The sequence below is a fragment of the Pieris rapae genome, chromosome 6 (genome assembly GCF_905147795.1).
Source record: "Pieris rapae chromosome 6, ilPieRapa1.1, whole genome shotgun sequence".
Taxonomy (NCBI): domain Eukaryota; kingdom Metazoa; phylum Arthropoda; class Insecta; order Lepidoptera; family Pieridae; genus Pieris; species Pieris rapae.
This window is the reverse complement of record NC_059514.1, coordinates 7,249,887-7,394,065: the sequence shown is the minus strand read 5'-3', so window position 1 is coordinate 7,394,065 and position 144,179 is coordinate 7,249,887. Positions and strand designations below refer to the sequence as shown.

The 144,179-nt window shown below is 32.1% G+C and overlaps 1 protein-coding gene and 10 non-coding genes across 12 annotated transcripts; 4 read left to right on the top strand and 7 right to left on the bottom strand.

Annotated features, from left to right (window-relative positions):
• Positions 1-47,322: 47,322 nt before the first annotated feature.
• Positions 47,323-85,738, bottom strand: LOC110991376. Of its 2 annotated transcripts, none has more exons than XM_022256714.2 (4): positions 85,373-85,738; positions 50,864-50,923; positions 49,614-49,715; positions 47,323-49,526 (listed from the first exon to the last, which is right to left on the bottom strand). In XM_022256714.2, exons 1-4 carry the CDS (start codon positions 85,532-85,534, stop codon positions 48,528-48,530), a joined length of 1,323 nt encoding a protein of 440 aa, XP_022112406.2. In that variant the 5' UTR covers positions 85,535-85,738; the 3' UTR covers positions 47,323-48,527. The 2 variants fall into 2 exon arrangements, with proteins under 2 accessions (XP_022112406.2, XP_022112407.2); XM_022256715.2 differs by having other exon boundaries at positions 49,614-49,688.
• Positions 85,739-97,531: 11,793 nt separating this feature from the next.
• Positions 97,532-97,603, bottom strand: Trnaa-cgc. The gene has a single exon. It is a non-coding gene; the product is annotated as a tRNA-Ala (tRNA).
• Positions 97,604-105,349: 7,746 nt separating this feature from the next.
• On the top strand, positions 105,350-105,421 carry Trnam-cau. The gene has a single exon. It is a non-coding gene; the product is annotated as a tRNA-Met (tRNA).
• Positions 105,422-105,490: 69 nt separating this feature from the next.
• On the top strand, positions 105,491-105,562 carry Trnam-cau. The gene has a single exon. It is a non-coding gene; the product is annotated as a tRNA-Met (tRNA).
• Positions 105,563-105,631: 69 nt separating this feature from the next.
• On the top strand, positions 105,632-105,703 carry Trnam-cau. Its single transcript has one exon. It is a non-coding gene; the product is annotated as a tRNA-Met (tRNA).
• Positions 105,704-105,913: 210 nt separating this feature from the next.
• Trnam-cau lies at positions 105,914-105,985 on the top strand. The gene has a single exon. It is a non-coding gene; the product is annotated as a tRNA-Met (tRNA).
• Positions 105,986-111,124: 5,139 nt separating this feature from the next.
• Positions 111,125-111,196, bottom strand: Trnam-cau. The gene has a single exon. It is a non-coding gene; the product is annotated as a tRNA-Met (tRNA).
• A 915-nt stretch (positions 111,197-112,111) lies between these two features.
• Trnam-cau lies at positions 112,112-112,183 on the bottom strand. The gene has a single exon. It is a non-coding gene; the product is annotated as a tRNA-Leu (tRNA).
• Positions 112,184-112,534: 351 nt separating this feature from the next.
• Positions 112,535-112,606, bottom strand: Trnam-cau. The gene has a single exon. It is a non-coding gene; the product is annotated as a tRNA-Met (tRNA).
• A 69-nt stretch (positions 112,607-112,675) lies between these two features.
• Trnam-cau lies at positions 112,676-112,747 on the bottom strand. Its single transcript has one exon. It is a non-coding gene; the product is annotated as a tRNA-Met (tRNA).
• A 69-nt stretch (positions 112,748-112,816) lies between these two features.
• On the bottom strand, positions 112,817-112,888 carry Trnam-cau. The gene has a single exon. It is a non-coding gene; the product is annotated as a tRNA-Met (tRNA).
• Positions 112,889-144,179: the final 31,291 nt, after the last annotated feature.

Sequence of the window (144,179 nt, the reverse complement as noted above, 5' to 3'; positions counted from 1 at the left end):
TGTCAAATTTTAAATAATATTCGAATTTTAATTTTAGTCTGTCCCGACAGTTAGCGCTGCGATCAAATTAAAAAAAAGTTTTGTTATCATTGTGTTATTGTAGACCATGGGCTGGATCGTTAGAGCTAGCGCGCACTGGTGACTTTTGTCAACATGACAAAAAAGTTTTTGTCGCTGTCACGTCACGCCTCCAAAGCGAGGTGCGCTCACGAAAGGTGACAGTGACAATTTTTTTTTAAAGCTTCATTTGGATTTTGACCGTCTCGGTCGTCATCTGTGAGCTTATAAGGAAACTCAAAAGAGAAAAAAAGCGAAAAGAATTTTAACCATGTTTCATAAACTTCGGGAACATCCAAAGAAATTTTTTGGGTATTTTCGAATGTGTGTTAGAAGTTTTGATGAATTACTTCGCAACTTAGGACCTGCGTTGACATACGAAAATACAAACATGAGATTGTCATTATCATTATCGATATCCTCTTCATGCACTTTCACGTTTTGCGTAGACGTTGACGCCATTTTGCGTGCGCTAAAGACGACGGTCCGAATGCAAATGGCGGAAGAACTACGTGTTGAGTGACAATTTTGTTGCCCGTGCGCGCGCTGCTATAAAAACCTACCGGCGCGGCGACAGTTTCGTCACGGGCATGTCCGCCGGTCGGCGGACAAAAATGTCACCCAATTGTAACGTCGTAACGTGCGCGCTCCTCCATACATACTCATAGACATGATGTGAGTGACGAAACAGTCACGGTGACAAAAGTCACCAGTGCGCGCTAGCCCTTAGATATTGTCATAACATTTGAATTATAATTTTCATCAAAATGGTCCAGAATGTTTTAGCTTATTAAAAAAAGTTTGAAATTTTCAAATTAAAGACGTGTAGACAGGACAACGTCTGTCAGGTCCGCTAGTACATATATATAAGTGTTGAATTGTGTGATAAATCGCGTACACTTATTGTTACAATTTTCATTGAAGCCAACGATTCGGTCACATTTTGGACAAAGGCATTTAAGGGCGGCCTGTCAAAATTTTCATTAAATAACAAGTCTGTCACAGCTGTCTCCATGACATGTGAATAATATTAACCTACGTACTAGTTTTATCTTAGTTACAATAGCTTTAAAAAATAATAATATATAACTTTATACATAATTACGTTTATATACAGGCGATGACGTTACGGATTCTCCAAAACGTAAATAACATAGGGGAAACGTAATTTCATTAATTCTAATAGAGATAAGAAACCAAAAATTGGGGAGCATTAAAACAAAAATCGTAGAACACACGTATCATCGCAAATAATGAACTCAACGAAATAATCAAATCGAAACCTCCGGATGCCGGTGTATGATTACACAAAAAGCGCCGCAAATGACAACACACTGGAATGAGTGAGAAATTGCGTTATAAAGAAGCGCTCTTGAAGGCTAATCGAACAAGGCAGACCGATTGCTACCATAAAGATAACAATAATTAGTCGTAATGACGTGGGGCCGTTTTTTTAAGTGCAGTGGGCGGCGAGAGATCGGGAGATAGCGCGTCCATCAAATCGTATGATAATCGGGCGCGGTTAATTCCATTACCAATAATAAATGCACGCATTAAATTAGACCTGTCGGATGAGACGAATCGTCCGATCCCATCACTCGGATTATGATATGAATAATTTATAAAAAACTTATTATTGTTTTGAATTTCGTTTATCATAGATCTTGCGATCACGAATTTACCGCGCGGGCGTGGACGCTTTTTTGTCGGTGTCAACTGTAACTAATGCATTTTGATTAGTTTTTTTAATAGATACATTAATGATGGTATGCGGAGTTCGATTTTGAGGACCGGGTGTAACATATTGTTTTGGAACCATCAACTTATGTTAGTCATTTGTGTAATGTGACTCTCCTATTATAATTTACCTAAATGGTTATATAGTAATTTATAAAAAAATATTGGTCATTCTTATTATTTTTTTTATATTTTTAAATTGCACTATTGTTTTTTTTAAATCTAGTTTGTTTTTTTTACGTTTAATATTTAATTTATTTTCTCGTTTTCATTGTAATGTTTCCCTATAAATGTTATCTACGCTTGTCATTGATGCGCATGCATGTATCATGTTTTTGATGTCGTGTTTTCTGTAAATGTTTGTATGTGTTTCGTCTGCGTGCCTTTTAAAAAAAATAAATCCAAAATTTTAAGTTAAATAATATATATAATTTGTAGTGAATTCTCACTTGCTTTGTACCTCAGAAATATTTTTATTTAGGTATTGTAAGAGCAAAAAAGCTGATACGAAAATGTTTGTTTCCGTGCTTGTTCAGTAGTCCATGACTTAACAGGTTTGAGAACGGCCGTTGGAGATGTTTGACTTGATTCGCATTCGCAGAGTGCTTCATAGTATCAAGCTGAGCGGTTTCGGTAGTATAATTAAAATAGCTGTGACACAGGGGCGATGTAAGGACAGTATGACTCTTTCTCCACAAAGAATATAATATGTACTAAACTAAACTTGTAAACTTGCCCGCTCCAGCCCGCTAGATGCCCTTGACTTACGAACAAATTTACAATTAATTAATTTTTTTAGTTTACCTACATGAATAAAGATATTTTGTTGTTGTTGTACCAGACGATATCTACTAAATTGTAAACACTCATATTTTTAGTTTACAATTTACGTAGCTTAAAACTATTGCCTGACTGTTTCCCTTGCCGGACTAACTAGTTTCCTAGTGTATCAAGATTGTACGGTTACCTAAACTTCCCTGTTATTGTAGTAGAACTCATCAAGACTGGATTAGCGGCTTTAGAAGTGTGGTTTATTTATACATTTCCTATCGAGGATACTAGAAAATACCGGTTTATTTTAAGACATGTAATCGTTTTAAGAAAAAAAAAACACCAAATCATCGTGATACGTCAACTAATTCTAATGAAGTACTTTCGTGCTTAAGTGAACGAATTAATCACATAATTAATATTGATGATCTAATCTTATGAACATAGTTTGTAATATTGTTTGAATACAAAGATTAGGTAGTTTCGTTCTGATTACGATGCAAAATTTACTAACAAGATACGTCTTTCAGTGTTTAATATACATGAGTTTCGTAGTCACTGATTATTTTTTAATATAAAACAAAAAAAATATATATATATATATTTACATACTTTTATTATTTATCAACGTTTTATTATAGAACATACTTAGATCTATATACCTTGCTTAGTCCGTTTTTCTCGCGTCTACACATACAACAACAACCAAAGGCAAAAAAAATAAAGACAATATAATAAAAAAATAAAAATTAATTATACCTTTTATTAATTTAGTACTGTAATGAACGTTTATCGAAAAAAACGCTTATCAAACACAAATGATATATTTTATACAATACAACTACAAAGTAACTAGTAAAATTTTTGAATACTATCAAAATAACAGCTTGCTAAAAGCTTAACAAAGAGCCCATTTCCGCATTAATAATTTTCATTAGAATAGAAGCATTAAGTACTCGAAATCAAATCGGTTTCTCGTTAAACAAATCGATAAAGCACAATTTGTAAGGTGTCCTTTTATCGATGTGGGTGTTAAGGTCAACTTAGAACTAAGCTCCTAAGAGAATCCTATCTGTATGTAAACTGTTATCTTTATGTAGCTAAATTGTTATCTAAAAGGTTAACAGGCATTATTTAAATAGAACGATCGCGTTTAAAGTTTTATAGGTATTGGAAAATTTTCTTTAGTCGTTTCCTGAGTATCGACTTTTCAGTGATAACATTACTACTGTACTATTCTGAGAAAACTATTTTGTATGTATATGCGTATTCTAAAAATATTTAAACATACAATTGGCATTCTATTAATACTCAGAGACGTTCATCAAAATATCTTATAATCGAATATCGCTGGATTGAGGAAATATTTAACGTAGGTAAGCGTGCGCTCGCAATACTGATGTAGTTTGTTTGTGCCTCGAATGTCCAACAACTGATTTCTCGTAATTTATTTTATGGTGAAGAAAACTAACATATTGTGTTTGATCTAAAAGTAATGCAGCGGCTAAATAGGCATTTCCGTGACGGGCGTGCCTGCCGACATTCGGTGGGATTGTGGTCAATCTTCTATCCAGTATTAAAAAAAAATCAACTACATAGATTACATCTATAACCAATGATTATCGCTTCCAAGTACGTCAGTCGAGTTTTATAAGAAATTATATAAAGTTATTAACATTCACTCAGTCATTCTAAATTAAAACGTATTTTAATGCGATGAAGCTAATACAATAATATAATTACTTATTTAATTTACCTTACGAAACAATACGTTTGCCTTTGAAAGTCATTATTTTTATTTATTCCTCTAAATCGCTTTTGTTTTGTATCAAGATTAAAGCTTCTTTTAGTTTTTACCACAATTTATTCTACATACAAAATGTCTTGTAAACAAAATATTACGACCATAGCGTTGCATCATAGGATTATAGCCTACCTTGAGTACCAAGAAGTATTTGTGAAAATATAAATCAATAAGCAAATTAACAACCTAAAAAATGTAATGCGATTCTATGATATAACTTCCCCAAGTAACATAAAGATATAACAACTTCATTCCAAGTCTTGCAAAATTGTTTTATAATGATTAAATCCTTTATAAATAGTAATTTCAATTATAATACGCAGATCAGAAAGCCAATCGTAAATCTTCTTTTTATTCAGTCCTTAATTAATTAAGCGTCTTCAACAGAGAAGTAAAGTCAAAGTAAGGACAGGTGTGCATGGGAGATAACACATTGCCTCTTGGAAAGAACTTATTCCTGTCTCGAGTTTTGTTTACTAGCGGTTGTTTGAATTAATAATGGCTTGTTAATTACGGGAAAATATATTTAATGTGGTCTTATGACAAAAATAGATATGTTACTGAAATACGTAACAATATGTTTTGTATTTAATATATATGAAAATACTTAAATAAATCTATTCATATAGCAACAATTTATTCTAGGCTGCTTAATCTTAGGTATATTTTATATATGTAGAAAGATAAGGCTACTAGTGAACATTTAATACTTCCTTGTATTTTTAATTGAAATATTTCCTTTAGTACTAGCTTAACATTTATTTTGATTCTTTTAGGGCCTGTTTCACAATGTCCGGATAAGTTCCAAATAAGCTATTTGTTACTTATTGGTATGATAAATAGTATTTTTGCGTTTCACGACTGTCAGATAGCGCTATACGTCATGAAATTTGAAGTATCTCATTTGGAACTTTTATCTTTCGAATAATTTATGTGTTGCATAGCTATTTGGCACTTTATCCATACATTGTGAAACAGGCCCTTAGTATTTTAACCAATTATCATAGATTTACCTTTGTTATGAGACTTAGGTATACATATAAGCGTCTCATTATACGTAAGATGTAAAAACAAAATCAGATGTTTTATACAAAACATAGCTTAAACTTGTGTGTAATATTCGTCAAACTAACTGAACAATATACTCCATATACCAAAATTCTAATAGCAAAAAAACATTTGAACACGTCTTATCCATTAAGTGCAGTTTTAAATCCACTAAGTGTTGACTATTTTAATTGCTCATAAATTAACTAGAGGTCCAGTTTGTTCAAAGTTAAACAACATTTCGTGCCCTAATTATGTGCCTGTTTGTTGTATGTTCTTTTTATTTACGACAAACGCCGGATCTGTTGTAAAATTAAGCTTAATTTACGGGTAATGTTAGCGTGAAATACTGTTGAGAGAAATTATTCGAAACAAAACGTCTAATGCGTCAGACCACATTTGTCGGATTCGTTTATTAATTACGTCTTACCTGAGTAAAGATAGGCAGTCAGATATTTTCGCTCATCTATATTTACGATTACGTGTATGACACCAGGTCACGAATTTAAACCTTCGATTATTGTTGGAAGAATATTTCAAATGAAATATTATTTCAAAAATAATTAACTTTTAATTCTGATTTTAACTTCTACATTTTTGATTGAAATTAGGTAAAAACTAATGCTATATTCTTTTTATTGTCTAGTTGTTGTTGGATGTAACCAAGTTATACCTAATAAATAAATAAAACCTCCTTTCTTATCCTATCTCATATAGATTAGCCGCCGTGGTCAAATTGAACTGGGAAATTTTAACTATGCGTTGTCAATACGACTTAGTGTCAATCAGTACGCTTTCTGACTTTTACATAAATCTTTTTAATTTTTCTCTTACCAAGTTAGTTAGTTAGTTCTGAGACGAATGAGTTTTAAACTCGACTTTCATTAAAACCTCTGAACGTTAAACATAGTTAATAGTTATACAAAGTGTGCGTCCTAATGAAAGCCATGTTCACGTATTTGTTTAGGCGCTGTCCACCTGTAGTTATCCAAGTTGACATCTGCAATATTAAAAGTTCTATTTGCTCGCAGGTAGAACTAAATAAACAGCTAGAGGTGTGAAGACCACCCTCAGAGGGGGCAGTGATTGTTTATACAAAAGCCACGCTAAAATGTCAGCTTGACACGTAAAAGAATATTACACAATTTCCACGTGAAAAATGATATAAAAATGTCATTGATATGATTATTCAAAACTTTGTTTTTAAAATGATTCACAAATCTTTGCACGATGTATTACTTTTCACATGAAAATTAGCGTTGTATTGTTTTATGAAAATAAATTAAAATATCATGTATGCGAGATAGTATTAAGATTCCCGCGAAACAGTCATATAGTAAGTTATCTCAACGATTTTGCTGTTTTTTTCAAGACATGATCTTATAACTAAAATCTCTATTGAGGCTTTAAAAGGGGCTATTATAACATTTAGAACGTTATTTAAATGTAATGTATTAATATTAATAATTGTAATGTATATTCTTTAACCATGTTCATGGTCATAATCGAGTATTTAAAACGGAAGATTTCGTTAATTATTAGTAGACATTGACAGTAAATATGTATAAATAAATAAATATCTGAATACAGTAGTCATTCACACGCAAACATTTGTAGATGTCCTTACTTTTATTTTGTTAAACTAAAATGCTGACTATAGCTAACGTCAGGGTGTCGTCGGTTTTTAAACAGTGTGCGCGCGCATCGTAAAAATTTACTTTCATCATTTTTCCCTAACGCACCAAAAGCAGCATAACTTCAAAAGGTATTTAATACATCGACATTTTTAGTACAACTCACTATCAAGTTAAAGTATATTTAAATATAACAAAAAAAACTAAAACGTTGACTATAACTAACTTTAGGGTGTCGGTTTTTGTGACGGTGTGCGCGCGCATTCTTAAATTCTTCTCATCATTTTTTTCCTAGTGTGCCAAAAGAAGTATAACTTCAAATATAAATGTTTATTTTCGAGGTATGATAAACATAGTTTTAGTGTCTTAAAAATATAAGCTAACACAAAAAGAACCACTAATCATTTTATGTTAGGGGGGCCATTAAATGAGCCAAGGAGTGTAAAGGATTTTTAGGATTGTATTATGTGAGTTCTGCAATCAAAAGGAAACCAATGCAATCCTAAAACCTAATAATGTTTAAAAACTTTCATTGTCTCCAACATATTACTACGACATTTTAACTTTAATAACTAATATTCTTAACTATACCACGTAAAAGGAAGTAATTGCCAGCTTTTGTGCCTTCCCCTTCGCTTTTATTATACCGATGTGTCTAGAAAATTGGTTTTTTAATTAGCCAAGTGTTCTTGTTCTCTTACAATATAATTTAGGGTTAATCCCACCGTATCTTGTAGGGCTGATGCTTTTTAAATTAACCCTCGAATACTACAAAAGGTTTACAGAATACATTATTCTTTATAATATAGTTATAAATTTTACTTTCTTGAAGAAACGTAAAAATTATGTGTTAGGAAAATTAAAATTTGCATTTTTTAATTCTTACCAATTATATACTTTCAGAGCTGTAAAGCGTTTATCAATCGCGGCGACTCAATTTTTACTGCATCTGAAGGGTTAAGAATGCCGGTTTCAATCTGGGCTTATAAATTGAGTAAAGCAGTGTTCTAGAAAATCATTATTCATAAAAGGAATGACTTAAAAGTCTAGTGGGTAAGGCTTACAGTTTTTGTAACAAGATATCTTCTCCTCCCCTCTTCTATAAGTATCACAGGATCCATAAAGCATTTAGCATCATTCTATATATGTCCAGGAGTCGGAAAGAACATAGTTATTAGGCTAACTTAGTATTAAACAGTCAAATGTGAACATTATCTGACATTGCGTAGCCTTTAGAAATCGAAAAGCAGTAAGGGCCATCGCATCTGTCTCAGTTAAAGCGACTTTCATATTTCATTTAAAATTGAATATCTATAATTACAAATTTGAACTTTTGATATTTTCATTAGCATTTCGATAACAAATCATAACTCCGTTACTTTTTTTATAATTTCTATATCAAATCCGAATTAATGAACGCTTCTCGACTATTAAAAGCAAACACAATAAATCATCACGGTGTAATTGTGTTTTGTTTAGCCCGGGGTCATCGTAATCAAAACGGTTTATTTATGTTCGTCCGTCGATTTTGTATTATCATTAATTAACAATATATTTCGTTTATACTATATAAGATTTAGTATTTCAGTAAGCAGGTTCTGCAAGCATTGCTGAATGCTATTACAGCAGGTTTCTAAACAATGACGAATATGGCATAAAAAATTTCGCATATGGCATAAGAAATTAATATAAGATCACAGCTCAATTAGATTTGAATTTACCAAAATGGTAACTGACTTTAATGGCTGAGTGAAATTGTTATTTAGTTAGATATAGTATAGTATTTGAATATGGGTGTTATGATTTTTTGACATAGAATAAGATAGATAATCGTGAAATAAGTAAAAAAGTAGAAATACATATTTAATACACATGTATTTCAATAAATCTATTCGCCATATAATAAAAATAGTATGTTGTTATCCTTATCGCAGCATCTGTACCATGACATTGTAGAATTTTGATAGACCAAGCTACTATACCTTGTTTTGTCAAATGGCACCGGTCTTTATGTAAGCTTTTACTCGTAGTTGACTGTTTATTTGATGTTTAGAATAAAATTTAACATAATTTACTAAGGGCCTGTTTGGATGGATAAAGTACCATATAGCTATGCAACACATAAATTATTCGAAAGATAAAAGTTCCGAATAAGATACTTCGCGTTTCTTGACGAATAGCGCCATCTGACAGTCGTGAAACGCAAAAATATTGTTTATCCTACCTGTAAGTAATAAATAGCTTATTTGGAACTTATCCGGACAGACAAACAGACCCTAAAAGTTAGAATAAGTAGTTTATATGTTTATATTCTTAATTGTACTTATACTGGGTATGAATGTGTCACAAAGTCTTTTTTTCTATGATGTTTATTTGTGAAGTAAACAAAGTGTGTGGCTTCTAAAAAATTGTATTTGTTGAAATTCGTATTTTTTAAAGTTTTTATTAATGTAAACATAATGAAAACTCAATATAAATAAGTATTTACAATATTATAACCTATACTATTATAATAATCAAAATATATAATTACTTATAGACAATAATAAGCACTAAAAATAACAAATATATCTTAGTACATAATATAAACAAAAACAAATCGTTATTCTATGTGCCTGTAGAAACTAGTCTTAAAACAAAGAAGACTAAAGCTAATTAGGTGTCATGTTACCAAAATGTATCTAACGTGTCGTTTCAAAGGTCATTCTCACATAACTTGGCTAATTAATTCCCAACTAATCCAGTTGATCGACGCTATCCGATCTTCAATCTATCCGTAGCTAACATTGTTAGCTATAGGAATGACTGCGGGCGTTATAGTTTAATTAGACTATGTCAACTCGGGGAAATAATGTAATAATAAAACTATATATTTCGTTTATGAAAGTCTAAATAAACATAATATTATATTGACAATGTTCTTAACCTAGCAATGGCAAACGGCCGACTGGCCAAATGGCCGATGTCGTTGATTCCTTGGATGATGGGACTGGCTTTGGTTGGCCCGCCTTACCTCTTCCGTCACCAAACCCGGCTTCTTCTGACTAAAAACTGTTCGTGGCAACTGAGAAGAATTTACATATATAACCAATTGATATATAAAAACCCAAAATGATTTTATATACATTTCCAGATGTCACAAATAATGGAGGGTAGGAACGAAGAAACGTGAAATAAAACGTGGGTTGTTGGCACGTTGAGGGAGAGTTTCGTCATGATGTGTTTGTTCCTAAATTTGTTGAAAATTATATTATATCAATAAATTAAGCGATGCCGTGGTTTAATTAAGTAAATTAAGCGATATATGAAAAAGTTTTTTTTTTTTGGTTTTAGTTTTGAATTTGTTTTGCGATGCGCGCGCACACCGACACCTGATTTCTATATCGTAAAGTATAGTAGTAAGTTCTAGGTGGCATGAAAATCGATAACTATGTTCAAGTTGTATATTCTAGTATTTTTATATTTAGAACACGTTTTTATTAACAGTACAATTAAACAGTGTAAATAAATTATTATTATTTTGGTGTTTTTAATATACTTATTTGATTATTTGCCTTAATGATTAATGATTGTATATTTTTACTGTGTTGTCATATTTTTTACGTTAATAAAACCTTTTTTTATTAATTAATTTATTAATTTAAATAAAATCTTTTTGATTAATTTCAATATGTATCGTTAATCACTACTCTATTTTAGTTTTTTTTCCATATGCTAAAGAAGTATAACTTCTGACGCGTGTACATAAGTACACACACTCTTTTAAATTGTTGTCTTTTTAAAATTGTCCTCCTTGTGATTTCTAAAATTGTAATGAATAGCTGTTTCCATTTAAAAGTAAAATGTGAAATACATTTTTCTTTTACGTAGAATTTACTGTTAGCATTAATATAGTTTAAAAAAAATTATATGTATATCAAAACCAATCATTCGAATCCTCTTGCGTATAATTAAAATTTCAATCTATTATATTTACTCCCATCAACTACCATATAAAAATAAATATAAGTGTAGACACAATCCAGGGCGACTTGCGAAGAATTCGGGATCTGTTTAACACATGACAAGCAGTTATGTTGTATTTATATTTGTATCTGTACAAAACTAAATTGTTTTATTCTTTAAATTAAAAAGCGATAAATACAATTATGTCTCAATTAGTACCCGTTAGTTCTGTCAATAGTTTATTGGCACGAGATATAATCGCTGGCGAAACAATAACATGCCACGGGGTGCCCGATAGTAATTTGTAGCTTAGCTCAGCTGGATGCCGATAGATTGAAATAATTTATATCCTAAATTTACGTGTACCCTTGGAGTATGGGGCATCTGGTTTGCGTGCGTGCTCGAAATGATTTGAAATTATTCACAAGTTGGCAATCTATGTTTTGATTTGTTAATTGCATTTTTATCTAAATAGATGTTTGATGAACTCTTGTATATAAACATTACCTAACCTTATCATATCCTGATCTATCGTATATAATTCTTGTATCTCCTCTTCCTTTGTATTACATTGCCATTGGCTATTCATGAATCCTTAAGATTAGCTTTTTAGTTTCAGTTAGCTATAAATATACCTACTGTTTTTTTTGTTTTTCTCTAGATTAAGGTTCTATGGATAAATAAATAAATATTTTGTTATATAACTTCTAGTTTTGCACTTCTTGCACTCATCATTTTTCTTTTTTTTTTCTTTTCTTACTAGGGTTGCCTGGAAGAGATCGCTTGTTAGCGATAAGGGGTAAATAAATGTTTTCAATTTAAATTAATACATTTGTTTATCAGCCATCCCATCAAAAAGAAATCATCTCTAAGAAAGATTTAGTTTATTATTTATACGGTTTTTTTTAATTATCACTCAACATTCCTCATTTGAAAGGGTGTTATATTATTTTTAATCTAAACGTAATCAGTATCAGGGCAATGGTTAAGTATCAATGTGACATTATTTTTCTAACAATATAATCGGATCAAATCTACGAAATCGATATCTTACCATCACCCCTCTCCCAAATGGCTCATTGTGGACCATAATTAGTTTTTGTCACTTCACGTTGACAAATCCCGCTCGGTTATGGCTTACAGCAGAGGTTCCCAAACCATCGTAGGTTCCGTAGACGTTGAATGATTGAAAATGAAAGAGCTAAATAAGTTTTATTTAAAATAACTTTTACAAATTTACGTAACCGATTACCGTTACGATGTTTTTTACGTAACCTGTAACTTTAACTAATGTTTTAAAGTATCTAGTGCTAGTTTGTTTAACGAGAAACCTTAAATAAATATGTAAGGACTATAATGGTAATGCGAAGTACTGTATTTATTTGCTATTAATATTTCAGATATGGTGAATGTCATGAAAGCGAGACAGGTATATCTGGACCGTGCAAGGGGAGATCCGATCTGCCTACCCCTTCGGAGAAAAGGCGTGTGTATAGATAGATGTCTGAATATATTTATTTATTATACAAATAAATAAATATATTTGCTAATGCCAAAAAAAACTTTCTTTGATAAAAGCGATTATATATAAGTTGCAGACGTGCGTAATTCGTATGTTATTTATAATATAATATTAGTTATATTAAGTGTTACTACCAAGTATTGTCGTGAGTATAATTTCTTGGATTTAGAACTACCGCTAATATTGAATACGTACGTGACTAATCCATAGGATGTTTTGATGCTCTACCATATATATATATATATACTTTGATAATTTTACTGTAACACTTTCACAATCACTGCCTTGGTCCCTACTTGCCCGAACCGGCTCTTATCAAAGAGAATATTATTTCAAACGCCCCTGTCAACCCTGCGCTTCGGAACCCCAAATCCAGTTTGTTATGAATGAAATTACAGAAATCGAATAAAGTAAACACAACTGAGAGGCAACAAAAGCTTGCTCGAAAAAAAGCTAAATTGAATTCAAATTGGTTCTGTATTAGGAACAGCCGGGGGACTTAGGCCTACGGTAAAGTAGCGTTTGTGTGAACGCGACAAGCCAGAAGTGATTGAATCTAAACAGCTATTATGTTTTAGATAAACATCAAAGAAAATAATAGATAATCATGCCGGTGTTGCAAACTTCAATTCAAAGTAGTAAAGAGAGGTAGAGACGGATATAAAATATATTTATTATTATCACACCTTAGTGCATTACTTAAGTATTGATAAAGAAATCTTTATAAAAGTGTTTATAAAAATGGTTATTACATATATATACAAATACATAATATTTATGACTATGATAAAACACTGTATTAAACATCATAATAATTAAATAAAGTTGTAAAAATTAAATAAGAAAAAAAATAAAACAAAAGTATTTCAATTTATTAAAATTTATGCGATGGTAGTCAAAATGTTCAAAGCTTGTAAGTACAAATTTAAACTGTCGCCATTACATTACTGTATTCATAGTTAATGTCTACTAAAGTAGAAATTTTTGTGTAACAGACAATTTGATACATTGTGGATTTCATTACAATTATCCGAACAGTTTCAACGAAGCTAAATCAAACTTGAGACAAACAGAAACTAAGTAATGGTTAAAAGTTCAAACGCAAAATCAACAGGTATGCAAACACTTTAAAACTGATGTAACATTTGAAAAATTGAAAGTTACTTTGTGAAATAACTTGGGAACTTCACCTGACATTTGTGGTTAACCACTCAAAATGATTCGAGTCTGCTTTCTCATTTTATAACGGTTTTGTTGAATTGAATTTTGCGGTTGTTTAACTAAGGGCATTATTTAATATTTGATGATATTTTGGTAATACTTGGTTTGGAGTTATAATAGTGGAGAATATAAACATAGGGTAGAAATAATTTTGCAATTGATAAGATACTAAGCTATAACTCCTGTATTTACAATCCTATATTTTTAACTATTGGAAGTCAGGCTTAGCGGTAAATCTCGTTTGTAACACTTATGTACATAGGAATATAGTATCATAATAATGAATTTCAAAAATAGTATGAATTTACTAATAATAAATATCATATGATATACCGAAGTCTGATGTACAGATATGTAACAGATATATCTACGGATTTTTTATTTATATGTCCTTTTTTTTCATTTTTGAGACCTAATTGAACTAATCATTAGTACATTAATAAAAGATTCTGTATATTGATTTTTCATATTTATCATCTAGGTGCCCTTGTAGTGCTCGCCAGCGCGCTGCCGGCCTTTAAAGAATTGGTATGCTTTTTTCTTAAAAGACCCTCTTATACGTGAGGTCGTTGGTTTTGCTTCGGAAGCATAAATTTGTGAGGCATGTCCAAATCTAAACATACCGTTTCAGATTTCTATCTGTATTATGTAGCCTTCTGGCTGATTAATTCGTCTATTATACAAAAAAATATAATCACGAAACACATTCAGAATTCTGAGACCAAGAAGGTTGTAGGTATGTTTTTCTAATAATGGATAATTAATATTTTTCCTTAAAACAATAAGAAATACTATTTGTAGTATTTATCGTGTATAATTGAAATCTATTATATTTTGTATTTATAGTCTCGACGACCATAATTTTGCGTCTTTACACCACCATAAAATAGTAAGAAACAACTCATTTTTATTACTAACATAAATATATACAATAAAATAATTTTGCTCCATACAATCGGAATGGGAACAATGATTTCAATATACCTTATAATTCTTGCTTAAGGCAATAAAATTAAAAATATGATTGTCGAAGAATGTTTACATATAAAGAAAATTGTAATTGGCTTATGTTTGTACAAATGTATGATCTGACTGAAAATGAGTTTGTGGTATCGATTGTACACAGCGAGTGTATTGAGTGAGGCAAATTAACAAAGGTGTAAACACGTTCTGGCCTAATGGCTCCAGCGTGCGACTCTCATACCCGAGGTCGTAGGTTCGATCCCCGGCTGTGCACCAATGGACTTTCTTTCTATGAGCGCATTTAACATTTCCTCGAACGGTGAAGGAAAACATCGTCAAGAAACCCACATGTCTTAGACCCAAAAAGTCGACGACGTGTGTCAGGTACTGGAGGCTGATCACCTACTTGCCTGTTAGATTTAAAAATGGTCATGAAATAGATCGGAAATCTGAGGCCAAGACCTAAAGAGGTTGTAGCGCCACTGATTTTTTTTTATTAACACGTTTGTCTCACCTCTGATTGTTGTAATGTTTTCGTTTCATTTTTGGTACTGCTTGTTTTAACTCTAGTTAATAAGAAATTTAATTACATTTGTAGCCCTTCAGACCCCGAGGTGCTTAGAGTACCCCTTAATAACCTTTAAGCTATAATTAAAACAAAAACAATATATTTTTTTGTATTTATTTAGTTTTTTTTCTTCGTTAAAGTGTAATTTGTGTGCAGGCTTAGGGGTACTTCATTAAGTGACCTGGTCAGGTTACTTCTGAAACATTTATCTTTAGTTCTTTTCAAATATTTTGGTGAACTTATAACGACAATAGACAAGAAATGTTCAATGTTATAACATACCTAACCAGCAAAAGTAATTTGGTTTTTTTTTGCTTGAAATGTTGATTTTATTGGACTTTGGACTTACAGCTGTTCTGTACACGTAATCATATGCTGCTTTATACGAAAACTTGCGGGATCTATGTATGTATCCCAATCGTACAAAAGTCAGACTTACTTACGTAATTTTCCTAAGCTTCGTTTCTAAATCTAGACTAGGAGTTATACACTTAAAAGTATCTTAATTAAAAGTTCACGCGAACCCAGTCAGTTAGCCAGTATGAAATATAGAATAACTGTGGTACACTTTAAGAGGATTGCAGTGAGCTAAATAACCAAGTAAGGTAGCATCTCTGTTGCCATAAATAAGCTTATCTCTTTTATAGCCAATTTCAAGAGCTAAAAGATCGTTAAAAGGAGGTACCATTAGTATAATCATTCGAATAACGTCATACAGACATGCAAACGTAAAACCATTACCGACATATACTGTTCTTTTATCTAACCGGTAACCAGCCGTTGACACGGGGAAATATAATTGATTTGGGTTTTAATTAATGGTGGTCATGCGCGATAACAGTTTATGTGTATTTTAAACAATTTCTTGATAATTATATGTGTATGTATTCTTTTTTATGTAACAAGGCAAAATAGACAGAAAGTGCAACGTTTGTTAAGTAATACCGCCCATAGACACGGTCGCAATTGCGTTGCCGGTCTTTTAGGAACTGATACTCTCTTTTCTTGAAGGCTTCTAAGTCGAATTCAAAACGAAACATATTCATTCCTTCTTGAGATCATAGTAAATACTGCCAGGAATCTTATAAAATTTAATTTGTCTAATTGCACTTTTAACTAGGACATCGTCTCTGTTAAATTGTGGTAAATAGAGACTGATGAGTTCTTTAATTAGAATGGTACAAATATATTGATTTAGTTGTTACCAGTAAAGGAGGTTAGCAATTACTATAGACACAATCTTTTTTAGAAGACTCTAAGATTCAATTGAATATTTAAAAAAAGAACAAGATCTTCCAAAATTCAGAGACTACTAAAAGCCTAAAGCTGTGATTTACATATGTCATGAAAATCGTGGCATCATCGTGGTGCCGTAACAAACGGATGCATTTGCATTTTATTAGTATGGTTGAATTGCATCACGTTTAGCGCTATATCGTTCTGAGTAAATTGCGATTTAAATTTTTAATTAAAAACTCCGCCAGCGCTTGATTTAATCATACTTTTATTACGTTTCATTCAGTTAACGACGGAAAGCTGTCTCCATAAGGATTTTACCTACCAACGGCTTCATGAATATAAGTTCAATTCGTAGAATAAGGTTTGGAGTTGAATTTTGTCCGAGTACCAATGTTATTTCTGACTTTACACCTATATAAATAGATGCAGTGTGATCGATTAATCACGCGAAATATTTTTGTGGAATTAATTGTCAAAATGGCATATGTATATTAAGTAATCCCCTTTCCACAAGCAACCATGATCGCATTAGAAAATTATCAGGAAAAGCAATGAAGAACTCGTTGGGCTATAGAGATTACTCAGTAGCGGGGCAATTCTGCTCTTGTAAACCGACTATTTTTTTAATAATAATGTGATACCCAAAGTATAAAGATATTTACTTTAATAAATAGAGACCTCATAAATTGTACTTTAGTAACGAACAATCATTAGCTATGTCAACCAACATTTCACAAATCTTTATTTAATCAAGACGGGGGATATCTACGCTTATTAGTAAGTGCCGAAATGTTGGTGATTATGGGACAATTTTTTTTCCACCACTAATCTCTGCCTATATAAAAAGTAGTGGCTAAGCCTACTAATAGCAAAGCGATTCAAGCCTGCGCAGGTACTCTGTAAATCTCAATAACGATTGCAAATCTTGACTCAATGTACTGATTACGACAACAGTGCTACAGATATTGAAAGAAAATTCCTTACAAAAACGTTTAGATGGATATCGCTATACCTCTTGAGGCTTAGCTCTAAGCACTTCCATGCCCGGAAATATGATGTTATTTCTCCAATCTTATACTCTATGACATAAGACAGTGTCCATAAAAGATTTATCATAGTGTTAGAAACTACGAAAGCACGATACAAGCAATACGTGACGTCACGTAGTGCATCGGTTTGCCCCAACTGACACGTGTCTAATCCCACTCTGGCATTTCCAATTTATATGGCAAAAATAAAATTATATCTACTGTCAGGAGTATTCACTGAATTTCAGCGCAGTTTCTATATGAAAGACGAAAAGTAAACGATTTTTTTTATTTGTTTTAAATCTAGATTTAAACTTTTCATTCCTGTTATTGAAATAACAGTTCTTCAAATATAGTAAAATCATAAAATGTTTGATTACTGTTCTGATTTGTCTTATTCTTAAAATAATTATAGTATATGTACTCGGTTATGTTCTTCATGTTATTCTATAGCTTTCGATCCAATTATTTATTACAGTGTGTATCACAAAGAACGGTTCGGTAGCCGTCGATGCATAATCTTATACTAAGTCCTGAGTACTCCTCAATGTAGTGCTCCTTATTAGGACGAAAGGCACAAGATGACGTCAGCCGTAAGGATGTGGAGAAATTGTTAGTATGGGAACAAAAAGATGTTAGACTGATGCTGTACCTTGCCTTACAATAATAGTTCATGCACAAAAACACTCACTATAAATCTTAATTTAGGACGTAAGTATTGGCATGCACAAAAACACTATATATATAAAACTGCATCTAACTTTACCCAACTAAAGCTCAAAAACTACTCATGCAATGCGCGGATCAGCCGAGTTAAAATATTTTTGGGATCAACCTCATTAAATATATATTTTATCTATGAAGACAAAGAAAAGAAAAATAAATTAGACTTATTGCATAGCCTTTATGAGGTAAACAAATGTATTTAAATATATACTAATAAAAATTGTAGTGTCATAGATAGTAAGTGAATTCAGTAAACGTTCCAAAAATCTAGAACAGCCACCGCATATAAATTAATAAATGCTAGAACAGTAAATATTGCCTGTTTACTTAATGTATCTTTCATTACTCTCGCCAAAACTTCAGACATAATTGGTTCGCGTGCTATTTGCAATTTCGCTGCGGCTTTCTGATTTGAAATTAAGTTTTTATTACTTCACAAACTTTAATACTAGATACTTCAAGTTGTTTCTGTCGTCGAAATCTTATTAGCTGTAAAATCCCTTTTAAAAGCTACATTAGTCTGAAAACACTGTTTTACTGAAGTATCTACTCTTCGTCTTCTCCGTAAAATTGTGTTAAAGTCATGAAAAGAAAAGTATTTTATTTACTACGCAGAAGATATAGGCTCCCACCGCACCAAAACTAAAAATGTAGTGTCAAACAAATATATCAAATCTATCAATACTAGTCGCGGCACGATTGGAGCACTAACCACGAAAACTATGGCAAACCATGCAAAGAACACCAACCGACGATATTAATATAAAAATATATTTTTTGACTTCCACTTAGTTAAGTTTTTTGTTTTACATTATATGCTAATTAAAATGTAATAACTACGTCTTTTTTACGATCGGTGACTCCGATATGGGACAACTGCTTCGTCTGCATCAATGATTAGTCCTAAAGGCGATAGTATTTTGCGGCGAAAAAGATAGCCACATACATATGTGTAATGTACTTAAAAAACAGAGGTGCTACAACCGTTTAGGTCCTCAGATAGCCGTGTACGTGATCATTTCTTTTTTTTATAAGGCTACTAACTAGGTGATCAACCTACGGTGCTATTTTGAAGTTATGGCAGCAGTTTTCCTCACAATGTTTTCCTCCGCCGTACGAGCGAGTGTTAAATCCGCACATAGAAAGTGCATTGTTGCACAGCTGGGGATCGAACCTACGACCTCAGGAAATAGATTTACATGCTGAAGCTACTAGCCTAACACTGTATGCAAACATGCAAATTCTAATTAATTCATGGAATCTACGAATGTCCGACAAACTTGTATGAACAATATTTCTTCGACTTTTCACATGGCCTAAACGATATTTCATTACTTTCCAATGCTATACTATGTTTATATACCTGAAAACCACACATAACCGATATTACCCGCATCGGTTAACCACATCGTGCGGGCGCGACATAAACATTGTATATATGACGTCTCATATGGGATAAATCACTAATTCAATTTCTCTGTCAAATATACACCTCTATGGTGTAGTGGTTGGTATCTGCACCTGAAGTTCGGGTTCAATTTCTGGGTGAGAGTCATTGCGATTCATCAAAACATATTAGTAGTAGTATTAGCTGTTGAAAATAGATATTGTTGTATATAGCAATATAACTTATGTTTAATGGAGGACAATACACACTTATGAAATATGTAAGAAATAAGATAAACACAATTAAAAATAACGGTGGTAAAAATAAAACAACATTAGAGTAAAATAAAAAGTGTATTTTTATCTTAAATCTACACGGTTGTTATATGATTTAAAAGCTCAACGTGATATCAAACCATTATCATTTGCTTCATAATAAAAACCTATAATATCAATTGAAGGTCCAAATCCCGATATTAAACATAAAGAAACCCCGGGGGGCAAGTGTGTCACCCTTTATTCCTTTATGAGGAATCTATAAAAAATCGTTTATTGCATTTCATCCGATTGATTTATGTTTATATTAAGTATTTTTATTTCGGTATCGTCGTAAAAACTTAAATAATTTTTATGTTAATCACGTGTAACTGTATTAATGCTCATTTGTTTAAGGTCGTAAAACATTTTTTTAATTAGAAAAACGTTTACAATAAGGACACCCGAATTTATGTTATTCAAGCGAGTTTCACACATTGGACTAAAATACTGCCTTGAAATTGCGAATTATTTAAATTTTAATGTTACGACCAAAATTAAGTGTTATTTGACGGTTATTGGCCAATAAAATATCAAAGTTCGCAGAAAAAGGAAGCGTATGAATCACATAGGCGCATCTGAAAGCCATGCATTACCCTGAATCAAAATGAATGAACTATTCTTTGGACAGATGCTGCTTGACATTGAGAATTGACATCTGATATAGATTTACGTTAGTGTTTCATGTAAAATGTTGTCATTGTAATTTATGTTTTCTAATTTAAAATAAAATGCACAAGGCGACGAAGGGGTGTCACTAAAAATCATTAAAACAGAATTACCTTGGTGTCACAGCTTACTACTAAAGTCTGTTTAATACAAATTCACATTATACAATTATTTTAACACTTCAAACCGAAACGTATTATAAAATAGTACCTAAATTGTTTTACAAGGACTAGCGGGGTTTTTCTAAGGGTTGTACTAAACAAGTTAAATAAAAATATATTAATGTTCATGCGAAGGACGAAATTAATTTTAATAAAGGAACTACTTTTATTACGAACTAGTATGAGCGATCTAAATTAAATTCCATTGATGACATAACAGATTCTGCAAATTTTTACTCAATAATCAAGCAAGGCACATAATGATGTAAATAACAGGGCCAGTAATAATAAGCTGCCTCGTTTGAGGTCCTCTCAAATTGCTGTTATTACATTCTACGGAAGCTCACCGAATATTGAGGTAATGCATATTTTACGGATATAAAATTATTTTGGAGAAATATGGTAATATTACGAGGGAATCTTATTTCAAAATTTGGTACCTAAAACGCTAACTAACAAATTTTTACCGCAAGATGTGATTGACAAACATACGTACAAAAGACGACAGTGCCGTAACTTTTTTTTATATAAAACAAACAAACAACAAGCAAACAGGCAGGAGGCTCACCTGATGTTAAGTGATACCGCCGCCCATGGATACTCCCGATGCTAGAGATAACATCCTCAGTTTGATTCCTGATGAAATAAGAATAATTTTGATATAAATAGAATCCACCACCTCTATGACAGCCGTTCCACAACTGCTTTTTAAGGCAGTTTTTGCCGCGCACCACCACCATTTGTGGAACCTGCTGCCCACTCAAGTATTTCCGAACCAATTCGACTTAGGGTCTTTAAGAAAATGGCGTACCAAGTCTTAAAAGGCCGGTAACGGACTCCGAGTCTTAAGCATTAAGAGTGTCCATGGGCGGCGGTGTCACTTAACATCTGGTGGGCCTCCTGCCCGTTTGCCCCCTGTTCTATAAAAAAAATATATATTAGCTATCAATTGAGAAAAATGTGTGAAATTTCGATAAATAATTGAACTTTATTTTTTGATTATATGATAGTCACATATATATACCGAAGTCTGCTTATTAGCACCACTTTAAATAATGTTAGCTTACCTGTCAAGTAAGTCTCATAAAACTTAACAGAGTTGAAGGAGCGAAAGCAATCAATCACGTTATAAAGGTCTTTTATACAAGTATTTATAAATGCTGTAAACTTTGCCAAAGGCTTTTAAAATGATTTCACCGTCCATAATGTAATTATTATTATTGAATTTGAAAATAATTTGAGTATTGAAAATGTTAAGTGTAAACTAAACAATTGTAGCTGACATATTTCTGTGTTTTATTGTTTCTTTTTACGTTCTTTAAAAATACCATGTTGTTCAAGTAGAATTAATATTTTTCCCCCATTCTCTTGATTGGCATTAAAAAAAATAAGCAGTGTTTTTTTTCACATCTGAGTCGGTTTGATTTCCTGACGAGACAGGTTGTTTTTAGAAAAGCATTGAATGCAGAAATACTTCTTTCAGCAATCTAGGATATCTGCAATATTTAAGGTAGATACTTTCCCTTGATGTCTCATAGTCTTGGGATGTACTGTACATATTACATGGTTTTCTTAAAGAAGGTGATCTTTCTGCACTTGACACACACCATCGACTTTTCCAAGAGTCATTTCGTTTTAGACACTTTTTTATTCTATGATTTCCTTCGCCGCGGCCGTACGAGTAAGTGTTAAATGCGCACTTAGACAGAAAGTCCACTAGTGCATAGGCGGAAGTATAATCACTTCGTCAATACTACGCTATATAATTTATATAACTCACACAAACAAGTGTAGAACTTTGTGTTTTTCAATGTTTCTTTCTTCAATCTGTTAAAAACAGTATTGTTTAAACTTTTCCCAGTTGTTCAACATTAGATACAACTGAAATTCTGTGGGGGTCCAACGCGATTGAAATTCAGAAATTCAAATTGCTTCGCGACTAAGTTTAACACAATTGTGCCTTGTAGTGAAACAGAACAGTACAAAGGCCTTAATTTATTCGTTAAACTTTAAATTTAGGCGAAAACAAACCTCTTTTAAATCACACGGTTTCACACTTTCGAATATTTCTTGTTGGAATCGCCTTTTTAGTAAAGTTGCATTGTATTTAGTATTGTCAATTGTCATATCCGTATAACTTTTCTTCATATAAATATGCCCACCATCAAAATCGGGTTCGAAACCTAGTTCGGGCTGCTTTTTTTATATATCATAAGGGGTAATATTGCCTCGGAATTCATATCTATTGAATGAGGGCATCATTTTTTAACATCAGCGTAGCCAGGGGTTACCAGCTTCTTTCATATAAGCACAAATATATCGATATTTTTGTAATAAGGTTAATGTTGTCGTCGGTCAAATCGTAAGGCTGAGTGCGCAGAAGCAATATTGAAGCAGACTATGTCTATAATAGATTAAATAGACTGCTTAGTTCCCGCTCTAAAAATACGAACACTACGCAGTGTTGGAGGTGCTTCTGAGCCTTAATATGTAGTTTTCACACATTTCACCCACACAGTCACACTAATGCACAACCTGAAGAAATAAAAATAATTTGAATAAGATGTAAATAAATTATATATTTATATGGAATTTACTGTTAAGTTTGTTATAGAATAGCGGGGAAGCCTTTGAAGTGTGATTTATTTACTTAAAAGGGTTCCTAAATCTTACACATTATAATGAACTGTTGTCAAAAATATAAACACATTTTATTTATAATAACATAGTTCCTTTCAAGCATTTGTATTTAGATTAGTCCCTAATACTTAAATATACAGTATATATTATATTTTTCATACATTTGTTAACAACGTAAATAACATGTGGTCAATATGTGATTCCATCAAGTTCCAAAACCCACTGTGTACCTTGAGATTTCAAATTTATATACAATAGGTTCCATGAAAATTATTCGTCTACAAATGTCCTATGCGTGTATCATTAAACATGGTATAAAAACAAAAAACGTCATTAATCATACAAAAATTATCCACGCCAACAATTTCATAGTTGACATGTTGTTCGTAAGACAGTCAATTTACATCAAATTACTTCAAGTGTCATTAGTCCTACATTTTTAAATGCATACAATTTTCGACCATGTTGCGTATAATTACGGTGTAAAATCCATTAGAAAGTGGAAGGAGGCGATTTGAATCGCCACAATCTAAAAGTGCAGCAAAAACCTGGTCCCAAAATGGAAGTCGGATGACACTGAGGTGGCTTTAATGACAATTTAATAGCAACCTGAGAGGGGATATGTAATCAAGAATATGATCCTATTATTACTTTTTGTCGAAAATTCGTTTCGTGGAAGTACGGTTTTACGTAATTATTTATGAAAGATATTAGATAAAGACTTGGATGGGAATACTTTTGACTGAACTTATTTTTAGCATTTTAAATGTTTTTCTATCCTTAGTGATAGGTTATACTTTATTTGAAATTAAACTATAACCAACCATTAAACCATTATTTAATTTATTAAATAACTTTTTGAGGCTTTAACCTCAGATGTCTGTATCTGTTTCATGATCATCTATCAATCTAATAAGTAGGTGATCGACTCCTGTGCCTGACACACGCCGTCGACTTTTTGGATCTAAGGCAAGCCGGTTTGCTCACGATGTTTTCCTTCACCGTCCGAGCGAATGTCAAATATGCACATAGAAAGAAGTCCATCGATGAGAGTCGCACGCTCTATATTATAAACAACAAATACTTTTTTGTATGTCAGTAGCGAATATACTCAAAACGAATGAACGGTTTTTCATTAGAATGCTCCATTATTCCTGAGTAATATCACCTATATTGTATTGGTATCCGAAATTTAATAAAAGGACGAAGGCAGACCATATTTATATATATCATATTTACAATCACAGTGATATTAATTTAAAATAAATATATCTATTTATGGCTTAGCATTTCCCCTTCTAAACTTTGTAAATAGTCAATGTGTTCATTCCGAAGATCAGTAATTACCTCAAAGGTCAAACGTGCTCGACTGATCTCGATCAATTCCCTCTCATTTTGTTAAACAAAGATGCGCTCCATAAAACTAAAGGATTTTAAAAGTCCACAGAATAATATTCTCGTTAAAATAATGTTAGATTCTCTCATAGCGGTACGCCATTTGGAATAATGCCACATTTTTATGCTCAAAAAGTCCGATAAAAGATTTTAGGATAGATAGTACTTACTTGACGTTTTATATTCACTCCAAGTTCCCTTGTCATGCGCGCGAGGTATTAGTATGCAGGTCTTGTTGGGTCTTATTAGTACGAAAAATCCCAAGAATCTCCCTTTTTCAAACATAAAATGTTCGAATTTCAAACTTGTACCTGATGTTTAATACATAGCTGATATTGCTTTTGATAAAGCTAAACGAATCTAAAATTTAAAGTGCGATCGAATAAATGTTTCTGTATCATAAATATTAATATGAAACGAAAAATATGTTTACACTTGGATTTTTAGAGACTTTATCTTAACAATATGTTTCAAGTAAACTGTATTAATACGGTTTTGTTGCGTAGATTTTAAAATTCGAATATCATCTTCATAAGAAAATGTGTTAGTCAACTTCGTTCGTATACGTTAGCAAATTCCTAACGAAAATATCTATAGATAAACATGTGATAATGAAAAAATATAACAAACAACATTATGTACAATATTGCTTGTGTTGACCAAGTAAATGTATATAAATCGTGACACAAAATGATTAATTTAAATATAAATTTAAGTTTCATAATAATAGCGAATAACTCAATAATAAAATTGTAAGTTGAATTAAATTATTCAAACTCTTTCATTGTTCTATGATGACCCACGGGTTTTTAGGTACATCATCGGTCATGTTTTTTAGACAACTAAATGTTAATTCAATCTTGTCGCATTCATGTTATAATGTTGAATAAAAGTTGTTTTGATCCGCCTCTTTTAGATCACAGTTTGAATAACGATATACAAACATATTCCAAAATGTGTTTCTACTTTCTAGTTGATCGCACCTAACATTAAGAAAGAATAGTTTGAATTTTTTAATACGTAACAGTTCTTTAATAAATTTGATAAAGTACAAATATTTATATTAACCTTCGTTATTAAGAGGTTTTGATAGAACTAAAGTTCTACCAATACTAAACCTATACTAAAAGTATAGGTTTACGATTTTAGTATATTGGAAATTAGCTTACTCGTCGAGCTTCGTAACTTCTTATAGCCAAAGAATTTCGTGAACATATTAGGTGAATTAATTTTTAATTTTATGAGGGTAGAGTGGGAAAGGAAATTAATAAAAAGATTTTCACATTACCAAATTAGTAAAAACAAGGCGATAAGGAAAATTTAACACTAACTTCCCTTCCACTCAAGCCATGTGAAAATGTAAACCATATTTGTAATATTTTTATGGTGTCCATTAAAGAACTGAATATGTAAGCAATTTGAAGTTGTATTAAATATTAGTCTTTAGAATTGTCATTATATGAACTTACTCAAAAGCGAGTTTGGAACACAGGACTACCAGAGTATATCTAGCCTAGGCTTCCGAAACTGGAGAACACCATCTGAACTGATCGCGACTTTTCAAATAAAAATAATCGGGCTCAGTCACAAGTACCTAGTCAATAGTATAGAACACCCAATAGATATATTATATTATTTTATTAATTAAATACGTAAAAACGAAACGTACGTTTTTGCAATTACGTACTTTATACTATTGTACTCAGAATCATCTCGTGGTTTAGGCTTAATCTGCATGTCTATGCAGATTTTAATAAATGTACGTGTTTATTAGTACGCAACGTAAAAAAATATTAAATAACTTATACGACAATAAAATACATTTCATGTGTCCATCGATGAAAACACAAAAAATCCAAAGGCATTTTATAGTCATTAACAAGATTTGCATTAAAAAGTAATCAACTAACACCAACTATTCTTTAATTTATTAATCTAATAATAATCACACAAGTTAATTTTAGATAATGTTTCAAAAACTCAATTCCAAATAAGAATGCACTTGCACAATGCTCATTCCCGACGCCTTAATTCCTAAGTGCCTCAGTGCGACTCAAACGTGCTTCTAAAACAATTGTTTCACCCGTAACAGTCCAGAATTACTGGAAGCCACACGTTTCTACCTTTTATAATAATTTAGCGATAATGCGAAAAATACGTGCCTCTAGCCGTCTCTGTTACGTGAGTATTATTGGCACTTATTGCTCGCGAGTTCCGAATAATCTTTGTCTTGGGTTCACGGATATTTTAACAGATTGATTGTATATAAAATTCTGAATACCAAAAACCAGGCTAGACGGTACTTTAGTCCTGGACACCCCTTGAGCGCAAATATTATCCCAAATAGAGTATTCCAATCACCCGAGCAGGAGCTTCCCAGTAGGTACCAGTTCCTTCCACTTCACTCACACACACACACAATCACTTATTCAACTATCGATTCGAATCGTCGATGACCAGTCACTTTCCGAGAGGATTGATGCCTTGGCGTTGCGTGGAGATATACCATTTACCATACATACCATTTTAGTGTTCAATGGAGTTGATACGTGAAGCTAAGTTTCATCATCAGTCGTCAAGGTAGAATACGCAATTCCACCGACGCCATTTTGTGTTACATATTTTAAAGTAACATTAAGGTCATCGTTTACATATAAATATCAGTCACACTTCCGTTTTGTACATTCAAAAAACAGTACTGATATTTGTGATTCACTTAATAAAAAACATTAACACCAGTTCGAAATCAGAATAATAATTCCAGTAGTACTTAGAAAAAAACCTTGAAAGGATATTAATACAGACTAAAGTGCATGCAGTCAAAGTCGATATCAGTACCTTATATTTAGACTTATTTTATCCAAAGCGCTGAGGTAGGTGAGTAATCTGAGCTGAAACGGAATATTTCAATCCAAAGATTGACTTCTCCGAGCACTCTGCGTGTCGATCCAGCGATATCTATGATAAATGATTGTATTGATAAGTAGGAAATATCATCTTTCAATCATATCTGTTGCATTTCACTTACTTCTGTTTGAAGATAAATAAAATTATTTGAAACTTTAAGGTAAGTGATTTATCATGCCCGCTCCGCAACATTAAACATTAGTTATGCTTTAGCTCTTGGCTTACACAAAGAAGAAATAACATTTTTATAATTGAAATGATTGATATGTTTGGGATTGTTCATAAGTTTTTTTACATATATAGCGGTATAATATTGATTACAAGTATGTGTATAGTGTTCTATGATTTTTTTCTTTTGTGTTGTGTTGTTTTTGGTTCTTAAATATTAATTAAACTTGCTAATTCGAAAATTATATACATAACATGGTACCTAAATGGCACTTGTTTCGTTTGTAAACGTACATAACTAAGTTCTCTGTTTGTATGTAAAAATCGTATTGAAATGTGTATACCATTTCAATACGATTTTTTTATTATTTGAAACCTTCGCAATACAAGAGAACAATGTGTGACTTTTTTAGTCGAATGCGATGCATTTTTAATCTTTTCAAATAATAAAGCCAGAAAAAGTTAGAACAGCCAGTTATATATGTTACGTTTGCATTTTGTCTTAAAGCTACAGGTTACTTAGGCATTATCTAAACAAAGAAAATATATTATAAAACATAGTAAAAAATTAAATTTCAGTTCTTGTTTGATTTATATGAAAATACAAATAATACCCAGAAAATATTATAATCACATTTCGATCAGCGATTTGTCTTTGAAATATGACAAAGTACATCACGACACAATTTATTTTCGAAACAATACAATGTTATTCTTAAACTTCAAGAATCTATAGCGCAATAAATCTCCGCTCATCTATTTTTATACATTCCTTGCAGAACCTTGCCATAATTTTATCTGGAAATATATTTATAAATGAGTAGTAAGCAATGCTTGAAAACATAACGGCATGACCTTCGTAGGTTATAAAAGCTATGGTTTTGAACGCAAACATTTCAAATATTATGTCCGTTCCTTGCTTATTTCTCTAATTGTTCCCAAAAATGTATGACGACAAAATCAAAGCCAGTGAAAAATAATTACTTACATTTTAGTTTCCTCATGTTGATTCCTTTATACAGTATTCGAACCGGCCTTCGGCTTCGGCTTGTCACATCTGGATTATAGGGAATTATGCTATAAAACACCCGATGAATATAAAAAAAAATATACACACAGAAGTTGTTTCATATTGAAATTTGAATAACTATGATTTAGATAATTAACTTTTATCTTTCAATGAAACTTATCTCTCAAGAGAATTATAACCTACCATTTGGCAAGTTATCTTAGACGATCAAAAAGATAACGATTTGTGTGGGATATTAAATGGGTGTCCAATGGTCATAAATCCAAAGACGCTACGGGCTTTTTAATCGACTGTAAGAGATGGATAAAATTTTAAGACGATTCAAATAGAAAATATGTATTAATTAAAAATGCATCAGTCTCTATTTACATACAGTTGTCCAAAGCATTCGTTTGTTTCTTTCTATCAAATGGTGTTTAAGCTGTGAGAAAGGGTGACAGTAGAGGATCTACCAAAAGGCCACGACTATTGAAATATTTAAAATTAACTATGATTTCTAAAAAAGTTGTGTTTTGCTTTATAAAAGATATGAGTACTAAAGCGTAATATTTTTAAAACAATATGAAATCTTAAGGTTTCATAAAAGAAAAAACAACGATTATTATTAGTGCTACTAGAATAATATCTTAGTATTTACTACGACTTACAAATCTTTGAAGTTCTACAGCGTGCTATCTTAAAAAAAAACAATAAATACTACATCTTTTACAAATTTATATTTAATTATCTTAATTTAGTAATCTTACAGCTAATAAATATTATAGAACAAAACACAACTTTTTTAGAAATCCTTATGTACAAAACAGTACCTCGATCTTCAGACCACCAGTCTGAACATTATAAGAATAACTTAAATCATTGTATATATGCAATATTATAAAAATGTCTTTCATATTTCGTTTGAATATATTTATGGATACGCTTAACTACAAGAATATTTCTCAGTTTTGTCTACAAAATACTGCAATACAGTCTGCCAGTTGCATCGAATGCATAAAATATGAATCGTCTCTTTGAATTTGTCATAACATAAAATTATTTTATACTATTTTTACTTTCGAAGCTCTTGCATTTTATCTATGATAAAATACAGGTCCTGTAATATTTCTTGGTAATTGGGATCTATAGAGAGGTGTACTGATTATTTTGTTATTTAAAAAAATATATATAATCAATTAAAGTCTGGGCATTAGATTTTTGTTTCATGATCACTTGTCAATTAAATAGGCTAGTAAAAGCCTCCTGTGCCTGACACACGCCGTCGCCAACGCTGTTTTTTTAGATACGGAAGGTAAAATTATTTATTAACAAATCTTCAGACACCAGGTACATATGATTATGATTATAATTATATATATAAAGATTAATCATTCATGACCTTTGCATTTTAATATCGAATAATTTTAAAACAATTTAACCCTTAAATATTTGCGATTTTTCTAAATATTATATAAATAAATGCCTAGTGCGCGTCAGGCTGATAGACGACTTACATACCGGCCTGTTTTTATGGTTTATAAATACTATTATACGCATTTTTTGTGTTTGTTATACAGTTAAAGTTTATGTTAAAAATAAGCACCGGTATAAGTAAATCGCTTTTTATTGCTCATAACTTCGACTGGTTATGACAGTTTGTTTGTATGCGCATTATTACGCCTTATTATTTCTTCAATAAGGACAACTGAATTAATGTCGCTTTGTTCTCTTGTATCTAATTTAAACTGATCGCTCTCAGGTAATTATATATATTCATATATACATAACTAGAAATAGATCGGCAATTGTGCTAAAAAACACGCATGACTGGAGCATTTAATTCAATTAATCGTAACTTCTAGAGTTGTTTATCTGGAATTTCACTTAGAAAATCAAATATTTATTTTTAACACGCAATCATTAAATTTATGTGATGAAATTAAAATTACATTGTTTTTTTTTGGAAGAGGACCCAGGGGAAGGAGAAGATTGCGCCCAAAGGAAAGTTGGATAGAAGAAATTGAATCGTTAGCAGGAAGCGATTGGAGAAATAAACCAATGGACAATGATATTTGGAAAAAGCTGAAAAGGGCCTGAAGAGGTTCAACGGTTCTGAAAGAAGCTAGAGAATAACAAAAGAAATGTAAGCTGTATATTCTATGTTTGTATTTTTTTTTTAATAAAGACAAACAATCAAGTTATTCAGTCACGATATTAACTGTAGATATGACGTTGACTTGAATGTGTACGCATTGTGACTGTTTTTATCTCAAGAACAATGTTTCACATGAATTAAATTCTTCGAAAGTAAATTAGCTGTTTTAATAAAAATATGTTATGTTAACAATGTTCGGCCGTAACAAGTTTTTGATCATCAATCTTAATCTTGATCAAGTTTTTTCGTGTTGTAATATTTAATGCATGAAGCTTGAGTATAACATGTATTCATGTATCTTTATATATAGATCAATAGAGGCTAGGCAAGGGACTCTGAGGACGTGCATTAAAATCGCGACAAATAATATTTTCTTGCATAGTTAAAAGCCGTGTACATATAAAAATATAAAATGGTTCTGATAAATACTTTTTAATAACCTTTTTTAAACTATTTTATTGTAGTTGGTGAGTTATTTACGTTTATAAGTTAAGGAAAACATGAAATTGTTGTGAATATGGAAATTAATTTCCCATTCCGAAGAACACAATACCAATACAAAAAGCCCAAACAAATTCTGACATTCAACTTTGAATAAAGCTTTCTCGCTATTTATAATCAATTGAAATATTTACGAAATGATTGACAAACGTTTTCAATGTAAAAGCCGTTTGTGGTATACGCCATTCAAATCACGCCATTAAACGCCTCCAATTGTCATATTTTCCTTCAAATGATTTATTAGCTGAGTAGATTTTACGATATTACAAATCTTATACGCCCGTATGACTGGAGACTACGACAATTGATATTGTGTCAAGTCAAAGGAAGTGGAAGTTTAATATTGTTGAACAATTGGTAAAAAATACAACGTATGCATAAGTTAAAAGAGGAGCTTTCGTGGAAAGTGTGATACTTAGTCCTTATAAAATTTCATTATTGTTTGTTATAATAATACCTATCACTATTTAAATAATAAGACTTTTAGGGTCTATTTCACAATGTCCGGATAAGTTCCAAATAAGCTATTTATTACTTATTGGTAGGATAAACTAGCGTTTGTTGCGTTTCAAGACTGTGAGATAGCGCTATTCGTCATAAAACGCGAAGTATCTTATTTGGAACTATTATCTTTGGAATAATTTGTGTTGCATAGCTATTTGGTATTTTATTCATACATTGTAAAACAGGCTTAGCTTGCGAATGTCAACGTCACAATCTTTTAAAGCCCAGGTTTGATGGGTGACGTGTATTTCTTTCTATGTCCGTTAAGCCGTTAAGGCTTCTGCCCACTACATTAAACGTGTCACGTAAGTAGCACGGAAACTATCACACTCTCACAGTCTCATATCACAGACTCTGTATAGCGTTCTCTTGCGTAAATCGTTCACGTATTTAACGCTCTGTACCTGGCAAGCGATGTTGTTGGTAGGTGACGAATCGGTCTAGTGGGCTGTACATGCTGTTGTCTACCGCAGTCCTGATATGAGATTGTGTAGGGAAATGATTCCCAACCTTTTTGTGCCATGCCGCACCTTGACCTTTCTAAAATACTTATGCATTTTTGAATAGCCCCCTTTAACAATAGAATTGCCCCCCTGTAAGGCGTCGGCCCCACTTGGGAAACACTGGTGTAGGGCGTTCCTTGGCTCGTGCCTCATATGTTGGGCCTAAAATGTCGTATACCAAATACGGCGAGAAGCCCTTCATACAAGAAACTACCAATCTGCAGTAATATAATGGAAAGGAGTTAGTGACAATAACATTAGTCAACATATAGTAATTTAGATTATTCGAGCCCATGATCGCTAGGCATATTGAATATTAAGCAACGGAAAACTCATTAAAACTTTATATGAATAGAATAAAAGATAAAGGTTCGATTAAACATAAAATACTCGGCCCGGGCAACGATTAATATTTAGCGAAACGGCAAATCGAATTTTATTGATCATTATAAAATCGCACAATTTATGTTCGGTCATTATAATTTAAGACTAAACGCCTACACATATATATTAAAATCTATATCGAAGTAGCAATTATACTTTCATAATTTTATTCTTGTGTTCATTTGTATTTTACTGAACAATATGTGTTTTAATACAGTTTTATTGGTTAAATGCGATTAGCATATAATTTAAAATATTTAAAATATTAGGTCCTTGTATATGAAAATGACGTTTTATCGTACTGGCCTCTTTGAACTCTTTGGTTAGGAATTCCAAATTCAAAAAAATATAATAATAAAATAAATATAAAATAATTATTTTACAGATTTATTTTTAATACTTTTTTATTAACTCGTGCATTTGATTTTAGAAAACCATGATTTATTTCATTTGCGTCATTATAATATGAAAAACGTGAAATATCACGTTATTTATGAGTTCTACCGAGCCACCAGTGCTGCAGTAACGTCTCGAAGGATTAGTACTGATGTGTATAGCAGCGGTTCTTGGTTCCAAGGTTTTCTTTTTGAAAATTTGGCTCTCTAAGTATCAATATGTTTGAGAAAGAGGAACTCTTGAACAAGATTGGGCAAACAAGAACTTTCTAAAAAAATTCAATAAATTGACATTTTTTAACCAACTTCACGGTGATTAGAATTTATATAAAAACTGGCTATTGTCGTTGACTCGGCTTTATAGCATATTCAAACAAAAACACAAAAAAACAATTCTAATATTGATTATATTCTGAATCAAATTACAGCAAAAATCTTAACGCAAAAAATACTGAGTCATCTTAATAGCGAAACCCGATCATTAAGCTTGCTCATCACCAATTTTTGATCGATTTCTTTATCCAACTACAATAACAATGATTAGTCTTGGTAATTATGTAATCTTATTGCAATTTAATTTTATAGAGTTTGTCAGCTTCCGGGTGTAGCTACGGAGTAAAAAAACTATAGACCAGAATTAATACACGATTTATATTATGATTACATCACCAGCGACTTTAGAATTTCAAAGAACAATGGTTGTAACCTACTTTACGACTCAATACAACAAAAATCACAATAAATAGTTTTTATTACCCGAGAATAAAATATTACGTCGGGTGTGTAACTTTAAATAAATAATCAATGAACATATAATCTGCTTAACTAAACAGTCAGACCATTTACAAAAGATTATATACCGTCTATATAATTAAACTTCGTATGTAAAGATATTGAAAATTCAATAATATCCGACCAGCGTAATGTCAGTTTCACGCATCACTGGAAAACCTATTTCAAGGCGAAGGTCTACCCGATACGAAAGTATTAAATGTTTAAAATACATCGATGCTTATGTTTTAAAAATCACGTATCCTAAAGTAAAGTTTTAGAAACGACGCAACGTATCGCAAGTTTGTAAACGTTCTTTCTAAAAGACAAAAAATTTGGGCATCTTGTTCAGGTCGTCACGTGCGAAACTATCTACACTTTTATTTTTAGCGGATCGAATGAAAAACGTGCTTTGAACTAACAAAGGCGTACTTCGATGTTCTGCTTAGAAAGCGCGACTTTCGCGGTAAATATTGACAAAAAAACGGTTGCGAATAGATAAAATGTTATAGGTAACTGTTTCTTCCTTGTATAAAAAACTTATACCGTGCCCGATAGTAATTGGTAATACTCGTAGTACTATTTTTTTATATTATTAATGAAACATATTCATAGTTATGTGAACTACTTTGGTATTGGTCCAAGGTAACTTATCTCTCATTTTTTTTATGTTATGTCGGTCAGTGATAACATCTATGTTTTAAAAATTTAAAGTCCTTGTTCTATCACAAAAGCACGAACTAAAAACTGAATATTTTAATACACAATTCACCCGATGAAAGCTTTCAAAGCTCACAATTAAGCTGTGCTGCAGTGGATAGCTAAACCCCACAACTACCGTACTGACCCTAATCCCGTATCTGAAACTACTAAAATTTCATGTATAACAAAATAGTTTGGATTAGATAGGAATTAGGATCTTGTTGTTATACACATATTTGCTAGCTATAAAAAAAATAAATGCAAATAATAGATGATAATATAATCTCATTATTCCATAACACAGTACAAAGTCAACATACAATATTATGTATATTATATTAAATTTTTCAGATCTTTAATAGTAAAAACAATCTGACTAACACAAAGTAAAATGAAACTATTGTCAGAAACCCGACCCTGGCTGCACTACAAATAAAAACAAATTTTATATTCAGTCAGTGACTAAAACTACGCTAATAATTTTAAATAAGCAATTTAAAAGCCTTTTTAATCTAATCCTAGACAAGCTGATAAATTTGTGCGCACTTATAAATTAAAGAATTTTCATTGGTATACAATCTAAGGTATTTCTGATTGAATAATGAAATCGGATAAATGGAACGAATTAGGGCTTAACCAGTCAGTTACAGAAACGTTGTCAATTTATAAAGATAAAATCGAGATATTGATAAGGCAGCTAACATTTAGAGCAGGTGCTTAGTTAAATGTAAAATTGAAATACTATTTATGTAACTGTATTGCAAATTAACTGGACTCTGTACAAGTTAGGAACACGATTACATCTCCTTGCTTTTGAAAATGCAGTACATGTGAAATCCTTAGCTCACTCGGGTAAAATTTGGCCATTAATACATACACTTTAAATAATACTTTCGCTGAGATGTAAACTCTTCATTCTAATAATGTTGACGGGCGTAACTTTTCTTAATCAACCTTGCAATTAAATAAAACTATTTATATTGGGAACTCTTGCAACAAATGCAGTAGTGATTAACGATAAATATTAAAATTAATCAAGAAAATTTTATTTAATTTATTTGATTTAAAAACACCAAAATAATATTTATTTATTCAGACTGTTTAATTTTTTACTTTATTGTTTAATTTAATTTGTTACGAAACACCTGTTCTAAATATAAAAATACTAGAATATACAACTTGATCATAGTTATCGATTTTCATGCCACCTAGACCTAACTTTACGATGTCGAATTTAGATGTTGGTGTGCGCGCGCATCGTAAAAATTCACTCTCATCATTTTCTCCATCCCGTCAAAAGAAGTATAACTTCCTCCTGCCTCGTCTTACGACGCCATTATTGATTTCAATGGTTTATATTCGATTGCGTATTATACAGATTACGAATTCATAGTACGAAAGTCACGCCAATCAGCTTAATAAGCAATTCAAATTCTGTTTAATCGTATCACTTTGATGCATTATGTATGCAAGCCCACCTCAACACGGAATATTGTTAATTCATTATCGGATGCTATTTTGGTAATGTACTCAAATTAATCTCGAAGCTCCAAAACAAATCGTCCCTATTTATTTTAACCTATAAATATATTAAGTTTTCTGATGTGACTTTGTAATTAAATTATTTTTGTATCTGGTGGGCGCTGGGCTTAAGTGGAGTATTCTCTTTTAGGTCGTATATGGAATAGCCTCCTCTGAAAATATTTGTTAAACCTTACAATTTAGTACATGATCTGACTACATATACATAGTACTGAGGCAACAGACCTAGCCTGCAGCGTTTCAAACTACAGATATAATTTTATATATATTTCCATCGAAATTCACTATATTTGATGCTTTAGAAATATTTTATTGGATTTCTGACAAACAATATTATGTTATCGTAAGTCACAAAGCCAGAAGCAATGACGAGAAATATGTCCACTCCGAGACTTTTTTATACTGATATATCATCTATCATAATCTTTTGCGTTTAAGATTTTATCATAAAACTTAGAAGTTAAAAGAAGAGTTCATCAATATCAAAATATCTCCTCTAACAATTCACGTTCAAAACTAGCACGGATAATAGTGAGGTATCTAATAATTAGATTTTCTCGAACTGGTTCAATTGAATACAAATCGCATCAAAAACGAATCAGTTATGGAATAATGGCAAAAACACTACAACGTTATACAGAAAATGAATGCAAGCGGCGTGATAACATAATTACTTTTATTACCGGTGAGACAGGACGTTGGCCGCATTCAGGGTTGCCTATTCCTAATTTTACGAAACCAAAAATGTTTGTAAACGTAAAAATTGGAACAATTGAAAATTGTTATAAGTATGTAACATTGGTCTTTAAAAGATAATATGTTAGATTTGAAATATATTTGTAATACAATATATTTTAATAAATATGGTAAGTACCCACACTTTTAAAATATGTTTGATTACGACACTGAATGATTGAAATGTCATAGTTATTGTGTAAGTTAATACGGTTATTAAGCATAGAATCTTTAATCATCACTTAACCAAATCCAGAAGTGTATGTGGAGCAATCCACAAAGGTCAAGACAAATGAAAAAAAAATCTGATGAAAATGTTTATTAGAAATCGTATTTTTATTTATTTCTCTTATTTATAGTCTCAAACATCACACAGGTTAAATAAGGACAATCAAAAACTAAATAAAATATGTGCGAAAAAAGATTTATACGTATGAAAATGAATATAATACTTACGAATCAGATGCACCACTAACCAGATCCATGCAATTTCCTCGCAATCCAACTCGCGAAATTGCGTCACACATATGGGGACGTTTTTTATAAGTGATATGGGACCGCCAAGCTTTTGTGAATATATAAAAAGTAATGAAGATTCATAAATAGCTATGAGGTAGGAATAAAACAAAGGGCAAAAAATAATAGTAAACAACCAAGATTGATAGAACGACTCAACAAAAGGTCTCCATGGAGTTGCTGTAAATATCCAACGAGTCATTTTTAATCACAGTGCTATTGTAAACCCAACACAATCTTTTAACTGTAGCCCAACGGATAGATGAGAAAAATGATCTTGTGGTAACAGATGCAGAGACTTTTGAAACGTACTTCTCAAATAATTGAAAATTAAGAAACAGCGAATAATCCGATAAAAACTTTAGATAACTGCAAAATGTATTTTATTTTATTTAAGCTGGGTTAAAGGAAAATTATAAAAAAAAACATATATTTTTAACTCGGAGTTAGTATGTGGCAACCCTAGCTATGCTCTATAAATCACTGATGCCGACAAAGTAAGGAGGATGCTACTTTGATTGTACAGTGGTTTTTAATTTTCTTTTTTTACTTCTGGTGTTGCTAGATGGCATGAAAAATTGGGTATCGGAATCATAACATAATTCTGTCTGTCATGCCTGTAACATTCTATCTGCAATTTTTGTCTGGAGTTTGTTAAGGATAATGTCCTTTTACACTATACCTAATATTTTAAAGTTTTAAGTCTAGGAAATAAACTGTGAAACTGTGTACAAATAAAAAAATTAAAATTGTACAAATGAAGAGTATATAAGAGTTGTGTGTTTTATATAGATTTTACTAAATAATATTTAAGAATATCTGTACTGTTTTGTGTATAATTCAAAGTCCACACTATGATGTACGTATTTATTGGTCAGCTAACAAGAGGTACTTAAAACATAAGTTTTGCATTACAATAATATGAAAGTAATCAAGTACACCTTAAAACATAACTCAGCTTCATAATAAAGTAGGCTTAAACAAAAATATTAAAAATATACTATATAAATGAAGATTTAGTTTAGCGCGCTAGTTTAATTTTGTAAGCTATGAACCTATAAATATGACGAAACTGTGATGTATTCTGACTGTAAAAAAGATAGTAATTAAAATATGCGGGAGTCATAGAACGTGCTAATTATTGACCTTGAATTTAACTCTTAGCCTATCCGTGACCATGCTTCGCCACAAGAAGACAGTTTTATAATTTTCTAAACTCAAAATCAGTAATTATAAAACTCCATTAATCGCATTGAATATTTCTCGTTTACTACAAAAACATTCAAACGCAAGTAGGTGCTTTTCTCATGATATATTTTTACAACTCATTTAATTATTCAGACCTAACAACTCGTTTTGCACAAGTAGCAGAGCATGAACAAAATTGTATTTTTATCATCTTGCATGGTAAAAATAGCATTAATATAACGAAATACATTATTGCCTTGTGATGTTAAGAACCTCCTAATTGGGTAAAGGCAAACAAACGTTTGTTTTATTATGGGTTATCTTCTGTACGAAACCAAAATAATTGTCTCAATGACAATCAAAGTTAGAACCGGGCAAAAGGAAGTAAGTCTAGTATGTGAACTGAGCAATGCAAGAAATAACTTAGCTTTGCTATTACGATTTAGCGTAATCTTTAGACGAGGATAGTTAAGAAAATTATCAATGTTTATCTCATTTTAATATGTTGGTTGTTTTAATATTTCTAGCTCACTTATCTGAATATCCACGCTTTATCTTATTTATTATGGAAAGTCAAGTAAAATGGCGAGCCTCGGGCGGATTTCCGATAGAATGTGATCTTGAAAATTAAATGATCTACGCTCTAGTAGTTGGTGTTACTGGTGACTGCCGCAAACGCGTCATTTTATTTTTTATTTATATATACCTAACAGTCATAATAATAAATACATAAAGCTAAAACCGCCTACCTTAATGGCTTTGGTGTGCATCTGTTGCTTTGATATTAAAAACTTCTCATATAGGCAAGTAGGGCATGCCTATACTCAAACTCAAAATAACTTAATACATATCGGTAAACTTATAAACGTCAACAGAAAATATTACATATTCCTTCTAAATTTACATTTACTATCAATTCGTAAGTCAAGAGCGTAGATCGGACAAGAAGAACCGGCAAGAAACTCTCCGCATCTCTTTTTAATCGCTAAGTTTTGAATCATACAAATTGTTTGAACTGGAGCGAATTAAACTCAAGGATTAGGTAAATTTAAATATTCGTCAAATTTATAAAAAGCTTTATTAATTAATTTACGTTTAACGATAGCTTTTAATTTATTCATTAGTATATTGAACTATAATTATATCTGACTTATATGTATTAAATATTTACTTAAGTATATAGTTAATTTATATTCCGACGAGTGCAACAACACTTAACTATCATTACACTTTTACTTTAGATATATATTTATTGTACAAAGTGTAGGGATTGATGAACACGAAACCACCATTGTTTAACAGTGTTTCAGCAATCGCGATGCAAAATCGATAAAATATCGTGTTTGCGGAGACCGCTGATAATATCACTACGTTGCAAGTGCGTGGGTAAGACAGTGTTTTGCTTAGCGATCAGTTTATCGTGTAATCTTTAGTTTTGGTGTTAAGTAATTGGTGTCGTTTACATAAATATCGTCTAAGCATTTAAATCAGCTTATTACAGTCGTCCTACGCCCATGCTTCGAGAATATTCTCACATTGAAAATGTTATTTAACTTTACTGTCAGCGAGAAAGATTTTTAGATGCGTTTTTATAGTTTTAAAACAAGTGATTACGACAGATATAGAAATGCTAAGCCCAGTCTAAAACCTTGTAGCGCCTTTTTTATATGTATTTTTTGTAGGCTGGACCGCTTTTGAAGATTGTTATATTAATATAGCAAATGTTTATTGTTTCTAGTAAGCATAGAAAGCTAGAACTGTCTTTAAAAAAAATTCCCCGTGTTGAAGTCGTATATGATTGTTATAAGGTATATCACTAGCAGAAACCTTTTCAGTGTTTTTATCCCATAAATTATATAAAAAATATTGATTATTTTTAGAGGTTTATTACACCCGTTCTGAACTGGATACAAGTTTTGTTCCGGTTTGCCAAACAATATTAGAGCACATGTTCTCATACATTGCGTTAAAATAGAAAATGTGTCTGTTTTAACGCTTTGTGTGAGACTCAATTCAAGCAAATATTGAAATTTTTGATTGATTTAAAAAAACATAAGTGTATCGAACAGTAAATTATGTCTACACTCCTCAAAGATCACAAAGATGTCACGTATGTCATCAATTCGACATTTGATAGCTCGTTAAACATGAATTGCTATGAACCACGCCTCAACACGACCATGTCGCCGCCCACAACGCCCATCACTAATTATTATAACCGGTTTTAACAGCCATAATTAGTGTCCTGAGGACTTACGTATTTGTAGCACCAGGATTCAAATCCCGGAAACCTCCTTTTAACTAAATTTTCAAAGTATTTGTATTTTTTACGGAAAACCAAATTTCCAAGAAGCAGAAGAGATTCGCGAGAGATTGTTACTTATTCATTTTTTTATCTTGTAGTTCTTGATATGGAGATTCAAAGTTTTTCGGACTATGAATAAACATCTATCACCTTAAAAGCGTGACGAAAGCCTTAATACTACAGAACATTTCTAAGTTTTAATGCTATAATTAATACAGTGAGTTACAATCTTTGGTTAGTGAAAAGTGCTAATGAAGAACTACTGTTGGATAGTTCTTTAATGGCAAGCGATATAGCAGCATGGACCTACCTAATGTAGTTAGGTAGGTCCATGCTGTTATATATAGATGCTGTTAGACATAGACCAACTAAAGCTGGTAAAGCCGCGGCCACAGCTAATATCTAATAAAATTGTATGTGCATTACATTTAAGAAAAAGTCTGTACAAAATCTACTCTAGGATAATCAAGCCCCACAGATGCTTATCATATAATTAATAGAGGCATGCATTTTGAGATAATCTCTGCTTCCGAGAAATTATTGATTGATTGAACCAGTTATTTCAAAGGTGAATGTTCAATGCGTTCTATAGTGGATTATGGAATTGAACTTATCTCTGCTTTAGCGAATGTTTGCGAAATCTGTGACTTAGTATGAATATATTCAATTGGTTAATAGAATGGAAATACAGAGACTAAATCTCTTGATCAAATATATTCGAGATATTAGTGGATTAGAGATTCTGACTAATATTATTAATGGATATTGTGGTTGCGTGGCCGACTGCCCCCAATACGGTAAAATAGTAGATACTATATAATTCACAAGTCTGTACCACAGATATACAGTTTGTTTCTTGACAACAGTCAAATTTAAAATATGGAAGAGCGGTGCTACGGCGATGTCTGTGCTATCTATATTAGAATAATAACGTTTTATAAAACACGAAACATTTTCAACTATTTTTATTTGAAATATCATAAGACATTGATAACTGTTTTCAATTGTACTACCTTTTCTAAATAGCTACTTTAGTTAGACTCTGATTACGTCTGCTATAGATTTATAAATGAAATCACTACCTACTTTATAAAATATATCTATTTAGTATATAAACAACTTTATTTAAACTTAAAGCAAACAGTATGATTGGTTCGCAGGGTAACTTTAGGCGAATCATTGGGGACAAGTAGAAATACAAGCAGTTGCTGCTCGAAGCTTGCAGCTTGCAAGCATCCGGCGCGACAGGCTCACATTTTCAAGGCTGCACAAGATACATCCGCAAACTAAACAAACTGGAATATAAAATTTTTGTTTTGTATAATACATTCTCGTAATTGAAAATATAAATTACTTACGATAAAAATAAAAGCCATGTTTTCAACCTGCTAAGATGCAACGATTTCTTGTAATAGATCTTAAATTCAATATAAAGCCGGCGGGCCTGTTTGAATAATTACAGTAATTACACTGAAGACAAATATTTACCAGTATTTACTAGGTGATGTTTAGCGATCGCCCACACGTTGACAGCCGACTATTAAACCCGCAGCTCCCTCGGGCCCACGAGAGCAAAAGGAATGCACTTCGTGAGTGCAATTAGATACTTGATTGTACAATATTATAAGTCATGCTGTGCAAAGATAGTGTTCTTTTTTTAAATTGAACGCAGTGATCTGTGTTTCTCATTAGAGTACTGTTTCTTCTGTTCAGTTTTATTTATATATAAAAAATGTGAAATAAGGATACGACCTGTCACATACTCCATTTTCAAAATAAGTGACAGATTTTGGAGACATTGTTAATTTTCTTTGTAAGTGTAGAGTAAGGTATTTTACAATTATATTTTTAAGATTTATTGGTTGTCTGGAAGAAATCGCTCTAAAGCGATAAGCCGCCAGTTGCTTGTCATTAAATTATGTTTAATATTTTCCTTTTATGTAATGCAACGAAGTGTTAGTAAATAAATAAATAAATTTATTTTTATGTAGTATTCTGAATTTACCAGAGATAATTTTTACAATTTATATAATATTAATATTTATCAATATAAATAATTTTAAACACTAAATTGGCTATACCGAATACTTCCAGATCTGATTTAGCTTTAATTGTTGGTTATCAATTGTTGCGTGTTGTCTGGAGGAGCAATGTTCGATTCCTGGTGAAGTCAAACGTGGAAAAAAGCTATTCCAATAAAGAAGATTTCTGAAAATGACACATACTTGGAACGCAACATTATATTCTTAATTCTCATATAGGTAACTTATAAGCTATTTTTCACTTTACATAAACCAAGATTTAATATCAAGAGAATTTTTATTGCTATTAATATACTGCAAATATTGCGAGTGTCTGTCCAGTTGTCACTTTATGAGATATCCTATGATAAATGTATTGCAAACACTGTGCATCGTAGGCTCAGTGTCTACCTGACACTTCTGACACCACTTGCTAGAGCAGTAATTGCGTAACGTGAATTTCCGACACGGCGTCACTATTCCGATGGTCACAGATAATTCTATACAGCCTGAATCTGAGGCCTGTCAGCTTGAAATGTAGCTTGGATATACTCTGGTTCAAAAATAAATGTATATTTGATCTATGTTATATCTATACAACTTTTTACGAAGTTGAGGCTTATCATATACCTAATATGAAAATGGATGGAAAGGAATTAAAGTAATCTGTTAATCTGCTGAATATTACAACTCTATTATCTATGGATTTGAAAGTGCTGTGAGTTGTACCTAATGTTACACTTACAATATGTTTAAAAATAAATTTAGTAGTCCTTAATTATTACTACACTTACTATTAACTTAGTAGTTGCATTTGTGTTTTGTCTTGGTTTGTCTAGGAAACTTGTCTATGATAGCATTTAAATTTTTTAGCACAATACGTAAAATAGGTATTAGAATGCACTCCTATCATTTTACTATACATAATTTTCTACATAACTAGGAAATACCGAAAATATCTTCGTTTTATTTTTAAGCGCCATATTTAAAATAACTTATTGAACACTCGTTAATTATTTACGATATAAATTCTGATTTTTGTGGCAGGGAAATGTATGGGAAAAATTTCTTAGCAGAATGTGAGATATGTAATATTTAATAACTTACGAGTCGTAACCCTCTGTAATCGAGAATATTTTAGTTTCTATATGATTTGTAGGCAAGTATGCCATCAGTTTTTAAAAATTAAACTCAGGCACTCCTGGTTAAATTGGTTCGATAGGCACTGAGTGACGAAGAACTTACCAGTGATTCTAATCTCAATTTTTCTTCTCAAGCTATAAAATTAAATAGGTATATATAGCGACTATGGTAGGCAAGGAAGTATAGATCAACCTACTTTGATCAACGGCCAAGCCGGCAGACGACGTCGCGGGCGTAACATACAAATAAAACCGAGTCACTTTCTACCCAGTCTATTTCACTATCATACACGTTAACAAGGGCTGTCTTACAGCCCAGCAATTAAGATAAAATTGACGTGAAATATGTGGATTGCATTTTATATCTAGGGCCTATCTTCGAGGTAATCGTTAGGTTATCCTGTACATTGGTTCAAGTTGTATACAACTTATCTAACACAGAATCAGATGTAGGTATATTTATCCAGCTAAAAGAGCAATATGGACGTTATATTTATAGTAAACAAATATTAAGAACAACTGTTCCTTAGAGGAAACAGATTTCTCTTAAGAATTAAAATTGCATGTTTTATTAAAATCAGAGCAATAGAAGTCTCAGGATTGTCAACTTTAAATAATAATTTCACTATAAAAAAGCCGACAGCAGACAACCATTAGTATTTATACATTTATTGGAAGTTGTAAGTAAATATTCTCCTTGGATTACAATATACTTTATTTCTTTCTTTATAAAATTCGACTTCGAAAGCTACAAAACCTAAAAAAAACAAATAAAGCCAAGGTACAACGCCTCCCTCGAAATTGTTTTAAAGTATGCGTAATTTCGATCCAAAGTATTCAAATTTGAGGGACTATCGAACAGTAGGGAAGAAATGCTCGCAAGTTCTGTAATAAATCTTTAAAGAATGCTTTGCCGGTCCCGAAAGGATCCCTGTAGGAGCATTCACCTTCTATTTCCCGTTATTTATGAGCCCATGCCTTACAACGAATAAAACGGGTAACTAAAATAGTGTATTCACGAAAAACAGATTTTTGTTATACTAAAGTCTTGGTGAAATTATGTTATGTATGATACAAATACCATACAAAGTCAAACTTTAGGAATCTCTTAATTCTTCCAATTATCTGTTACTAAGGGTCTGTTTCACAATGTCCAGATAAGTTGCAAATAAGCTATTTATTACTTATTGGAAGGATAAACACTATTTTTTCGTTTCACGACTGTCAGATAGCGCTATTCGTCATAAAACGCGAAGTATCTTATTTGGAACTATTATCTTTCGAATAATTTAAGTGTTGCATAGCTACTTGATACTTTATCCATACATTGTGAAACAGGCCCTAAGACTGTTATTTTATGTAACAGAATTATGTAGGATCTTTTCATACTTTTGTCCCTTTAATTACATATCAGTTAGGTGTGAAATTGTTCGTTTGATGAAGGTATTATGTCACATTATTTTAATTAACATGTACCAAACTCAAAGTGTATAAAAAGAGAATAATGAATTAACAAAAGCTTTGTTAATGAAAATATATGACTATAGATTTTAAATTTAATTTATAGGTGATTAGAAGAGAAACAATATCTTATCTTATCTGTAATATTTATGGAGACCGAGAGATGGATTCCAACGGAGTTATCTCTTACATGTCATTTGTAAGAGCTTCCTTCATTTCCATGACCTTCTTAAGTAGTGGCTGGTATCGATTAACCTAATGGATTTCTCAATTTAATGTATCCTTAACTATAATTGGCTTTTAAAAAGATATCGTTTATTTGTATGCGTCGATTACATTCCTGTGAGCAGTTTTTGTCATAAAAATGAAGTTAAACTGGTTTTGTGATAATTGACAGTTAAATTCAAGATAGGTGGTCTTATCTAAAGTCGGCGAGTAAAAGGAAGATTGAGGGTTGCCGTTAAATTTGGACCACTTTTACTCATAGATAAAATTGTATTGGAACATCATATAAATCTGGTAGATTTATTGACTCTTGAGATCATTTATTGAAATAACCTTTAACTAGGAACTAGCTATGTTTTCTTATAAATTAGAAATTTCGCAATTAAGGGCATTGGTCCGATAAATGAGACAGTACCGTCTATAAGATAGTCACTCACATGGTCTTATTATAACAATGTAACTCTATACTCTAGTAAGGCATTTGGGCAACCAAAGCTGGTGCAATGTGGTCTATATCGGAATACATCAGAGACCGCGTCATTGTGGCTTTTAATTCACAAGCGGTATTTGTGTTTGGGTCTTTCTTTCTGTGTTTGGGCGAGTAAGCAGACATCTGTATTGTGCAGTAATCACATTTCTATTCAATGTTATGCAATCTTTTTTTTATATAACAGGGCGCAAACGGGCAGGAGGCATAAAGTAATTTTTAATTTAAAATGTTTGAGAGGCACGAACCACATACTTACTCTAAGAGCTTAAGTATTAAAAAAGATTAAGTGCGACAAGACCGTTATTTTAAATCGTTTCAGATTAAAACCTACGCCCGACTTGACAATTAAAAGGGTTCCTTAACTATTGTTTGACAAATTCGTCGAAGATAATCCCAACACAATGGTCTTTTTCCGCCTGTCAAATGCCGGACTAACGTTCCCCTTTTATCAAAGTTAATATTTGTTTAAGGGATTTTAGATTTTGGTTTATTGACAAAAATACGTGTAAATAGAATATGTTTTAGTCTACATCGTAAATCTAAAGTGTAGTGAAATTCTGTATTGTTAGAAGAAGGCACTGTTCTATGGCACTCTTCTAAATTTACGGGTGTGGCAAGATGGCGAAGATTGTTTGAAATGTTTCTACTTTTACGTCATTTTTAATTCTAGGTAATAAATCCGGTTTAATATATATAATATAAACCGTTTCAAACTTACATTAATAGACTAGATTATTAAATATTTATTGGAGCTTCATTAGTTTTAATACGTATATTCAATTATTTCTGATTTCAATACCTATTAAATATCAAATCAAGCCGGCTTTATAGACCATCAATTTTACATTCAGATTAAAATAAAAATCAATATAATTTGGCAGACATATTTATTCATTAAAGTTTAGCTTCATCAATTAGCACTATTTACAAGTTCGGATGAAGATTTAAAATAAATTAATTTAACTATCGCTAATATGAATTTGGTCAAAGAACCAAAAATTGTTAACAACACAAAAGTAGTTTTGGCTTATCACCGCTAAAATAACTTTTAAGTACGATAGCTAACATCAATGAAACGAATGACTACTAACAATTTTACCGACCATAGGACTACACATATGTTCAGATTTTCATTGACACTACACGACAACTGTGTAGGTCTACCTACAGACAATTAAATGATTCCTAAATATCATTAGATAATTTTATGTCGCCTCCAAGAAAAATATAATTCCTCTGTTTTTACAATAAATCACTCATATTTACAAAACACGTATTATTATTGCTGAAGAACCTAGGTCTAGGTAATGAGGTCTTAGGATATCTAATTAAATGATCATAAAGACTAGGTTAAAGGAGTCAAACATGTATAGAAATAATCCCAAAATATAACAGCGAGTTATAACAAATTGTTAATGAAATTTAAAGGGAAATTCCTTTTATTGGAATACAAAAACTTTTAATCTTTGTAAACCATTTAAGAAATAGGACAGTAATTATATAATTGTCTTGAACGATGGATTCGGTTAATTTTTTACATGGTTATATAGCAGAATAATTATCTATAGCATATTATTTCTACGAATCATAGACAAGGATGAAAACAGCACGTAATATTCAATCTTTGATTTTGCACATTGCAATACAAAGAAAAGGTGCGAAGGCACCTATATTTACAACACACAAATTGAATAATTAAAGATAGTATAGCCTTAAATATTTACAACTAAGATTCCTGGTGTTGTCCTTACTGTGTTTCCATAAATACAATTATAAGTACAATTTTTAATTTACAATTTTTCTAAAACTACATACAAAATTTATATAGTATGTTCTCATAATGCTGTTACAGTGATTTAATGTTACAGAGTAGTTAATATAGATCACAAAAAAAATAAAGTCGCAGATATTTAGCAGACGCACCACACCACAATTATTCAAGTTCAAACTACTTTTTATCACATTCGAAAAAATCTTTTTTTTAATGACACTATACGCTTCATTTCACACTATAAGTCCACTCTTTAGGAACTGAATGCCCGATCCTCAACCGACAACATTTCGTAACTGTGACGTCACACTACTACATCCCGTGACGGGGGAACGTTGGCGGCATTTTGAGGGGTAAGGACAGGTTGAAAACAATGCGCATTGGGAGTAAAGTCCTCTACGAGCTTTCTTTTTAGGACAGATGACGATCCTACATAAACATTGGTTCCTGGAAATGTACCGCGCCGTCTTCGCCTCCAAATTACAGCTGCGGTTACAGCTAATCCAAACGCAATCATTGCGGAGAGACATCCTAGAACTAGTTCTGAATCTGGTGCTCTTTCTGGGACGCGTTCTCCTCTCATTGAACTAACCAATACAGACATGAGTCGGTCGCCTTCACTTACTTCAACATCTTGTACACTTTCTGTTGAAACACGCTGGGCGCGACTAGTATCTATTGTCATCGTCTCCGATTTTTCATTATCAACGCCCGGCGTGCGAGAAACGAGTTCCACTTGAATATGATAAATTGTATCTGGCCACAGAGATAATGTAACTCTAGTGGAATCTGTGAATAGATTTCCCTTTAAACCACCTCCATCAACCTCCCACGTTACAAGATACACACCTCGAGCTATCCTCGGTTCCCAGGCGATTTCACCTATGACAAGAACTTTTTGATGAATGAGCGAAACTTCTTTCAGAATCCATTTATGCTCGTCGTGATTAGATGTATTGCTGTCGTGTGCTACCCAAGTTTCATCCGGGCTATAAATAGTCACGAGGCCTAAGGGATCGACTACTAGGACTCGGAGTAAAGCGCCTTCATTGTTTGAGGGTACACGAGTCGCTAAGGATTGGGTTTGTATGATTTGTCTCCAGGGACCTTCTGCAGCTCTTCGCATAACTACGTATACCAGGGGAGCGGGTCTGGCGGCAGCCCTTGGAGTTGGCGGTGGCCAACGGGCAACTGCCCCACTAACACGCATAACGCCTTCGCCTTTCGTGTGTATTACGGGTTGTGTTTGTGACGCCCTCGCAGCTTCCGTGTGAAATTCACACGCAACTTTACATCCAGGGAACTGTAAACAAGAAAGTTTAAATTAAATCACTATAAGTACAGTTATCTAAATATGCTTTAATTACACATAATTAATGTTTCAACTTACACAAATGTCTTTCTCATCGCATACCGCACCCCAGACTTGATAGTTTGATTGAAGAAGTTCGCAATTCTCCCAGCACTGCAACAACAAATTTCTTTGTTGATTCTGTTTTTAGAATAAAATGTGTGTTAAAATAGATAGAATATATTGATAAATGTGTTTAATAGTACAACTAATGACTTTCGACGAAAAATGACAAAAAAGAGAATAAACAACTACGATGTCAGTCAAATTGTTGAGTATCGGATTGCTCGCGTGTTGATACGATCGTCTGTCATTACTTTCGGAATTGGGACGCGGTCGTTACACCCGACGAAAAAAACGAAAAATATAATAATTTTACTTATGTGTTCACATCAGGAATACGAATTTCATTCTGCTTTGGCTATACAAGATAAATAAAAACTACTATGTATATTTATTATTCATGAAGTCCCAAGAACCACACAGCATTTATTAACCTAATACTGTGAAATGTAATGCATAAGTGCACCTTATCATCCGCAAGGCTGATGACAAATACGTCCTATTAGTAACGATGTCCTATTAGATTGCTATTCCTTTGGCTTGACAGCTGATGTCTAGAAATCCTCTGATGGTCGGCTCAACATTTGTCATTGGGAACACTCATTAGTTGGAGCTGACGTTAACTTGACGCCCACTCGCCCGAGTAAGCTTTAATAATTATAAGAAACGATTAATTACTGGTATTGACAAAACGTTCCGTCGCTCGGAATCGGTGCGTTTGATGTTAATTCTATTGATTTAACTAAGTTATGATTTGCTTTGGCAGTTTCGCGTTTCCTGTTATTAGCTTGTTCTGTGTATAGACATCAATTTTGCGTTGGATCGCTGAATGCATTACGTTTATTGGCGGAGTAATTCAGTTAATATACAAACGTAGTAAAATTCATTTATGTGTAATGAGTATTTACTGCGATGTTATTGCTAAAAGGCCTTTTATCGGAAATGGCCAATAGCTTTCCAAACACCGAGCCAAGAGCTACATCAATAAATCTTAAATTACTATTTGTGATCATGGCTATTTGATGCGATGTTATTAAGTTTAAGAATTTGTATACACTGCTAACCAAATTATTATTTTGTAAATTAGAAATATAGCCGTGCGATATCAACAATACCAGTACTTCTGATGCGACACTGTCTTTGAACGGTTGTTTACATACACAGACCAGAGCTTCTATTTGTCGTAATTCTGAAATGAACGAATAAAGTAAATATTTTATACGTACCATAAAACAATCAGGGCCTTGCAGACAAGACGACTCCCCGCCGGGTCGAGGCGTCGCGAACTGTGAACAAACATTTCAACCGTTTAATTATGTTGTTATATAGAATTTATGTAATACATAAAGCACATTATAACCCATTAATTTCGTACATAAACGTTAATAACTATAAAATTTTGTAAAAGCGCCGCACTTGATGATCGTTTTGATGATTGAATGTTATTATAGTTTGAAATTACATTGTTTTTGGATGCTTCATAAAGCGTACAGTACAAGAATATTAATAACAAAGGTGTCACCAATTATTAAGTATAAAATATTAATTATAAAACTCGACATACTATAAAAAGGTTGCTGGCATCATTCGCATTGTTATTAAGTTTCCTTTTAAGATGATCATTAAATAAATTTCTTTGTAAATTTGATAGTTATCATTTGCAGAGTTCACATGTCGCTTGAATAACTTTATTATTGCTATTAATAAGATATGCTCTCGTTCCAACAGAACACATATTTTCAAAAATTTTACTGAATTTCTGCAGTATTAGAAAATCTTTATAATTAAAGCATCTTTGAGGCATAATTGTTATACGATTTTCATATGCGTTTATTAGTGCTAATAATACGGTTTTAACGATTTTAACAGACGGTGTACATATTTTTTTTCCTAAAAAACGTTTCAAATAAACAAAACGCAAATTAATCGCGATGGTTATAACTTTATTTCACAGTCTAGGAATAGACTAGATGGAAATGACAAGCCTTGAAATAGAATTGGAGCTTAACAAATTTTGTTTTTAGAATATCAATAATTATATCCATCACATAATTTTTTTATTATATAGATTATATCACAACTTTAACAAGTGTACGACCTTTTTTCGATTAAAGAGATTTGTTCGAGATACATTACATCTTTCGAAGAATAAAATAAAACTCGAATAAGATACAGTTTATCCGTACTCTGTGACCGCAAAGTGCCACGACTAGACTTTAAGACTTGTGGTTTATCTTGAGATGAACTTACATAAAATGAGAACCCTCAAGCTTAACCATTAATGTTACGAGTGCTTTTACTTGCACACAATACATTCTTCAGAAGTTATGTTGTCTGTATTAGGGACTTTGTTACTATGCACAAACATATTTTGTTTTAATGAAATTGTTTTATATGATAAGCATATTTGTTGTTTAGATTGTGACTGTAACTAATAATTAAATTTAGAACAAAAAAAATAAACGAAATTTTTTAATAGTCAAACTAAACATAATTATTTATTTACTTTGTTACCCCAATCATACAGGTTTATTAGGCAATGGAATAACATAAATGCAACGGATTTCTTCCTTACGACAGTGTCTTCAATCAAACTTTTATTTTATCCTAAAAAAAGTTTTTACTTTGGTATTAAACACTCTATAGGTATCTAACGAAAAACATAAACACGCCATAAAATCTAAAAATTTATTGTTAAAGCAATATTAAACATTAATGAACCTGCACTACGAAATGGTCGTTTAATTATACACAGAAGCAATACATTACTTGTTATCTCACTTGTGAGGTTTTATATGATTAAAAAGAGTCGGTAATGTAGTGATAACAGACAGATGCTTGCTTTAATTGCTTGGGGACAGTGGCTTCCATCTTGTCAAAACCGTGATGAAGGGCTTTTAAGAAATGTCATGGTGACTCAGACGTTTTCAATAAACGACTTTTTACCGACAGTTATTGGAATGTCGAAGATAATTACTTGTGAGCTTTGAATAGTTATACTTTAATGGTGGTTAGCTGTAGCTTATAATTTAAAATCGTTTTAAATTTAACCGGTTTTTTTACGTCCATAAAAAATAAGCTTAGTCTAATCGTCAGTTATATATTTGTGTATTCGTTTACTTTAACACGTGTCGCCGAAATAAGTGTCTTTTGTTGGTTTTTTTTAATGGGATCAAGTTTTTCATCACGTAAAACTTTAATAATAATTAAAATAAACTGTAGTGTAGTTTTCACTTTTTTATAGAACACACAGTTTTTTATAGAACAGGTAGGAGCCTCAGCTGATGTTAAGTGATACCGCTGCCCATGGACACCCTCGATGTCAGAGGGCTCACGAGGGCGTAGCCGGTATTTTAAGTTAAATTAATCAGTCATCTAAAAAAACATTTTTAATAATAAATAGAAATCGTCTATAAATAAAGCTTTAAGTGCTTTAAATGTTTATAGTAGGTCAAAATCACTGTAGATAATGATAGCAATACCTCTCAGTGGCAGCACTGGGTTATTAGGTGTAATCAAAGTAATTTTTCACACAATTTATTTTTTTGAATCACATCACCGTGTGCCTTAATGACAACAAAAAATGCCGTGCTATTTATATAGAAAATTACATTAACCTTTTTTAAGAACGCAAACAGGTTGTCGTAAAATGTAAATATAATGCAAGTGCATTAAGCGCGAGATTATAATGACACGAGAAATTGTTCTATAAAATTCTTTTTAACCGAACCTTTCTTTTAAACCAATTAAATGTTTATAGATATAATAAACGCGCAGTAGTTTATGATAATATATTATATTCTCTTTAATATATATATATTATATTCATTATTAATAGGCCTTTTTTATTTTTCTCTACGTTTTAAACGTTTTGTTAAATAATTTTCAATGACAGTATTTTAGATTGATTAGGTCTGCTATTACAAGTTTAGTACTACGAAAATTAAACTATTATTAGAAGTAAACCGTTTGTAAGTTTAAACTTCCGCCTCGAACCTTCAATTACATATTGTATGAAAATATATCAAACAATGCATTTCGGCATTGCAAAGGGAAGTATGGTAAGTGAATAATGAATGGTGATCGAAATCAGCGCATGCCAACGAAAAACAACGACGACGCCTTCATAATAATAATAAAATCGATTTGTTAGAATACAAATAAGCCTTCGACTACGTGGATTTGGTTAAAATTGTGGCCTCAGAATTGATCATTTTATGGCGTGATTTATGAAGTGGTCTACAATCCTGCCATGGCATCATTTACCTTCCCTAGAAGATAGTGGAACGATAGATTCTGATACCTGAAAGTTAATTTTGTAGTTACTCACGAACACGGTAAATTGTCATTAAATATTAAAGACTGATCTTTAAATCTAACACTAATTATATCCGTACAATAATTTGCAAATAAATCTCAACTATTTCAGGCTTAATCATATGTATAAAACCGTTATTTTATCCAACCAACTTATTTTTTTTATGTTCCAGGAGGCAAACAGGTTGCTCATCTATTCATCTCATCATCTCATAAATGGTAAATGTTACCACCGTCCATTGAAATTCAAATTACCAAATACTTACTTCTTTTCTCATCTTCAAAAGCCTTCAGCCTTTTTATATGTGCATTCTATAATAAAACATTAAAAAACAAACATTCATTGTCTAATTAATCTTAATTTCACTTAAGACATCGGTCGAAATTAAAAACGCCCATGAATAATGTATTAGAACTCCATCAATTTGTTGGTTATTAAAGACAGCTATTAGCGTTCCGTATTGAACTCATTTTTAAAACGGGATAAGCTAACATTAATATTCGAAAGCTGTTAATGTATTGGCCTGGAGGCCTTGGAGGTGTACCAGAAAGTAATTTCATCCTGAATGAAATTTCGTTAAAATAATGTGTTTTTTGTTAAATAAGAATAATTTGAACAAAACACTACCGACATTAAACACGCTGAATTCATACTATTCATTTGAATTTAGAATCTTTGAATTAAGAATACATCCGTTATAATTGTGTATAAAGTTGCGATTTAATAGTTCATAGTAAAAAGGGATCTATCGTGATAAATAGTAGAAGCAAACAAGCTTTGAATGATTTTCTATCATTAAATGTAATTCCTATTGTCAATATGGCCTTATTAGCGTGGCTCTAGTATAATCGATTGACGCGTACGCGGGTCTTTATAATCTATCAACGTTTATGTATCGTAAACTACCGATGAACGTCATTTATCATTTTGTTTTTGTGGGTAGCTAGCGCTCTTGGGGGTCAAACGCAGTTTGAACATATCTTACGAAATGTTTAAGTAAATAAAGAAATAGATAATGAAAAAAAGAGTAATGATCTTTATACAATGCGGCACGGCCAAGACGTTTTGACACATTGAAATAGAAATTGGAAATTATTTATATTACAACTAAGTAATCATTTTCTATTTAATTTTAATCTACGAAATGATTTATCATGGGGATAAAGAAATGTATTAGCATTAAAACATTTTTGTGTACATAATAAAAGTATGCTTAGATTTATGTCCGTCTGACCGTGTTTGTTTACTGAATGCATAGAAAAACAAATCAAGATATGCCACAGAATTCTCAAACCATATGTTTTAAAATCTCTGCACCGGATAGGTCAGTAATTTTCTTTGACATTAATAAAATTCAGTAAAATTATATACATTTTTTTTAGATGTTTACTCCAAAGACGATATCACGCAAACGCATATGGAAAGTTTTTTGGGATATATTTTTAGAAAGTAACACCTGCTACAGGTAAAAAATAATAAGTAATTTTAAGCTTTAAGGTAACAATACTGACATATATTTTAATTGAGAAAATTTATTAAATGAATAAATATAAATATTAATTACGTAAATGTAAGGCAAGTAGAGCTATTTACCAGTGCGTAAAATAAATTTACGCCGATCAAGATATGGCATAACGCCAGCGAGTAACACAGAAGAATCAAAATGTTTTCACGATAGCTTATCTAGCTCAATAAAAGAAATAATATTACTTGTGTTAGGGACATGGGTGGGAACGTTAAGCGTATAACAGCCTCGAGTGAGCAAAAACATCATGAATTATGATTTCGCATAAAGATAAAATACAATCTAAGCCACCGCGCCAAATGGCGAAGAAAAAATGTAATTTTCTGAGCAATACACAAGCCATGTCTTCACCTCGAAATATAAAACATATATCATGAGGAAAACGTAAGTGAAATAAACATATATTTATACATATTTCGTATCAACAGTTTCCGCCTTCTATTTCGTATTTGCTTAACTATAAATAGTTCCTAAATTATGAAAAACATTGTGTAAAACATTGCATTATTTAACAAAATACGCCGATGGCCTCTTGATAAAATGCATTATTATGATATGCATTATATCATTATTATACATATTAACATTATTATGCCTTATTAAAGAAAATGTTTGTATACCTTAAGTACCAATCAAAGCTTCGTTGCTCAGAATACATTGAGTAAGGGGTCTTTGTACAATGATACCGCAGTGATTCAAATGATAATTTTATAATTTAAATGTTAATTCCACTTTGATTGTTTGCTTATCGTACTTTATGAATGTAAATTATAATTGTATAATTCTGAATAATTACGCTACACGACTGCTAATAAGATGTATAACCCAAGGTACAATGACTTTATTTAAATGCAGTAGAAAGAATAACAGAGCAATGTTTTTATATTACCTACTTTGGTTTGTAAAAGAGAATTAATTTTATTAAGTTAATTTTAACGACATAAAGTTGGCAGCTATTGATAAGTTAGTAAATCTAGTCTTTTAAGGTTTCTCTGACTTGTATATAAAATATATTTTTATATTTTCTTGATACAACTTTCTGATATATCTAATATCGTTATATCGAGGCTTCTATACATAATAGATTCCAATGCAGTTAGAGTTCACAGCAACGACCTTTCCTTACGTCATACATAACGTGTATCAGGTACAAAGTGTCTAAACAAATCTTGATAACTAGTATAGCAATAAATCAATAGAAGAAATAGAAACGCAATAGTATCTTGTAGTAAGAAGCAATAATATTAACCACGTTCAATAGCGCTTTATTTAAAAAGAAACAGTCTAAACTGACGTGGGTCACAGCTTAATTCATACTAAAATCTAGAATAAACCTAAATCAACAAAAATTTGAATTACGATTCAATAAAAAACTAAGTTAACCTTTTCTATTCCTAACAATTAAAAACATTGTCGCTTCGGCGTAAATGTTGTAGAAGTTGCTGACTCACGTCATCTTTACTACAAAGAAGAATTTGTAATAACCAATTCCAATATAAAAAACGACGTCACATAATAGTAAATTAATAATAAATGCATCAATAGAATTTGATAAGCAATCAGCTAAGACAATTTACCACTATGCCAGTATAACCTAGTTTCGTCTAAGAACTCGACGGAAGCTCAAATTCAATTTACACTAAAAAAAGGTAGTTTCTACCAAATAAGCGGCGTACGGTTGAAATTAAATAAGTACTTTTTGCACTAGGGTTTTGATTGAATTTATTTTGGCGTGTTTTATTGTGGGTATTACACAAACTTCTTTTGGTTGTCTCTGACAAAATAAAATCATGTCTTTTAAACGATTCAATATTTGATTAACGTATGATAATATTTAATCTTTCTATTAAAACAAAAATTCGAAATTATTTGTGTTTTAAGAACAAATGTGGGCTGATCCTATAGGTTTGAGGAAAATAACGCGTATGTTAATACCAAACATATATTTACATTCTTCCAACGTAGCAATGAAAACGAACGATTAATGAAATATACGTCCCCGTTAGCAATAAAAGATGGCATCGACATCATTAGGCCTCGGTCATGATATGAATTTTTCATAAAATACGACCTACTACGCGTTTATTGCCGGCGGAACCGCGCGTTCGTATTTCCATCGATTTCTTCCCACTTTTTACACTCTGACAGACCCTTACAATTTTATCTTGTATTGCGAACAAGGCTATAAAATGTCATTCGATATCGTATAGACGTGCGTAGGAATTCATTAGTATCTCGTAACGAAACGAAGAATAATGTTTGTCGCAATCAACATCTAGTGTTTATCGAATGTTTTATTTATATACCATCCGTTAATAGTTATTATAAAAGCGTTTATCAGACACATCCTGCCAATTTGCTTTATGGATGTTACATTATAGCGTCATTATGTTTTTATGATCGGAGCCTTTTCGTATGTAATTACCGATAGACCTTCAGCTATTAAATCGAGTCTAAAATACATTTTTATGATAAAAGGATAAACGCTTGGGTAACTTGATTGGCACCTTTGAGGCCATAAATTTAAACATTCATTATGCTATTAACCAAGTCTTTGATTCGGTATGCCTTTTGTTGATAGTAAAATGCATAAATTCATAAGACCGCACTAATAAAGCTTCGCCCAGTGCGAAAGTGTTAAGCATTTAAATCAACTTGAAACGATGCTATAAATGGGCAGGACACGTACCAAATTTGATCATACAGCGAATAAATTAAATAGGAACACAATCAAGGATTAAATTACTGCTTCATTCAGCATCCCACACAATTGCGAGGCCCGACAAGCGACACTTGCAACCGCGTATGTATGTAGGTGCCTGGGTATATAATATTGTGGCACATTGTACTCGGCGACTGCATATAAATGCGTTGAGAGCAAATAAAACGCTGCTATAATTTCAAATCATACGGACAGAGAATGGGTGTGGACGGCGCTCTCATTGTGTGGAAATGATGTAACCACTATTAAAAGTGTGGGCTGTGTAGGCTCTCCGACGTTGGGTCATATCGCTATTTTATATCTTGGAAACAATAGCATTTCCAACTTCAAAAACTAAGTGGTCGAGTTGTTTCTAGCTTTCTTCATATTCCATAAATATGCACCACCTACGTATACCAGAAGCAACGAGGACCTCGGCACGCACGTGAACAACAATAAGAAATTGCATATTTTCAGCTGTCTTACACTACGATGCACACTTGAGAATCGGCTCTTATACCTACCGTCTATAATTTGCTCTCATTCTCTTTTAGACAAATAATTTTTATTTTCTGTTCACCCTCTTGCCATGTGTGATACAGGATAAGATTGTAAAGCTAAGGAAATGATGGCAGATTTCGTAAATAAATAGGATTTATTGTGAGACAAGAAGTAAGTTTCTAATCCTACCATAGTCATGTGACAGATCAATACTTTTAACCTCTTTTAAAGGCGTTCTTTTCTCTTTACTTATTACGTTCATGGAGGCTTTTTATTTATCATATACTCCTACACCAAGAATCTGCGATTAAAAAGCTATTCGTTTCTCGAAAACCTCATTTTATTAGCTGTCACTCAAGATAGATACAATAAATTAAGCTTATTTATGCGTGCCAGAAACTCAATCGTGGTCAAAATTTGTAGCTATATGTGGAATGTGATTTAGCGGTGACGACTTTGGTTCGACCAACTTCTGTTTAATAAAGTGAAACTTTTATTAGGAATTAGAACAGTTTCTCAATGTAATCATTAAACTAGTTTGACGTAATCCTTAATTGGGTTTGGACATCGACATATTTCAACGTAGGAAAAGTCGTATCCGCAATATATATGTGTGGTATCAATATAAACACATTAAAATATTTCTTATATTAAATAGCGCAAACAAGTTTCATTCCAAATTCTTTTGTACTAAGTATAAAAGTCGTTAAACCCTTTTCATAGCTTAAAGGAATTTCTATAAAATCCCAGTAACAAATCAGTTCCTTTTACGAAAGAAAGGATTACGAGAAACTATTATGTTCTTAAATTCCCGGAATATTCCCAATTTAGTATTTGTGAGATAAAAATATCTTTCTATTGAATGTGATATGCTAACAATATTTTAAAGAATCGATGCGGAGCCATCTCTTTCTAAATTCATAATAATTCATTATCTCTCATTATCTTTATGCCAATAAATCAATTTTGCTACGGAGAAATTGGGAGACGAATTTCTGCCTTAGAAACTGTTTCATTGATAACTCCTATTTTTCGTAGTGAATAGAACCAAGAGTCTGCAGGTTAAATATTACCTACGACTTACCACTTTTATCACACATTTAATTTGCCTATCCATACTAATATTATAAAGAGGAAAGGTTTGATTTTTTGTTTGTTTGTTTGTTTGTATGAATTGAATAGGCTCCGAAACTACTTGGCAGATTTGAAAAATTCTTTCACTGTTGGAAAGCTACATCATTCCTGAGTGACATAGGCTATATTTCATTTTCAAAAAAAATAGGCATCCTTACTAAAATTACCATAATATTAACATTTGTTTATTATTTGATACAATTCTAACAGATGGCGCTGAGTTAAAGGTAGTTTAGTTTAGGTCCGTGTCGTGGTACCAACGTTTCACATAAGTTCTCCTACGGTTTCCCTTGATAAATTTATGTAACATAACAAAAACCTTAGCCACAGCAACGCTTGGCCGAGGCTGCTAGTTTGTTATACTTTTATTGAAATCAGTAAAGAACCAATGTTAATTTTACTAACATTGTATAATAATATGCGGCACGACTACCCTCACTGATTAGTATTTCTATCTCTTTCTTACGCCAAGAAGACCATATGCCTATCTCTAAGCGTCAGTTTTTGTAAGTCTCAAAAGTTCCCTCAAGCATGAGGCAGATGCTCGAATGAGGTTCGTAACGAACCGTTTCGATAATCAATCAAATCTCGATTTGACCGGTCACCGGATCTAAGCTTGTTTTTAAAGGAAATGAGGGCTGGCTTTTTAAGATGAAATAATCTATGTAGGATGTATAACAGTAGAAAGAGATATACAGATGTTTTCTTAGGTGTTTAATTCCGAAATTCCGTTGAAATAGGTGACGACAAAAGAAAATTAAATGGTTTTAATTATTGATTGATTGTCAACCTGTCAAAGCGTTGTGTGTGGTCCAATTCTTGGATATTTTGAGTTATAAATGCGTTTAAATGCCAAAAACTTTAGTCTATGAATAATGTGTCACATGGCATGCAAATTTTCATCTATATTACGTTACTATAAGCGTATTTAAGTTAGCCCCCTAGAGTAGGTTTTTAAATTTATTGGACGGGCTTTGTTATGTATGAATACCGAAACGTTAACATGGACTACTAACACAGGAAAAAAAAATCGTACATTGCTATTGAAAAACACATTTTATTCTGAATATTCGCGTGAAACATTATAAATAATATTAATTTGATAATGGAATGAAACATTTGAATAATGTAATGATGTATGTACAATGTTATTGTAACTTTTAGGACAAATTTACACACATTTGGCAGAATATGCGAATGCTAAACTGAATTATGATCATATTTTGGCTAATAATAATAATCATTATTACTTATTACTTCTTTATCGTTTATTAAGGTTTATTTATAAATAAAGTTTAACAACATTGACGCTCTGACGCATCTCCCTCCCCTTTCTTCCAAGTATTGAATGCTTGTTAAGAAATTATTAAGTTATAATACAAAATGAGATTCTCCTATACATTTTCCGTTATTCGAGAAGCTGCTATCCGCAGAAGCGAAAATTGTTTCCACTGCAACTAGGTTAAGCTAATAATATTGGATTCTGATTTGAATTCATCATGACTGCTTCAATGTTTATTGTTACTATTGTCCAATGATTGGATTTTATTACAATTTACTAACTATTTAAATATTTGTCGTATAATGAAAGTTTGCTTAGCCAATGTTCGGGAAATGATATAATTTATAAGTGAAAATCATAATCATATAAAATATTTATATTATTACAAAAGCACACAACATGTTTGTTTCATGTTTTCTTTGTGTGTTATTATTTTATTGTTTGTTTTTATATTGATATTAGTCAACACAATTTATATTCTCTTATTTAATATCTTTCTATAAGCTTGAAATAGCTACTAAAGTTTTTCTTTATCTCTCTTCTCAATTAGTATTACTATCACCGTAGTATTTATGAGATTATTGTTATAACAAATTTAATATTTAAAATCATTTTATTCACCAAATGTACGTGACATTTAAGATGGCCACTTAGACGCGAATTTGTTTGTCCGATCTAAGAATCGAATGTATAACACATGCGCACTGGACCTTTTGTAAAAAAGAACAGCCAACAATGAAAAGTTCCTCGTATTTTAATAATATAAATGTTACCTTTTAAGAATGAGAATACAGAACAAAGTGCGGTTTGTACTGTCTAATACGATGTGTTAACAATTACAGAAACAACAATTGATGCATCAAATTTTACTACAAATATAAACATTAGATAAAATCAGTAATCCATGTAAACTAGGGCTGAAGTCAAGTACAAAATAATCGTAAATTCAAAAGCACTATGGCACTATTATCGTAACAAGTCCACAACCCTGGCAAGTGCAGCGCGGGCGTAGAACGACATCGAAATGGTTGCGTTTCCTATGTATCTGATTTAAGTTGTGACACGTCGTTTATTCTACTTACAGTTTGCAAGCGCAGATCCGATCGATTTATTGCCATTTCTCTTCTATAATAAGTAATAACGGGTAAACAAATGATATTTTCTAAAATTGTTACGAAAACTTGGAGTTCCTGACACTACAATTCAACGGATATATATCTGCGTAACTAACAATTGATAGATTAAATTATGACTATCTTATGTTCTTAAATATTACGACATCATACCGAAATAGTCTTGTGTTAAATGCGCTGTATCCAGCAAAATAATTAAAAATACAGTAGTATTTTATTTCAATAATCCTCGGGTATTACGTGATGCTTCAAATTAATAACTCTATATCATATATAGTGTGCTTGAACACTGACGATTATAAGCAGCATAATTACAGCTGATGCGAGTGCCTTTAGCCCCTTTGTAACATACTACCGCTGACATTGATTGCGCTACAATCTAGAGTGACATTTAAAAAGCTCATCTCGCAAGCTCGTTTATTACACTAATTACTAAAGAAATCTGAAATTTAAATATTTAAGTCGTCTAGTCGTGGAAATACCTGAAATTGTTGCTCGTAATTGCATTAATCGCAATCCTTTATTATCGTTAAAGTCCTTCATCTAGCAATAAATTCACTGCGATACTTTGCCTCAGAATTCTGCTTTAGGATTTATCAATCTAAAACGTGCACGGTACAGACTTCAGAGAAATGAACAGTTACTTTATCAACGCATTATATCGCAAAGGCCCGATCGAAATCGGAGATGCGATACACACGACCCACATCAAACTAATGCTCATATAAATAATATCATTCCACTTATTTTTAACTAATCTAGAACGGTTTTATTACATCGTTTACGATCGCTTTTATCGCGGCGATATTTCAAAAAGTAAGTAATTAAAGGGTTCATAACTGAAAGAGCAAATGGTCGGTTTAAATATTTATAAAGGTCGAGTAAACAGTAGCGTTAAAAGCAAAGACATGCGTTTAATCCAAGGCAAACAGGCTAAGAATTACTGGAGAGGGACACAAACAGAGGTCTCTTTACTTGAGGGTAAATAGAGTGAAGTGAGGTAATCCTTACATACAGGCCATGTTAGGGCACGTTAAGGCAAAGTGCCGTGCCTTCAAATGTAAATTACTTGCTTAGAAACGCTCAACGGGATTAAGACATCTGCATATGTATGATAGCTTTTGTGTATGGTAAACCCACCTTAATAAAGACATTCTCATAACGAAATTTTAAGCCGTCATTTCATTAAAAAATCTATAATTTAAAAATCAGTTGCTTATTTTATATTCATTAGGCAATTTGAATTATACGATATCGAATGTGTCAAAGATCGCGAAGGTCAAAATAGTTATAATCAATAAAGAGAAATCGTGAATACGAAATTTATAATAGTTTATGTTAAAGCATAATTAAGTTACTTCAATATATTATCTCAGAACAAAATGTAGGTTTAGTTAAGTGCTGCAATAAACTGACCCCACCTAAATTCTTAACATCCTGCTAGATAACCCCCTTATCTCACCGATGGGAGAGCGTATACAGCCGGGAGCTAACCAACTTGTAAGAACTTAATTTATGGCCAATTAAGGTAGTGTTAAGCTTAACAAACACAAGTATAATTCAAGTAGCTAATACAAGTTTAGCAAACTTAAGATACATAAAATACTCCGATAGCTTTACATTGGACATGAGAAGTGAACGACTTAGAGACTTATCCCGGGTGTAATAACTCTTTAATCAGTCAAGTATCGATTTAAAGTTATTGGTGATTCGTTTGAAGTGACTATAAAACAAAGGGATCGGCTTATGGAGTCTCTTTATTGCTTATTGAAATGACTTCCAAATAAGTCTAATAAGGATTTATGTGGAAATAGAATTTAAATATCAACGACAATTCTGTCGGAGCAATAATAACGACGTTATTCACTTGTCAATCATGGAATTGTTTAGGTCTTTCGTAAACAGGTGTATCCAATGCATTTAATATAAATACTCTAATGGATTTTACAGTTTTCTAAAGTAGCTTACAGTCATTTGTAACACTTAGGGCCTGTTTCACAATGTATGGATAAAGTACCAAATAGTTAGCAACACATAAATTATTCGAAAGATAAAAGTTCCGATGAAATTTCGCGCTACCTGACAGTCGTGAAATACTAAACAGTATTTTCTACCGATAAGTAATAAATAGCTTATTTGGAACTTATCCGGACATTGTAAAACAGGCCCTAAGAGACATTTGTAAAAAATACGGCATTTGGTTTCAAAATGTACATAGAAACTTTTTCATTACAAATAGATGCAAAACTTAACTTAAAGAATGATAAAGTTCAGGGTAACGACCGAAAGATGCCAGATGCTACAGTTTCCAACAAGCGGCAAAGTGAGTTTTGTAAAAAGTTCGCTTTTTAAACAGTGCTATAAATCAATGAAAGAGTACGAAAGTGTATATTTACGATGACGGTCGCTGCTTGCGCTTTGTTAAATCACATAAAACACTTGATTTAGGACAAAGGATTTTGACCCCGATTTTATAATGCCTATAGTCTAAAGTACCCTCCCGTAATTTCCTTTGAAATTTCCGTCAGATCAGTTACTTATCCATAATGGGCCACAAAAAATGGTATTATCCCATCGAAATTCTATTCATAACTTTCTATAAAATCTATTTTATGTCGTCTCATTAATTCTCATCAAAAAGAGCCAATAAAAATACCGAACAAATTCACTTCCGCATTTGTAAAAGGATTGGTTGGCCCTTCGTTGAAAGTTACCAACAGGTACCATTGTATACACAAAATTAAAACAGATTTAATTTTTTGTCAAAATCGTTACGGTACAGTTGATGTTTTTAAAGCAACTATTGAATTTATTTGACCGCGTCTGACACCACGCTGGTCTCTAAGAGTGCCTTGGTTAGTAAAAAAAACTTGGAAATAAATTGAATCGAGATACCTTTGACTTGACTCTATAGATGTCGGTAGCCATAACGGTGCTGCGTCACTATGGCCGTAAGTAGTTATGCAACAATAATAACGGAATGCTAATAGACTAAGCAAATTTCTTTACAATTAGAACTTTCAATTTTTTGTAATTAGTTCACTACATACTGTAATACCTACACGTCAAAAGAACGTGTTTACAAATCAATATAGATTTTAAAAATGTATTTACCTAGTGCGGAAAGACCTCCCAGGGAGTTTCGTACAATAAAATAATTTATGAATATAATACAACTAAAGAACTTGCGAACTCAAAAATACGTATCTGAAAAAAGCAACTTATACAACGGAAATCGTTCATTTTTAATAATTACCGCGGTAAACATTAAAATTATCTAAGTAATAATTTCCAAAGATAAGGAGCTCTTGATCCTAAAATCGTTTTGAACATTCGAATGAACAAAAAATGGGTACACTTACGTTATCACAAAAACGATCAAGGTTCTTGGCTCCACTTCAGTAAAAACTTACACATATATTTTTTATCTGTAAATAGACTACATTAGAAAGGTATGATTATAGATTCTAATTTGTATCGGAATGTTAAAAATTTTATGGAGTAGAATTTTGTAATGCTTTCTTTGAAGTATTGCAATATATCAGGGCTTTAGAAAATATATGTAACTATGTTATTTTAGCACGTCAAAGTCTATAATATACGAATATAAGTAGCATCAGTACCTATACAACCTAAACAGGTCACAAGTACATAATACGTAAATGCTAACAAAACTTGATATTAGCAGACTTACATTTAGTATACAATTAATTATATAACACCATCAGGTGGCGAATTTGAAACGGGTCACTCGTAAAGTTTTTAAATGAATAGGTACTTATATTACTAAATGTAGGCTATATTACTGACGCAAGTTACTTCAGTTTATAAAATAACTACATTATTAAAGAAATCTTATTATCTCATATCTAAAGACAAATGACATAATATGGTCCGTATTACTCGTATTTGAATCCAACAAAAGAGTATTTTATTTCAATAACTTAGAAAAGTCGGAGATACAATCTACAGATATTCAGTTGATAGCAAACAAAACTAAATCCAGCTTTGTTAGATAAGGCGGGTTCAATGCGGCTCAGCCTGACAAATGGTCCTATCTACTACAACTGTTGGGAACTCTAAAGAATATAAGTTTTGCGTACATGATGTATTTTGTATAAGTTAAAGATATATATAAAATGTAGATAATTTACGATCCCAAATAGTTTAATTCTTCACTTGTTGTTAGATATGTTTAGTTTTATTTTATTTACATTGCGGTTTACAATACTAGACAAAACCAATAATGTGGGTGGGTGGTCAATGGGTGAGCATAACATTCATTAATTACAGAAAAAAATCGAATAAAAGAAGAAAATGTTTAAAAAAAGGAATACTAAAAACAAATGTAAACAATGATTGTATTGTTTTAAAAGTACATAATATAAGTTGCCAAAATTTAAAATATATCGAAATCTATACAGCAAGCAGCTTTATGATATATAAAAAAAAATTATATATAAATAAATAAAGCTACGTGATAATATCAAATCCATTTGGTGTCAGACAAACACATCTGTTAGACTTATGTGACGTGACTAAAATATCAATGAGCAAATATTAAGTAATAAAATCGTAGTTAACATTTAACGGCTGCCCCACCAGAAGGTATCTCTTCTCGTCACGATAATCGCACAGTCACGTATCCTTGTAATCTTAACTAAAGTCTAGGCGTACATTGTTTACTTAAAGGTGTCACGTAATATCGCAAAGTTTAATATTATAGCAATGTGTATTTTTACGTATAGGATATTAAACAAATTATTGATGTATGTGATGGAAGCCTGTGTTCCTGGTAACGTAAGGTAAGTAAGGAGAATTACATGGCACGCTTTATTCTGAAACTGCTAAGCTACCTTTAATATTCATAATGTGAAGATCTATTAGAAACCTAAGGGATATGATCCTAACGTTGATTACGTCACAAATTGTATTTAATAATAACAAGAATTGAAATATAATACAAACGTAATTCAATGATGTAACTACGACGCTTTAAGAGCGGGCACAAACCAGAATCACTTCTCCTAAATTTGATTTTATCTCAGTATGTGATGCTTGGATTAAAAACAATATATGTTTTTAATTCAAGCATCACATACATTTGTCGTTCACATAATAATTGTTCCACGAAACACTATTATCCGTCTTATGTCACGCTTACTTGAGGCATACGTTTATTACACTAGTTACTAGAGCGGGCGGAACGCGCGGGTAAAATCATGAATTTTGCTAGCCCTATGCGCGCTCGTAAGTACTAGCGCAATACCCTATTCAAAGTGAAGACCCTGACCTCAGAATTTTAAATCATAGCGTTTTATGTATACTAATAATATGTATAGGCTACTTAACGTGCGAATTAAAATAAAATTATACATGGGAACGTAAGTAGCTGTTCGTATTAAGAAGCCTTTAATTAAATATATCAATTGAATCAAAAAGACATGTCATAAAAACATCTAGGACAGCTATTGCGGTATCAATAACCAAACTTGGTGTCGTTAATTCGGATAAATACAGAGTTTGGTAAACTCAATTATAACAGGACAAAAGCACGGACGTTGGGCGCGTTTACAATGGACGTATTATAAACACTTGCTCACATTTCCTGTGACATTGTCGCCTCGCAATAGAATTTTATTGAAATGATCCTATAGGCATTTTATTTGTGGGTTCGGCCATTTTTATACAATATCCGGGCGGTCGAAGCTTTGGGTGAATTGAACACAATGTCTTACAGACTTTTGTGACTTATCACGTGTGACAATGCTAACAGCTTCCGGCTATGGTTTACCTGTAACAAAAAATATAATTTAGTATATATTAGATTTGTGAAGCGTGCCTAAATTGCAAACGTTTGAAAATTTTATAAAAAAAATTCATTGCTTTGTGAAGAATTCATGTGCGATACAAAGATCATTCTGGTAACAACATTAAATTATTTGCGAAATAATTTTAACTTTGAAGAAGTTATTAATAACCACTTAGTTGTTAAAGCTCTGTTCCACATATTAGTAATAACACAGTAACTAATTACACTGTGCGCGTGAAAACCTCTCATACCCAACCTATGTCAGTCGTTTTATGAGCTTTCGACACTTTGTTAAGCTCGCATTTGCAGTAAAATGTACGAAAAACGACCATTAAAGTCGTGTTTGTAATATTATGAGTACAGGAGACCTGAAACGTAGATTTTGTAACGGAAATTACTGATATGTGTAATTAATTGGCACTGATTTATACCAACTTTTATAAAGAGTAATTCATATATATTGAATGTTATTTAAACTATAACACACTTATATTATTAAAAAATATATACAATTCAGTGCAACTTCAAGTCTTATTACTAATAGGCACTATTCCAGGTATATCTATGAGCTGATATGAGAGTCAAATCTTTGGAACTACATATAGAAGGGGAAAAGTGCTTGTCAGTGATGATCACGATTGTTGCAGTTTCCATGTTACGCTGCAGTTATTAAGAGTACAAATTAAGAATTGTCTAATAAAAAAATATTATGTATACCTATTTGTGTACCTATATAAATTATTGCGAGCTCAATATTTAGAATATTTTTACACTCTTCTATAAGAAAACAAACAAACACTGGAGCATTTTGTAATATAGATAATGCAATAAATTCCAAATTATATATTTCTATAAGCTTTATTTATACATTCAAACCGTACTACTCAGGTAAAGCGATGACAACTTAAAAATTAATATACCTAAGTAAGTGAAAATATCGCATTATGACAACGTTAAAAGCTTAGAAAATTATGCGTGCAACTGTTTAGTATGTACAGCATATCTTTAAACACGCAGTACTGTATCGATTATGTATGTAATAACTACTCATTGCCGCTATTCAGGTCAACGAACTAGGTACCGTTATCAAGACAAATCGAAGATATAGGACAATTAGTTCAAAAGGGCAGAATTGTTAATATCTCAATCAGAAGAATAGACCTTTGAACTTTAAAGTCTTTGATGTGATCGGTAGTGTTGTTTTGTTTTGCTGATGTGTTTTAGTTTTTCATGTGAGATATTAAACTAGGCTTTTACCTATCAGTCAAACCAACAAATGGATTATACATTATCGAAAGGTAAAGAGTTAAATAGTCACTAGTGTTGCGTCAATTTGTTCGACAGTTTACAAGCATAGATTATAATGTAACTTATAATTTGACAGCGAAAAATAATATATGTAATGATGCCACGGAATTGCAAAATTGACCGTTCAGTAAGTGACTGATTTAGATTTATATATATATAACACTGAAGCACCTATTTTAATAATGACTTACTATTTTCTGATATTTTTAATATCAGAGATCGAATATGTTGAGCGGTACTTGTTCGGCGATTGTATAGCTACTGAAAAACCTGTATAATCGAAACACAAATATTTTAAAGAAAAACAATCATTCCTCGTTTATTACAAAAAACTAGCGAGAGATATACAACTACGAGAGCCTAATGGGTCGATAAACGTGCTCAGGACAAGCACAATCAATCATTACTATGATAGACATTCCATGAAGTACCACAATAAAAACCATGAGAACACATAGTAACGTGGCAGTAAATATCATAAATACTTAATCTATTTGTAAACAAAGCACATACAAGCCAACGTGACGATACGTGCGTGACTCGACAAATGTATGCGCCTTGCCATTCGAATAATCCTAATGAAGTTTTGAGGCTTACATTAAATTAATTTTAAAGCGATATATGGTAAAACAATTGACTGCAATATTAACATAAGGGTTCATATACAGTCTACAACGCCACAAAGACATACATAATTGCATGTCTGTTTGGTATTTCTCTGTATACACCACTAAGCCACTGGAAGTACAGCTATTTATTAACTTAGTAGAATTCAAAAAGCTTAAAAGTTTGTATATAATTGCTCAATATTTAAGATATACAAGATATGAAAATAAAAATTTGAGCTGTCACGGGACGCCTGGCAGATGTGAAACACAGACATTATTTTGTAAAAGTAATATGCAGAAAAGAACAGACTGTGATAGGAACTAAATATGTCATAATGATAAAATAAAATATTACGAGACGCGTCGCCACGGCATGCGTCGCCACGCCAGAAATCGGTTTTACGTGCGGCTATAGATGTTGCACATCAACAACCTGAATAAAGCTTTGTAACAATACATTTAAAAATATAAATGAAAGTAGAACCTAAATGTTTAGGACCAGGGGTTGAGATTAAAAATGTAAATCTTTGTGAGCTGTGCAAATTATACCTAAACAAACGTGCTCGCATGAGACCCACAGTTTAAAACCTTAATTAAAATAAAACCTTCAAATAATTTATGCATTGTTAAAAAAGAAGCCGGAGTCACATAAAGTGGGCGAACGACAGTTTGAAAAAAGAACGACTTTTTAATTTTTTAAAGCAGACAATGAACAAACACAGCTGGCGGAATGCAAAACGATTGCGAATGAAGACACGTGACGCAGCCGAAAGAAACAGTAATTTATTGGGAATATCCTCGGTTGCGAAATTGCACTGTATTTTTTGGAAATGTTAAATAATGTTGTACGTAACCGAGTAATAAGGTTTTATTAAACTAAAGTACACAAGATAAAAGAGTCGCTAGATGAGCAGAAGTCATCTTTCTTTGCTGCTAACTGTACCATCATTCTTCATTCAGAACAACAGCATATAGCGCCTAATATATATAGATATGAAAATTGTGTTCTTTTTTTAAAGTTGTTTAAAAAAGGTATAAAATGTATAAAAAAGGAATTTGTTTTAAAATTGTCCAACCATAATGCTTGCCGAATCTGAACGGATCATTTGTTGTTTGCCTAGATTTTTCTACAGACTAATTACTATAATACAACAGGAATACAAGTGCTAATTTTTCTTGCCAGATAAACAACCCGATTTCTCTGATAGGAGTTCCAATCAGATTATCTTACCAAGCAAGGAAAGGAAACATATTATTGTTGCGACTACTGCCAGCCATAAACATAGCCTGCCTTTAATTAACAAGGAGCGTTCGGGATTTATAAAACTACTAGTTTATTTACAAAACCATTACTCTTATAGATAACGATCGGAACTTTAAAAGGACAATAGTTTAACCAATTCAATTATTTTTTAAATTGGGCTAACAATATAAATACTCATTGCTGCGGCACTAGACTTGATTGTAAGGCCTGGTAAGAATAAATAACTATACATAGTTATTTATTATTTGACATATTAAAACACGTGGTGTGTAATCCGTAAATCTTAGGTACTCTTGAAGAAAAATAGGAGTTGGTTTAGAAAAAATACAATGAATCAAATTCGTATGCGACATTTGTGTACCACCACTTTAAAATATTCCTAGATTTTTTATTTTGACTTGCGGTGAACGAATTGTATTTAAGTGACAAGTCTGATCAACCTATCTATAAATAATACGCAGAAATGTGTCCACCCCATGCTATTGGAGGTCAGGAGACTTCACACACACAAACACAATTTGTAACACACACATCTGTTACATGTAACGTATACATACTTTACCGAAAGATATATTTTTGTTGTCACATTACATTATGATACCCATTTTTTGTATAACCACAGATCATTATGAAGATATATAGACTATAATTAATATTTCAACAGCATGACAATTGTCAATCCTTTTGTTGAATGTGAGAAGGCGTGGTGAAAACAATAGGTGGATTTTATATTCAAATTGTATCATTGATTACAGGTTTACATTTTAATGTCTTGTCTAGCATACATAAGTATGTATTATTTTATTTACAGATATCTCTGTAAATTTTTGAGATATCTGTAAATAAATTTAAAATTCAGTGCTTTTTTTTAAACTTACATTCGACAGAGAATCAAATTAGAAATATTAATAAAACCAAAGGTTGACGATATAGTGTACGTTGTTTGTTAGCTAAATTCTAATTTAAAGAATTAATTTAAAATGTCGTAAAAAGATAAACGTAATAACTCTATCATTACGTTTCCCTCAAACATAACACTAAGATAACTATAACGATACCATAAGTTTATTTCCTGTATTCTAATAGTTTAACGTTTCGTTTTAAATCTAGTTTTTACGAAGTTACCTTATTTAAAATGTATTTCGTATTGTACAGTTATCTTTATAGATTTCGATTGTATTAAAATACAAATCATACAAAAGAAACAAAAAGGAGCAGTTTCAAAGCGTTGCCACGGCTATTGTAACTCGATATTTTTACGACTTAGGAAGCCATATGAGCTCACTGCGCATTGATGTGGGCTTCAAAACACCGAATACTTGCGGTATATCACTCGGAATAATCGAATATTCTAGTACTAAAATGTTTGGGTACGGTTCGTTGAATAAGTTTGGCAGCATTAACAGTAGGTTACTTTTGTGATTTTGCCAATTCCATCATATTCATAGTTCAGGCAATATTCCTAAGATTTCAGAAAATATATTTATATAGTTTCACATTACATAATTTTGGCTAGAATTGTATATCAGGTCTTTTCAACTATGCGATCCAGTTTTTCAATAGGTTTATTTGTTTGGTTGTATGTGAATTACGATGTAGATAATTTCTAGTCGTCTAATGACATTCATGATATAAATTATGAATAAAATACAATCGTCTCTATCCATGGGACGGGGATATAACCTAAAGTAAATAATATATAAACTTTATTTATTTATTTACTTTAGGTTTATAAGTTGAACGAAACGCAAATTAAACCATTGGAAATAATATCCCCAACTCAAAGTATCAAATAAATCGAGAGTGAAACATGTCACAAAATATCTTTCATTTGTCTCGAACTGAACGAAAAAACCCAAATTACACAGAGTATCGTAAATATTTAAAGAGAATCTCAAGACGTGTCAAATCATCAAGCTCTCCCCTTCAACATATACGAAAACGTCAATTTGTTTACGAATTACGCATAAATTCGTCCCCAAAGACAAGACATCTCGTGCTGCGATCGCTGTAGTGACATTTCAATAAAATTTACGGTTCCGACCACGTCCGTCCAACAAAAAATGTGTTCCGCTTATATCGACTTCGTTAAAATATCTGTGGAGATAATATGTCCTATTATTTATTGTATCCACATCTGGACTGTAGACCATAGAATTTCTTATAATTGTATACAATTTAAGGGACCTAATGAGGTTGGATAAATGTGTAAGAGAGAGAGTGACATTTGAAAATTTTAAAGGTGTTCGAAATTCTAAAGATCAAGTAAAATGTTGGCAAGAACAACCGGTTAATTTTGAACGAAATTAACCACTTGGTTTGATGACCATAGACCATTACCTAGTGCCGATTGCTAAAGGCGAATTTTGTGCAAGACTTTTAAGCATTAAAATAAATACTAGAGTAGTATAACCTTTTTGAGATTAGCAAAATATTTCAACAAAATTATTCTAAAGAGCGTTTGGGTGGCCCTTTATTGCAAGAAAAATTAGATCTTTAAAAATTTTGGTACCAGCCTTCATTATTTTGGCCCGTTTCTTTTTTATGGAATCATAAATTGTTGGAACAAAATGTGATACTTTGACAACATAACCTTTGCAGTTTTATGTAAGTCGTTTTTTAAGGATTTTATGTGAAGGACAATAAAGGCATTTCTCCGTTGTATTTTTCGTGGAATTTTGACATTAGAATTGAAATACGTCCCATTACGAAGCTGAGGGGTTGTTTGTACAGTACACAGTTGTAATTAATTTTGTCTTCCGTTCCCGTAGATTGATTTGAATTTAGAACTTTTACCAAAAAGAAATATAAAACACCAAACCTTACTTTACCGAAAATATTAGTATTTTAATAACTTTATCAAAACAGGTTAAATTAATATTTTTTCCCTGATACTATAAATGGGTATATATTACATCTGTATTGTATCATGTATATACATCATACTTAAAAACAACTGTGTGTTCAAATGTGCAACACATTATAATGTTTTCATTTTAGTACTTATATAGACAGACTATATAAGACACTATAAAACCATAGACATGAACCTCAATATTCAAAATACTCGCATGGTATTGTAAACAAGACGTGTAGACAATGTACGAGGGTGAATTCCAAAATTAGTGTGTTCGCTGAGTGGCGTGGCCAAATGCACGGAACATTGATATGTGTTATTGGCCATGACATGCGTCTACGCATACTATTCGTATTTTTGTCGCCGATGTTTATTCAGATGAATGTTTAAAGTCGAGAATTCGGAAACGAAATTAGTCTCGGATTTATTGCCCCCGAATTTTAAGCAATTCATTTCGACTAAGATATTTTAAATAAGGCAACAGGAGAAGGCGTGTTAACTATTTATTAGATATTGTATGTCCCAGTTTATTATTAAACGAGAAATTCCTGTATATATATGTATTATTGGAATCTCGGAATCGGCTCCAACGATTTTCATGAAATTTAGTATACGGGGCGTTTTGAGGCGATAAATCGATCTAGCTAGGAATAATGATGATTTTTTTCTTTAAATAACCAGTAAGTTAATATTTTTTTTTATTATTATGTCGGTAAGATCGAAAAATATTATTCATATTTCATCATTTTATTAATATGTAATTCGTAGATACTTAAGTACCTACTTAAATATAATTCCCAAAATACACAATTTATAAAATCGGTCATCCAGGTACTATTACTATATAAAGGAAAAGCTATACATTTGAAACAATAAAATTTAACTTAACTAAGTAATTCAAAGTAACATAGTTTTTTACATTTTACTTTTACTTAAATCGATTTTTAAAGTAATAATTTAATGTTATTTGAGTTTGAATTATAATCCATTATAAGCGGAGTTTTTTGTTCATTTCGTTAACAAAGACCCTTTCTCGTGATCCATTAAACTTTCCACTAGAAAGTTGTACTTTTCGTCACAAAAAACTAACAAGCTTCAGCTGGCTTACAAGTTAACAAAAAACTTATAAAAAGTTATATCGATATCAGACGGGCATGTGACTTTGTTTTTGACAGTTAATTAGCCTTGAGAATTGTAAGTAGGTGAACATAATTCTATATAATTTAACAAGCGGTAATAGTAAAAATCTCACTGACCACGTTACCCTTTCTTTTTTTTATAGAACGGAAGAGAAGGACTGGCAATAAACTCTCCGCCACTCTTTTTAATCGCCAAGTTTTTACACAATGTTTGCAAGGAGCTGCAACCATTACATCATGTTTCATATGACATCTTGAGTAATCAAGAATAAGAAAATAAATTAAAAACAAAGATTTGATGATTATTGTGGTGAAATAGGAGCACGCGCTTATTACATTCTCGTGACAAACGCATGATGCCTATTATTTTAATTTATATTAGGAATAAAATATAACATAAAAAATAATTGGATTTAAATCAATTCGAAAATTACCGACGCAAATCAACACTGAAAAATTATTCTTGTCAAATTTTACGCTTCTTTATTTGTATTCTCATAATGTATTGCCAAATCACACCAATTTGTTTTAAATAACAATTTATATTCTGTTTCGAATGCCGTTTAAAACAACATTCGGTCTTCAGTTTTATGCGCTGCAGGGTATTTTAAATACGACACTTAAAACTAATAAAAAATCTTCGAATGGGCATATTTCATTATTTTTTCTCTAAAACACCAGGGTGCCATGTTTTTGTAGGTTTGATTCGTCCCACGCGCACAATCGTTCACACTTTAAGTGTTTCCAGTAGTAAAGTAAAATTACATTGTAATGGTTAATATAATATGTAAGATAATACTATGTTTGAAGTCTAGTCTGTAATCAGCCTAATTTAGGTTTTTATCAACTATTTATAAAGAATCTACATAAAATATATGACGCCAAGAATTATAAAACTGTGAAAAGGCCTTTAGTTTACAGTGCTTTTACAGGACTAAGGGTTGAATACTAGACTTGAAAGTCTCAATTTTATTAGACAATATTTTAAAGATACGAGAGTGAAATGAGTAGGTAAATTTTAGTAAACATGAATAATAACGAACTAGAACTACGAGGGCTAAGAATCTTGACCACACATTTATAATATGCCTATTTCCTTGATAATTTTACAGAGCGTGGCTTGCGACAATGTTTTCTCTACCTCTAATCAATTAAAAATCTTTCGCAAAAATTAGTTGGTTTACCCAACCACCAGGGTGAATAACGATTAATAACCACTATGTTTATTTTTGTTAACTGCTTCAACTGCTCAAAAATGTCTTACTAAATTTGAAATGTTTAAAAAATCCCCCATTAGCTGGAGTAGGGTATTCTATACGTATATAGTGCTTTTTTCTTGTATCGACACCTCTAGGAATTTTGATCCGGTATCTAGATAACGTAGCGTACCATCAATTTTGTACAAAATATTTGTTAAGATGGGATCGTTTTTATAGCTTTCAAAAGATTAATGAGATAAAAAGATCGGACAGTTTCGATGGAATTTGAGAAACAATAAATTTTGACACCTTATTTGGATAACAAGAGTCGTTTGTTTTACGAGACCCTCCTTTAATATTATTAGGTTTGTTTGTTTGGAACTCTGATTAAAGTACATACTATATTTATTAAGAAGTGAAATGAAAAAATATGAATTTTTGTATTAATTATATCTCAAATCAAAACACCTGCGGCCTATCTCAATACACAATCTTTTCTTGCGCGCTGTCAAAAATGTCAAACTTAATACAGAAAAAGTGATTTCACAGATCTGAAGTCTAGATTTGAGTCTGATAAACATTTTAGAAGGGCCTAATTGATTACAAAAAGTGACACAATCTATTAACTAAATCTGTATAAAATACAGTCACTAAAGGGCTGTTTCACAATGTATGGATAAAGTACCAACTAGCTATGCAACACATAAATTATTCGGAAGACAAAAGTTCCGAATAAGAACCTTCGCGTTTCATGACGAATAGCGCTATAAGTAATAAATAGCTTATTTGGAATTTATCCGGACATTGTGAAACAGACCCAAAATATCTTTTATAATTCAGCAATAAAATATATTTAATTAAAATATTACGTCTATAAAGTCGAAAACTTTGATTGGACGGTTAAAATACTTAGGCATTGTAGCTGTTTGGAAGGGTAGCCTAGTTCTTATAACCCTAGACGAAAATCCACAACTAGGGGAATAATATCCCCACTTGAATTGCCCACCCTTTATGTTGCGTGTACGCAGGCCCCGCCTACAACACATCCTACTGGGCTTTGTTTAAATTATGAAACTGGCGATGCGTGAACATACACATTTCTCATATGTGTCAAAGAATGCTTGACAAATTATAAAGCCCGATGTTGTTTTGTTTTTAGCAGCGCTTATAATAAGGGCGATGGTAATTACGCAGTAATATTAAATATACATTCACACAGTAAAAATATTTGACTAAATCATATCTCAAATCAAAAACGTTCCTAAGAAAATATGGAACATATTTAAAAGAAATCGAAATCACGATCGAAGTTACGTATTCATATATATCCAATTATGAATAAATTTTCTGAACATACGTTGTCTGATAAAACAATAAATCCATTAGGGGCAGCGAAAAATGTATTGCAGATATCGCTTGAAGTATTGTATTATGGAAACTTCATCTTCAAAAAGTAATTTTCTCGAGTGCATATTATGATGCATCAATTTTTTCACATAACTTGGTCAAACAGCGGTAATCCGATCGGAGAACGGAATTTACGAGCATTAAAACTATCTCCGTCGGAGGCTTCCACTAAAGCCTTATTCGTATCCCAATCAACTTCGTTAAATAGTTAAGTATTAAATATGTAATCAAAACTACCGCTTTCACAAAACTATTAAACTGATCATATATTTCGTTAATAATCTATGGTTTATTTATAATTTATGATTGTAATTTCGATTCTGATTAGATTTTATACGACGTGATTTGATGATTGGAAATCTGTGTAAAAGAAAACGCCCAAATATTACCAAAATTAAGTGACTATATCTTCAACAAATAAGTTCACCTATATGCGTGCCATTTTCAATCCAGACATGCATTGAATTGTGCTTTGCATAATTAAAATTTGGACGATCAAGGAAAAAATGAACTAGAAATGCTAAATTTAATTCGCTTTCATCATAGCATCTTTTTTTTATGAAATTGTACGTACTAAAGATTTAGCCTAACTTAACACGAATAAGTAATTAAAAAGCAACTCATTTAACCAGATATTTCTGATATAGAAATATAATACCTGATAATAAAAAAATCTGCCAATAAAATAGAAAAAAGACATTTCGAGCGAACCCAATATTTTGTATGCTATCTAAAAAATTAGTTCTTTCAAACGAAACACCATTTAATTCAACGGTCTTATGAAAGACGCCTAGCGATTGATCGTGAGAGATAAGTAGTGATCATTAATAAGTACGTAGGTGTAAGAAAACGGTTATGTCAAAAATTGGACAGGAACACAATGGAAGGAGGATTAAAAGCGAATCGCTGTAGCAGTAGCGGACACGTCATTTATCAGGACAAGTTTAAACTCCAAGTTGGTCTGTTTCTTTTAACCATATTTGTTCGGCTGGGGACAGTATTAATTGCTGTTGTAAAATAAAGGGATATATATATATATATATATATATATATATATTTATCAACTGAATTTTATATATTTAGGAGAAGTTGAGAAAGGCATAGTTTTACGCAATAATTTCTTAACCCTGTAGAAGTCAGACATTCTTTGTGTTGACGTATATCAGTGACGCTACAGACTTCTAATTTCTGGGCCTCAGATTAGTATATCGTTTTCATTAGTGAATCTAATAGGCAAGTTGGTGATCATCCTGTGCCTTACACACGCCGTCGACTTTTTAGGTCTAAGGCGTTTACCCACGAAGTTTTCCTTCAGCGTTCAAATGAATGTTAAATGCACATATAAAAAGAAAGGCTATTGGTGCATAGCCTGGGATCAACCCTACGATCTCAGAAATGAGAATCGCATGCTGAAGTTACTACGCCAACACTGTTTTGCGTTATTTAACAGTTTGTAAAATGTTTGCTTTTTAATGATTTATATTTAGGACGAAACTATTACTGAACAGCAATTCAATGATAATAATTTAATAAAAAAATTTTCACAGTGGTTGCCTGGGAGAGAACGCTCGAAAGCGATAACGCCGCGAGTTACCGTCCTTTCCATTTACGTATGTTAAATTTATTTAATGTTAATGTAGTGCAACCAAGTGTTAATAAATAAAATAAATATACACGGGGACATACTTTTGAAATCGGAACATATCTTATTTTGTTGCATGCGTAAAAGGCACGCTAACAAACAATAATTCAAATCGTGTTTCTTACAGATAATTAGGTGACTTATCAAGCCCAGATTGTATTGGAATCCAGTCACGGTTTTATTAAGGACTCTTATTCACTCCAGGACACGATATTTTTTTGATGTGTCTTTGTCAGCATGCAGTTTTTAAAATTAAGTAAAATTTAATACTGAATAATAATAGAAAAGTAAACAGAGATTTTATATTATTTTTTATAGTTGGGTCTTAGGTAGGTCAGAATCATTAAGATATACCCACCCACTGTAAACTACACCCAAAATCTGTTTTGCGGCAATATTATAAAATCGCTCAAATTCTAAACTTTCTGATACTTTAATATTAATTAATGAAAATCAAAATCTATACAAACATTGAACGCAAAAGCTTTGATTAAAAAGTAATTTCTTTTTAATTCAATGTTTAATTCGTTTTTAATGAGGAGTATAAAAAGCTTTTTCTGTGGCACAAGCTTAAAGTGAGCTTTATCGTTGAATTGCGTGACAATACACACTACATCAAGTTTTAACCAACGGTACGTCATGTAATTCCCAGTAACGATGTGTTTCTTTTACTGTCACATAGTGCCGACTTGTTAAGGCACCAACTGGTGAATGTATTGGAAGGTATTTAGTAAAAAATATCGGCTCATTTGCAGCTGTTTCTGAAGAGAGCTAAATGTCTCAAAAGAGGTCAAACAGAGAGATGTAAAACAGATATATTTCATTATATGCATTTTAAGTATAACATATTTATGAGATCGTATGTAATTAGTGTTATCAATTTGAAAATTTCGTAAATTCAACTGATTATAAATTGAAATGAAACTATTCCAAATTCGAAATTTAAGCCGTAAAGTACAGAATTATTCATAGGCATGGAAATTGAATAGTCGATATAAATCGACTTCATAAGCGGATTGTAACATCAGCTTATTACCACGAGACAAATAAATTCCATCACCTACGTTATCTCAGATCTTTAGGAGAAATCCGAAACCGTAAACATGCACTGAGCATATAGTGTTAACTATTCATTCGGCGTCTTGGGAATATATTGAACAAAAGACACAGCATCCGACTACACTATTTCTCACTACTTCGGTGCGATGTAATCAGAGAAGACGACGTGTCGCGTTTATTTATGTATGAACAGGGCGCTGGCGAGGGTGGGCCAAACGCGAGATACAAACAGAATAATATTGATGACACTGCGAGGGTCATGAATCATTAATCGTCTGGTCCTCTACGGCTCTATTACGAATGTGGATAAGCCACCCTTCATGAGACACCTTACACTTGCCTTTTTCATAAATTATGAACTCTAGATTTTATATCTTTCCGCGAAAATGTTACCTGAAATTTTTAAGGCGGTAAGCTATTAACATAAAGAATATTCTTATTTTCTAAACAATACTTTGCAAGAAACCATTTTTCTTATCAGGTTTATAACAACTATGATATACCCGTTTTTTAAGTCAGTTACAACTGAGATAAAAAGATTAAAAGTTAACCGACAATCTTATACCTGTCTATCGATGAATCCTTTTCACTCAAGTGATACCATCAATGTCGAATGTTTCCGGTTTCAAGCGCAAATAGATCATAAAAGGAAATGAAAAAACATAAAACTTCTCTATCAGACCCAATTATACTATTAAAAATTTCAACGGCTGTAATCAAAAAGTATTCTCAAAGCGAGGGCAATTTAATTCAGTAAGCATAGCTACTTCCAAATGAACTCAATCGTAACAAAAACGACAACAAATGGACAAAAACGCAGGTCATTTTCGTTTTTTTAAGCGCCCAGAGGACGTGCATCCGAAATTTCTGAACAAAATTTGATTATACGAAACGATGAAATAATAATGCTGTGAGTTGGCCGGGAAAGGGATGCCGTGACGATACTAAATTTCTAATCGGGATTGTTTTTGGATCACAGACCGTTGGTCACTTTTTGCCATACCTTTAAGCCATTAGCTTGGTTTCCGATATTTTGCTCCGACATATCATGATATAAACGTCTAGATGCTGTAGTATATATTATAGAGGTATGTATGTTATATATAGACAGTCTTTGTATTTAATTAAACAATTATGTTCTAATATAAGTTTGTAGGAATATGCAGACAGAGTTGTCGTATATTTTGATGGTTTTAATCGAAGATCAGGTAAATTATTGTTTCGATGGGAGTCGAACCCAGTACCTATCTCTTGAATTATTACTATGCAAGCCATGGAGATTACTAGGTACCAATCAATACTAATTCTTATATTTCTAGTAGTTTGTGATTGAATTACATACATACTTAATTAAGATTAATTTTAAAATTATAAAAAAATAATCGCCAAATTGTTTATAATTTTTCTCTTTCTGATATACGCTGTGATAAAGAGTTACATATCCAGAGTTTTCAGGGCAAATGCCAATTGTATTCAAAAATACATTTTATACGTTAACGGTAACAAAGTAGAAAACTTAAAGCGAAAAAAGGGACCGAAAAAGTATATTGTCGCAGGATGTCGGTGCGCTCCTAAATTTTTAATCGGGATTGTTTGAGATCACCAGGTTTTATGAGCACTTTTTACAATACTCAAGGCGAGACGATGTTTTTCAGGTCGATTGCTTTTGCATAACTGATATTTGATACCTTCACTTTATCTACTTGATGATTTAAATGTAAAATAAAGATTTTGGTTTAAGAAAACGTTTTATTTTTGAGAGAATTTTATCATATACTATTGTATATGTTTCAGGGTTGTCAGCATAAACTAGAGCTTAACCAATCCATAGCCTCTTAAAACCTTTGAATTTTTAATAGGAAGTTAACATGACAAGTCATTTTAGACTAAATATTATCTTACTACTTAGAAGGCATCTTAAAATTCATCACGCGTCCCCACAGCCTATGGAGGCACGAACAAAAACGTTAAAAAAGTACGAACATTTTTAAAGACGTCACAAAAAAGCGACCAGTGCATGATAATGACATCTCAGTTGGGCATGTTCAGTGAATTTTAAAACGTTTTCAAAGCTACACAAGCATTTTCAGCAAATTACAAATACACACATGCACATAACATCAGTTTGATTATTTTCTTGTTGTGGTGTAAAACGTAATTCCGAGAAATATATGTGAACTGTAAATTGTATTATGTCCTCACACACGGTTGAAATAAAATGGCTGCCAACTTTTTTTACAATTCCAAAACTACTTGCTTGTAAATTCCCCTAGTAAGTACTTGCACATTAATTAAAATTATTTATTATTCATAATATGACGGAAGTTAGGAATATTAATTGAATACTTTATTATATATAAAATATACTTTTATAGCCAAAAGTAATATTTCTAAGTTTCAAAAATGTATACACAATGCACTCTTTAAGTAAAGCAAAAGAAGCGAAACAATTTGGTTACCAACAAATTCCCTTGTTAGACGCCAACCCACACGGAGGTATTTTTTTTAGATAATTGGCCCATTTTAAAGATCATATCAGAACAAAGGCTAACTACCTATCCTTCCGCCCTTGGATACATCACGCACATCCCTTCACAAATAAAATAAAAAACCTAACGCCATTGTGTCCCAAGCAGGTAGACTCAAAAAAGAAGGCTAAAAGGAAAAATGCAAAAACTGGATTCAGGATTAAGAGCAGATGTCAATTTTTGAATAGTTTGATATGGATCATTTCTGTATTGAATATATTGTAAATACATGTAAAAAATCCGCGCCGCCTGGGTTGAAAGCGCCATCTAGATTAAAGAATCACAGTTTAAGTAGATATTTCTGTTTCATGCTAATTTTGCGATTATTTAATTAAACCATAGGCGTTTAGGCTATGTAAATGGGTTTGAGCTAGTTTGCTGTTTTTATTTTGATTTCGATTTCACTTTTTGGAAAATACTGACCTACTTATTAATAAAGAACAAAATTGTAGAATAAAAACATAAATAATATATATAAAAAGAAAAGGTCTAACTATTAAACTAAAAAAGGAAAGGTCAAGTTTGTTAATTTATATGCTTCTAATTTACGTCCCGATAGCCGATACTTTATGTGCCATTGAAATCAAACTCCCAGCTCGTTTTTTAAAGGCCTTTTCTTGAATTATTTCGTCAATAACAGTGGACCTTTTGTTTGTCGTCTAGACTCATTGTTTCTGAGCTAAAGTCCATGTTTAAGTTTTAATAGCAGTTTTACGACTTATTAAACCTTTGGCTGTAAAATTCTGGTATGCAGTTGATGACGATACGTATATGTAATATGATTTTCTGAAACCTCCAATTGGTATGTGATATGTTTTCAGATGTTTCAAAATTTTGTTTAAGAAAGATAGACCAATAGAACACCGTATGTGTTTTTGTGGTCTTGTCTGTTGGAAAATTCTAGAACTATAAATAAATGTTCTAAAAGCCTCAAATAGCTTTTGAATTTATCCTTATCACTCTCTAGATAGTGATAATATGATATATCGGCTGCATTTACTATAGGTTACATTGATAAAATTATTTATTGTAGGTATGTTAGAATATTTACGTAATAAATCGCCATTAAAATTAATAGTTAATCTTTATCTTAGTCCTAAATCAAAGCAGCAAATCTGGTTTAAGTATAATTAATCAACCTGTTAGTAAATCGAAACGCTGAAATACTCGTTAACATAATATCAATTGAGCAATGATAAATAATATTCATTTAATTCTGTTAAAGATAATACAAAACTTTAACTGTTGACTACGCCCTTTTTAAATAAAATATACGTGTAAATATCTTGAAGATGAGCACATAATGTTTGTATTTTGATAAGGTTTTAGGTCAAATGACCGTGTGTTACGCTATATATATATATAAGTATATATATTAAATTTTTTGTAATGCTATCAAAAGTATTAGGAACAGAAATTAAATTACATTTTTCTTGCATTTGATTATCTCATTTACTAAATGTATTATAGTAGACTAAACGCTATCTGTGCTCTTTATTTTTAAAACATTAAGTTATAAAATCATAGTTTCTCGAAAATATATACGAGGTATAGATTTTATGTAATCTTTAAGGATATATTTCGTTGGCCTCCTTTTCACTTTTCCGTTTTTCAAATTTATGGCATCACATTAAGAATTCTGTCCAAAAACTAAAAACAATATCTGAGGTATTCTCAGACCTACCGAATATACACAAAAAAAATATAAAATCGGTCCAGTCGTTTCGTAAAAATGGTATACAACAAAATGAAGTTGATCAAAAACACTGCCTTAAGATCATTAAAAATACACATAGGTATATCCAATATACATACTACATTCAATTTAGCCAATGTTTCTGATAGTTTCAAGATAGGTCGTTGCTAAGAGCTATCCTTATAAATTTATAATTATAACAGTACCTTATACTTATTTATTTTCAATCTACCAGAAGTCTATCAATTTGCAATGCTACAGTATTGAACACCATAATTTACTGCATCAAATTACAGACAACCCGTCCGTCGGGAACCAAGACATTGATAATATAACTTGATTGATTGCAACTGAATTCAATGTTACCAATAATGGAATATTATAATGTTACAAATTTAATAATAATGATAGAAATTTTAACTGAAATGACGGTTGTAGATTTGGCTAGCGTCAAGCGTAACTAGCGATACCTAACCGTTTTTCTGGATTTTAAAGTTTCCGTGGAGGGTGGAACGTTAATATCTGTATATCTATGTTTGATTGTGTAATATGCGCAACGAGAATAAAAAGTATGTTTCATTAATTTAATTGCAAGAAGGGTTTTCAGTGTATCTAATCTTACCTTTTGCAAGCACGTTGCACGACATTGCGCTACTCTCAGGGGAGAAGATACTTCCTCTTCAGCTACCACAATCCATGGGAGAACAGAAAACAAGGATAAACTAAATAACATTTTGGCACACATTTTCTTTGGTATTTCCGAAATTTCAAAAATCCTTATCATAAACACAGTAATCCAAATAATATTGTCATAATAATGTCTCTATGCAAAACTCGCGATTTAAGTTAACAGTACAATTGCATAATTTGATAACAATCAAATGAGTGAAATAAACGTCAAATAAAAATACGAAAACGCACTGAAAATATCTAACTTAAACTCGCGACACTCGTTTATTAAAGCAACACTCTCCGTACCGCGTTCGAAAGCGGACTAACCACCCCGCGGCTGCATGAGGAAGCTTCCCCCCTCACTCGCTAGTTAATTTTTCTCTCTCCCTTCCACACGAGGGATCTCTCTCACTCACACTACTGAGTATACGTTGTACTAGCTATAGCGTTTTCTCTGTCCTCTCTATAGTTCATATATTTTATTCCATCTCGTTTTATCTCGGTTGTTTTTCCTTGATGCAGTTTAGCGGATAGTAGACAAAGATGGTAGAAATTTAGGGTTGTTCAAAAGGGGTGACAAAGAGGCTAATTCAGGGCTCGAGCGTTATGGGAGCTCGGGCGGTAAAAAATATCCCGCCTCTCTCGTTTGTTCAAGTTTATGGTCGCGCCATATTAATAATATTAATGGCTGCCGCATGAATACTATTTTGATGTTTTATTAATTTGTAAAGAGTTATATAAACTCGGGAACAAAATGAAACACGGCTTTACATCTCCAAGTAAAATACGAACAACATACATTTCCACACAATAGTCATTATCTTTAGTCCAGTATTTTCGAGTAAAGGACTGTAGACAAAAACCAAAAGGATTAAATAAGAGTACAGTGAACGTGACAGTACACAAGCTTTTCCACGTCACAGGATTTTTCTTTTTTTCTAGGCTGTTTCTATTCATCCCACTGTCTTTAATCTCCCAGCTCCTTGCAGACTTTGTCTAGACGACCTGCACAATTCTTATATAAATAAAATACTGTTTTATCGGATTTTGAACAGTGTATCGTTTATAATTGTATTGGCTACAAGCTTTACTTTACTAGCATTCCTTATTAGTCAATTACGTTACAAATATTAATTAAAATAATACCTATGACCCCTTAAACATTGCACTACTTTTTGGCGTAAAATTATACGTTGACAACCGGACCCACCTCGATGCCCGATATTCTATATCCTATTTTTTGCTCGTCATTTGAGACGAATAGATTTGGAAGATAACTATTGACCTTTTAAGTGTTTGCCTAATTAAAGCTGACACTTAATTTGTGATCATTCATGCGTAAGATATTAATTATGTCCAAGAGAAAACTAGACTGGTTTCATTTATATAATCACCGCGAGCTTTATCAAGTTAATTTAATTGTTTCTATTCCTACGGCCCTGAATTTTATTATAAGTAGAATAATTGTTTTAATTGTGTTTACGAAATGTGTGTGGCTTGTGAACGAAACATTTTTAGACAGCATGAACAACGTGTGTTTTAAAATATTTTACTTCAAACAACTAGCAGGTGAAAAAAGATAGAAGATATATAAGCGTTAGCAGGAAGCTAATGGAGAAAGACATGGATAGAGAAATTTAGAAAAAGCTGAAGGAGGCTTTTAACATGAAGGGGTTCCGATCAACAGTACTAAAGGAGGTTCCTATTATGAGCAAAAATAAACGAGAATATAACAACTCTAAGCGGTTTATTCAACATTTGTTGAAATTGAAAATTAATGGGCATTATTTATTGTTTATTCTAACATAAGAGTTCTCTACGTGGGGATAGAAATACTTTTCCCGATTTCAATTAATTTTGGTACACATAATAGACAATTTCATGATAAAAATTGTATTGACATGTACAGCAATAAACCGTGGATGACATAGTTTTGTTCTTCGTTTAAACAATCTAGTTTATAGCCTGGTTTATAGGCTACTAGTGACAATCCGCAATTGTACGAAATGTCGAAAGGTTTACGATATCGTAAAATAGGGTAGGGGCCAAGGTTGTGCTATATAAAATATAAGAACTGTTAATAAAACTATTGCTTATAGTAAATAAGTCACACTGTATATACCAGCAACGTAATCGCGAGCTTTCTGAAAGTATTTATAGAATTTTATGACTAGGTTTCTTTGTAGCCTATTATAAAATTATCAGTATTTAAATTTAAAGGTCCACAATCCACAAAACGAGGGAAGATGATCTTTTTTTAATGCCTAATTGTATTAATTACGTCGTTTTGTTCAAATAACCTAATTTATATTTATTTAAATTATCAAAGGACTATATTATGTTGACTAAATGAATATGGCTTCGTCCAGCTAGCCTCATGGCTAAGTAAAACTTTCATCCCTACCAGCAGCGTAGATTATAATGAAAATTTTAATTGTCTCTGGTGTTGTGTGGCCGTTAAATGGTCAAACCAGGAAAACAAAGGAAAAACCTACAATGGTATTTGTATTAAATCTTCTTTTGAATTACGTAGAATTCTTGGAGCACTTGAAGGCATGCTTCTAGGTTTTTAAATTTCAAAAAAAGATCAGTGCTGCTACAACTTCTATAGGTCTTAGCCTCAGATTTCTGAATTTGTGTCATGATCATTTATAAATCTAATAGGCAAGTAGGTGATCAGCCTCCAGTGCCTGACAATCGTCGTCGACTTTTTGGGTTTAAGACACGTCGGGTTTCTAACGATGTTTTTCCTTCACCATTCGAGCTGTTAAATGCGCACATAGAGAGAAAGTCCATTGGTGCATATCCGAGGATCGAACCTACGACCTCAGGTAAGAGTGTCGCACGCTGAAGCCACTTGGCCAACACTCAGGTATTTAAATCAGTCTGATTTAATCCTCTACAATGCAGATTCATTAGGCAAAATAACCACGTAATACGTGGAGCACATAACGCTCAGACAGTGCAATTTTCAAGCCAGTACGTTGTTGGCATGGTTAAGTTGTACAGCATTTGCCCCTAAGCTGTCCGTGTACCCGGGACAAGTAAAATCTCTAATTAGCTCTGTAACAAGAACAATATTCTTGCACAATCCGTACGTAACAAACAATGGATTGTCTAACGTTGACAATGTAGGACTTTATAATTAAAGCTTAACGATTCCATTGGAAGAAAGCTTTATATGTAGACAATTTATTATTAATTATACAGTGATTACTGTATAACGGAAATTGACATTGACAGGATACGAATTCTCATCGTTACAAATTGAATGTTCAAATTCTTGCAACAAACAATGAAGATATGGTACCTACATTTTTTTTACATACATTATATACATACATACATTACTTTCCAAAAGATGGCTTCGAAAGCTCATTGAACAAATAAATATAGACTTAACGAAGAGTTTAGTTATGTACGAATCCCGCAGCTGAGTTTCATCATCGGACGTTTAAACAGAATACGAAATAACTAACATCACCTCGTCGTCCGTCGTTCCATAGGGCAGTTTTTGACGGCTGCCCATTATAGTATTGCCGAACCTTGATTTAAGGGTCCTTCAAGAAAAGAGCGTATCACTTCTTAAAAGGCCGGCAACGCACTTGTAGCCTTCTAGCAATGTAAGTGTCCAAGGCTTTTACTTAATAGCAGATGAGTCTTTTGCCCGTTTGCGAGTTTATAAACGTAAATATATACAGATACGTCATATAATGTTGACAACGATAATGTTAATCTTGGACGTAATGTATAGAAAGCCAAAATTAATAGATAAAAAATCGGATTTTTGTACGGCAAAATGGAATACGAATCTATGCGGACACGATAAAATTTAACAAAAACACTTTTTCTTATAGTTAGCCTATTACAAAATTCAATTTTATCAGTTTTATAACGGCACCTTACAAACTGCAGCTTGCCTCATAAATTTCGATTCATTAACTAAATTAGTAGAAGTTGGTATCATTCCAAGAGAACACTCCACCTTCGAACTTGTTTGCGCTTTAGTGCTTTAATAAATTTAATCTATTCCATTATTACTGTTCTCTCTACATCGTAAGACATGTCTGGAGATTTTACTTCAAAACTATTTGTAAATCTACCGAAAAAAATTGAGTAGGAAGAATTTATAGTGTTGGAATTGTATAATATTGCTTCATCAAAGAAAGTAGTGGTCTACTATCACTTTTAGATCTGAGGCTTAGATTTTTGTATCTATTTTATGAAAATGTATATTTATTTCATACAGTTAATGAATTGTTCAGACGCACTGACCCCTTCCCATTTACATGGAACCAACAACAGAGCTGGTGCGGCTTGTGATGTGGCTGAAAAAGCTAAAGCCTGCAAATACAGGGGTTAGGTTCCGAATATGATTTTGTCCCATTCGGTGTCGAGAACCTTGGTCCGTGGGGTCCTAGCGCTATAAGGCTTTTTAGGCAACTATCAAAAAGGTTAGTGGACAACACTGGAGACCGAAGAGCTGGCAGCTACCTCGTACAAAGAATTAGTCTAGCTATTCAAAGGGGGAACGCTGCCAGTATCTTCGGAACCTTAAGCCTAAAGGGACTCCTTTTTATAATGTACATCAGTTATTACCTTTTAATGTCAAATATTATATTAGAATTATTTTTACATATTAAGTATAATAAGCTAAAATTGTTTATTTGTTTTATATATTTAAGTAGATAATCATCCTTCTGTGCCAGACTCACGCCGTCAACTCTTTGAGTCTAACATATAGGTTTCCTCACGGTGTTTCACCGTCTTTGCACCAAAGTTACAATCTATTATAATATCTGTGAGGTTATGTGTGTTGATACACGGCAAGTATTTATTTTGTTACTTATATCATATCTTAAACGAGAATTACGTTAATCACTTAACATCTTAAATACGAATAGATGTCGATAATATGGCAACATTTTTATAAAATATTGCCATAAAGTTCTTCTTTTTCAAGTCTTTAGGGACTTGAAAAGTCGAGTCCGAGATATGAATAAAATCAGTGGAATATCCATTATGTAATTTGTTTTTACAATAAGAGAAATATAAATTTACAACTCCATACATTCGTGTCCAAAATCGTCATCAAAATAATGCATACTTGCCTTATTCCTTCAGTCTCAGCATTTTTATTTCACTCGGAGCACAAACGTTTGAGTGGAGAGACATTCTGAACTAATCTGCAGATTAAAAACTGATACTGGGTATTATAACATTTTCCGCTTTTCCTAGAGAGTTTTCCGGTTATTGAGATGTCTGAATGATAGATTTATTATTTACAAAGAATAAGAATATTTCACGTATGTTATTATAAAACCTTTTCGTAAAAATATTTATCCATTTTATTCTGTTAATTAATTTACATATTTACGAATTACAAACTTTTATATATAGGTAGCTAATCATATAGACGCAATAATAATAATAATAATAATATAGAGTTTTGTGACGAGTGATTAAATTTACAGTTCAAATTTTGTTGTTAAAATTTCCATACATGATTTATAGAATTCATGAATACGCTGTCATTTTACCAAAATCGTTGAAAGCACGACTATTTTAATACTATGATACAGTTATTCTTAAAACAATGCCATTGGTTTTTTTACGCAGAAAAAGACTTTCAGTCCAATATTCTTTTCATTTTCTAGCGACCTAAATAACAATGTGTTAGAAAAAAGCTGTCTAAACTATTGGAAAAAAATGCCATAGCTACTAGTTTTTTAAAACCTTAATGTGTTAGGGAGACAAAAACCTTTCTTAGTTTGCTCAAATATAAATTATAGTCGTACTTTCTAAAATCTATTTACAATTCGCAAATAATGTAGCGAATTCTAAAGAGTTTTAATGGCAGGCAGTAACGTAGAAGCTATTGTCTTTGCAAAAACTGAGAAATTGGCATTTTATTATTGAAAAAATAAGTTTTTTCATGCGTTCTCGAGTGTCACAATTATATAAATTGATTAAAGAAATAAATATCGTAGTAAATTAGACACGCAAAGATCTGGCAATTTAATTAGGTATTTCAATACCTAAGTGTGTGAGTTATCAATGATTCACAAATATCTTCTCCTAATCTTACGATGCATGATTCATTATATGCTTCAAATATGCAGATTTGCACAGAATACTAATCCATAGAAAATTAAACGTCGGCCACTCACTTGCGAGTCTTCTGAAAATGTGTGAAGATGTATGTGCTGCTGTATCAATGAACATTAGGTGAGCATTGCCATTGCTGTTAAAAAATTACAATGCATCAAGAATTAAAATAAATATATAGCTTAACTTTCAAGAAGAAACAAAAAAATGACTAAAATTTACGACGCAATTACTACAGATTTGTAACAATTTAAGCTGAATTTCAAAATGTCCCGACGGCATTCCACATTTGTTCGCTTCCGTTAAAACGGTATGGTCTTTTAAATGATACTCACGTTAGTTTAATACAACTGTTACATAATAAAACATAATATTTGTTATTGAGAGAGTAAGTGCGAAAATCAACCAACCTTTAACCTCATACATACCATTTTCATTTATCATTTATTTCAAACGCAGTGAGATGTCTTATACATCATGAGATACAATCATAAATAAATTACAAAGAAAGTCATGCAAAGAGCAAAGCTCACCACCGTGAAAATTAACCCTAAGAAAAACGTGTTTCAACTTTCAAACTTCCAAAGTTCGTCTTTGTGAAAAGAGTTTGTGGCCTCAAAGGAGATGATAGAGACGTTGCTTTGATTAGAAGTTAGTTTCTTGCAAAGTTTGACCGACACGGAAAATGTAGCCATTGTACATTGTTGTTCACATTAATTGAAATTGCAAGAAAATAGAGACGCTTTGTGCTAGATATTGTAAAGCGAATTTCACATATAATACTAAGTAAATAACTATTATACTCCAAATTAAGTTTTACGATTATGTTTGTAAGGGATAGTTAATGACACGAAAAGTCATATTTAGGTTTTATCTTTATCTATCTATAAAGAATCTTTGTTCGTGGTCTGTTTGTTCTGTTACATATAAAACCATTGTCGTAATAGCAACTCATTTTTACGAAACGGCCCTGTATTTTTCTAGAAAATTCACCCCCTGACGAACTCGTTGTGGAGATGCAATTTCCATAAATTTTACACAACGTGAACATGGGCCCCATCCGAAAAGATTGGACATGACCGCATGATTATGGCTGACGTGTAATGCCTATATTATGAGATTCATTGCAGTGTAACCCCGAATGTGATGCATTCTGCAATCAATATAAAAAATAATGGCAAGTAAAATTTATACCATACATCTCAATAATATTGTAAAGATGAACAGTTTGTTTCTTTGGTTGGAGGGTTTAATCTCAGGATTATTTTGTAAAATTTAAAATGGTCATATGCCATTTAGGATCTTATATGTTATATGGATGCCTTTGACAAAAAAGGGCACACAGATACCCTAAAAGTGAATTAAGGAAGTGAAAGAATAAAGGCTATTATTATTATTTTTATTATCTTAATCTTAATATATATAAATCTCCTGTCACGATGTTTGTCCGCGATGGACTCCTAAACTACTTATCCGATTTTAAATTAAATTGGCACACCGTGAGCAGTGTGGGATAGCTTAGAACTTAAATTTTTCGTAAAACTTTAAATGAATATTGGACATTGCACATGAAACGGGTAGTGGAGTATTTCAGGGCCTCAGATTGTTGTATCTATTTCGTTATCATGTTTCTTTGTAATAGGCATATAGCCACTCACATAGACAAAAAGTCCATAGCTGTACAGCCGGATGCAAGGATGTCATCCTTTGTTAAATGAAACGAGTATTTTATTTAATCACTGTGTTAATTATATTTTAATGTTAACAAGACAATGGCGAAAAAAGAAGTAGACTTAATTATATTACACAGAGCAAATCATAGATACCAGATATAACATAGATAATAAGTAATGTATTCTATAATAATTGCTGAAGGCACCAAATTTACATTCCATAGACTAACACTCCTACTAAATTTGAGCCTTCTATTAAAGCTTACAAATGAAAACCAAACATTAAATAGCTTAGTTATAAAACTTTATATAAACATACTTGAGCAACACAGTAATATGATAGCTTTACATTTTTGGTTTCTCAATCACACCAAGTTTCTCTCTGAAATATTGAAATTTTACTTTACATAGAGCTTTTGTAAATATATCAGCTAACTGACTATTAGTACTAACATATTTCAAATCTATCAATTTTTTGTGCGTATTTTTCTTTTACAAAGTTATACTTAATATCAATATGTTTACATCGTTTATGAAAATCATTATTCTTGATCAAACAAATAGCACTTTGATTATCTATATGAAGATTAATACAACTCTGTTTATATTCGTTAATATCAAGCATTAACTGCCGAACCCAGAGAGCTTCTTTTGTAGCACAGCAGGATGCCATAAACTCTGCCTCAGTGGTAGACAGAGCGACGGTTGATTGTCGTTGAGTGCTCCACGTCACTGCTGCTCCATTTTTCATGAAGATGTAACCAGTGATAGACCTTCTGGTGTCAGGATCATTGGCATAGTCGGCATCAGAGTAACATTCAAGTATGTTACTTTGAGTTGATCTGAAACAGAGTCCAAAATGTTTTGTTTCTTTTAAATACTTAAAAATACGCTTTACCGCATTCCAATGCATCTGATCATAATTATTGAGGAAGCGAGCAACTGTTGACACTGCATACATGATGTCAGGTCTGCTCACTATATCAGCAAATATGAGAGAACCCACAGCTTCTCTGTAAGGAATGTGTTTGTTGTTGCTATCAGACTCAGTGCTTTTTACCAAAGTAACATGCGGATCAGCAGGAATGCTATTAGTATTGGTATCACACATGTTAAATCTTTTCAGCATCTCTTCAATGTACTTCATCCACAAGTTAGAGTCTTTTGATGACAATGCTTCTGCATATGTTTGTGGTGTGACAGAGAGTGGTACATTACTTGAGCATAGGTATGTCTTAGGTTCTGTGTTCTTCTTAATTTTATTTCGAGGACGAAGTGTAATATTAGAACTCTGGGGATACTTCACTGACATCTCCGGTACATACTCAGGGTCATCAGAACCATCGCTGTGATCCACGGGTGTATGAGACGACAAATCTGTGGTGTTATCTTCACGGTTTGAAAAACTTTCAATTACATGATCTGATTCTTTATTTTCTGATTCTGACAATGAGAGAGGAACCACATTTCTTGTTATACTATTCTCTAGGAAAATTACATTTCTACTTTTTATGATATTTTTTGTTTTGGAATCTAATAATCTATATCCTTTACTATTTTCACAATAGCCAACAAAAATAAGTTTCTGTGATTTAGAGTCCCATTTCTTAATTTTCTCTTTAGGTATTTGAGCCATTGCATAACAACCAAATATTTTCATGTGACTTACATCAGGTTTCCTTCCACTCCACATCTCCTCAGGTGTTTTATAATTTAGTGCTCGTGTAGGTGAACGGTTCACTATGTATGCTGCTGTCATTATTGCTTCAGCCCACAAGTTTTTCTTGCATTTCCAAGTGACTTCACTTCCATGGGCCCGCATACGTCGGAGTGAACAAGTTCTAGCAATTTTGTTGCTCGGAAACCTTCACTTTTGAATGGCAAGCTTGTTTGTTTACCTTCTATACAGGAAATACAGGTCACATTACTGCTCAGGGACATTTGCACACCTTCAGCACAGGTGTCCAGCTTCTTCAGGTCAATGTAGTTCAAATGACCCATACGCTGATGCCATAAGTAGAAATCATCATTTTCTGTTGAAGCAGATATGTATGCTGGAATACTATGTGTATTTAGCCTGTACATATTATTTATCATTTTAGCAGCTGCAACTTGCTTGTTTGTTTTATTCAAAATTTTACAACCTTGTTTGTCAAATTGTACTTGACAGCCACTATTTATTATCTGACTGACAGAGAGAAGATTCGTAGCCAACTCAGGAATATAGAGAACATTCTGTACCTTGATAGTTTCCAACTTACCTTGTGTATTGACAACATTAATATTTACCTTTCCACAGGCCTTCACAACTAGCTTCTTGTCATTAGCTACTCTTATTGTGGAAAGTGGAGGTGTAATTTCATCGTAAATCAAGTTACGATTCATTGTCATATGCATTGAAGCTCCAGAATCAATATACCAATTATTGTCGTTGTTTATTGTTGCAGATAGCACAGCAACATACCCAGAATCTGTGTTCTCCTTAGACTTCTGTTCCTTTTTCTTACTTCGGCAATATTTGCTTATATGCCCATATTGATTGCACACATAGCACCTTGGACCTTTACTTGTTTTGTTTTTATCTTGAGCTTGTTTGACAAACTGATTTCCCTTACTTTTGACATACAATGCACTAGACTCAGAGCTTTTCACTTCTTGCAGAAGCTTAGTCTTCACAGAATCAGCTGTAATTGTCACACCAGAGCTTTCAAGTGCCATGATCATTGGTTGATACATTTCTGGTAAACCGGCAAGTAATAAAGTCCCAAGCCATTCATCATCGACTTCAAAACCAATGTTTCTTAACTTGTGAGCAGTGGTCATGATCTTGTTAACATAATCTTCAATGTTCAGACAATTTTCAAGTGTTGTATTGATCAGATCTCTCAACAGACCAACTCGGCGTATCAAACCTTTGTCATCGAAAGCTTTGGCTAAATTATTCCAAACTTCTTTAGCTGTTTTGGCTTCTTGTATATGTACATAGTTGATGGGATGTACTAATAAGATAATTTTCGACTTCGCTTTTGTGTTAAGTTTGGGATCAATTGCTTCATTGTCTTTCGCGGTGACACAACTCCATAATTCCTCATGTTCGAGGTAGGTTTGCACTGCAAATCTCCACGTAGGATAGTTTTCTCTTCCAGTCAGCTTTTCAATCAGTGCCATCGTATTATTTGAAGACATTTTTTGCTGATGAAGAAAATTGAAAAACGCGTGGCGAGTTTTGAGGTTATACTGAACTCAATTTCGTACTTTTCACTTTAACTATTTTGTTTTTAAATAAAATCAGGTGGTCTGGGCCCATAACCTGTTAAATGAAACGAGTATTTTATTTAATCACTGTGTTAATTATATTTTAATGTTAACAAGACAATGGCGAAAAAAGAAGTAGACTTAATTATATTACACAGAGCAAATCATAGATACCAGATATAACATAGATAATAAGTAATGTATTCTATAATAATTGCTGAAGGCACCAAATTTACATTCCATAGACTAACATCCTTGCACTCTGAAATCGAACGAAGGAATCTAAAAATGTTTAAATATGTACAAAACGAATTGTTTAAATAAAAAACTTATTCTTTTAAGATACGGAAACTATTTACATGTCCTTTCGTATTACACTTTATCACTCCTATTTGAAATAAACAAAACAACGCAGTATCTATGTATACTATATAAGAATGTAGCATCACAAATAAATTATAAAAGAGATCTCGAGCGGAAGCAAGGCTTTCTTCAACAAGTCGTAAATTTAACGGTCGAAAGCCTCCTTTCTGGACTATTCGCATGTAAGCAAAACCATGCTTTTATGGGGAGTAAAATTTTCTTATCAATGAAACTTTGCTATGTGTAGTAATTATATATTTTGTTAGAAGACCTGAGGAAACAGACTTTTTAAACGAAGTTTATGAAACCACATAGATAGTTGGGTTTTTATTTATTATAACCTCTTTTCAAAGTTGAAAAGGTTTTTGGGGATGAGTTTGTAATAGCTATAAATATAATAAATTGCCACTATCGTGTCTCATGTCCTTACAACAAAGGTAAGATAGACCTTATTATTTATTTTACTTAGCGAAAATAATTTTTTGTGGAATGTGTTTACACACCTTTGTTAATGTAATGTAAATTGAAATTTGAGTAAAAGAAACTTACTTAGTACTTAGCTAGTTGAATCGTATACCTACTTCTATTTTTTGGAAGTCATTTAAAAATAAGATTAGGTAGTATTTAGAAATTGTATTGCCACGTCAAAGAAAAATAAAGTTGCAAATTATATACTAAACATTCAATAAGAAACACAAAAACTTATTATGTGGAGGTGCTGGGATTTGAACCCAGGACTTTCAGCATGCGAAGCAGACACTCTACCACTGAGTTACACCCCCCCGTAGAAAAGTGTGCGAAAATAAGCATTGTACTAAATGGAGGATAATTTTAATTCTAAATGTAAAGATAATATCTTGCCATGGTGTAGGCTGCAATATACATAATACATAGTTGATAGTACCTACCTAACGACTAAAATAATAAAAGTCATAGTACATTATGTGTTTTTGTTTATGTATAAATATTTGAATAAGCTTTGATAGAAAAGCTTAACAAAGTAGGTAAAAATATTGTAACAATAAGATTTATGTAATAAAAAACATTTATATTATTATTAGTTTATATCATTTAACGCATCGTAAAGGTAATATCCGTAAACGATAGCTTAATTAAATTGTAACTGCAATAGACTCGACCTAAATAACCGTAATTTTCCAATTCGCCTCAGAAAAAGTCCTATTGTTCAGATTTTAATCCAATATACTACAAGTTATCGACTCGCCCGGGTTCACGTTTTGACGATTTTCTTGTATAGTAGATGTTCCTTGTAGATGTTCCCTACTCTTGTAGAGTAGTGTACACAACAGCACTTGAAGCTGAGCTATACTTGAGTAAAGCGTCTTTAGTTTATGGCTGTTTTTAAAAGCTCATATACAATATGGTGGACGCAGACGTGGTCCGTGATTTCCTATAAATTTCATGTTACTATTCGAACGATGTTGGCCGTTGCAAATACGATCAAAGGGTAAGGATTCGAAATAGAGTCACGTCGAAAACTGACTCCCGTATTTAAAAATAAAACATATCAAGCTAGGGGAATCACATAATTTTCGCTTACTATTCACGCCTGTGTAATACAGTGTTGCTATTTTTATATAAAAATCTATGGTTGCTTTTACATAATAATATATTTTATTATTATTTATGGTAACACTCAAAAGCACTCGATACAAATTACAGGCTTCAAGTAATTTCATTTGCTAATTTATTAATGGTTCAACCGAAACAAACACTTTAATACACCAGAGAAATTCATTAAATTAAGTGAAAATAATTGAACAGCTCTGTCTTCTTAGATTCAAAGTATGTATGAAAATAGTTTGTATGGAGCAAAGAAATGCTTTATAATAGCACAAATTTTTCATGTTTTGATAGTTGGATATAAAAAATTCAAAACAACTCTTGCTCAACCCAGTTTTATAGACTCAAATTATTTATTGTATTCACACACCGCTTTCAATTCTTTTATATGTATTTATTGGAGAATTATGACTAATTTAATTAAAATATTAATGCCGATTAGTCACACGATCCGTTTGGGCGTAGTAATTTGATAATGGTTTTATAACTTTCCCTACCTCCTACGAATCGACCAATCACAAGCAAGCTCTTCTAAGGTATCTGCCTTACGTTTGACGCGCTTAGTAATCCATTTACGTACACATTAAGTACATACCTTGATTTGTATAAGGTACTGTTATAACTCAATTGGGCATGGGGTGTATCGCTGCGTGTTTGCAACGCCCGAACCCAATAATAAATCCACAATCCAAAACAATCTGAGATCAGACCCTGACAGTCGATCGATCTCCTCTCTGCATCCCAATAATCAAACCCTACGAAGACAATCAATTTTTGGCGACGGATAGAATGCAATCTCTTCGCTCTTTACACTAATATTTGATAATAATCAATAAAAAACCAAATAAAGTAAATAATAAATTAAAAAAAACGTACAAATAATATTAAAATACACATTTATATGTTTAAAACATATCAAAAAGCTTTTTAATTATTTTAAAAACTGGTGTAAGTTAAAATCTTAAGAGAGGATATTGGCACAGTTGAACAGTCATTTTCATACAAAGGTCTACCCACATACACCGACCCGATCTACCATGGATAGCTTGTATCGACAGATGGCTATTACAATCCGTCAATTGGTTATTGACACACATTTATCAATATTTGGATTAAGATGTCTCAGATGATAAAAAATGGATTGAGATAGGTTTTTGGGATTGGGCGTTAGTCGCGTCATAATTTTTAGATCAAAGAATAGGCATCCTCACTTTCCTTCCTCTTTAAGTTGAATTTAATATTTCTTGCAATTAAACTCGACTTAAGGTACATATGTTTATCGTTTTCTTCCGTTCCTTGAAATTTAAATTAGTCTCCAGTAATCTTTCGTATAGGCTAACAAGAACCAAGTAGATTTCTACAAAACCTACATTGAATTGTCAAATTTGACATTTCGGCTTCGCTATGCTTAAACGAATCAAAGAGACGGGTATGCACTTTGAATGAAAAGGATGTCAGACATGTATATAGCCTTATTTATATAGCCAAGTACTTGTGAAGTGCTAATAAGATCCTTATGTCACTTGACTCAAGACCATTATTTTTTAAGATAGCATTTTCAATATAATTGCCCTGCTTCCTTCAAGAGGCTGACAGCTCAAAGGGCAGTTACTGACGTCCTCATTGTCGGAACGCCCAGTATTCAAAGATTTGCAGTTTTTTATTTAAATATTTAATACTGATACTGGTTAATAAGCGTCATTCATAGATTTTAATCGCGTCTCACATCAGCCCTTGTTAGTTATCCTGTAATTTTACACCTCATTTTTGTGAAAGCAAATTAATATTGACGTATAAGTACCAACATGAACAAATACATTTTAATTTAATTTGATTAAAATTCGCAAATGGTATGTGTACTTACGCCAATATTTTATGTTAGACGGTGTATAAAAATATTCTTGATTTTTGCAGCACAGGACACACACCAGCAGGTCACTTACGTCCAAACCCAATTACCTGTCTCAATCCATTTTTGACCATGATGAGATCTTAATCCAAATATTGATATAAGTGTGCCGATAACCAATCGATGTATTGATATAAAATAGGATATTGATTGACGACTGTTACGGTCTGATCTCAGATTGTTTTCGATCAGATATTGTGGATTAATTTTTGAGTTCGGGCGTTACAGTTGTGCTTCCCGCCGGCCACCTGCAACAACAGGACGTTTGCAAGTGCGTTTCTAGCCGCATAGCTTAAACGTAGTTCCCTTTTATCTTGAAGGGAGTCCGAAAGGCTCCGGAGTCATGTCAGGAGAATTCAAGCCCAAGTTGTAACGGTATAGAAAATCTACCTAGAGTGGCAGCTGGTTCCATAAAGCGCTGTCGTGTAACGCCAAATGTCAAGGTGAAACGGGTGGAATTTCGCATTCTGAAAATTTATTCAGTTTTAATTTCCTAGCGTAGTAAGGAAAATTCATATTTGTTATTTATGTGTCTTCGTATATTTTAGTCTCAGATTGCGGTTAGGATTAAGGCTATTAAATGTATTATTCTACAGAATATACCTACTACTTTACACTTCACTTCCTCAGCTATATAGGGGTAGTTAATTCCAACAAAATTATTTTAAATTACATTAAACTTCACTATTGTCTACAAACGGTTTACAACATAATTTTCAGTTTAACTCTACTTTCAACTTTTATTAGTTGAAATTACGATTCGTAATAATTTCTTTACGATCGGTTGCCGTATAGAAAATTTTCTAATAGTAATAAAAATAAATTGTGGTTGTAAAATTTCGTAATTAGTGAGACTAATGGTTACCGACTTCTTTACTCAAAATGTTTTTTGTTGAATAATTTTAATTAAGCCATACAAATTGATTAGTTCGTTACAAAAAACGAGATGATTTACGAGTACAAACAAGTTTAGTGTGGATTAACGTGTCTTTGATGGTTTAAAAATATATTACGTATTTCCTATATTTATGTATTAGTTAATAAAAGTTAAAGAAAAACAACTCTTTGTTGATCGATAGTATCTATCGATATCGATCAGTAAAATACGTTTCTCGGACTCAAGAACATAGTGTCAAAACATTATAGAATACTAAGAATTAATGAACATTGAACAATAAACATTTACTAGTACTATAGAAAATTAAGTCAACATAATATTACCAATGGCCATAATATGGTTTAGGCTAGATTGTAATTCATGAAAAATCGCACTCTCTTTTCTTAACTCTATTGTAGCAAAAAAAACATAGATACGTTCGTTCACATATGCATTACATTGTGTAAGATGTGGGAACCCTTTTAAGTTAAAAAAAATACTATGTCAGGGCTCGCAGCTTTATCATACATATATACATATACATATATTTTTTAAATTTAAAGAAAACTGCCGTGACGTTTCACGTAATATATATCTAAATACCTCATCTGAAATGTCTGATTTTTTGTAATAGTATACTAATGACTTAAATCTATTTGACATCTATAAATCAAATATTAGTATTAGTATGTCGACAACATAATCGATTTACGTTCTCACAATTTTCTAAAAAGTAGACAATAAATATAATCTTAACTTTATTGTTAAAAAATATACAGTCAAATATACCGTACAAAGTACTCTGTCACTTATATTGCGCTGTGATAAAAGGGGTAATAAATACATTAAAATCGTGTTATCCCAATGGTTGCTTTTATGAATAATCCTTTCTCTTAAAATGAGTTCAATCTGACCTATGTACTCAATTAGGACTATTTTAATATTTTTTTAACTATAATTTATGCTAACCTACAAACTTTTTCGAGACATTGTCTAGTATTTCTCATCTTATTAAAACACTACATTTACAAAGAAATCGTTTGACAGGCACCGAAAAAGAGCAAAGAATGATTCTGTATAGTAATTTGATATTGCTTATTCGGTTGTTTTCCGCCTGTTTGGGTATAAGATTACAAGCCATTTATTTCAATATGCCAATTGAATTTACGAGGCTTTCGAAGACGAGAAATATTTTACGACAATCCTCATTTTGCACTGTACAGGAGTCGATATATTTTTTTTAATAAACACATTAGCGTACATTGACCCTTTTATTCTTATTATGTTCTCATGTCATGATAGTTTTAGCGACTCAAACTCAAAATAACTTTACTCATATAGGTAACCAAGTACACTTATGAACGTCAACAGAAAATATATTAAATTAAATTTAAAATTAGATTAACTACCAGTTCGCAAGTAAAGGATTTAGAGCGGGCAAGAAGAACTGGCAAGAAACTCTCCGCCACTCTTTTTTATCGCCATGTTTTGAGTCATACAAATTGTTTGTAAGGCAGAGCAGTCATAATATTTGAACTGGAGCAAATCAATCTCAAGGATTAGGATCATTTAAATAATCAAAATAAAATATATAGCTTAATACATTAATTTACGTTTAACTAACGTATTGAATTTCTTCAGGGATAATTCTAATTTCACTTTGGAGTTTGTTGTAATAACTTGTTATATCAACTCCATGTAAGGCTCCTTTTTCCACTGGGTCAAAAGTCTGGTGCCTAAATGTTTCATTGATCCATTCCTGTATAGTACATCAGCCTTTTGTGCCATATGTCTTCGATTATTGGGTTGAAGCTTGCAGACATGCCGGCTTCCTCACGGCGATTGTCTTGAATATACCAGTGTTTATATACACAAAGAAAGATTAATTAATCTATGAACATAACTACGTCCATAGATGATATAGATAGCTATATATTTTATTAATTCAATTACAGATAATAAACAAATAAAAAAATAGCCAAACAATTAAGAACAATTGGCATACACTGTATACTAAGGTAGTACAATCAAACAAAGTATTAAAGTGGTGCCCAAGGTACCATAAACGTATAAGAAGAAGATAATTTAGAAGCTGGTTGGACAAGAACAAGGAAACAGCAGGTACATGGCAGAGATAGGCACAGTACAGACAGAAATGACACGATTTGGAGGAGGCCTTTGCCGAAAACCGGGCACACCTATATACCTAGGAATGAATGACATTATACGTACAATTATTAATGTACATAAAAGTATCTGAAATGAAGGGCGTTCTATTTAAGTTATTCTACATTATCTACTATAGTCAATACACACTATATCCATTTATATATAATATATATTAGTCTATAACCCGTTTTGAGATATCACACTTTTTCCGTAAATATTTCTTGAGTTGTAATATCCTTTTATGTGTTCCGCAAAAAGAAAATGATATAAATTTATTTAACAATAGAAACATATACGATTATAGTAAATAGGAAAACTCGTTACTTCCTAAACCGATTCAATTTAGTTTTAAATCTTCTGGTGGATTCTTCGGTTCTAGGACATCGATATCGGCACAATTATCGATAGGTAGACGATTGCAATCTCGCTAGGTTAGTTTAATCCGTAGATTTATAGTGCTGGTGACCGCGCGGTAATCTATAAAAACTGAATTCGTTATTCGATTAAGTTTTTACTTACTATATAATTACATACAATTATTTCTCTAGTGTGAAGTGTAACAGTATGGTTGTATATATGTATGAAGGCGTAACACTGACTGGGTATGTCAAAAATGTACTGGGTCGTCATCCGGAATCAGATTTTGCGCTAGTCTCCATTCTCAGTATCTTCATTAGAACTTTGTAATATTTACAGGCAAGAGACATTGTAATACGCTTGACACATTATTGGTTGGTACAATACCGTTCGTATTGGTTTCATCACGATTTAGTATGAAGAAGTATAAATTGCTTAGATATAAACTTATTCACATCCAGGGTTCGAATACATATTATAGATACTTAATAAATAATAATCGTAATAAACTACTGAAATAATATAACATTAGTATTTCTCATAGCTATTATATAACAACAATAATTCGTAAAATTCTCTTGTATTAAATTATAACTAATCGAAATAATTGTAAAAACTACGGCATAATTTGTAACCGTAGGGTAGACGACAGATTGGAATTAATGAAATCACTTTCAAAACTCAAAACTTTCTCACAGTATTCAAAGAACACTAATAAGAAAGATAAACCTCGCAGCCTCTTTGTCTTACTAATACTTATAATTAGCGCATTCGTTTATCCGGTATCGTATTTCGAAAAAACCTTATTAGAACGATTTCAAAACCAGAGAACGTTCGTTTGATCTTTGAGTACCATAAAGTTTGGTTATTTTTTACGACGGAGTTGCTTTACAAACTTAGCAGATACTGCTAGCTTTACGAAGCTTTACTCATAAATGGTTATATGTTTTAGATATTAAAACGAGCATATTGCACAAATAGAAAGTTCTCTGTTTGGGCTGTGAAAATAATGTATATTAATTTTATATCTACATTTATTTATTTGTATAAAACATATATAGTGCATTTTCTATGGTATAAACTTTACGGCGAATTAAATTTTAATTTGTATTTTTCTTTAATGTTAAATGGTTAACTTAATAATACGAACAAGATACTTTTCTCTTCTAACAGTGGTTTCGTCAAGAAGGCTTTTTATATGTTAGTTTTGTAGCAGAAGTAAATACACGACCTCAAAACTTACCACTAAACCACTATACTAATACTAGTGGTTCATATAGGGACGAAATATGAATAGTGGTTTAAAGGTAGGCGGTTAAAACATCAGAATAAAAACATTCCAAACAAAAAATAACAGCTAAACGTCGAATCCAGCGAGCAATTAAAAATATCAAACTAAAGGATCCTCAAAAAAGGTCGCAAAAACTGAGCACGAATCGAATTTGATGGCTTAATAAGAATTTTACGTAATTGGTCTCGCAAATCGCTAAACAAACAGTTAGATATATCATTATTTTAAGTGATACATTATTGTAGGCTTACGATAAAGATTTATTTTTCTGGTATTTAACAAATAAAAAGTAAGCTAATCTCGTTTTCTGTTCTATCTATTCTTTGACTTGATTCTATATAAGCAGAGTGGCGCAGTGGAAGCGTGCTGGGCCCATAACCCAGAGGTCCGTGGATCGAAACCACGCTCTGCTATGTTCCTTTTATAACCCTTATGAAAATTTCTATAAAGTTGTTTCTTGCTCTTTGACTAGGTTCAATATAAGCAGAGTGGCGCAGTGGAAGCGTGCTGGGCCCATAACCCAGAGGTCCGTGGATCGAAACCACGCTCTGCTATGTTCCTTTTATAACCCTTATGAAAAGTTCTATAAAGTTGTTTCTTGCTCTTTGACTAGGTTCAATATAAGCAGAGTGGCGCAGTGGAAGCGTGCTGGGCCCATAACCCAGAGGTCCGTGGATCGAAACCACGCTCTGCTATGTTCCTTTTATAACCCTTATGAAAAGTTCTATAAAGTTGTTTCTTGCTCTTTGACTAGGTTCAATATAAGCAAAGTGGCGCAGTGGAAGCGTGCTGGGCCCATAACCCAGAGGTCCGTGGATCGAAACCACGCTCTGCTATGTTCCTTTTATAACCCTTATGAAAAGTTCTATAAAGTTGTTTCTTGCTCTTTGACTAGGTTCAATATAAGCAGAGTGGCGCAGTGGAAGCGTGCTGGGCCCATAACCCAGAGGTCCGTGGATCGAAACCACGCTCTGCTATGATTATTTTATTACTCTAATAAAAATTCTACTAAAGTGTATCTTGCTCGCTGACTAGTTTCTATGTAAACAGTGACGCAGTGGAAGCGGACCGAAACCAAGATGCTAAAAAAATATTTAAACATACCTTGCAATGTATTATAATCTTAATTTTATTCAAAGGATTCATTTGGTTTTTTTTTAATTATTACTAAATACAGTTGACATTTAAGTAATTCAAAATGTCATAACGTTTTTGTGCCTACCATTACGCAATATTAGAATCTTACTTGAGTCCCTTATAACGCCTCTGTATATTAGTTCAAATATATACTATAGAATCTGAATCAATGTCCGTTGAAACAATATTTTATTCGGATTGACACTGGCCGCCTATAACTAGATGAGTGTCTGCGTAAACAGAAATATGTCTGACTTTTACCTACCATATTGGAGTGTCACGGATCTAAAGAACACAAACTGAATTTTTAATAACTTCTTTAAAACCGAATATTATTTAGTAAAAATACGTTTGAAACCTTTTTCTATGTAAGAACAAAGCCCAAAATCAGAATAACAGTATTCTTGGAATAAACATTGAAGTAGTTAAACGCCTTTTCTTATGTTTTTTTTTTTTGATAATTATTAACTTGGGTAAACCTATATCGAGCAATAACGAGAGCAAATATTTAGACTCGTTGATTGCCTCTGCCTTCGTCGGCTCCTTTACATTACGACCTTTTTACCTGACGCACAATATGTCGGCAGTTTTATTAGGCGGGTAATAATGTTTACAATGCCGAAGTTCTATAGGATTACGTAATATGGGACATTTTGAAAATAGTTTTAGATGGTTTTTATAACTTTAACATATTTCAAGCAAAAACAGATTGCTGTTATTTTTGTTTTGTTTTGAATGTTATAGTTATTATTATTAGTTATGGCTTCGTTTCTGGAATGGTATGGGCTATTTGAATGTTTGAAAAATTTATTTGTATATATTAAACATTGCTTTAAGACGCGCCACAAGATAATTATAGAGTAAAATACCTTGTAATTAATCAATAATTTTTTAATTTAATTCATATTTAAAACTGTTGATTGATTTCAACGTGCATTATGTTACAAAATAGTCTTAAAAACTTACAATTGTTTAGGTTCCCTGGTCACTAATAAATAATATGAAATGGTTTGGAATTTTTGTTAAAAGCCCATGATTAGTGTTGAGATCATTTATTTTGTCTTGAATTGTCACCTATGTCACTATCCCAAAAATCGGTGATAAGCTAAATTCAAAATTCCAGGTTGTTACTATCACATACTGTGAGGTATATGTCTATCTGTTATGGATAACCCACATTTTTATATACAACGTTCACAGATTTTCTGTAGTGTATTTAGTATCAGCATTGCACCCGTGCGAAGCCGGGGCGGGTCGCTAGTAATGTAATAATTTTATGAAAATAATCATTTTATTTTTATGACGTATTTTTATAAGTACATCGAATAGTTTTTTCCTTTATTTCAGGGAAAGGTTTGAAGCATTGTACGGTTAGATTTTTTCGCATTTTATCTGTAAAAGTGGTTTGAGAAACGTCATTATTGAAATGTCTGAGCCGGAGACCACCCGCGACATACAGACAGACAAATGGGTGAGCTTTTTTTAATCCAATGATAAACACGTAGTTTAATGGTTTAAGCGGAATTTTACAGCGTGTTGTTTTAGTAAAGGATTTTGTAGTATACATATATAGTGTGATATATGTTTGAAATTATCAAGTAGGTATATAAAAATAATCTGAAATATTGTGGGATAATATATTTTTGATTATAATATAAACAGTTATTAATATGATTAGTTTAATTACGTTGATTGATTAAAACTAAATACGTTTTTAATTAAAACGTGTTACTATCACAGTTACGGTCATTTTCGTTGTCAAACTATGCTTGCACGCAATCCCTCGCTTCATCGCAAACCGTTCAAAAGTGATTATAGAATTACACAAATAAACACATTTTAATTCAGTGAAAACTATTTTCTGTTAAGTAAATCCAAAAGTGTTAAATGTGTGTGTGTTTTCTTTTGTTCATATTACCTAATCTTAAATAAAATACCTAGTAAGTGCACTTTAATTGTTTTTAATCAGTAACAAATAAAATTTGAATACGGATAAATACATTATATTTAGTTAAAAATTATTATCGATGTAGATCATAGCATTGATAGTATGATCTATACAGATTTTGCAATCGAAAAGTCTGTGTGGCCCAAGAATCGTCGGTGGCCAGCGGACCTATTCCAAATATTTTATAATTTACGAAATTCCCAACAACGATACGATGTCTCGTGTCTAGCCATGCTATCAGCAATTCTCTGAACGACTAAGTAATTGACTGACTTTTTGTGGACAGTTTTTAAATTTGTCTTCTTTTGACGTCATTGATAGCCTGTTGGAAAGTATTTAGTTAGAAATTTTTGTCTTAACAAATATTATACAGAGGTTTAGTTTATGAGTTAAGTAAGAAATCTTTTAAACCGATTTTAAAGTCTTTAAAAAGCAATATAGTTAGGAAGCCCTGGTAATATGGTTATTACAGACTATAATGTTGATTGTGATGATTTTTTTTGTACTTGCATTTTTTTTATGGAAAACTGGGCAAAGAGATAGGATTATCACCATACTGACAGCTCGAGTCACCCTCTCATCATCCGTGAGTAGTGAATTCCTAATAAAAGTGGAATACTGCAGTAAATACGACGATCATATCAAGTATTATAAGCTCTTCTTACATTATGAATACACTTCCAACCAGCGTCGAAGTACTGTTCTTGATTACATCCATATGAAATGGAAGTTTTCAATAGTTCGCCGGAGATAAATCAAATAACTCTAGTTCCGCCGTCGCTGGCAAATGTCTTCATTCATGATAGCGTCGTAGCCCATCTTATAAAATAAATTATTCTTTTAAATCTACTTAGGGTTATCATAATCTGTGTTATTATAATCTGTTACTTTTTGGCATATTTTGAATATAGAATGGTATTTGAGTACAGTGGAGCAAAATATCTTGAGTATAGCTGGGTAATGGGTATATACATAATGATTGCTAGGCGCAGAAGGCCGATCTTCAGTTTACCTAAAGAACGAAACAGGAATCTACATAGAGCTGCTCTGCAGCAGAGAACAGCTTGAACTACCGGAACAATATGATGTTCCATCTTTTTTTTTAATTGGGTATAGGAGGATGTGCAATGGGAGTTTTGGACTGAGAGACACAAGAAGCGATTGCCTACGCTCGAACTTAAACGCCTCTGTCAAGTCTAAATCCCTGGCGTGCATGGGTAACAGCAAAGCCATAACCTTTGTATATATCGTGTGCAATAAATACAGAGACAGCTTCTGATTATAGAGAGGATAATAAAAGTAAAACTTGTAACTAGAAAATGCATAATGTATTCTAATTTCAATTTTCCGTTTGTGCAATTCAGTGACGGACGTGGACAGCGGTACGTGAAAATAGTCTTGAATACAATCTGACCGACAATGCATTCATTATTGAGACGACACATCTGCGCTGCTTCAATTTAGATTCTGTGAATAGAAAATATAGTTTAGTCTACGGACAGTTCAGTTGACAACTTATGAAATGTATGTAAACCTTTTTCTGATTTACTTTTTTGTGTTGTTTCTTCTAAATTTAAATGAATACTAGCGGATCCGACAGACGTTGTCCTGTCTACACGTCTTTAATTTCAAAATTTCAATTTTTAATAAGCCATTTTGATGAAAATTATTATTCAAATGTTATGACAATATCTAACGATCCAGCACATGGTCACACACGATATAACACAATGATAACAAAACTTTTTTTAAATTTCGGGACAGACTAAAATTAAAATTCGAATATTATTTAAAATTTGACACTGCGATGGTAGCGCCGTCTGTCGGATCCAATGTAAAACATTCCAAAATCAACAACAACTAATAAATTGAAAATTAATTAAAAAAAACTTTGTCCAGCGGACCAAATTGTGAATCTAAACCATTCCCAGATCCCCTTGAACACACACTAAAAATTTCGTCTAAATCGGTCCAGTCGTTTAGGAGGAGTTCAGTCACATACACACGCACACAAGAAATATATATATATTAAGATAAGCAATATCATAAAAAAGTTTTTATTTTTCTGTGCTTTACTTTTCACCTTCCTTGTATGGCAACAAATTTTATTAACATATTGTATAAAGTGACATGAAAAAATTCAAGGCTAATGCCAATAAAACGTAAAAGCTGTCAAAAATATTTAAAACTGACTTAACGTTCATATTTAAAGTACATCAATGTATCTTGTAAAGGAAATATTAAATTCCTTATAGGGATTATAAATTTAATATAATATATTATATAAGAATAAACCATATCATATTAGTTACTTATTCGGGGTGCAACGTTTAAATTGTTCAGGCATTTTGTCAGTACCACAATTTCAGCAGAGATTGGTACGGCCATGAGTTAAAAAAAACAACCCTATTACAATATGAATAAGTTTCAAATTCGAAAAGCAGCCTCTATTTTAGATAGCTATTCAACGTCTACAGCCATTTTATCAATACCTCTCATCTATCCATCGTATACTATGCGGTGCAATCTTAGAACAAAACGCAACAAGAATTAAAGATCACTGTTCGACGACCGAAATAGTATTGGACTGCATTCAAAACTCTTCGGAATTACAATTGTAGATGCATCCGTTCATTCAGTACCTTTGTGTTCTATTGTGAGAGATATTTGCAATCTTTTATTTGTGTAGGCGTCAATTTGTTAATGGAAACACATTCGAGCAAAGAAACATTGGTTAAACAAAATAAAATAAAAATGATGGTAATCAGGTTTAAACGATTTATACATGTATCATTTAAATCAAAATTCATTTATGAATATGAACCATATGGCTAAATAGTAATTTTTTATATTGTTTAAATAAATAAAAATGTCAAAAAAAGTTAGCAGAGCGTGGTTTCGATCCACGCTCCACGGACTTCTGGGTTATGGGCCCAGCACGCTTCCACTGCGCCACTCTGCTTATATAGAACCTAGTCAAAGAGCAAGACACAACTTTATATAACTATTCATTAGAGCAATAAAATGAACATAGCAGAGCATGGTTTCGATCCACGGACCTCTGGGTTATGGGCCCAGCACGCTTCCACTGCGCCACTCTGCTTATATAGAACCTAGTCAAAGAGCAAGACACAACTTTATATAACTATTCATTAGAGTAATAAAATGAACATAGCAGAGCATGGTTTCGATCCACGGACCTCTGGGTTATGGGCCCAGCACGCTGCCACTGCGCCACTCTGCTTATATAGTACCTAGTCAAAGAGCAAGACACAACTTTATATAACTATTCATTAGAGTAATAAAATGAACATAGCAGAGCATGGTTTCGATCCACGGACCTCTGGGTTATGGGCCCAGCACGCTGCCACTGCGCCACTCTGCTTATATAGAACCTAGTCTAAGAGCTAGAAACAACTTTATAGAACTTTTCATTAGAGTAATAAAATGAACATAGCAGAGCATGGTTTCGATCCACGGACCTCTGGGTTATGGGCCCAGCACGCTTCCACTGCGCCACTCCGCTTATATAGAACCTAGTCAAAGAGCAAGACACAACTTTATATAACTATTCATTAATGTAATAAAATGAACATAGCAGAGCATGGTTTCGATCCACGGACCTCTGGGTTATGGGCCCAGCACGCTGCCACTGCGCCACTCTGCTTATATAGAACCTAGTCTAAGAGCTAGAAACAACTTTATAGAACTTTTCATTAGAGTAATAAAATGAACATAGCAGAGCATGGTTTCGATCCACGGACCTCTGGGTTATGGGCCCAGCACGCTGCCACTGCGCCACTCTGCTTATATAGTACCTAGTCAAAGAGCAAGACACAACTTTATATAACTATTCATTAGAGTAATAAAATGAACATAGCAGAGCATGGTTTCGATCCACGGACCTCTGGGTTATGGGCCCAGCACGCTGCCACTGCGCCACTCTGCTTATATAGAACCTAGTCTAAGAGCTAGAAACAACTTTATAGAACTTTTCATTAGAGTAATAAAATGAACATAGCAGAGCATGGTTTCGATCCACGGACCTCTGGGTTCTGGGCCCAGCACGCTTCCACTGCGCCACTCTGCTTATATAGAACCTAGTCAAAGAGCAAGACACAACTTTATATAACTTTTCATTAATGTAATAAAATGAACATAGCAGAGCATGGTTTCGATCCACGGACCTCTGGGTTATGGGCCCAGCACGCTGCCACTGCGCCACTCTGCTTATATAGAACCTAGTCTAAGAGCTAGAAACAACTTTATAGAACTTTTCATTAGAGTAATAAAATGAACATAGAAGAGCATGGTTTCGATCCACGGACCTCTGGGTTATGGGCCCAGCACGCTGCCACTGCGCCACTCTGCTTATATAGAACCTAGTCTAAGAGCTAGAAACAACTTTATAGAACTTTTCATTAGAGTAATAAAATGAACATAGCAGAGCATGGTTTCGATCCACGGACCTCTGGGTTATGGGCCCAGCACGCTTCCACTGCGCCACTCTGCTTATATAGAACCTAGTCAAAGAGCTAGAAACAGCTTTATAGAACTTTTCATTACAGTAATAAAATGAACATAGCAGAGCGTGGTTTCGATCCACGGACCTCTGGGTTATGGGCCCAGCACGCTTCCACTGCGCCACTCTGCTTATATAGAACCTAGTCAAAGAGCTAGAAACAGCTTTATAGAACTTTTCATTACAGTAATAAAATGAACATAGCAGAGCGTGGTTTCGATCCACGGACCTCTGGGTTATGGGCCCAGCACGCTTCCACTGCGCCACTCTGCTCATATAGAATCTAGTCAAAGAATAGATAGAAAAGAAAACGTGAAGACACGTCATAATATTAAACCTTCTTTGTGAGTTTTAAATTGTCAATGTGTCAGTTATTTATTCGGGCCTTAGAACTTTCAGGCGCAATTTCTAAATCGCATTGCTGTTTAAGTTACGTTAGTGTATCTTGTTGGTTTACATGTGTCAATAAATAACACACTTCGGTTTTAAACCTTTTAAATTTCACCTTGTTCCTTCGATATAGAAATTTTCTAGATTGGGACGGTACAGGTTAACGAATGATTTATCATCGGCTCGGTTCGAGAGCTTTGATGCTAACGCGAAGTGCAAAATGGAATTCTAGTTTCGCACGCAACAAATGTTTTTACTATCTGATGAACGCCGTACAGTATAATTAAGTTACGAGAGGTTTTTCAGCATAATTAACGTCACAATAGAATTAAATTTTAAATTATAAATCTATCAGATATTTACTAACCTTCAAGGTTATCAAAAGCATTCAAAGAATAAGAAAAATTTTAAATGTATTTCTTTTGCAAATTTTATTCTATTAACAGTTTTCGGGTGATTTTAATATCTAAATGATATTGTATGTAGTGATAAAATTAGAATACCTTAAATTCTAGCTTTAAATTATGTAAGAAATGTGTGCACTTCATTGCATTATATGATTGGCAGAATATGTTCGGTTCAGATTGTACCCCCATAATACGAGTACCATATTTTTACACCTAAATAAAGAAATTATGGTGCACCAAATACTAATATTCCTAAAAAAAAATGTTCAGCGCTTCACCGTATGCCTAAAACGTAATATAGAATCATAAATAAACGTGATTAGTAAACTACTATACAGACTTGGTATAAGCTATGTATAAGAATCAAATTCACATTCGTAATTTTGAAATAAATTATTTTCGTTACAGTTATGCTTACTTTAAGGGTTAGTATAGAACCTTGTGACACACCTGCGCTCAGACATCCCATTGACCAGAAACCAGCTACTGACGCGCTACACCTGAGTCACCCCACATTTTGTAAAAGCAAATTTCTGTAAGATACGTTTATCTTATATTTATCATTATGTAAATGTTCTATTAGTATAAATAAGTATTTTTTAACTATAATTTTAACCCTGCCGCATTCTCCGCATCCGATAAAACATTGTACACGTCATTTGTCTTCGAGGGAAAGAAATACCCAACCTATTCTAGAAGCCTATGTTAGTATTTTCATTGTTACCCATAGGAATTCACCTGTTTTAAGTGTAACAACAGTGGACTGTAAAGGATATTAAACTTAAAAAAAAACAGATCTTACTATGAGTTAGTGTTTAACTGTTGAACCTAAAAGCAAATCGCCGGTCACGTGTACAGCGTGGAATATAATAAAAATTAATATATTATCTAAATTACCAATAAACACTCGCCTGTGCCCCTGCGTGACTCGTAGCGAGTTCTCGATTGTGCCGATACATCGCGTAATGGATGTCCATTCCGATGGTCACCTCGAACACACTAAATATCATTAATTCATATTAAACCCTGCACGCGACGCTTAACAAATTGCGGATATTTTGAAGAATATCCTGCCATGACGATATAGGTATTTCTTGCAGTATTTCTTGGTTACGAAATAACAATATGAATTTGAAATAATAAAGCTAAGAAAATCTAAATTTAGTATAATAAGATAATTAATAATATAATTCAAATTGTAGAATTTCTTAAAATTCAAATTAATTGTAAGAAATGCTTGGTTTAAGTGTTCCCTTAAGTGGATTTTGGTGTGGTATATAACTGTATAGTACTCGGATCAGCAAAATATGAAATAACACATACTAATAGTGAAATTCTGTAATATCTAATACAACTAGTAATAGATATAGAAAATAGAGAAATGAAAACGAAATTAATTCCATACTATCTACCTACCTACTTTGATAGGAAAGGCGACTGAGGCTGAGTACCTGCTCTTTATAAATATAATAAATAACTTAAATAAAAAGCCCCGCTACCACTTTAGGTCGTTAGGCCTCAGTTCTGTATCTGTTTCAGAATTAATAGTCAATCTAAGCAAGGAGGTGATCAGCCTCCTGTGCCTGACAGACACCGTGGACTATTTGGGTCTAAGGCAAGCCGGTTTCTTCATGATGTTTTCCTTCACCGTTCTAGCAAATGTTAATTGTACCCATACACAGAAAGTGCATTTATGCATAGCCAGGGATCGAACCCAAGATCTGAAGGATGTAAGTCGCATGCTGAAGCCACTTCAACACTGCTATAAATAACTTACATTCCTAAATAAAGACTTACCAGAATTTTCGTATGTTCAAGAATAAAGTCTATTCTTTTGAAATATCCTAATCGGTTTTAGGAATTCGGTAGCGTTCGCAATAAACCCCTCGCGGGCATTCAAAATTAGGGCAAATGAAAAATTTATAATGACCCATACATGCACTTCGAATGGAAATTACTTAAATTACGTAAATTAGTCGAATTATCCAAGATGGTTACGGTGAGGCGAGCATCAGTCAACATTAAGTTGTGCCCTCCGGCGCTCCTTGCGTGACAGAAGCAAAATAATAATAATGGAGGTAGCTCGGGTTTTATGCAAAATTAATTTTACATGAAATAAAAATTTAAATTGCTGATATACATTGATACGAATGAGCGGCGCTGGCGTAGTGGTTTAGCGTGGGGTTTCTGTGTGGTCGTGTATTTTATACAAACATACAAAGATACAATGTACAGTGTAGGAACTTGACGTATAAATCATTAGCAAAACTGATACGAGATTGTACATTAATTGCAAGCGATATCGAATTCCTATATCAAAATAATTGGTTTTATGATCATTTTTCGAGGAAGTCTTATCTTACGATAAATCGGATGATTTAACACTTTCCGCAATTTTCCTTTTGTGTTTTCGCATATAAAGTGGTGATAAATATTTATATTCAAAGGTTTATTGACCCATGCTTCATACACTGTGTTATTTGTTGCCATTTTACGCTTACACCGCTAAACTGATTTTCTACAGACTTTACAACGTTTAATTTTTTTGAGACTAAAGTGCTTTGTATACCACGTTTATGAACCTGTATTTTTATTTATATTAGCTAAAATATTACACAGATTTTCTGAAATTAGTACTATTAACTTTGTGATTAATTACGAACGTAATAAAAAAAATATGACGATGATTTACAGGTTACAAAGTCGTAATTAAAAGTTAAAAAGTTTAATGTTTAAATGGTATCAATATTTGCATAATCCAATAAAGAGAAATGAAACAATAAGGACTACCAACTCAGGTGGATTTCGTTACATTCCCTGAACAATAACAATGGTTGAGGTTCACAATATTAGAAGACAAAAGGAAACGGGAAACCGACGATCAAATGATACAATGTGTAATGCTTACAAACAAAATATGTGGCTTCACTCGACGGTAATATATATATATATAATAGCTGGGCGATATGCGCCACATATTTATATTTTTTCAGTGTTTTTATATTATACAAATCCAGATTTATGCGTTTCGTTCAGAGGCTGCCATGAGTGCAGCAACTATAGCCTAATAATAACTTGGTAGATCTAAGGTTCAATTTCAGTTTTGAAATAACACTTGATAAAAATCGTCACTAAATAACCTGATAAAAATTCATTGCCACAAAAGTCCCATTTAAGTTGTCCAACTTCTAAACTTTTTTGTGTGGTCTGATCGTTTCTGACGAAGATTTACTTAAGGGATTATAACCCGTTTCAAGTTTTGAAAGAAAAAGTTTTAAAGATCACTGACAAATTTGTAACAGAACAATGAATCGGATATAGTATCCTCTTTCATGACACGGGCGAGCGGATGGGATCTTTCGGGCATGTGTACAGTGACGAGAGAGACTTTCAAACAATATAGTTGTTTATTAGAAAAATTTACATATTTTAGAAAAGGTTCCATAATATTTAATTATGAAATAAATTTAATTCTAAAAGTAGAAATTTGCTTAACGCATTTTACGGCTCATTTTGTCTATTAAGAGGGTCATTGGAGGATTTTTAAGGAGAAAACAGTTGCATTTGTCAGTGGCTTTCATACTCCGATGTGGTTGTTTCACACGGATGGATCTCTTCATAACATAATAGTATTTTTTTATCATCATTGTACATCATAATACCTAAATAGTTAATACTTTCTAATAGATACACGAACTCTCAATAACTTTAAATATATAATGAAGTCTGATATCTATAATTAGCAATCGCAAAATCATAAATTTCAGCAGGCCTAATAAATAATCCACGCGGCCGTAACCAGTATCTATAAATTCATTGTGAAATATCATCGGGTTGAAAACTGCAAGAAATATTTTATCCAATTGTAAGCTTAGTATTGTCAGGCATGAGAGCAGTGCGTGACGTCTTGTAATATCTAGAACTAAATCGTCAAATGATACGATACATTTTCTATTTCGAGGTAGATTTAGTATTATTAATTGGAATACCTAATCTGTAAAATCTCACAATTACCATTAAAGCAATATTAATATGACGTAGCTACAAAAGTTCTTTTACTTGCATAGTCATTTTAATTATTAATTTTCAGCTATTGTTACTATTAAAATATACCGTAATATATTATACAGTTAAGGTCGAAAAAAGTCCTAAACGGATTTATCTACGTCACCAATGCGATACCTGATGAAGGTTTAGCTGTCTAAAACAATGGTTATTGGAGAATCGACTGAAGTATTATAATAAATGAAGCTACGAATGAAAACAAGTAATATTACATAATGTAATAATTTTATATTACATAATATATTTTGTACAGTCTCTAGAAGGGTACAACCTAATAAACACTTAAGATTTTGGGTGAATGCATGTATTTCCGTAAATCGCTGTCGCGTCTCGTATCACCATACACTCAAACCGACCGTTGATCCTCGTGTTAAACGTATACGTCGCCTTATATCAGGTTACCGTACCTAAGGCGTGGGCATTGACAACTCTTACCTGTTTTATTTTGTTCAGTCGAGCATCTCGAAGGTTGACTCGAGGCATCGGTGTGATTACTTTAACTTTTAGGACACCTGTCATTGTACACTGAGCCGTGAGATTATTGAAAGTTGATCTAGCTTTTATATAACTCTCATTGACATTGTCTATTAGCAGTCATTGCACTGTAATAATCCCACAGAGTAATTAATTTATGATTTCTTTAATATATATTTTGGTCTATGGCTATACTTGAATGCACTGGAAACCACTGCCAGGCCATAAAATTATTTAAAAAAAAATTCACTGGAAAATCAAGTACAGTCAAAATCTGTTATAGCGACATTGAAAGGACTACTCATATTTAGTCGTTATAACCGATAGTCGTAATAGCCGATAACATATTTATTAAGAACCTAATACAGAAGAATTCAGCCGGGACAATAATAATGGTCAATAATAATAATAACCGGTATGGTCTAAATGATGTCGTCGAAAACGGTTTTGACTGTAGTATTCTCTTAGGTATATGAAACCCAACGTTCACGAATCGCCTGTAAATCAGCCTTTCAGAGTTCAACAAATGTTGTTTGAATTCCCTAAATAAATACGGTAGAATCTTTAGCGTTACGTATATTTTAAGCTGCCTCCGTCGTTTGGTGCTTAACGCATATCCTGGATGTGCTGGATTTATTTTGATGCATGATAATCTTACAAAAATATTTTCTTTACGTTTTTACACAATTCTTAAAACAATTTATGTTACTTAGATTAATTTCAATTTAATATGTTGGTATCTAAGTACTGTATTTATGTAATTCATGACCTGTTAGCTGAAAGTAAAATAAAGCTTTATTATCTAAAATATTTTTTGTTTCATGGATTCAAAAATTAACAGTGAATCAGTCACGTATTTCATTTCGGAACTCAAAGATAGCTTAAAACAAAATAACATCATTATAAAGCACTTTGATTAATGCGTTTGTAACACATTCGGGCAACATACTCAAAGGTGTCATCCTTGAAAAATAATCATGTGTGTACTACGTCATGCTGAGTCGACATGGGCCTTCAACTTATTAAGATGTTGCCCATTACATGTACCATTGTTGGCGAAGATACGTCAACTGATAACTCAGTAAAGTATGGGACGAGTCATTTAACGCCTGTCGCGTCGGATTACGGGATTACGGAATTATAATGTCGCACTTGAGGATCTTTTATTTCTTAGAGAGCTCGATATAGACGTTTTTAATTAGTCGATGATTTTTTTAAGTGCAATACGTTAAACTATACTTATTGAATATACCATTATCATTGGTTTTGGCGTGTATTTGACCGATATAAACGTGAATTTTAACAACAACTAATGCGAAGCACCTAGAAAACTTGTTTTGTTGTTGTTGAAATAAAACTTGTTTAAATTATTAAATAACTTTTAATTGAATTACTTCGATTGATTATATGCAATAATGATTGATTCGATAGTAAAAACATTGAAATGTCATTATTTCAAAATCGTGTCTTTTTTTCGTATCTAACCAATCTATAATTATATATAAATATAGGTATATTATTTAAAAATTCACTAAATCTCGGTCAATAGAATTTGCCTTTTAAAGGCCAATTAATTAATGTTTAATGCATCTTGCCTCCAGATCAAAAAATGTGGTTACATTTTTTTTTAATTTAAACATAAATGTCTATAAAACAAAAGTCTTGATATAGTTGATCCATGTAAAAAAACAATTTTTAAATGGATTTGCGTCCGTACATATTTAACTTATATTTAACTATAACTTCGTCACATTTGACATCAATACAGCTACAAATTACTCAAGAAACTATTTATTTCTTTGAATTACATCCCATTGTTAGAAAATATTGCATAATAATACACATTTGTGAGCTCCAATGCAGTTGTTAGTAACCACCACTATGCGGCGCCACTAGCTACGTGCGACAATTCGTTAGTTTTCCATACAAGTGAACACGTGCAATTCAACCTTATTGTAATGCGTTAAGGTTCAAATTCGCGCGTCAAAACAAAGCTTTAAGCGTATTTACTGGAGCTGAATACATATTCTGATATTACGTTAACATCGCAATACTGTTAGTAGCTAAACGTGAATAAAATTTAATAAACGCAATCAAAGTGACATTACAAGCACATTATGGGTATTATGTGTAATAATACTAGCAATTGTATAATGATTTTCATACTGTTAGATTAATATTTTATAATTTATAGTACTTCTACCATCTATTTGATTTTTTGCAACAAAAACTGTTTCAGCAGGAACTACTTTAATGTATAACGTTTGTTATATTTAAAGGCAGTACTCTCTATAATTATTATTGACTAGATTTTTTCGAATGCATTTTTAACGATAAAAATGTTACTGCATACAAAATATATTTCAGAAAACCTATTTATTGTGAAGCATAACTCTTATTGGATCGTTAGAATAAATAAGCAAAGCTCAATAAAACCCTACTTGCTTATTCAATAAGCGTTTACAACGAGCGATAGTAAAGTGGGGTATAACTTTGTTCTAAATAAAGTACAGTTATTTGTCAAAGTGCATCTGTATTCTAAAGGCTAAGTAGTGTCGTACAGGCATGGTCTATTCGAACACATTTGAAGCGTTTTAAATAAATTCGAACGCATGTTGAATTTAAATTTGTTCTAAGTTTAAAAAACGAACATTAGGGCGAAAGGTCATCTTTCAGGAGTACTTGTGTAATAATTTATGTAAACCATTTATTTTGTCTTTTTGAGGTGTTTAATGACATATGATATTAATGAAATGGGTAGGTCATTAAGAAACGAAAGAAGATTGTATATTTTTATGGTCCCATTATTCATTAAGTATTTATGGCACGTATGGTTCATATATGAAGAAAAACATACTTAATGTTTTCCAGTATTATTGGCTTAGTTTTTAATTAATCGAGGTGGAAGTGCATTTGCGCATTTGCCCTCAATTGGGAATATGAGACTCGACCTACAATGACATCTTTGCTATTCAGAGACTGGGTGAGCAATACCTGAGTAGCTCTTACAAAGCTGCCTTACAAAGGCTTCGGGGTCGCTGTCGCATTCTACCGGGACCTCAACGACATGTTACACTCGAAAACCTCCGGCGCAGTATACACTACATAGGAGGTAGGAGATGGGCATATCTTCCCATATTTACTCCCCGTCCTCTATCCCTAGGATTCGTCCAACAGCGCTCCCTCTCTCGTGCTGCTGTCTTCTTCTGTAGCAGTTATTAATTGGCCTAGTTTTAACAAAAAAATATGAGAATCTGGAATTCTTTACTCAATTTGTATCATTCCGTAACGTAAACATAACGTAGACACTTGGTAAATTAGAAACGGATTAGTATTCGGAAAAAGAAAAGGATTAGTTATTCAGTTTAATATTTACTAGAATCCTCGGCGGACACCTTTAAAACTACTAAACCACACTAAAACAATAAACGTTTTATCCAATATAGAACAAACCCATTCAAAATATGAATGTAATATTTCCTTAAGCAATGGAATTTTCCTCGAAGGTTCTATCTGCGGGAAACATCAAAAACAACAGGTACAGTCGTGTACTAAAACAAATGGGATTCAATTTTTATCCGTCCCGTAACGTAGGAGCGTATTACATCTAAATTTTACAATACGACGGGCTTTCACAAACAAATTCTAGCCATTCGCGAACAATTTCACGCCCTATTTTATTCCTACGAAATTTCACAATTGAAAATCGACCGTAAAACCGTCAAGGCTTTTGTATTTTGAATTTTATTGCTGACTCGTTGAGTTTCTAGTTGGTATTGATTTGATATACGATCATTATATCACTTTTTATTGTTTATTTGATAGTTCGCATTTTAATATTCAATTTAAATTTGGAACGCCAAATTGTTTAATAATAAACGAAAGTTGTAATTTTTGCGAAGACAATTTAAATTTAAATTTAGCCTTGTGATGTGCAACACGGTCTACTGGCTGCTGAAGGTGGAAATAATGACCTTTAGACCTTCCCACTAATCTTCCACAAAAAAGAATCGTAAAAACTGTGAGGGGTTAATGCTTCATATATATTATTTTAAATAAATATATTAAATTATACGGTATTATTAATAAATTCATGAAAACTAGCTAAATTTTTAAGGTAAACAATGTTTGTAGGCGAATCATGAAATATTATAATTGATCATTAAAACTACAAAGAATGTTCATGTGAATATATTTAATCCTTAAATATAAGCTAACAAGAATGTTAATCAAAAAGTTAAAGAACAATTCCTTTTTAACTTCATGCGAAATACAAAGAAATTAAGCAACTCCGTAAAAGTTCCTTTTTACCTATTTAACAAGCTTAAGAACTTCTCGCAAAAATCATCTTTTATTAAAACAGAAAAATGTGCCTACTTAACCTTTCATAAATTTTAAACGACACGTATAATTATAAGATGAAGGTAAGGAAGAGAAAACTTTTGAGGACCATTTTTTAATAAAAAACTAAGCAAATATCTATTTTAAAATTGAAATAATTCTTTGTTCCTAACTGTTCGACGTACATAAAGGCAATAAGCATTGCCTTTATGTACTATAAGTTACCTAAGTCGTACTGTATTTTCATATTTAATTTTACCACAAATGCAATACATTTTATACATTTATAGCATTACGTTCTTCTGTTGTTTCCAAATAATTTATTCTTTTCTGTGAAACTGTTTAAGTTACAATAATAGTAATCTTACTTTAATTTTAAGTTACATTAAATAATCTTACGATAAACTGTAATTTTTCTGTTTGTATATACATACGTTTTTTGAATATACCATAGATTAAAGTTTTAAAATATTATGATGTGTTCGACGTAAGGTTAAATTTACTTAAATCATTAACATAAATAACATTTTTTAAACTCCGAATCATTTCAGCTGCAAAATTTGTTGATTTATTTATAGTGAAAAAAAACGAAAAAGATCGAAACACACTATATTCATGTATGATTCACGTAGAAAAAGTAATTAGGAAATTATATTCAATAAATGTCAGTCCCTTTTAAAAAAAAGAATAGTTAGAATTATAGAATTATAGAATATAATCTTCTAATTTTATAAATACCATCGAGTAAAGATTTAAAAAATCAACTCTATCTTTTATATAATTTATTTTGTCATTGATATAATACAGTTTGAAATAGTTCGTTAAACGCACACCGCAGGATGCCACTCAACTGCTAAGTGATTTTATTTGTGTACATTCCAATGTGTATCATATTACGTTGCCTTGTGACCAGCTGTTTGATCGATTGCCGAACTGCTGAAACCCATGTATGCACTAAAATAATTGTATACTGTGAAATTAACTTGTCACAAATATTCATTGTTAAGAATTCATACAAACTGATTCGGTCTTTATTTCTTCGTTTGTCTCCTTCTTTTAAATACCGCTGTAATGAAACGAGACAACTAATATAGTCCTAAGCAGTTATTTTGTACAAGAAAGTTTTATAGAAACGATTCTGATATCAGGATTTATTAGATGTGTTGGCCTAGTGCTCCAGTGTTCCGAATGAACGTTCTGTCTACGTGCGTATTTAAGCTCCAGAAGGTACCTAAACCACTCCTTATATGGAAATTGTATTCGTTTTTACAAAAGTAAATTAATTAATAAAGCTTTTTATACATGTGACGAATACTTAGATGATCCTAATCCTTGGGATTGATTTGCTCCAGTTCAAACAATTTGTATTAAAAACTTGGCGATTGAAAAGAGTGGCGGAAAGTTTCTTATCAGTTCTTCTTGCTCGCTCTACGCCCTTGACTTGCGAACTGGTAGTAAATGTAAATTAACAATTAATATTTTTTTTGACGTTCATAAGTGTACTTGTTTACTAAGATGAATAAAGATATTTTATTGTTGTTGTTATAAATGGTGTTTACTTATAGTAAAATTTGGCGGTGTACCTACGCAAAAATTGCGTTTCAAGTAAATAGTTCTACTCAAGTCGAGGTGAGTAGTAGAAGGACCTCTCAAAAGTAAAATTACGTTGACAAAGTGTACAAATAGAGTTTGTTAATCTGATTTTGTATGCTGTATGAGTTGAATATGAACAAGAAATGTCTTTGACATTCATGATGAAATGTCTTTATGAATAAATTTACTCTGACTCAACTGCGTCTTATGATAGTTTAACTTGAGGCTTGGAACAAAAGAAATGCAAAATGTATTGAAATTACTTAAAGAATAACTTTGACGTCTAATCGGTCTATTCATTAGATGTAACAACATTTTAATAAACATTATCAGTTTTCTATTTCTTTTGTCAAAAAATGCGTATCCCCCCGTATTTATAAAACCCTTTTTTTTTAAATTAACTTATTATTTTTTGTGAGACAACATAGTTTGAATAAAGTAATTCCAATTTATTGTTTTCCTGAAGTCGCATTTTGGAATGATAAAACAATTTAACAAACGTTAAATTGGTCAAAACTCCATCTAGTGAGAGAACTTATAACTAATGATAAACATAAGATTATTTTCTCGATTAAGTTAACCATTGCCTGACAAGTTTAGAAACCCTTTCAGCCTAACCATTATTTTGTAAAGCTCCAAGTGTATTTTGTAAATCTAAGCTCTATTAAATAAGATTGTGCTATTGAAGCGAGCCATTTGTACAGATTTCTATTCAGTATTCCGTATGCAAATCTTGTACGGCTCCACAAACCTTATCTAGAAATGTCACTCTCAGCTGCAATCGATTTGAGTGTCAGGATGTGTATTGAGTCTGACATGCGGTGAACGACACCCGGAGTAATATCTTTTCTTACTTTAATGCTAAACTAAGCAATTTCTGTTATGCATTTAGCTTCTCTCCTAGATATCACTGACCAGTATTTATATATGCGTGCGTTGCCTTATGTTTGCAATATATAAGTTTTTAACATGAATACGTCTTTAACAATACGAATCCAAACAAACCTAATCAATACAAAATCGGAGATCTTGTAGTTTTGACTGTAACTTCTACATCCAAAATTAAATTATACCTCAAGATAGCTAAAGGATCAAAGAAACAGTGTCGCATCGGGCGCTTTGGAGGGGAAAGTGCTGTCATTATGACATTATTTTTTCAGCGTATCGAGATTTGAAATTTTTATAATGAACCTTTGAGTCAGATAAGCTACCTATATGTTCGTTTAAGTTTTCATCATCAATTGTCGTCAAAACCTATCGATTAACTAACATTTGTTTAAAGTAGTGACAGTGACTATAATATGGTGTTAGACTAAATTATAATTTTAATAAACTAATATTGTATCACAATAATATTTTATTTTCTTGATTTTATCCTAAATACATAAATTTTCATTTAAAATACAACCCGTTACATAAACATATTCATGTACAGCCTACCATGACACAGCCACACCCCTTTTTTATGTTACATTTGGTCGCAGCTCACCTCATCACGTTTGGCTTGGCTCTGAGGTCAATTCATAGGACAGAAGAATACATAAATCAAAGAATAAAAACTAGCTAACAAAATTATCAAGTATATACATATTCTCACTTAAAATTCGATAATTTATCCGTTTTCTCCTTTCTCCTATCTAAAGGAACTCTAAAGGAGGTCTTCATTTACATACTCTGAAATGTACTCTGTGTAAAGTCATGCACAGTCTTTACCGGAAGTCGGATTAAGCAAGAACACGCAACGCCATATACAAAAACCACTAAACCACGGAGGTGGCAATGAAATTTCTAATGTACCATGTTGTTGCATACTGTCAATCGGACCAGTTAATATTAAAAAGTAAATGCTTCTCTCTAGATAAATAAATAAAAGTTTAAATACCTATTAAGTAAGCCAAACTGGCTTTATAAATCCCAATTCCCATGCATTTCACATGGTGCTCACAGCACATGGTGATGCTTAATTCAGTGAAGCTGGGTGGGCTCGAAATGACGATGGAATTATTGGGAATCGCCCCTACATTGTCAGACATTTAATTGACTCTTGAAATGTTAATATTTGTGTTCAATTGTTGTGTTTAAACTAAATTGGTTTTCGACTGGTTTTTGCTCGTCTTTATTTTTCTGAGAACTCGTTTATTTAAATCAGCATTGTATGGTTTGCAATTGTACCGAAATAATTGACGCTGTGTTGATGTAATTACTTAAATATTATAAAAAACATAGTATGTAACTTTGTTGAGACTCAGAACATTCATAAAATATAAATGACATCCTTTAACTTAAAAATCGTAATCTCTCGTTTATCTCTTTTTATTACTGCGTAAACACAATTTGTCAGAAGGAGAAAATAGAGAGTAGTTATGATGAATGTGGTTATGTAAGTCTTTGTGTTAGTAGTTTCTTAAAGCAATTAAGTCAACGCAATTTTTTTCAATTTTTTCAACCAAACTACTTCGGTACACAAAATACAATTTATATTGAACAAACTTTAATGTGTGGAACATATGATATGATATTTGTTTTTAGTCACTAATTAAATTTATATTTATAAAACTACGTAGCTGGCTCATATAGTTAGCCATTACCTAAATAGTAGTCAGCTGAAACTTAATTAGTCAATTACAGCGGCGGATTAACATTTCAATACTCTAGAATACCATCATATTACCGTTTTATTACCATTACATTGGAATTTTATGATTTGTACTTTATCATTACATCAGCTTTATCCGTTGTTAGTGTGATTGTGTCAGCTCATATATACTTACAATTAGCAATTTACTGAGTTAAGACTAAAAAGTGTAAATGAAATCAGTACATAATTCATTATACCTAAATATTTCCATTCCCCTGAAAGGTAGCACGTTACATGGAGCAGTTTTTACAGTGCACCCAAGAGGCTAGATTTTAACTAGACATCCTACACTTCACACGTAAAGCGTCCCCATAGCAAGCTAGTTTCTGATTGGCTGTCCCACCCCATACGCAACACGTATGAAATTTCACGACGCATTTAAAACTTTAGCTAGAATATTTTTATAATTCTGCATTAAATATTTATACGCTCTTGCCTTGTATTTGTGAATATTCATATCGCTGGCGCCAACGTTAGTGATTTAAGGTTATTACGAAAATTTATTGTTAAGTAAGGTACTGATTAAAGAAAGCTTACATTTATGTGAAGCTAATCTATCTGTTTTCGACAGAACGAAATAAACGAATACTGTATTTGTACCTGCATTTTTGGTATGATTCTATGTGGTAGACTCAAAACTCATACAATAATTATTTTACCTATAAGTATGAGGTATACTAATTCATGAAATAATTATATAATAGTACACGGTACAAAATTTAAATACCGAAAAAGTAGACTTAATTTATACTAAACTTTATATTAAGTAACTCTTAAAAGTTAAAGTCAAGAGAAATTTGTCAAGAGAAAAACACACAATATACTACAAAATTTATTCAATATATAAAATGAAATCATTTTGAATTTATTTGAAATAGGGAAATATAATTTTACTATACATTATGATCAAAGTACCGCGCTTGTAAAGTCAAATAGGTACTAGACAGTAAAGTTTGTAAGGACAACATAATTTTTCGCAATAAATAATTAAAAACCTATTATTGATAATAAAATACATTTTTTAGTCAAGATATATTTTAATATATGTATTTTTATCTATCTTTATATTAGGCCTATGAGTAAGTAATAAAAGGACTATTTAATTTGATCACTATAAGCAACTCATTGGCCATTTACGACTGATGTTTATTAAATACTCAAAAGAGGTTTTATTCGCTTATAATTATTAACAATGAATAATATTAATCACAATCAGGTTCCTGAGCTTATCAAAAGCAATACAAATAACTAAAATGCAACCTTAAAGGTCAACAAGACAATTGACAATCTAGACCTTATCTTAAATCTGAATTTTAGTTCAATCAATAAATCATTTTACGATGGTATTTATATTGGACTAAAAATGATTTCAAAGAATAATGTTTGAATTCTCTAACGTCTAACTTTTAAATCTCCTGTTTTAAGACGTTTCTGTTTTATTTTATTTAAGAGTTTATTAGTCCACGGTATTCAAAAAATCTAATAAAGGCTTAGATATTTATTTATCTATGCCTTTATTAGATTCACCAAACAATTTTTCATCATAAGTTTGATTCCGCATTAATAATTCTGGATATTAAAATCGTAATATATTCCGTCCATTTTTGAGTTTGTTCGTCTTCAGGTTAATATATAGCCTATGTCACAAAAATCTACGAGCCAAGGCTATACATTTTACGCACTCTGTCTTCCAAGCTTATCAGCGTGGCGACTTCCTAAATCGTCGGCATTTCGCCGCGAGAGTATAGCCAGACTAGGAATTCTCTTCAACTGTTACATTGCTTTCATTCGTTACATAGCAATTGACCTTTCATAATTTCTCTTATATTCCATTGTTGTGGTTGATAAAGAGTAAGAATGAAATCCACTATTATTTAACCCCGATGACCTAGGAACCGTATATAAGCTTTAAATTATTTTCACAATCGGTTTACCCCATATTTACCTCGTTTTGATATAGCTATAGACAAATTTTGATATTTTTACCAAATTCATTCTTTAATGAATATAAGCTATTTTTAAAAGGAATCTTACATGTACATAACTAGGCTAAACCTAGAATAGGTACTAAAGAAATAACTAGTTCCATTACTAATTGTTTTTTAATTACAATATTAAAAAATGCCTTGAACCTTCGCATTTCTTACAATTTTATTTGCTAGGCGTAATTTAATTTGATCGCTTCATTGCCAGCGGGCACACGCCAAACTAACATTATGCTTTATAACGTTACAATAACCCAGTATTTTTTTTTAATCAAATCAATTCCAGACACATATTTACACAAAATGAATGAAATGACGTGGTAGCATTCTGTTTTGCCATATCGAAGTAGAAAGGAAGTAGTTCATTGGCAGGTTTTTTAATATTATTTATCTGCGTTTTCAAAATAAAAAAGGAGAAAACAACAATCGTTAGATGGAATTACCATCTTAGTTTAACTTCATCAACGATTCGGTTTTTTGTTCAGCAATAGAAATGAAATTAAATGAAATAATTTAAATACCCAGGCCTTAGCAATGCTTAAAATCTAACAAGTAGTGATTAATATCCACTGTACAATATTTTTATAAATCCAATACAACACAAAAGATTAGAAAATATGATGAAATCTCTTCTTTTATTATTAAAATGAAATTTATTTCATTATTCCAAGAAAATATAAAAACTTAAATAATATTTTACAAAACAATAGTCAATTGTATCTAGTATATACTTAACGATATAATTCTTTAATAAAATCGCTTATCACTTATTTATATAATAAAGGTGATGTATACCGACGTTAACTTTAGTCCGACAAATCAAACAAATCAAACTGTAAAAATACTTAAGAATAACGACCACTAGGCAACATCAAGTTGATATAAAAACAGTAATAAACCAATATAGGTCGTTTCACAAAACTTTGGAACATTATAGCCTATTGTCATCGAGACGCGAATACCACACGGCGTCGGGATAGCACTATACGATCCGATAACGATTAAGCTTTATACGGGGCGATTATACATATGAACAGGGTAAATAACGTAAACATTACGTAACGTAACTTTTTTTTATTTAATAGGAGGCAAACGGGCAGGAGGCTCATCTGATGTTAAGTGATACCTCCGTCCATAGACAATCATTTTGCCAGGAGACTCACCAAAACTTTGCCGGCCTTTTAAGAATTGGTACGCTCTCTTCTTGAAGGACCCCAAATCGAATTGCTTAGGAAATACTTCAGTGGGCAGCTGGTTCCACATAGTGGTGATTCGCAGTAGAAACTGTCTTGATAAACGCTGAGTTGTGGAAAAGTGGATGACACTCAACTACATATATTTATCAGAACACCTCCTCTGAAAATTGAATCTTTGACAACGAAAGACAATATTACAAACATTATACAAAAATTAACGTAGTGATGAAACAATCCTACTAATTCGGAACAGCATGCCTGTCGAATAGTTCTTACAATCCGACGTCCAACTATACAATTCATTGAAATTCAAATCAGTATTCGCGCATAAAATTTGAATTCAGAATATTATATTACACTTTAATTAACGGTAATAAAAATATCGTATCGTATTCGTGTCGTGACTATAAACGTTATCGCAAGCGATCGGGGCGGATCGATTCTTGATTCGCCTCACGAAATTAAGGAAATCGCTCATGAGGATATTATTCTCGTGATAACATCTGCTCTGGATAAAGAAGATTTACGCAGTGCTTTACGAGTTTTTTGTTCAACATTGCCAAAGTTTCCTATAGACTTTTGTTTTAGGTACATTAGATTAATTGGCAACTGTATAGAGACTTTGAAACATGAAATTTATTCACACCACACATCACAAATGAATAAATGTAATATTGTTTATATTTATATTTAATTATATTATTACATTAAACATATATCTAGTACTTATTAATGGTAAATTTTATTACTAACTTTACTTAAATAAGCTAAATCTGTGAAAAAATAAAGTACATTTTTACCACAGAAAAACGCAAGCATAAAACTAACCTTCGAAAACAAAGCAAACACAATCGTGGAATAATATTTCTACAACCGAAATCCTCATTAAAAACCTGACAAATTCTAAAGCGAGTTATCAATATTTATAAAGGATACAGTATTTTAACTTGACAGGTCGTTGACAGGCCGACCCGGGTGGTCCGCTAATTGCCGCCTACCTTTGGTGACAAATCGTTCTATCATAGACAAGATTGCTTATTAAACAGCCTCCGAGGTGAATGGCTTTTGATATATTTTTTATTCAGATATTTCATATCTATTCAAGTCGAAGTTGCCGCCAACTGGATAAAAATACGTTTAATTCATGATATGAAAATAAAATTAATAAATAGGATTCCTGTTTACAGACGACTTTAATAGATATTGTGTGTTATTTACTGTATTTAATTAATTAATATTAAGGGTCGAATTACTTACTTACTTTAAACTTAATTCGTTATCTATACTAATATTATAAAGGGGAAAGGTTTGATTTTTTGTTTGTTTGTATGAATTGAATAGGCTCCGAAACTACTTGGCAGATTTGAAAAATTCTTTCACTGTTGGAAAGCTACATCATTCCTGAGTGACATAGGCTATATTTCATTTTCAAAAAAATAGGCATCCTTACTAAAATTACGATAACATTAACATTTGTTTATTATTTGATACAATTCTAACAGATGGCGCTGAGTTAAAGGTAGTTTAGTTTAGGTCCGTGTCGTGGTACCAACGTTTCACATAAGTTCTCCTACGGTTTCCCTTGATTAATTTACTACTATGTAATATAACAAAAACCTTAGCCACAGCAACGCTTGGCCGAGTCTGCTAGTCCTAAATAAAAGCTTAGTAATTGTAGTCGTTGTTATATGATAAAGAGAAGTGTTAGCTTAGATTCTAGAGGCTTCATCTCTGAGGTTCGTAACCCGGCGTGCACCAATGTCATTTTTATATTTAAAAAAAAAATATTACGTGTCTGGAACAAATCTATTACAAAAAAAAAACAATCACTAAAGAGGCCTCTGGGCCCCAGACCTAGATTGTACGCCACTGTTTTTTTTAATATGATATGATATGATATGATAACATCCTTCAGTGTCAGTTCTTCTTACCCACTCTACGCCCTTGACTTGCGAACTGGTTGTTAATGTAAATTTACAATTAATTTAATTTGTTTTTCTTGACGTTCATAAGTGTACATGTTTACCAATATGAATAAAGATATTTTGATTTGATTTGATTTTCTTGAAGTAGCTTGGACAAGGGACATATAATATTTTAGTATATTAAGTTTGTAAAATTACTGTAAAATTCTTGTTCATTTTGAATTAATTAATTATTAAAATTAACTCCTCTTGTTCGTGGTAATATAGATTAACTAAATAATTTCTAAACGTACATTATAGAGTATATTGTCGAATCACTTATAAAACGTTAGTTAGCTCCCTCGAGTCGTTTCAGTCTCATATATAACGTCTCGAGTCTAAGAGACCATCAACCCTGTCTGGTCATATTATGAAAGTTGGGGACTTTCGGCGAACAGATACTGATCATGACTTTAATTGTACGTGGCGCTAACGTAACGTTTCATCCACAAGTGTCGTTGTGAAGGGTTTATATGGCGCTTGAAATGTTCGCCTTCTTGCTCCGTTTCCTTGGAATACAAGATTATAAGTTGTCTTATACTAGCTATAAAAGTAAACTATAAAAGTAAACGAAAGTTAGATTTAATTCGCCTATCATAAAGCTTTTGATTAAAATACAAAATTAAAATAAAAAAAAACAGGGGTGCTGTTCCAATGATCATTTTTAAGTCTAATAGGCAAGTAGGTGATCAGCTCCAGTGCCTGAAACACGTCGTCGACACTTTGACTTTTATTGCGTCTGGTCTAAGACATGTCGGTTTCCTCACGATGTTTTCCTTCACCGTTCGAGCAAATACGCACATAGTAAGAAATTCCATTGATGCACCGCCGGGATCGAACCTACGACATCAGGAATGAGAGTTGCACGCTGAAGCACTGGGCCAACACTGCTTTTTTTTAAGATAAAATTATCTCTTTTTATTCTGAGGGAGAGTAAGCTAAGAATTAATCCTAAAATTAAGTATAAATTTAATAAAGCGAGAAAGTGAGATTTGCTCAATTCCAAAACTTTTAAATAGTTTTTTTTGAAATTATAAAATAGTGAGTTTAATTATGTATATTAGATTACTACTCTAACTCTACTACTATAAGGTTTTACCTTTTTATTTAAGGGGCATATATATATATTTATATAGATAAGTCGCCAGACCATGGATCTCCACTTTCATTGCTTCGACATGCATGCATCAATCATATCACAGTTAGTTCGTTCTAAATAAATTTAAAATAAAATGTTTCTTGTATAAACAATTTAACCCTTTCTCAAGTATAATGGAGATAAATGTTTCAAGATAAACACAACTTTCGTTACTTCACAATCGATTGTTTAAAGTTACGGACTATTTAACAGACAGTTAAAAGGGGTGCGACGAAGATAATTGAAATAGTCCATTAAAATTATTAATTGAATGTTGCTTGATAAGAGTAACATTATTTATATGTATAATTATGACGTCATTAAATGGTTTGTTAATCGGTTTTCTGTCTGTGATGTGGGATACATGTAAATAAGGTTTGGCTTTTGATTGAAATTAATTAACTTAATTATCATCCATACACGTAGATACATATACTTTTCCTTAATACATTCAGGTAAGTTTCTTACAATATTAAACTTTTTTTCGTATATTAAAAAAATACACCTTACGCCATGCGCTTTCGAGTTTAATAGTCCATTAAATCACGACTGTGACAGAAAAGAATTTTCTTTCTATGTGCGCATTTAATTAACACCTGTTCGTCAAGTAAAACATCGATATTAAACCGCCATCTGTAGATTACCTACTTGCCGATCTAAAAAAAAATAAAGAAATCTGAGGCCAAGAGGTAGCAACGGCATTGATATTTTTTACAGCGACATGTAATCCTACCATCGGTTGCGTCTAATTTAGGCCAAGTTGATTTTGTCGTTTTCTCATTACCGAATGCCCGGGTGGCCGCCACTTGACAAGAGGAAATTGTCCTCAGGGATGAATAAAATTTCATTCGTTTCAAATTGTTTGGCATTAATATGCTTTATGTCGCACTTAAAGCGATTTCTTAGAAGAGTCGTTTGAAGTTTCAGAGCAGTCATTGATGTATCTTATACTATAATATTTAAATGTTATCTCTGAGTAAATAAATACATTGAGCTGTTCGAATTATGAATATCAAAGAAACATGACATAGCTACAGAATACCGTGAATAAAAAAAATAACATCATTCCTCGAGTAATTAATATTTTATTTGAATATCTTTCTAAGTTAATTTCCTCGTAAGTTGTTGATTACTTAGTTTTACTCAGTGATTTTATCTATTGAATTGCTAGTCAACTAATAATTGCTAGGCGACATCTTAGTCTGTGGCTACAATGTTATAATTGGCACTCTCAAATGTCTCGTAATCTGTGCCTTCTTCAGTTTTGGCGCCATTGAAATTCTTAATTATTAGGTCCAATCTCAATTTATGAGGATAAATGGTGTTGTGTATGATACCGAACGTAATTAGGTATTAGAATAGTTACGTAAAGATAATTAGGTTATGTAATATTTTTATTGTTATGTAATATTTTCACGGAAATAATTTACATAATCGTTTTCGATAGTCGAAGATCTTGATAACTAAGCACTTTATTCGTATAAGGAGCCTTAAATAGCTATTTATTATTTTATCCTTTTCAGTTTCGTTAAAAATAAATAAACACCCCTCTTATCCCGCTAAGGTTATTAAGGATTAATGACACAAGACATGTTATATTACAAAATGATAAGGAATCATTTTATTGCTTATTATTACATAAATTTATGTTTGAGAAATAAAACATGATTATTGATAATACATAGATAATATCTAATAATTTATATACAAAGATAATACATAGATTTATTTTAAAACAAAAATCTTGTACCTTTATAGCGTTGTTTCAAAGTTACATAATATGCAGCTTGCCAAAACATGCCTAAAATCAGCCTCGTGAATTTCAAACGATTTCCAAACATCCGTAATTGTTTTAGACAAGAAAATTAAGCGTTGAACTTTATTCAATCATTTCCCATAGTAATTTCATTTAAAACTTTATATGCAATTGTAATAAAATTCGATAAAAGTTAATTTGGTATTGGTTATGCATGGCAACACAGAACATTAATACTCGTATTATTTTTGGCAGCCATTTTGCGGACGCAATAATAAACGCTTATTGAGTGACTATTTTTATGTGTGGGAATTGAGATTCAGAAAGTATTTATATCTTTTAAAACTATAAAGCATTCTTTTAAATTTAGAGAGACGAAGACGGACGGTAATCATATTCCTTTTATGATTTAGTTAAATTATTTTTTTCTGTAATCAATGACCTTGTTATAATTGGCATCAAATAGTTTATTATGAACTGTCAAATGTCAAATTGTAACTTATACATTTATAGAACAACGTTAACAAATACCAATACTGTAATAACGTAATTTCAAAGAATAAAAGTTTTGAAACCCATACTTTAATTTTATCTTAAGATTAATTACTACTTTAATTTAATTTTTTTTATACTTTAATTTTATCTTTAGATTACAGATTATCTTTAGACAGAATCTTTAAGTTTTTTAATAAATAACTTCGGCGAATGTCGATGCCGCTTAGTTTCTTCACACAACGGGGGGCTAGAGTCGTTTTAGAAACTATAACTACTGCGCATAAGAGTAAAAAAATAAGTAGTAGTTAACACTGAAAAGTATTAGATTAATCAGAGAGTACTTTAAAAATATTATTGAGTTTAAATTTAGTATTTTCTATAACTAATTACTATTTATTTTTTTAATACGCTAGATTACATAAGTAATGTAAAGAAATACAATTACGTAATTTAAACTGTACTATCGTTTACTTATATTTTTAAAAACATATATTTAAGCTACTTTAATAAACTCAACATTCTAAGCAATCTTCTTTTCATAGAAATAATGATCGTGAATAAAACGCTAATAAGAAAATTCCTGAACATTTCCAACTATGATGTAGTCTTTTTATTTTATTGGCTTTTTATCATAATAAGATTATGAAAACAAATGGTGCATGCAATCCAGTATAGATATGGTGTAAGACCGTAGAAAATCACAGTTAAGGAACTAATTATGACTTTCCTAAGTGCCGATATTTAATATAACCTTGCCGTATCGAGTATTAAAATAGTATAGGTAGATGAATGAATGTTTTTGTTCATGTATGTATTTTTTTAATTATGAAGGCTCTTATGTGTAATTCTACATGACGTAAAGAGTATGTAATATGAAATATGTAATTCTAAAATACCCAAACATATAATTTAATGGTTCAGCCAGCTCAGTGTGTTTTCAATAATATCGCGAATATATGCTCTAGGTTTATTTCTTTTAGTTTTATCACTACTGGATTTAGTGTTAGCAAACACAATATATCAACTCTTACAACGTGTGGTTGTCAAGATACCCTGACCGGGGCTTATCTCCGTTCGTTGGTCGTTATTCAATAAAATGTCGCCCCCATATTCTGTGCCATAACCCCTATTTCCGCAACCCGTGGGACAATTGTACTTAAAATACAATTTATTGTTGTAAGATCCCGTCTAAGGTTAACGGGTAACGGTTAAACATAAAAATATTACTGCTCATTTTTATATGAATTCCATAAACAAGAGTAAAAAAGTGTTAGCCAAATTAGCGTGCGATTGTCAACCGTACAATTATGCACTTTTCACTATGGTGCATGAAGGATCACACCACAGTATATACCTATTTAATAACATAGAAATAATAAAATAGAAATAAAATAAGAAAAACAGAAAAGTAGTCAATACCCAGACAAAAAAGACATATTAAACAAACAATGAATAAAATCTTTCTAATCATATACATATGATAAATGTACCTAAACAATCAAATCCCAGCTTGCACAATAGTTAAGCAGGCGTGTCTTTAAAAAATAGGGAGTGTGTATTATCGCAAACTTACATTTCGCCAGCGTGGTGGATTCTACTTTTCGGTGAAATATTATTTTTATCATGATCTCAACATATAGATAGGCAACAACTTTCACCAGTTATCTATCCGTTCCTCATATTAAAGGGGATAACTTCGTTTACTAACAAAAGGTTGGAATTCTTCGATATTCAAACCTTTTGTTAGTAACGAATAAAATCGATAAGAAAAAATCTTGTCAGTTAAAGTATTAAGTTATATATGTAGTTGTACAAATGAAATGAAGTTGAACAAGTTCTTTGAATTATTTAACAAAGTTAGTTGTGGTCGCTATCTAACCACACCTGCAATATTTATAAGATTGTTTTCCAATCCACGATAAATTGTTCCAGATAACAGTACCTGTTAAGCTAAAGCTTTTGAAACATCGGATTAGTGCAGTTTGAGAATCTATACCTAGAATAAGATCGGAGTTTGTACTTATGAGATATTTAATTATTAGAAAAAAATACGAATAGGCTTATCATCTTACTGCAGACAAAATATTAAGACACGATAGAATGCGTTTATGCAAAATCAAAATGAAGGCTATATGGCTCATGTATAATATAGAATTTTAATAGGGAAAGATTTTTATAAATCGGTCCAGTAGATATGAGAAAAATGTTTCAGTATGTAAAATAAGTAATGTGAAAGTATAGATATAGTTCATAAAAGATACTTTAGAAAAATATGTGAAAAGACTAATATAAGAGAATTTTTTAATTTATTATGTAATGAAATGCATTATTGAAGCCGTGAGAAGCAGTGAGCTAAAGTTAGTAGGTACATAAAGTTCTCAATCGTTAAAGACAATTCGACCTGTTTCGAGTTGGCGTACATTTGCGCATATTGGGATCCTTTAATTTATTCCTTCCTAGATCAAGGAATAAATGGATTTTGCACTAGCAATTCGATTCAAGGAACTTTTAGACTTTAGACATGTTATTAGAATGTAATATATAACTAATCCTCTAACGATAGTGTAATAAATCAGTACAAAAATTACTTTTACTATCAAAAAATAATGTTGGAATGGCTACAATTAAATGTCATTACAGTGGGTCCTCCCGAAAGAAGTAGGCGAAAACTCTTTATTAAGAAAAAACGGAAACTAACTGTTTCCGTTTTGTTTGTATGAATTGTTAGAGAAGAATGTAAGGTAGATTATTAATTTGGGCAGTTTGACACAATTTATAATGTTGTTCAGAATTATTATTGCGAACGAATTTTTGCTTACTGGTTGCTAACAGTGATTTCGTGTAGAAACAAAACAGTTTCGACGTGAGTGGCCAACATGTAACGAAACTTTAACAATAGTATAGTTAACTTTTTAAAGTACTTACTAATATCTATCTTTATTTATGTTGATCTTGAACGGTATAAAATACTGTATCTAATGTTTTTAGCTTTAAACACGCTTACATAATTTATTTTAAAACGTCGAATTTGTAGTGCATTAGGAGTTGACCATTTTTAATATATATTTATTTCGTTTTCATCAATCACCTGCAAAAGCTTTCTGCAAGGTTTACAACTAACTACACTGAACGCCTTTAACAGAGAAGTTCGTGTCGCATATCGTTTTCGTTCATATTAGTTGGTACATGGTATAGGTATGTTATGTACGACAAAAATTGCTTACCGCGTGCGAGAAATAGGATTTCATTGGAAGAATGGAAGTTATATCTAATAATGAGACACATAAGCCGCTCTCGGAATTCGATTAGACTGTGATTGATTGAAGCGAGTTGTCTTTTGCGACGTGCATTTTATGATCCGTTCTACTTCTTCAATCACTAACTTTAATAATATAGTATATGGGAAAATTTGATTTCTCTTTCTCGTGAGCCTAGGATACCTAAAAACTGATAACTTTCATATAGAAATTAAAAGTAATCTTAGGTAAAAACTTCATCAATAGAAGTGACTATATAGATATATTCTAGTGTACCTTATCATATTTTGATATTAATAATAAAGAAAAGCAAGAATTTTTAATATACAACAGTTTTTGGGTGTAAGATTTTGGAAAACTGTACAGTTTTCTAATGTTTTCCTTCATAGTAAAGTTCACAAAGAATTAAAAAACCTGTGCACAGCCGATATTTTAACACACGAATTCAAAATTGAGAATGCGTCGTCTCTGGGATCATATTGGTATTTTTTAACATTTCAATATTATTTCATATAAATGTTTATTATAAATTATTATCCAGTTAGTTTTATCTGAAAATTTCCTCTATACTTTACCATAGCCACGTGAAGCTTAATGCAATTTGCGGTAATGTATCTCACGAAGCGGCCTCGCGCGCCTTCACTGCACACGTCACTACAATTTCGTACTTCGAAAACATCGAAATTGAACCCGCAATACTTTAATAATTTTTGCTCGCTACCAATACCCTGTTAAACATCGAGGATATTCATATCAATAGTAAAAAAAGTATTACACTGGCACTAGTTACAATAAATGGAAGACACAGTAAAATATGGTTAGAGCAGATTAAGAAAACAGCGGGATGCACATGAGTGGCAGATAGAATTAGCGAATTTTGGAAATGGGCTACTGCCAAAAAAAAATATTTAGTGGGTCTCAGATTTCTGTATCTAATTCATTTCATGTTTTTACTATAAATACCTACCCCGGCGTAGGCGTGTAGGCGTTTTATTTTTTATTGTTGACTTGCCCGGAAGAAATTGCTTGGTAGCCTTAAGGTCTGATATATGTTTTTGTATAAAGTAGCGAAGTATAAATAAATAAATAAAAACACCAGTGAGTATCTGAAATTATTTTACTGAATAGCTGTTATTATTATTATATGAATGTTATGTTACGAGTATTTAGAGAGAGGAATAAAATAGGCATCATTCTTGGCCTACTGTTTACATGTCTTGTATATTATTAGTCAGCTATAAGCTTTACATTAATAAAATTGTCACGCAGAAATCTGTACGATTTCTAGGAGGTAGCGAACAAAAATTACATCCCAATTTTGCCTCATCCCACCCCAAAAATCTGCCGCGCTAGGATCCAGCCCTCAAACAGCCAACTCTCAGCCAACAAACATGTAGAATCATTCATTTATGAAAATGTAAGGTAAAATTCAACAACAAATTGAACATAAGAAGGATTTGTAGATACAGAAATATTTTTATATTCATCCCATTGAGTTTACGATCTCCTAATGCGAGTCTTTTATTGCTTTTATTGCTCTATTATATTTCGGATTTAAATAATTTTATTTCAGTAGAGCTGTGATGGCATCGGCTTAAAGTCGTTCGTTTAGGCGTAGTTTAAATCGATAAGTTGACAAGGAGAACAAAATATATATGTATTATAATTCAGATTAGAGACTTTCGTGTATGTCTTATTTACCTTACCTTAAAACGTAAAAGGATTTCATTTTAGTATTTATCTGTAAATATTATAATATATGTGATAATAGTAGGCGCTTACATCCATTTTATAATAAAACCATGGTGATTTAAGTGTGAAGGTGAGTTCATTGCCAGGTCATCTCGTCTGAAAATTGTACTGTACTGAAACGTACAAAAATTAATGTAAGAATCATTAATTTTTGTTCGTTCGTAACTTATTAAACGTTTAATAAATAGCATTGATATTCATTGTGTAGTTTTTTGTGCACAGATTATGGTACAAAATATACCTGTGAGTATAAAATAATAAGACGAGTTTATTCATTACAACTAAACAAAAGGGCAAAAATAATTCCTTACAACTTGTGCGCATCTATTTAATTTTCAGTCACACGTTGCAAAAGTAGTTTAGTTTTAATTATCACATTTAAATGAATTTATATACACTATGTAGTAGCATAGTAGTAAATAAACACATTTCAATCCCCTAAAACAGAAACTCAACGTAATCTTAGATCTACCGAATTACAATTGTGTTATATAGTTTGATTCGGAGCCGTCCAGATTTATGTGTAGGGCATTTTTCCACAAAAGCACGCGAGGTCAGCTTAAGAGGGAGGAAACGACTTTGGCCTAATCCGCTGACTTTTATTTATTCAGTGAATTAATCTCGACCGGGGACATGGACCCTTACTACCTGCCATGTATTACTATGAGTTCTCGAATAATCTTCATGCTATCTCGAAGGTAGGTTCACAGAATATGAGCTTGATAATTAAGTTTATATTATCACTATTTTAATATGACTCGCCAGCTTTACTACTTGGTTTTTTAAATATGTTCTAGAATATCAGCTAAACAACCCTATACGATCCTATCTGACCATGGAGTTGGTTTTCTAGTATGGTGTTTGAGTTTGAAGAAAGACTGTAATTGTAAAGAAAGGCTGTAATTAAAAAAGCTATGTTAATCAAATTAACTACTTCAAATTTAAAATTAAACCGATTCAATCGCTAGAATTGAAGTGAAAAAGAATTATCGATATAATAATTATTTTCTAGGTGCCTATATTATATTTATAGAATTGCACACACGTAACAGATTATTTTGTTAAAAAGGTAATATGACATATATTGTATTGGTGTTAAATGTGGTAGTTTATTCCTCGAACCAGCCAGCAATCATATCAGAAATACAAGGAAGAAAACATTGCGTGGGCACTGAAATTCTTTCAAAGGCCACGCAATCGGAATTATATTTAGCCAAAATATTTTATTGCTTTACGATTAAATTGTGTTAGTCACTAGATTTAAGTGAGTAATGGACTTTTTGTGTTAATGTTTGTTCTATTTAAAATTAACATAAAATTTTATCACATATTATTTAAACTGTAGAAGCATAGGATTTTAGAAATGATCGTCAAGTCGTAATATTATATATGATAATAAACCTTGTAATCGGGGAATTAGAGTAGAAATCGTGGAAAATATTCTAGATTTTTTTTAAAGATTTGTTCCTTTTGATATTGTGTCAACTAGTCTAGTTACTGGTCTCTTCTTCGATATAGTGTCCAAATCATTGCATTGCACACATTGATTTTTCTTTCAATGTGCAATTTACACTTGCTCTTGAAGTTGTGGTCAACATTGTTGCATGTGTGATTTATATAAATCTTTATATATGTCAAAAACCTAAAACATTGGTTATATCTATACAATTGCTCATTGCCTAGTCTCCTAAATAAGAAAACAGATTAAAGTAATAATAAAATAATTGGTTGAAAGGTTGTTATATAATATTACAGAGAGGGAATCAGATTTTTGGAAGAAGCTTCTCGACTCTCACAATTTGCACCGATTTGGAAGCTATATCCAAGCAACAAGGTTTTATAAGTCTTCTTTTTATAGAACAGGGGGCAAACGGGCAGGAGGCTCACCTGTTGTTAAGTGATACCACCGCCCATGGATATTCTCAATGCCAGAGGGCTCGCGAGTGCGTTGCCGGCCTTTTAAGAATTGGTACGCTCTTTTCTTAAAGGACCCTAAGTCGAATTGGTTCGGAAATACTTCAGTCGGCAGCTGGTTCCACAAAGTGGTGGTGCGCGGCAAAAACTGCCTAGAAAAACGCGCAGTTGTGGAAAGTCTATTTTACAAATGTAATAATCAAATAGATAAGACAATATAAGTTTTACTTTAACAACGTGTAATTCTTTGTTTAATCTTCTCAATATTTACTATGTACACATTTCAAGTCATAACAGATTGTTGAAGTAGATTTGTTCCAACTGTTGTTTTAAAATATTGTTCGCAAACTGGGTTAACGTCTAAAATAAAAATTCTACGAAACACTTGTAAAAGAGAATGGATTGTTGTTGTTGATATATTTATTATCGCAACAGAATCGAAATCTATTCCTGAAAACAAGTTGCGTTGCTGGTTTTGAAGAGTTTCCGTCGTGTGCGGTCTCTTATTTGTCAATCGGTGAGGCCATTAAAATATTTAAGTATGTAAAAACTTATAAGCCAATAGAATACAAACCCTGTAAACAAAAAAAAAACAAAAAAAATGGTTCTTGTTTAATTTATATTTTTGAAGGTGATGAAGCTTCCATAAAACCGAAAACCGAAACAAAGACAAGACATAAAATATCTAAGTCACTAAGAAACTGTGTCCAAATATCCAATTATTCCACATTTATCTTAGTTGTCACAATATAGATCACATTAAACTAAAAATGTAGCAAACATATTTAAAAAATCCCGCCGTAAATATAAAAACTTCCTGCATCATTTAATCTACAGATGGACGATTGGTGGAATACCAGTTATCATGGCACAGAAGTGAGTAATATTGTGTTGTGTTATTGAATTGAGATTTAGTTAAGCCTTATTTAAGTATAAGTATAATTTCAATTTGGTCGCTTTGATTAGAGAATTTCTGTTATAAATATAATTAATTAAAGTAAGTTAAAACTTATGTCATTTAATTTTAACTACATGTGTTAAATAATTATCAAATTCTAAAACCCTTAAATCTAAAGATATTATTATTTCACTTCTGCCATCACACAAAACACTAAAGTATATTATGTTGGACTTGGTTGAGATTTCTGTACGTATTCTGTTCTTTTTCTTACCACTTTCTGTAGGACATTGCTAACCAGTTTTAGATAATGATTTTATAAAACCACTTGTACACAGCAGAAGTTCGAACGTACGACCTCTGTGTTAAAAATTGCTTCCCTAACTAGACTAAAACTATAACACTAGTGAAATCGCGCTACTTATTATATACAACAAACCATATGAAGTGTTCGGCACTTTCTGTTTTTATCGCGTCGAGAGAAATTACGTTCATAATGTAAGAATTATATTAAGCCTGCTATCGCATTAAGATAAAATTGTATAAGGACACCACCTGGCATCAATAAAAGTAAAAGCTGAAAAGTAAAATCGAAAAAATACGTGCATTTTGCATTTTAATTATATAGTATTTAAATGAATAAAATATTGTCATTTATTTAGGAGATCTTAAGATATTTAAGGACTTCAAATATATAAAAATGGGTGGTTATAATAATCAGGCGCATGATGCTGATTACGTACTTGGCTATTAGATAGATATGTCAAATTCACATTATTATTGTCACTACACTCTTCCATGGTACTTGTTGTTTTTCATGAAACTTTGGAAAACATCATCAAAGTTGTGGTTTGCCGACGCCATATTGACAGTTTGAAGAGTTTCGTTTCAAGTTCGAGAGGGAGAAAATGGAATTACATTTAAATTACCAGTAAACTGGTTAGGCAAGTAAGAAAACGTCATCGATTCAAGTAATTTGCCTAGCTATTTGATTAACCAGCTGAACATCGTTTAGGCCGTTAGTTAAGCGCACCGTTTAGTTAAAATTAGAATCATTAAATGTATATTTCTTTTTTTGTGACGTTCATAAGTTTACATTATGTTACATATATGAATAAATGATTTTTGATTGATTGAAAAGGCTAGGCTGTTAATTGAACGGCTTATTAATCTAGTTGGCTGTGACAAATACATGAAACAAATAATCATATCTGCGGCAAAGAAGCAGTGTCTCTAATTTTTAAAAGGGAAATCAACAGTGTTATTATTAAAAAAAAACATCATACGGAATAATAAAAAAA

What these genes read in the sequence shown, in the direction of transcription:
- LOC110991376 (XM_022256714.2), bottom strand. Translation starts at nt 85,534, where the DNA reads ATGATAAGGATTTTTGAAATTTCGGAAATACCAAAGAAAATGTGTGCC. An exon ending in GTGCAACGTGCTTGCAAAAG is followed by an intron (nt 50,924 to 85,372) that starts GTAAGATTAGAT and finishes GTTTGTTCACAG; the next exon opens with TTCGCGACGCCTCGACCCGG. An exon ending in GCGATGAGAAAGACATTTGT is followed by an intron (nt 49,527 to 49,613) that starts GTAAGTTGAAAC and finishes TCTTGTTTACAG; the next exon opens with TTCCCTGGATGTAAAGTTGC.